This window comes from Rattus rattus, chromosome 3 (assembly GCF_011064425.1).
Source record: "Rattus rattus isolate New Zealand chromosome 3, Rrattus_CSIRO_v1, whole genome shotgun sequence".
NCBI classification, from domain to species: Eukaryota; Metazoa; Chordata; class Mammalia; order Rodentia; family Muridae; genus Rattus; species Rattus rattus.
The window spans coordinates 141,744,588-141,888,766 of record NC_046156.1 but is presented as its reverse complement, the minus strand read 5'-3'; the positions used below and the strand labels follow the sequence as shown (position 1 = coordinate 141,888,766).

General features: G+C 37.8%; 2 protein-coding genes and 1 pseudogene across 4 annotated transcripts; 2 read left to right on the top strand and 1 right to left on the bottom strand.

The window, feature by feature from the left end:
• The first annotated feature begins 51,378 nt into the window (after positions 1-51,378).
• Il7 (interleukin 7) lies at positions 51,379-96,833 on the top strand. Of its 2 annotated transcripts, none has more exons than XM_032898636.1 (5): positions 51,379-51,991; positions 60,368-60,501; positions 91,921-92,001; positions 93,041-93,178; positions 95,006-95,088. In XM_032898636.1, exons 1-5 carry the CDS (start codon positions 51,982-51,984, stop codon positions 95,015-95,017), a joined length of 375 nt encoding a protein of 124 aa, XP_032754527.1. In that variant the 5' UTR covers positions 51,379-51,981; the 3' UTR covers positions 95,018-95,088. The 2 variants fall into 2 exon arrangements, with proteins under 2 accessions (XP_032754527.1, XP_032754526.1); XM_032898635.1 differs by having other exon boundaries at positions 51,384-51,991; positions 93,041-93,172; positions 95,002-96,833.
• Positions 96,834-104,111: 7,278 nt separating this feature from the next.
• On the bottom strand, positions 104,112-141,686 carry Zc2hc1a (zinc finger C2HC-type containing 1A). 2 transcript variants are annotated; one of them, XM_032898634.1, is made up of 10 exons: positions 141,585-141,686; positions 130,303-130,379; positions 128,643-128,759; positions 123,079-123,220; positions 121,262-121,410; positions 119,613-119,712; positions 119,047-119,146; positions 112,658-112,774; positions 109,857-109,964; positions 104,112-106,084 (listed from the first exon to the last, which is right to left on the bottom strand). In XM_032898634.1, exons 1-10 carry the CDS (start codon positions 141,598-141,600, stop codon positions 105,919-105,921), a joined length of 1,092 nt encoding a protein of 363 aa, XP_032754525.1. In that variant the 5' UTR covers positions 141,601-141,686; the 3' UTR covers positions 104,112-105,918. The 2 variants fall into 2 exon arrangements, with proteins under 2 accessions (XP_032754525.1, XP_032754524.1); XM_032898633.1 differs by lacking the exon at positions 112,658-112,774.
• Positions 141,687-143,095: 1,409 nt separating this feature from the next.
• Positions 143,096-143,215, top strand: LOC116897598 (annotated as a pseudogene).
• Positions 143,216-144,179: the final 964 nt, after the last annotated feature.

Sequence of the window (144,179 nt, the reverse complement as noted above, 5' to 3'; positions counted from 1 at the left end):
TCTCTCTTCTATATCTTTTATACTTAGATTTGGTCTTCTCATTTTGTCCTGGATGTTTTGTGTTAGGAAGTTTTTGCATTTTACATTATCTTTCGCAGTTTACTATGGTATCTTCTGTCGCTGAGATTCTCTCCTCTATCTCTTATATTCTGTTGGTGATGCTTGCATCTATTTAACTCCTGATTTCTTTCCTAGGTTTTCTATCTCCAATGTTGTCTCTCTTTGTGATTTCTTTATTGTTTGTATTTCCATTTTTCCATCCTGGATGCTGTTGTTCAATTCCTTTATGTTTGGTTGTGTTCTCCTGTAATTCTTTAAGGAATTTTTGTGTTTCCTGTTTAAGATCTTCTATTTGTTTACCTGTGTTGTCCTGTATTTCTTTAATGGAGTTATTTATGTCCTTCTTAAAGTCCTCTATCATCATCATGAGATGAGATTTTAAATCCAAATCCTTCTTTTCTGGTGTGTTTGGATAGCCAGTGTTTGCTTTGTTGGGAGAACTGGGCTCTGATGATGACAGTAGTCTTGGTTTCTGTTGTGTAGGTTCCAGCACTTTCCTCTCATCTCTGGTGTTAGCCTGTCTTGCTGTCTCTGAGAGTGGCTTGGCCCTCCTGTAAACCTGTGTTAGCACTTTTGTAGACCTGTTTTCTTTCAATCAGATCTGAGAACAGCGAGCTGCTCTTGGGTTTATGTGATCTGAAGCGTCCAGGCAGGTCACTTGGACCAAAAGAGTTGGTCTTACTTCTGCTGTCATGTGTGTTGGTGTGATTGTTGACTGGATTTCAGCCCTCAGCATAGCCAGAAATCAGAAGTGCCCTGTCCCATACAACTTCTGCCTTTGTATGTCCTGAGGCCACCAAGTGGTTCTCTTGGAGCAGAAAAGTTATTTTTATCTATGCTTTCTGGTATGTAGGTGCTCCTGGTGACTGGCTTTTCAATCCCAGCATAGGCAGAAACTGGAAGAGTCCTGCCTCTTACTGCTCCTAAGTCCCTGTGCCCAGGGGGTATGCAGGGCACTAGAAGGGTTCCTCTTCAGTCAGGAATGTGGCAGAAGTAGTTGTCTCCTCTGAGCTTTCAGGATTATCTGCACTTCTGAGAGTCCAGCTCTTCCAAACAGGATTTGGGTACAGGGAGCTGTGAGACTTTCAGCTTAGTTCAGTTTTAGGAATAGGCAGAAACCAGAATGTTCCTGCCACTGACTGCTCCTATGTTCCTGTATCCAGAGGGCACTAGGCAGGTTCTTCTTGAACCAGGAATATGAGCAGAAGTGGTGGCCCTCCCTGAACTCTCAGGATTGTCCTCCCTTCTGAGAGTCCAGCTCTCTCCCCCACAGGATTTGGGTGCAGAGAACTGTGGGACCGGTTCAGCTCCAGGCACAGTCAGAAATCTGAAATAGGAATGAGTATTTTAGAAGAATGAAACTTTAGTGTTTGAATTTGATTTTTACGCTAATATCCATTTCATTGCAGCAATTCATAATATAAAAGTAAAGTACACCCCGAATGCCCATGGTCCTCTGTGGACTATTAATCTGCCTATGGTAACCACAAGACGTACTTCAAGGCATTCCAATTCCTGTACCAGAATGGAAGACAGACTTCCCCACAGGACATCCAATATTTGATTTAAGGTTAAATAAATAAAATACATTTTGTTCAGTGTTGCTGGGTGTTCTGGATGATAGAAAAAGAGAAAAATAACTCAACCCGATCTGGTTCTCAATGTATATAGGAAGGCTACTGATCTTTTTTTATTTAATCTTGTATTCAGCCACTTTGCTGAATGTGTTTATCAGTTTTAGGAGTTCTATGCTGGAATTTTTAGGGTCACATATATAGTATCTTATCATCTGCAAATAAAGCCATGTTGATTTCTCTCCAATTTGTGTCTCCTTGATCTCATTCAGTTGTTTTATTGCTCTAGCTAAAACTTCAAATGCTCTATTAAATAGATATGAGGAGAGTTGGCAACCCTGTTCTGTCTCTGGTTTTAGTGGAATTGCCTTGAATGTCTCCCCATTTGCATTGATATGGGATTGCTGCAAACTGCCTTTATTATGTTGAGGTTTTTTCCCTTTATCTTTAAGCTCTCCAGGAATTTTATCTTGAAGGTGTGTTGTCAGAAGCCTTTTCTGTACCTAATGAAATGATCTTGTGGTTGTTCTTTTAGTTTGTTTATATGTGGATTACATGTGTTTGTTTTGATATATTGGGCCATTCCTGCATCTCTGGGATGAAGCCCACTTGATACTGGTGGATGATCTTTTGGATGTATTATTGAAGTTTGTTTTCAAATATTTTACGAAGTAGTTTTGCATGAGAGAAATTGATCTGTATTTCATTTTGCTGGATGTTTCTGCAATTTGCATAACAGGGTTACTGTGGCTTCATAAAATATATTTGGCAATGTTCCTTCTGTTTTCATCTTGTGGAATAATTTGAGGAATATTGCCTTTACATCTTCTTTGAAAGTCTGGAAGAATTCTGTGCTAAAACAGAATTCTGTGCCAGCCCTTAGTTTTGTTCATTTGATTGCCTTTTTTGGGTTTTTTGTTTTGTTTGGTTTCTTTGGGGTTTTTTAGTTTAGTTTGTTTGTTTGTTTGTTGTTGTTGTTGTTTGTTTGTTTGATTCAGAAACTTTAATGGCAACTTCACCATGGTTATAGGTCTGTTTAAATGGTTTATCTGTTTATGATTGTTCATGACTTAACTTTGGTAAGTGGTACCTATCAAGCTAATTAGAGAGATTGTCTTCATAGGATTATTTGCGGTGGGCCTTAGTCTGAACCACACATTCTAATGACAGCCCAAAGAAAAGTATGTGGACGACAGAGCCTTTCTCTTTGCCTGCTTGCCCTAACTCTCACTAGCAAGAAACATCCAGCCTCATGGTATGAAGAGCTACTAGATTCTTGGCCCTTCCCTTGTTGTACAACCATTACTGGACTACACAGACCTATCCTATGGGTCAGTCTACTAAATCTCATTTAATATCTCTTAGCATTGGCATAAGAAGTTAATAGCGTGCCCTATAACTTCATAGGGCTTAACGGGTACAGTGAACAAATGACTTTCTTTGTTTGGTATTGTCCTGCATTACAGTTGCTTTGTAATAGTAAAAACTGTCCCCTTTATTCATAAAAAAAAGTCTCTTAGCATTGATACTTTAGAGAACCCTGATAATACACATTTGAGTTATATGTACCTTATGTTACTTTTATGTACCTGTGTCCAGGGCTGGACACTTGTGATGGAAAGTCTATTTGAGAAGTTGTCCCTGTAGGAGATTGGCTCTGCCGCTCTGCAGGCATTGTCCACCTTTGGATGTATCTTTTCATCTAAATGCAGAACACTGTGTGATTTCCTCCCATCCACATTGGTAGTCAGCTGGTAGTGTTGCTGTGTGGATCTTGCTTAGGCAACTATATTCTTGGACTGCATCTCACAACAGATTCCCTTGTCTTCCAGCTATCATAATCTTTTTACCCTTTCTTCCATCATTTCCCAAAGACCTAGGTGTAGGAACCACAGGGCAGATGTATATGATGAGTATATAGCATAAAGAACTAAAAGTTTTACCTACAGGTAAAAAAAAGTGACATTTTCATAGCATTCATCTTATATGCAGAATATTTTCCATGATGATACTTGTTCAAACAATTGTACAATCTCTCCTTGATAAAAATATGCATCTACTGCATGACAATGTTAGTTACTTGTGATGAATCCCAACATTTTTATTAATCTTTGTAAGCTATTGGTAACATATATCCACAAAGAGCAAAAGGTCTTCTAAAATATAAAATCTGAGCTAAAATATTTTAGTTTAAACTCTAACTCTATCAATTCCAAAATCAAAGATTCAAGTACATTAATTTTTTGTTGCCCAACTTTTTATAAGTTTTTCCTTAAAACTTTAGAGATAGTTCTCTGTTGTATAGTATAGAATGTACATGAACATTCACATACAACATACTAAATAGATGCTGTTAATATAATTATTGATCAAATAGCCTCTGTAATTCCCTGATCAAATGGCTCCATTGATTTGGATATGAGGGACGGTTAATCATCATGATATGTGGGAAAATGAGTTGTCACAGCCAAGAATCAGATTAGAGGGAGCTGGTTCAAAAGGAAGTCATTGAAAGAAGGTCAATTCCCAATAACAACATGGTGGTTCAGAAATGTAACTCCAGTCATGTTAACTGAGAGACTCTTCAGACTTCTATATAATACCTGCATGTGGCTCACAGACATGCATACAGTTAAAATACATATACATATACATATATATATCGAAATATTATTCTTTTATTAAGACATTGATGTGTGGTGAGAGGAGAAGTGAGTACATGTCTGTGAGTAAAGGTACCCACAGTGACCTGAAAGCTAGATTACAGTCAACTGTGAACTCCCTGATGTGGGCCCTGGGAACAAACGTGGTGCTCTGGAAGAACGAGCATGTTCTGTTAAGGACTGACCCATCTCTCCAGCCCCAGTGATTCTTAATTATGGTTCTGACTCACAGCTTGAAAATCTTCATGTTATGCAGATGAATAAATTCTTTTCTAACATATAAGTTGACTTTAATATTATGGACATGAGATTAATTAGCCCAAAGAAAAATCCTAATGAGTTGAAGCTTTCACCCCCATAAGCATAGTACCAAATGTTCCCAGTTAGTTTCTGGCAAATAAATATTGCTGTATCTTGGAATATAATTGGGAAGACACTATTAGTAGTGGCCTCTTCCACTTACAGCTGATAGTTGGAATCTAAATATTTCTAGGATGTGGGTTTAGCTCTGTATTGGTCTTCCTTCTTCTTGGACTTCATTTGGTCTGTGAAATTCTTTTGTAGGTATTCCAAGCTTTTGGGTTAATATCTACTTAGTGACTACATACCACTTGTGTTCTTTTGTGACTGGATTTCCTCACTCAGGGTGATATTTTCTAGTTCTATCCATTTGCCGAAGAATTTCATGCAGTCGTTGTTTTTAATAGCTGAATAGTATATCATCCTGTAAATGGACCACATTTCAGTATCCATTCCTTTGTTGAGGGGCATCTGGGTTTTTTTTTTTTTTCAGTTTCTGGCTATTATAAATAAGGCTCCTAAGAATATAGTGGAACATGTGTCCTTGTTATATGTTGGAACATCTTTTGGGTGTGTGCCCAAGAATGACATACCTTGGTCTTCAGGTAGTACAATGTCCAACTTTCTGAGGAAATGCCAGTCTGATTTCCAGAGTGTCTGCAACAGCTGGCAACCCCAGCAAAAATGGAGGAGGGTTCCTATTTCTCCACATCCTCACGAGCATTTACTCTCACCTGAGATTTTGAATTTAGCCATTTTCACTGGTGTAAAGTGGTATCTCAGGGTTGTTTTGATTTGCATTTCCCTGATGACTAAGGATTTTGAACATTTCTTAAGGTGCTTCATAGCCATTTGGTACTCATCAGTTGAGAACTCTTTGTTGAGCTCTATATCCCATTTTTTTTTTTATTAACTTGAGTATTTCTTATATACATTTCGAGTGTTATTCCCTTTCCTGGTTTCTGGGCAAGCATCCCCCTCCCCCCCCCCTTCTTTATGGGTGTTCCCCTCCCCCCCTCCCCCATTGCCGCCCTCCCCCGACAGTCTAGTTCACTGGGGTTCAGTCTTAGCAGGACCCAGGGCTTCCCCTTCCACTGGTGCTCTTACTAGGATATTCATTGCTACCTATGAGGTCAGAGTCCAGGGTCAGTCCATGTATAGTCTTTAGGTAGTGGCTTAGTCCTGGAAGCTCTGGTTGCTTGGCATTGTTGTACATATGGGGTCTCAAGCCCCTTCAAGCTCTTCAGTTCTTTCTCTGATTCCTTCAGCGGGGGTCCGTTCTCAGTTCAGTGGTTTGCTGCTGGCATTCGCCTCTGTATTTGCTGTATTCTGGCTGTGTCTCTCAGGATCGATCTACATCCGGCTCCTGTCGGTCTGCACTTCTTTGCTTCATCCATCTTGTCTAATTGGGTGGCTCTATATGTATGGGCCACATGTGGGGCAGGCTCTGAATGGGTGTTCCTTCAGTCTCTGTTTTAATCTTTGCCTCTCTCTTCCCTGCCAAGGGTATTCTTGTTCCCCTTTTAAAGAAGGAGTGAAGCATTCACATTTTGATCATCCGTCTTGAGTTTCATTTGTTCTAGGCATCTAGGGTAATTCAAGCATTTGGGCTAATAGCCACTTATCAGTGAGGGCATACCATGTATGTCTTTCTGTGATTGGGTTAGCTCACTCAGGATGATATTTTCCAGTTCAACCATTTGCCTACAATTTCATAAAAGTCGTTGTTTTTGATAGCTGAGTAATATTCCATTGTGTAGATGTACCACATTTTCTGTATCCATTCCTCTGTTGAAGGGCATCTGGGTTCTTTCCAGCTTCTGGCTATTATAAATAAGGCTGCGATGAACATAGTGGAGCACATGTCTTTTTTATATGTTAGGGCATCTTTTGGGTATATGCCCAAGAGAGGTATAGCTGGGTCCTCAGGTAGTTCAATGTCCAATTTTCTGAGGAACCAGAATGGTTGTACCAGTCTGCAATCCCACCAACAATGGAGGAGTGTTTCTCTTTCTCCGCATCCTCGCCAGCATTTGCTGTCATCTGAGTTTTTGATCTTAGCCATTCTCACTGGTGTGAGGTGAAATCTCAGGGTTGTTTTGATTTGCATTTCCCTGATGATTAAAGATGTTGAACATTTCTTTAGGTGTTTCTCAGCCATTCGGCATTCCTCAGCTGTGAATTCTTTGTTTAGCTCTGAACCCCATTTTTTAATAGGGGTATTTGTCTCCCTGCGGTCTAACTTTTTGAGTTCTTTGTATATTTTGGATATAAGACCTCTATCTGTTGTAGGATTGGTAAAGATCTTTTCCCAATCTGTTGGTTGCCGTTTGTCCTAACCACAGTGTCCTTTGCCTTACAGAAGCTTTGTAGTTTTATGAGATCCCATTTGTCGATTCTTGATCTTAGAGCATAAGCCATTGGTGTTTTGTTCAGGAAATTTTTCCAGTGCCCATGTGTTCCAGATGCTTCCCTAGTTTTTCTTCTATTAGTTTGAGTGTGTCTGGTTTGATGTGGAGGTCCTTGATCCACTTGGACTTAAGCTTTGTACAGGGTCATAAGCATGGATGGATCTGCATTCTTCTACATGTTGACCTCCAGTTGAACAAGCACCATTTGCTGAAAATGCTATCTTTTTTCCATTGGATGGTTTTGGCTCCTTTGTCAAAAATCAAGTGACCCTAGGTGTGTGGGTTCATTTCTGGGTCTTCAATTCTCTTCCATTGGTCTATCTGTCTGTCTCTGTACCAATACCATGCAGTTTTTATCACTATTGCTCTGTAATACTGCTTGAGTTCAGGGATAGTGATTCCCCCTGAAGTCCTTTTATTGTTGAGGATAGTTTTAGCTATCCTGGGTTTTTTGTTATTCCAGATGAATTTGCAAATTGTTCTGTCTAACTCTTTGAAAAATTGGATTGGTATTTTGATGGGGATTGCATTGAATCTGTAGATCGCTTTTGGCAGAATGGCCATTTTTACTATATTAATCCTGCCAATCCATGAGCATGGGAGATCTTTCCATCTTCTGAGGTCTTCTTCAATTTCTTTCTTCAAAGTCTTGAAGTTCTTGTTGTACAAATCTTTTACTTGCTTGGTTAAAGTCACACTGAGGTACTTTTATATTATTTGGGTCTATTATGAAGGGTGTCGTTTCCCTAATTTCTTTCTCGGCTTGTTTCTCTTTTGTGTAGAGGAAGGCTACTGATTTATTTGAGTTAATTTTATACCCAGCCACTTTGCTGAAGTTGTTTATCAGCTTTAGTAGTTCTCTGGTGGAACTTTTGGCGTCACTTAAATATACTATCATATCATCTGCAAATAGTGATATTTTGACTTCTTCTTTTCCGATCTGTATCCCCTTGATCTCCTTTTGTTGTCTGATTGCTCTGGCTAGTACTTCAAGAACTATATTGAATAAGTAGGGAGAGAGTGGGCAGCCTTGTCTAGTCCCTGATTTTAGTGGGATTGCTTCAAGTTTCTCTCCATTTAGGTTAATGTTAGCCACTGGTTTGCTGTATATGGTTTTTACTATGTTTAGGTATGGGCCTTGAATTCCTATTCTTTCCAGGACTTTTTTATCATGAAAGGGTATTGAATTTTGTCAAATGCTTTCTCAGCATCTAATGAAATGATCATGTGGTTTCGTTCTTTCAGTTTGTTTATATAATGGATCACGTTGATGGTTTTCCGTATATTAAACCATCCCTGCAGCCTACTTGATCATGGTGGATGATTGTTTTGATGTGCTCTTGGATTCGGTTTGCCAGAATTTTGTTGAGTATTTTGGCGTCGATGTTCATAAAGGAAATTGGTCTGAAGTTCTCTTTCTTTGTTGGGTCTTTTGTGTGGTTTAGGTATAAGAGTAATTGTGGCTTCATAGAAGGAATTCGGGGTAGTGCTCCATCTGTTTCAATTTTGTGGAATAGTTTGGATAATATTGGTATGAGGTCTTCTATGAAGGTCTGATAGAATTCTGCACTAAACCCGTCTGGACCTGGGCTCTTTTGGTTGGGAGACCTTTAATGACTGCTTCTATTTCCTTAGGAGTTATGGGGTTGTTTAACTGGTTTATCTGTTCCTGATTTAACTTCGGTACCTGGTATCTGTCTAGGAAATTGCCCATTTCCTGCAGATTTTTAAGTTTTGTTGAATATAGGCTTTTATAGTAAGATCTGATGATTTTTTGAATTTCCTCTGAATCTGTAGTCATGTCTCCCTTTTCATTTCTGATTTTGTTAATTTGGACACACTCTCTGTGTCCTCTCGTTAGTCTGGCTAAGGGTTTATCTATCTTGTTGATTTTCTCAAAGAACCAACTTTTGGTTCTGTTGATTCTTTCTATGGTTCTTTTTGTTTCTACTTGGTTGATTTCAGCTCTGAGTTTGATTATTTCCTGCCTTCTACTCCTCCTGGGTGTATTTGCTTCTTTTTGTTCTAGAGCTTTTAGGTGTGCAGTCAAGCTGCTGACATATGCTCTTTCCTGTTTCTTTCTGCAGGCACTCAGCGCTATGAGTTTTCCTCTTAGCACAGCTTTCATTGTGTCCCATAAGTTTGGGTATGTTGTACCTTCATTTTCATTAAATTCTAAAAAGTTTTTAATTTCTTTCTTTATTTCTTCCTTGACCAGGTTATCATTGAGTAGAGCATTGTTCAATTTCCACATATATGTGGGCATTCTTCCCTTATTGTTATTGAAGACCAGCTTTAGGCCGTGGTGGTCCGATAGCACGCATGGGGTTATTTCTATCTTTCTGTACCTGTTGAGGCCCATTTTTTGACCAATTATATGGTCAATTTTGGAGAAAGTACCATGAGGAGCTGAGAAGAAGATATATCCTTTTGCATTAGGGTAGAACGTTCTATAAATATCCGTTAAGTCCATTTGGCTCATGACTTCTCTTAGTCTGTCTACGTCTCTGTTTAATTTCTGTTTCCATGATCTGTCCATTGATGAGAGTGGGGTGTTGAAGTCTCCTACTATTATTGTGTGAGGTGTAATGTGTGTTTTGAGCTTTAGTAAGGTTTCTTTTACGTATGTAGGTGCCCTTGTATTTGGGGCATAGATATTTAGGATTGAGAGTTCATCTTGGTGGATTTTTCCTTTGATGAATATGAAGTGTCCTTCCTTATCTTTTTTGATGACTTTTAGTTGAAAATTGATTTTATTTGATATTAGAATGGCTACTCCAGCTTGCTTCTTCCAACCATTTGCTTGGAAAGTTGTTTTCCAGCCTTTCACTCTGAGGTAGTGTCTGTCTTTGTCTCTGAGGTGTGTTTCCTGTAGGCAGCAGAATGCAGTGTCCTCATGCGTATCCAGTTTGTTAATCTATGTCTTTTTATTGGGGAGTTGAGGCCATTGATGTTGAGAGATATTAAAGAATAGTGATTATTGCTTCCTGTTATATTCATATTTGGGTGTGAGATTATGTTTGTGTGCTTTTCTTCTCTTTGTTTTGTTGCCAAGACGATTAGTTTCTTGCCTCTTCTTGGGTATAGCTTTCCTCCTTATGTTGGGCTTTACCATTTATTATCCTTTGTAGTGCTGGATTTGTAGAAAGATATTGTGTAAATTTGGTTTTGTCATGGAATATCTTGGTTTCTCCATCTATGTTAATTGAGAGTTTTGCAGGATACAGTAGCCTGGGCTGGCATTTGTGTTCTCTTAGGGTCTGTATGACATCAGTCCAGGATCTTCTGGCCTTCATAGTTTCTGGCGAAAAGTCTGGTGTGATTCTGATAGGTCTGCCTTTATATGTTACTTGACCTTTTTCCTTACTGCTTTTAATATTCTTTTCTTTATTTTGTGCGTTTGGTGTTTTGACTATTATGTGACGGAGGTGTTTCTTTTCTGGTCCAATCTATTTGGAGTTCTGTAGGCTTCTTGTATGCCTATGGGTATCTCTTTTTTTAGGTTAGGGAAGTTTTCTTCTATGATTTTGTTAAAGATATGTACTGGTCCTTTGAGCTGGGAGTCTTCACTCTCTTCTATACCTATTATCCTTAGGTTTGATCTTCTCATTGAGTCCTGGATTTCCTGTATGTTTTGGACCAGTAGCTTTTTCCTCTTTACATTATCTTTGACAGTTGAGTCAATGATTTCTATGGAATCTTCTGCTCCTGAGATTCTCTCTTCTATCTCTTGTATTCTGTTGGTGAAGCTTGTATCTACAGCTCCTTGTCTCTTCTTTTGGTTTTCTATATCCAGGGTTGTTTCCATGTGTTCTTTCTTGATTGCTTCTATTTCCATTTTTAATTCCTTCAACTGTTTGATTGTGTTTTCCTGGAATTCTTTCAGGGATTTTTGTGTCTCCTCTCTATGGGCTTCTACTTGTTTATTTATATTTTCCTGGAATTCTTTCAGGCATTTTTGCGATTCCTCTCTGTAGGCTTCTACTTGCTCTCTAAGGGAGTTCTTCATGTCTTTCTTGAAGTCCTCCAGCATCATGGTCAAATATGATTTTGAATCTAGATCTTGCTTTTCTGGTGTGTTTGGATATTCCATGTTTGTTTTGATGGGAGAATTGGGTTCCGATGGTCCCATGTAGTCTTGGTTTCTGTTGCTTGGGTTCCTGTGCTTGCCTCTCGCCATCAAATTATCTCTAGTGTTACTTTGTTCTGCTATTTCTGACAGTGGCTAAACTGTCCTATAGGCCTGTTTGTCAGGAGTGTTTTCCTCTCTTTCAGTCAGTTATGAGGACAGAGTGTTCTGCTTTCGGGCGTGTAGTTTTTCCTTTCTACAGGTCTTCAGCTGTTCCTGTGGACCTGTGCCTTGAGTTCACCAGGCAGGTCACTTGCAGCAGAAAAGTTGGTCTTACCTGTTGTCCCGAGGCTCAAGTTCGCTTGCAGGGTGCTGCCCACGGGCTCTCCGTGACGGCAGCGACCAGGAGGATCTGGGCCGCCCCTTCCGGGAGCCTCTGTGCACCAGGGTTCCAGATGGATTCTGGTGCTTTCTTCTGGAATCAGTAATGTGTGCAGAGAGCAGTCTCTTCTGGTTTCGCAGGCGTGTCTGCCTCTCTGAAGGTTTAGCTCTCCCTCCCACGGGATTTGGGTGCAGAGAACTGTTTATCCGGTCTGTTTCCTTCAGGTTCCGGCGGTGTCTCAGGCAGGGCTCCTGCCACTCCTGGGCCCTCCCCCACAGGAACCCAGAGGCCTTGTACAGTTTCCTCTTGGGTCAGGGATGTGGGCAGGGGTGGGCAGTGTTGGTGGTCTCTTCCACTCTGCAGCCTCAGGAGTGCCCACCTGACCAGGCGGTAAGGTCTCTCTCCCACGGGGTCTGGGAGCAGAGAGCTGCTGCGGGCCGGGATCCTCGGGTGTGGGACTTCCGATAAACACAGGACGTGCCCGGTCCTAGAGGAATTCTGCCTCTGTTTGTCCCGATTCCACCAGGCAAGTCACTTGCAGCAGATAAGTTAGTCTTACCTGTGGTCCCGAGGCTCAAGTTCGCTCGCGGGGTGCTGCCCACGGGCTCTCCGCGGCTGCAGCGACCAGGAAGATCTACGCCGCCCCTTCTGGGAGCCTCCGTGCACCAGGGTTCCAGATGGATTCTGGTGCTTTCCTCTGGAATCAGTAATGTGTGCAGAGAGCAGTCTCTTCTTATATCCCATTTTTTAATAGGATTATCTGAATCTCTGGAATTTAACTTTTTGAGTTCTTTGTATATATTGGATATTAGCCGTCTATGAGATGTGGGATTGGTAAAGATCTTTTCCCAATCTGTTAGTTGCCATTTTGATCTATTGACAGGTGGCCTTTGCCTTATAGAAGCTTTGCAATTTTGTGAGGTTCCATTTGTTGATTCTTGATCTTAGAGCAAAAGCCATCAGTGTTCTGTTCAGGAAAATTTATCCTGTGCCCATGCGTTTGAGTCTCTTCCCCACTTTCTCTTCCACTATTTTGAGTGTATCTGGTTTTGTCTGGAGGTCTTTGATCCACTTGGATTTTTGAGCTTTGTACAAGGAGATAAGAATGGGTAAATTTTCATTCTTCTGACCTTCAGTTGAACCACCACCATTTGTTGAAAATGTTGCCTTTATTCCATTAGATAGTTTTAGTTACTTTGTCAAAGATCAAGTGACCATAGGTGTGTGGGTTCATTTCTGATCTTCAATTCTACTCCATGGATATTCCTGCCTGTCTCTGTACCAATACAGTTTTTATCACTCTTGCTTTGTAATACAGCTTGAGGACAGGGATGGTGATTCCCCCAGAAGTTCTTTTATAATCGAGAATATTTTTTGCTTTCCTGAGTTTTTTGCTTTCCTAAGTGAATCTGCAAATTGCTCTTTCTGATTCTATAAAGAATTGCTTTGGAAATTTGATGGGGATTGCATTGAATCTGTAGATTGCTTTTTGACAAGTTGGGCATTTTTACTATAATAACCCTGCCAGTCCATGAGCATGGGAGAACTTTCCATCTTCTGAGAACTTTTTTGGTTTCTTTCTTCAGAGACTTGACATTCTTGTCATACAGATTTTTCACTTGCTTGGTTAGAGTCACACCAAGGTATTTTCATTATTTGTGGCTACTGGGAAGGGTGTTATTTTCCTAAATTTTTCCTCAGCCTGTTTATCAAGAGTTCTCGGGAGAAATTTTTGGGATTCCTTAAATATAATATGATATCATATGCAAATAGTGATATTTTGATTTTCCCTCCCAATATGTATCCCTTTGACCTCTATTTGTTGTCTAATTGCTCTGGGTAGGACGTCGAGTACTATATTTAATAGGTAGAGAGAGAGTGGGCAGACTTGTCTGCTCTCTGATTTTAGTGGGATTGCTTCAAGTTTCTCTCCATTTAGTTTGATGTTGACTACTGGTTTGCTGTATATTGTTTTTACTGTGTTTAGGTATAGGCCTTGAATTCCTGATCTTTCTAAGATTTTTATCATGAAGGGCTATTGAATTTTTGTCAAATCTAGCTCAGCATCTAATGAAATGATCATGTGGTTTATTTTTCCTTGAGTTTGTTTATATAGTGGCTTACATTGATGGATTTCCATATATTGAACCATCCTTGCATCCCTGGGAAAAAGCCTACTTGATCATGGTGAATGATTATTTTGAATATTCTTGGTTTGGTTTGCAAGAATTTTATTGCATATTTTTGCATTGATATTCATGAGAGAAATGGGTCTGAAGTTCTTTTTATTTGTAGGGTCTTTGTGTGGTTTAGGTATAAGCATAATAGTGACTTCATAGAATGAATTGGGTAGTGTTCCTTCTGCTTCTATTTTGTGGAATACTTTGAAGAGTATTAGTATTAGGTCTTTATGAAGGTCTAATAGAATTCTGCACTAAACCCATCTGGTCCTGAATCTTTTAGGTTAGGACACTTTTAATGACTGCTTCTATTTCTTTAGGGTTATGGGACTGTTTAGATGGTTTATCTGATCCTGATAATGGTTTAATGTTGGTACCTGGTATCTGTCCAGAAAATTGTCAACTTCTTCTAGATTTTCCAGTTTTGTTGAGTATAGGCTTTGGTAGTAGGATCTGATAATTTTTTGAATTTCCTCAGTTTCTGTTGTTATGTCTCCCTTTTCATTTCTGATTTTGTTGATTTGGATATTGTCTCTCTACACTCTGGTTAGTCTGACTAAGTGTTGATCTATCTTGTTGATTTTCTCAAAGAACCAGCTCCTGGTTTTGTCGATTGTTTGTATAGTTCCTTTTGTTTCTACTTGGTTAATTTCATGAGTTTGATTATTTCCTGCCATCTACTCCTCTTCAGTGAGTTTGCTTCTTTTTTCTAAAGCTTTCAATGTTCTTTCAAGCTGTTAGTGGATAATCTTTCCAGTTTTGTTTTGGAGTCACTCAGAGCTATGAGTTTTCCTCTTAGCACTACTTTCATTGTATCCCATAAATTTGGGTATGTTGTATCTTTATTTTCATTAAATTCTATAAATAATTTAATTTCTTTCTTTATATCTTCCTTGATAAGTTGTCATAGAGTAGAGCATTATTCATCTTCCATGTACATGTGGACTTTTTGATTTTTTGTTGTTTTTCTTGTTATGAAGACCAGCCTTAGTCCATGGTTATCTGATAGAATGAGAGGGATTATTTCAATCTCTTTTTATGTATTGAGGCCTTTTTTGTGACCAATCATATGGTCATTTTTTGAGAAGGTATCATGAGGTGCTGAGAAAAAGGTATGTTCTTTTGTTTTAGGATGGAATATTCTATAGATGTCTGTTAAATTCTTTTGGTTCATAATTCTGTTAGTTTCATTGTGTTTTTATTGAGTTTCTGATTCTGTGATCTGTACATTGATAAGAGTGGTGACTTGACGTCTCCTACTATTACTGTGTGTGTTGTAATGTATGCTTTGAACTTTAGTAAAGTTTCTTATATGAATGTGGGTGCCCTTGCATTTGGAGCATAGATGTTCAGAATTAAGAGTTCATCTTGGTAGATTTTTTTCTTTGATGAGTATAAAGTGTCATTTCTTATCTTTTTTGATAACTTTTGATTGAAAGTCAATTGTATTTGATATTAGAATGGATAATCCAGCTTGTTTCTTTGGACCATTTGCTTGGAAAAATTTTTACCTGCCTTGTACTTTTAGGTAGTTTATGTCTTTGTCACTAAGGTGAGTTTCCTGTATTCAGCAAAATGCTGAGTGCTGTTTACATATCCAGTCTGTTAGTCTATGTTTTTTATTGCAGAATTGAGTCCATTGATGTTAGAAATATTAAGGAATTGTGATTGTTTCTTGTTGTTTTTGTTGTCAGAGGTAGAATTATGTTTGTGTGACTGTCTTCCTTTGGGTTTGTTGCAAGATTACTTTCTTGATTTTCTAGGGTACAGTTTCCCTCCTTGTGTTGGAGTTTTCCATTCATTATCCTTTGTAGGACTGGATTTGTGGAAACATATTGTGTAAATTTCATTTTCTCATGGAATATTTTGGTTTCCCTATCTATGTTAACTGAGAATTTTGCTGGATATAGTAGCCTGTGCTGGCATTTTTGTTCTCATATGGTCTATATGACGTCTGTCCAGGATCTTCTGTCTTTCATATTCTTGTCAAAAAGCTTGGGGTAGTTCTGATAGGTCTGCCTTCATGTGTTACTTTACCTTTTTCCCTTACTGCTTTTAATATTCTTTCTTTGTTTTGTGCATTTAGTGTTTTGACTATTATGTGATGGGAGGAATTTCTTTTCTGTTCCAATCTCTTTGGAGTTCTGCAGGCTTCTTGTACGTTCATGGTCATTTCTTTCTTTAGGTTGGGAAAGTTTTCTTCTACCATTTTTTGAAGATATTACTGGCCCTTTAAGTTGGGAGTCTACACTCTCTTCTGTACCTATTACCTTTAGGTTTGATCTCATTGTATCCTGGATTTTCTGGATGTTTTGGGTTAGGAGCTTTTTGCTTTTTTGAATTTTCTTTGACTATTGTGTCAATGTTGTTTTTTGTTTTTGGTTTGGTTTTTAGTTTTGGGGGGATTTTGTTGTTGTTGTTGTTGTTGTTGTTTTTGGATCTTCTGCCCCTGAGATTCTCTCTTCTATCTCTTGTATTCTGTTGGCGATGCTTGCATCTATGATTCTTGATATCTTTCCTAGGTTTTCTATCTCCAGAGTTGTCTTCCTTTGTTATTTCTTTATTGTTTCTATTTCCATTTTTAAATCCTGAATGGTTTTGTTCCAAACGCACCTGTTTGGTTGCTTTTTCTTGTAATTTTTAAAGGAATTTTTGTGTTTCCTCTCTAAGTGCTTCTAATTGTTTACCTATTTTGTCATATATTTCTTTAAGGGAGTTATTTATGTCCTTCTTACAGTCCTCCATCATCATCGTAAGATGTGATTTTAAATCCAAATCTTGCTTTTCCATTGTGTTGGAATATCCAGTATTTGCTTTGGTGGGAGAACTGGGTTCGATGATGCCTAGTAGTCTTGATTTCTGTTGTTTTTGCCATCTGGTTATCTCTGATGTTAGTTGTTCTTGCTGTACTCGACTCGAGCTTCTCTCTCCTGTAGGCCTGTGAGCCTGTGAGCCTGTGAGCCTGTGATCTTTGGAGTGAGAGCACTCCTAGCAGACCAGCTCTCGGTTGGCAGGTTTTGTGTCTGAGAACTATGGGACAGCTCCTGCTCTGGGTGCAGATGAAGATCAGAAGCATACTGTCCTAGGCTTCCCTGAAGTTCCTGATTTCTGTCTGCTCCCGTGGTATCTCCCCTTGGACAGTCAATGGGGAGAAAGTGGTGTCTCTCCTGTGGGCTTTGGGCTTAGGAGGGAGAGTGCTCCTAGCAGATCAGCTCTCTGCAGGCAGGTTTTTGTCAAGTCTTTTTCTTTTTCTTCTTTAATTTTTTATTAGATACATTTCTTTATTTACATTTCAAATGTTATTCCCTTTCACAATTTCCTGTCCATGAGTCTCCACCCCTTCCCCCTCCCCCATATGGGTAGCTCTCCAATCACCCTTACTGCCCCCTCATATTCCCTTGCACTGGGGGTCCAACCTTGGCAGGGCCAAGAGCTTCCCCTTCCACTGGTGCCCCAACAAGGCTATTCTCTGCTACATATGCAGCTGGAGTCCTGGATCAGTCCATGTATACTCTTTCGGTAGTGGTTTAGTTCCTGGAAGCTCTGGTTGGTTTGCATTGTTGTCCTTAAGGGGTTGCAATCTCCTTCAGCTCTTTCAATCCATTCTCTAATTCCCCCAAAAGTGGTCCTGTTCTCAGTTCAGTGGTCTGCTGCTAGCATTGATCTCTATATTAGACATGCTCTGGATGTGTCTCTCAGGAGAGATCTATATCCGGTCCCCCTTAACGTGCACTTTTTCACTTCATCAATCTTATCTAGTTTTGGTGGCTGTATATATAAGTGGGCCACATGTGGGGCAGGCTCTGAATGGCCGTTCCTTCAGTTGCTGCTCTAAACTTTGCTTCCATATCTCCTCTATGGATATTTTTCCCCTTTAAAGAGGAATGGGAGCATCTGCATTTTGGTTATCCTTCTTCTTGAACTTCCTGTGTTTTGTGGATTGCATCTTGGGTAATTCAAGCTTTTGGGCTAATATCGACTTATCAATGAGTACATACCATGTGTGTTTTTCTGTGATTGAGTTACCTCAATCAGGATAATATTTTCTAGTTCGTTCCATTTGCTTATGAATTTCATGAAGTCATTGTTTTGATAGCTGAATACTACTCCATTGTGTAGATATAACACTTTTTTTGTTAAAATCTCTTCCTCTGTTGAAGGGCATCTGGGTTCTTTCTAGCTTCTGGCTATTATAATTAGCCTGTTATGAACATAGTGGAGCATGTGCCTTTGTTGTATGTTGGAGCATCTCTTGGGTGTATGCCCAAGGGAGGTATAGCTGGGTCCTCAGGAAGTGGAATGTCCAATTTTCTGAGGAACCTCCAGACTGATTTCCAGAGTGGTTGTACCAGTTTGCAATCCGACCAAAAATGAAGGAGTGTTCCTCTTTCTCCACATCCTCACCAGCATTTGTTGTCACCTGCGATTTTGATCTTAGCCATTCTGACTGGTGTGAGGTGAAATCTCAGGGTTGTTTTGATTTGCATTTCCCTGATGACTATGGATGTTGAACATTTCTTTAGGTGCTTTTGGCCATTTGATAATGCTAAGCTGAGAATGTTTTGTTTAGCTCTGTACCCCATTTTTAATAGGATTATTTGGCTCTCTGGGTTCTCTTTGTATATTTTGGATATTAGTCCTCTATCAGATGTAGGATTGGTAAAGACCCTTTCCCAGTCTGTTGGTTGCCGTTTTGTCCTAATGACAGTGTCTGGGCAGTTTTATGAAGTCCCATTTGTCGATTCTTGATTTTAGAGCATAAGCCATTGGTGTTTTGTTCAGGAAATTTTCCCCAGTGCCCATGTGTTCGAGACTCTTCCCGACTTTTTCTTCTATTAGTTTGAGTGTATCTTGTTTGATGTGGAGGTCCTTGATCCACTTGGGCTTAAACTTTGTACATAGTGATAAGAATGGATTGATCTACATTCTTCTACATGCTGACCTCCAATTGAATCAGCACCATTTGGGAATATGCTAAACTGCTGAGGAATACTATGTCATGACTAATGCAGTTCTCATTTCCATCCAGATAAAAAACTACACCAATTCTTATGGACAATACAAACATTTAAAAGGGAAAAATATTCAGGACAAACTATTTATAAGAATTTAATATATATGATTAATATTAGAAGTAAAGCATAAATTCTTCAGTCACTAAGAAGACCAACTACACAGGAGAAAATAAACAAGGCCACATAAACTTCCAACTGCACATCAGACAATAGTCAAAGGAGGTATGGTCATTTGATTAAGTGGGTACTTAGTCTTTAAGTAATAATTGCTTTTATTCTCACTTATTTGCCTTAAGCTTTTATTAGATCATGTTAATGAGGTCTATTCTGGTTAACATCTGTTCAGTAAATTTTTCTTTGTCATCCGTTTTAGCCATAACTTGTTGATCTTATATTACTTATGGCTGATGTTTTCTCAATATAATGTTACTTATTTTTAATAGTGAAAAATGACAAATTTATATTTACTACTGTTATAATATACATTCTATTCACTCTGATTATCAACAGAGTTGGAGCTTTCTGCTATTTTATTTTCTCCTTGCTGTGTGTTTTGCTTTATGATTCCATTTTCTTTAAGATATTCTAAAGGCAAATCATGATGTTGTGGACAAATTTTCTCATTTTATTTCCTTATCTCATATTTTAAAAAGCATTTATATAATTTCTATGTTTCCTTACATGGCTACCCCAAAATTTCAATATTAAAATGCCAAGTTAGAAATTGCTTTCTTTACCTGCTTTTTCAATAAGAGAGCTTGTAACTCTTATCTCTGAGTCCCATTCCACAATTTATACCTCTTCTGTGTAGAATTTCATATTTCAGCAGCTTGTTTATTTCAGAATATAAATAACATTTTATATGCTCATTATAGACACAGATCCATATTCTTGCTTATATTCTCTTTAGTGTTTACATACAAAGTCCTTTTATTCTTCATTTAATTGCATTGTATACTGTGTAGGGAAACAATTGTTTCCAATTGTATTTGTCTGTTCCATGTTTTTATGTGCACTTGTCATGCTCATATCTTTCACCCTCACTTATAAAAAGTGGTAAAAACATCAGATTATTTTTCACTCCTCACTATAAAAATATTCTACGTATTTATTCATGAATCAATCCATTTCTCTATGTTTTTTTAAATAGCTATTTCCTGATGGTTTCAGAATGAAGATGTATTAAAGTTTCGATTTCACTTTCATTTTTAATATCTTTAAGGATAATTTCTGAATCTCCGAGACAAGAATCCATGCTTTTAATCAATTATAAAAAAAATCTTACATGTCATCTCTTCACTCTCTCTTCATTGTCTTAATTTTTTCTTTGAGAAGCATGACCACTTATATTTTATATATTTTGATTACATGTTTCTTTGATTTCAGATATTCATTATCTGTACTGAATATATTAATTTCTTATATAATCTATACCGCAATCTTTCTCATTTGCCATGGTTAATTTCTTTGTGAACTTTAGTTTTGATCATGAACTTATATCCATAAACTTTTTTCTGTAAAGTGTTTATTTATTTATTCATTCATTCATTCATTTGCTTTCTATCCCAATATCAGTTGCTCTCCTCCCAGTACTCATCACACAAATCCTCCCTTATTCTCCCTTCTCTTCTCCTCTGAGAAGGGGGAGCCCCCTCTGGGTATCACATCATTCTACCCCTCCCCATGCTCCACAGATCAAGTCATTGCAGGACTATGTGCATCCTCTCCACACTGTGGCCACACAAGGCTGCCCACTTAGGGGAACAGGATCCATAGGTAGGCAACAGATTCAGGGACAGGCTACTAACTCCAGTTGCTGGGTCAGTTGTTGGAGAATCTACATGAAGTGCAAGCTGTGCATCTGCTACATATGTAGCTGGCCTAGGCCCAGCCTGCCCTAGCTCTTTGGTTGGTTGTTCAGTCTCTGGGAGCTTCCAAGGATCCAGGTTAGTTGACTCTGATGGTCTTCCTGTGGAGTTCATGTCCTCTTCTGATACTTCAATCCTTTCCCTACATCTTCCATAAAACCAGCTGAGCTCCATCTAAAATTTGGCAGGAAGTCTCAGCATCTCTTTCCATTGGCTTCTTGGTGGAGCCTCTCAGAGGACAGTTATGTTAGGCTCCTGTCTGCAAGCATAACAGAATATAATTTATAGTTTCAGGGATTGGTGCTTGCCCACAGGATGGGTCTCAAGTTAGATCAATCATCTGTTGGCCGTTCCCTCAGTCTATGCTCTTTGTCCCTACACAACTTGGAGGCAGGACACATTTTGGGTGAAAAGTTTTATGGTTGGGTTACTGTTGTTATCTCTCCACTGAGAGTTCTCATGGCTACAGGAATGGAGACATCAGGAGCCTATCTCCCACTGCTAGGAATCTCAACCAGAGTCTCCCCCATAGACACCCTGCCCCCACCTCTATCCAAGGTCTCTGGTACATCCTAAAGATTACCATCCCGTGGCAAATTCCCATTCCATCTTCCATGCTTTCCCTACACTTGATATCCCCACCCTGCCCCTCTTCCCTTCAGTCATCTAAGTTGTTTCCAGTTTCTAACTAGTACAAATACAGCTGCTATGAACATAATTGAGCAAGTGTCCTTATGGTAAGATGGAGGATCTTTTGGATACATGATCAGGAGTGGTATAGCTGGGTCTTGAGATAGTAGTCCTAATTTTCTGAGAAACAGCCAAATTCATTTCCAGAGTCTTTGTACAAGTGTGCACTCCCACCAACAATGGAGGACTGTTCGCCTTGCTCCACATCCTTTCCAGGATGCTGCCTTTTGAGTTTTTGATCTTAGCCATTCTGATGGGTATAAGGAAAAAGAGTAATTTTGACTTGCTTTTCCTTGATAACTAAGGACATTAAACATTTCTTTAGTTTTTGGTCATTAAAGATGCCTTTGTTGAGAACTCTGTTTAGTTCTGTACCCCACTTTTTAATTGGGTTATTTGGGTTATTTTGTGTCTAACTTCTTGAGTTCTTTATATATTTTGGATATTAGCTCTCTTCTAGTCTTCTTCAAAATATTTCTGCTTTTCTGTCTACAGAATTTATCATGCTATTTTACACTGCTGGCTTTAAGTCTCTCCTTTCTGTTTCATTTTACCGAAGAATTTTATGCATGTCACATTTTGTTTGCTAAATCAACACAAATAGGGTAATCTGAATTCCAAACCAATGTGGTTACACTTCTTGGCAGAAATGTTTGTGTTATCTGTTTGCTCACTGTTTGCACCAGCCAATACACACATGTTTCCTTGTCTTTCACCTTTATCTACAGGACATTTTCTGATGTGATCCAGGAGCTCTACCTTAGTTTGTTAGCATCTTTTATTTCCACTGTGCTCAGGTAATTCATTTCTAGTCCCCTGCTCCTTGCCTGAGTCCAAGACTGGTCTTCTGGGAAAACTCTCTGTTTTGATTTATTGTAGTAAAAACTATGTATTTCATTTCTATTTCCCAATCAATTCTCTAGCTCTTTGGTTTTTAACCCTCAATGAAGCTTTTATACCACAGTTAGCACATTTTAAGTGGTCCATTCCATTTTTCCATAGAAGTGGATTTTGTGTAGTGGGTACTCAGAGGGAATAGTCTTCATTATTGCCTGAAAGAGAAACTCAAAAACTTATCCCCAACTTCATTTCCAATAAGAGTCCTTAGAGAACAATTTTAATTTCCAAAAAGTTGTAAATGCTTCTGTAATTTTGTTTTATTAAAACATTATTATTAAATATAACCTGCACATTTTCCCAATTGGAAAATTTACTGAAATTTCTTATGTGGCCTGTTCTATATTCCTCCTTGTAATGGTGTCAAAAAATTTATTCTCAACAAGTAAACCTATCATTGTCTATATCTTATTAATCTTATATAAATAGTTACTCCTTAAAAACTAGAAGTTATGACGCCTCTAAATGGTCCCTTGACCTTGTTCCTTCCCAACTTTTCTCAATCCATTTCTGCATTGTATGAATTAACTTCCCTGTGTTGGTCTGCTTGTGCTACAGCTTGTTTCTGTATGTCATGTCCATGAGTGAAGGCTTCCTCTTTCTTTCAATTACAAACTCAGCTTAGGAATTGTATTTCCATGTCTAGGAAAGCCTTGCTTTTTCTCTTCCTGGGTTTTTTTTTTTCTTTGTGAGTTTATTTTTTATATTTTACCTTTTCCTTATTTTTTGTGTGTCATGCATATTTAGATCTTTAGAACGGTGCAGATTTTCAATATTTGTGTGTTACAGTGGGCTTAGGTTGCTTTTCGTTTCTCAATGTAAGTGAATTGTTCAATGTACACAGCACAGCACATTGCGTAATGCTGTTTATTCTGAATTGTTTCTAACTATCTCTAGTACCCTGTATGAACATTTTATTTGTTTGGTTATGGTGATTTATAAGCCACACAATGCTTTATGTCTACATTGACTACACAAACAATAGCATTCTTTCATTAATACATATTGTTCACTGACAATGTCAGATACGTGTACAATAAATTTTAGTTACTCTGAAGGCCCCAAACTTTCTTGTTTCCCTTCCACCCCTCCAGGTCAGTTTCTTCCTTACAAATCACTTTTTCCATATTTATGACTCTTTGTTTTGATATGTGTTTTACAGAGTGTAACCTAGGTCTTAATGTCTGACCCTAGGCTTGGAACTATCTGCTTGTGTTTTGTGTGCTGACCAGTGGGCACGTAATGAATTAACTACATCTTTCCCCTTCCCATAATCTGTCGGTTGCCAGAAGATCTGAAGTAAGTGAGAGGGCCCCATAAACTGCTTTCTATCCAAATGTCTCTGTTAGGTGTGTCCAGCACTTGTAGGCATGGTGTCATTAGGCACTGAAGCTATGGGCTAATTACAAATTTATCATAATGTAAACTTCATCTGAAAGGTTCAACATCAGTGTAAAAATTATATCTGTTGATTTCCCTTATAAAAACCAAGGGACAATAAAGTTTTACTTTCTTTCTTCTGGCCATGATTCCCACCTTACTGCTTAGCACGTGTAGGTTGGGAAGGCTGGAGATCAATAGTGTACTCTGGATTTGAAGAGATTGGTAAACTCATGAACCCATAGCATCTGTTGTTGCCTGTACAAAACCAAGCCAGTAAATTTTCCAGGATAGATGGAGAATGGTGACCTGGGCTACCACTCTACCTAAGTATTACTGACAGTTGGTGGATGCTAAGGGAGGAAAAGTCAGTTTGCTTTTACGGTATCATCTCTGGTAAATTGCATATACAGTAAGCATTAATTGGACTCATGAGTTATAAATGTAAAACAAAAGGGGACATGAGTTGGGAAGAGGATGTGGGGACTCAATTAATATAAAACAAAAAGTACCCTGAAGAAGAAAGTGCATCCAGGTTGAGTGGTAGGACCATAGGCAATGAGGTGTGTTTATGATTGACATGCATTGTATACATGTATGGGATACTCAAAGAATAACTAAAAGTCACGTATTTAAAAAGATAATGTGTTTGAAAGTCAGTGGCCACTCTAGGCTACATAGTATGTTTTAGGTCAGCTCTATATCATAAAAAAATTAGATAAGTGACTGACTGTAATAATCTCGATTCTTGGGTCTAGTATATTATTAGTACATACTGTGTGTTCCCTTTTAAGTTGTATATTTATAAGAAAATTTTCAGCTATTTATTAACTAAAACAAATTTTTCAAATAAGACTTTCATTTTGACATGACTTTCCCCATAGCTTGCTCCTTGCAATGTGTGTTCTAATTAATCACTTATTCAACTAGCAAATGCATCCTTTGGGAGTGAATGTAGGTAGTGTGGTTTCTGAGGTTTTGCATATAAGAAAAAGCTCTCCCATGGACAAAGCAAATTATTGAAAATTTTAGGGCATACAGGACTTTTCAGTAGTTAACATATTTTTTTCAAAAGCAAAGCAAAACTATTTGTCCTCAGATGTTTAGTCATGGAGAAAGACTTGTGTTGACAACATTTAAATAATTATGCTTTTTAGAAAAAAGTATATAAGACACACAGTAGTGCCTAGGTAAATAATAAAAGTAATAGATTGAAGTTTATATAGTCCAAACAGAAATGGGCCTTCCTTGAACTTCCTCTCCATTATTCTTTAGAAGCACGGCCACAGCAGAGAGAAGGCAAGGCTCTACATGGCCTCCCATGTCAGAAGACAGCTCAATCTTGCCCCTTCTTTGCACAACTTGACTAAGCCAGAATAAATCTTGCAAGTCTCTAATTTTCTAATAGACCCTAAAACCGTATGTTCAAATAGAAGACAAACAATTGAATTATGTGTCTTCTTCGAGGCAATAAGAATATTTGTCTTCTATAATGAGACATATACTATAAGTCATCTATAATTTTACAAATGTATTTGTATTTCTGAATATCTTCATAGGAAAAGTTATGTGGCTTGGACTCTAGAGTCTTTGCCAACATCACTAAATAAGCACCCCTTAGCATAAAAGCTGTTCCTACAAGCCCATGCTGTACAGGCCACATGGCTGTGCTTGGAATCACTGACTTACACGTTGGTGTTTGAGGCCATCTGCTTTAGTGAAAGATGTTTAACAAAGCCTTCCTGAGAATGTCAGAAATTTAAGATACCAATGATGACTGTGTTATGCTATACAATAATGCTGTCTCCTACAGGTTGGACCTTAATGTAGTTTGTAACACTGATGTTTGCCATAAAATGGGGGTTTTTAGATCTTGTTCTTCTGTCCTAAATTAAATTATTGTTCTATATCCTATGTATAATTTATGACTGAATTTTACTCTCTAGGACGATGTCTTTCCCTATCGGCCATCACCTTGTCCTTACCTGTTCTAGATTTTCAGATGTTACAACTCCAGGTTCAGGGATGGAGCAATCTCCATCTGATGGTGGAGGTCCTGCCTTCACACAGTGCTTCTAGCTTTCCATTCTCCATGAATCACTTGCTCGTTGGCTTCATACTGCATCCATAATAGCCACACATACCCTCTCAGTTGCCTACTCTAGAGCTTTTCCAGATGTTCTGATCCTTTTCAGTGAGCCTCTATGTTCCCAAGAGTCTACATTCCTAAGTTCTGACTGGTCTTATCATCCACCAAAATGTCTCAGACTTCTTTATTTTTAACAAAACATAAATGATTTTCAATTAACTAGAATTGCCTGTGTTAGGATAAAATCTTTTGAGGCTACAAGGAAATTATTTGTGAAGTTCTATATTTATTTTTTATTTACATTTATTCATTGTGGGGTTAGGGTCACATGCTGCACTGCACATGTGGAGTCAGAGAACAACTTGAAGGAGTTGCTTCTCTCCTTCTTCCTGGCCACAGAACTCAGTTCATCAAGCTTGGCAGAGAGCATCTTTACCCAGCAAGCAATCTTCATGATCCAAGGGAAGACTTTTGAGCTCATTTAAGTTATGCAATAGAAAAATCTCTATTGCTTATAATTGAGATGATTCTATTCTGTACCACAGAGTGGGGACTTCTTTTTAAATAATAATTGAATTATCTGCTTTGACACCAACTTTACTTAAGTAACCTGTCTGGTCTCAACACAGGGTTCTCATTCTGAGTGCTATAATGACTGGTGTTTACCACCATGTTGACATGCTAAATAACTTACTGGCCATTAGGCATGTACTTTAACATGTGCAATAGAAACCCAAGCATGTGGTTTGTCTTTTATTCAATTTTGTAAGGGTTAGCACTGTTTCTACAAGATTTTCTAATGAATTCATTCTTATTGTTCTTTGTTCTAACCCACGATATGCCTATAAAATTCAAGAAGGATAAGGTTATTTATTCAAGACTCTAGATTGAAAATTTCTATTAAAAATTTGGCCCTCTTTATAAGCAAATTGCTTTGTTTCTGTGATAATTTATTTAGCCTCTTGAATTTCAAATAAACAAATATATTGCACATAGTCCCTTATCACTAAAGATTTCTCTGGTGTTATTTGCAGTCAAGAGCTTTTTCTAAGCCTTCTGCATTTCTTGCCTCACCCCATTTCATATCAGAACTTAAGTTTTCAGTAGGTGAGAAAGACTGAATTATCAATGTATGGGACAAATGGGCTTTTTAGGAAGAATTCTAGATTAGTGAGGGGAAATCTCAATCATTACTACGGAAAAGTTGACCTTTAGTGGGAAAATATGCCACAAAAGTGCTCAGTTTAAATAAATCACGTTGACAATGCTACTTTAAATATTATGCATAACCAAAAATATTAGCCATTACAAATTATGTTTCCATTTTTAATCAGTAAAATGACACAAAAAACGGAGAAGCATGTCCAGTGTAATTGCGGCAAGTAGAGAAGTTAAGTGTTAACCCTTGGCAGTTGAGTTCCAGGGTACAGTTTGCTGCTATTATGCTAAAAATGGCACCGAGAGCACACAGGCAAGCGTGGCTCAGCAGGCAGCAGGAATAATGCTTCTTCCTGTGCCTCAGAGCCTTGAGAGTCCTGAATTTTGCATGGGGCTCATCTCATTAAGAGTAACTGTGCTTCTTGCTCTTTTTTCTCGGGCTTTTAAAAATGTATCACAAAAGATGAAAATCACGGACTCCAAGACAAGTGGAAATGAATGCTCGCAATGCTTTCTCCTCCGGGACGGATGTTTTCTACAGAAGGCATTGTTTATTTGTGAGATCGGGGCAAAGCTGGGACAATTGTTTGAAACATTCATAGTTATTAAATTTGAAATAAAAAGTATAAAAACATAAACATCAAGAGGATGACTTCTACAAAACACTTGTAAGCATGAGCTTTATTACTGTCTAATCTCAGAGATCCTCAGCATTTATGAAGAGTTGCTTATTTTCCTGTAAGTGAATAAACCATATTGGTGCAATGCACTATTAGAAGTGCGATGGGGTTGAAAGGCTGTAGTACTGTCCTTTTGTTGTTGGTTTTGGTTTTGGCTTTTATTGTTGTTGTTTTGTTTCATTATTTCTTTGTTTTTGTTTTTGTTTTTCAACCCAGTATCCTCCTTAAGGAAGTTGTTCCCAATTACACAGGTCACAGGATGAAGACGTAAGAGAAGAAAGAAGGTGAGTTTTGTACTGAGTACAGCATCAGTTACACCACAGAACTTGAATTATGATATTCAAGTCACAAGACACAACATTATTATGCTGTCCATGTAAAGTTTATTTCAATTTTTATTTATATTTAACAAGAATTAAACTATACATATCCATATTTGGAAGTAATAGTTTCTCCACATAGATTACTTACCTACAACAAACTAGATATTTTCATAGAGCTCTGACACCCATCATTTTACCCAAATGACCAATCTTAATTTTATCAATAATGTTATAGCCAGAACAGTATAAATTTGAATGTAAAGACTGTGAAAATGCTTTTCCTCTTTGTTGCAAGATTAATAACAATAAAATTGTTCGTAAAACGAAAAGAGCCTTTGAATGCAATGTATGTAGGAAGTCCTTCAGATGCGACTCCCCTCATTTGATAGGGCTCTTCATGCCGGTGTAATATCATAGGAATGTAAAGGGTGTGCAAAACTTTTATTCACTGGGCAAGCCTGTTCCAATATTGGAAAATTCATTCTGTGAAGAAACAATCTTTTCATTGTATTTCCTTAGGACTGTTTCTTTATTAGTCGAGGACTGCCCCCTGTGGCAGTCTGAGGAGGCAGCATTCACATGTCTGCATTAAAGCAGAGCATGAATCTGAAGCAAAACAAAACATACACACACACACACACACACACACACACACACACACACACACAACTAGGCCTTCAGCTGTGTCTGAAGGTATGGTCAGGTAATGGGGGACCTATGAGTGCTGATGAGACTTCAAAGAAACTACACACTGAGGGGCCTGACTTGTATGTTCATGGGTATCTGTGATTACAAAAGAGAAACAACTGGCCCAGGGACCAATCTCCGTGAAGTAGGAGGCCTCTTGACTCTGTTTCTGGCTGACAGAACATTATGATTCTGTAGATCTCTTGGAGAACATCTGTGCTTTGTACAGAAAAATTCAAAACGGCAAGTTTATGTATGCCATATTTTTCTTTATTTGAAAGTAGCCTTCATTTACCCACATAGCAAGCTATATATAATTATTATGCAGTTATGTGAATATCAAAGTATTACTTGGTCTAAAATGTTGATAGTCAGGTGGTCTCTTCATGCAAATGGGGGAAGTATTGCGCATTTATAAGCATTTAGAGGTTAAAGAAAGAGAAGGATAACTCCATCAATACTGATTTGGGATGGATCTGTTTCACATCTATTCATTATTTATGCTTCTTTTTTTTCAACCGAGATAACATTCTAGCAATTACAGTGAAACTCCATTGACTTCAACTGAGGAACCCAAGTTAAAATAGCTGGCTTTTACTTAGTGCAATGGGAGGGAGTGGCCGCCAGCAGCTGTGGGAAGCAATGGAAGACAATATGTCAACCCTGTAGTTTGGAGTTGGACCTTATCCCAGATCTCACTCATCTGCTTTGTGACCTTGGGTAATTTGTTTAACCTCTGTGCATAACAATTTTCACAGTCACAAAACAAGATTGATGACACTACTGTGTGGAAAAAAAGACATTAGGACATTTAATAGTGAGGTACAGAAGCAGTAAATAAATAGATTTCTTTCAAGCTGCCACTTCCTAGAGTTGGACTACCAAGGTAAGTGTTCTAATAACAAGAGATGGAGACAAAAGGAAATTCTTGGAGATAGTGTACATAGTTACCATCTTAACTATTGTGGTGTCAGTATCATGATGCATGCATAAGTCTATATGAGGAGGGATAGAACTGGGGTGGAAGAGAGAGAGAGAGAGAGAGAGAGAGAGAGAGAGAGAGAGAGAGAGAGAGAGAGAGAGAACCCAAGAAACTACAAGGACATGACAGCTGAGGAAGAGTGGTGGTTCTTAGTTATGGGGTACAGCCAGCACTGCCTGCAGGAAACAGTTGGATAAGTTCCTTCCTCATATCATGTGCAGATATCTGTGGAAAGTTTTTGAAATACTTGATTCACTATGGGAGAAATTTTCGATGCTGGAAAGAAATCACATGAGAATATCATGTTAACCCTACTTGTCATACATGTATTAGGTTAACATTGTCAACTATGAAAACGACTCATAATTCTAGAACCCCAGGACTCCTCTTAAACATTTGATAATAAGACCTGGCTGGACAAGCAGTGTATAAAAATAAATAAATATTGAATGGAAGAGATGTGGCAAGCCCTCAATTTGAAACTACAGAAAAAGTATGTGGATAAGGATCATCAATTTGTAGACTGAAAATATAACTGAAAAATAAAAGCTAGGACCTAAGATGTATGGGAGGAAAATTGTCTTGAAGCAAGAGATTCATGAGTATCAAAAATTAAATTATATAACTGAAATATCAGAAATACTCAAACTATAAAAAAATCAAAACCATGCAAAAAAAGTGTACTATATAAAAACTGTTAACCAAAATGATGTGGCATGTGTAGCAGGAGACCTTAGGCACTTTCTGTATGAAAACCCTGGTGAAACCCCACATCATGAAATGGAATGGCCTGAGTTTTTAATTGTGAAACATAAAATATATGAATTTACAACTTCAGTCATATTTCTTTTTCGGGGGAATCCACAGATTTGGAGGCTCCCTCTGGTGGTTGAATAAAATATTATTTTGCATTAGCCATATACAAATTTAAATAAAATAAAATAAAAGCCATATGAAATAATTCCCTCTACTATATAAACATCTTTTTTTCTTTTTCAGTATGCGATACCATCAGGCAATGAGGACAACCATGGAGATGGTAGTGACACAGATATGATGGAGCCTGTTCAACTGTGACTCAACATTGCCACAAACAGAGGAGGTGACTGAAATCAACCTGGCAAAAATAAAAAAGGCAGATAAATTAGTTAAAGGTAAAAACTTTTAAAGGGAATAAAATTCTAGAAAAAAATGAAATTGAGAAAAATATTCTGAGACTCACAAACAAGACAAAGCCTATGACCTCAAGAACAATGAAGAGACTGACATTCCCATGACTGTAATTAATATGTTGCATGGCGTGTTTATTATTTAAATCACATTGTTACTGCTGAGGAATGAGTTTCTTTAAAAGGGAAATAATCCCACGAGTGTTTCTTTTATGGGGATATTTATATATGCATCATTCTTTCCAAATTAAAAGAACTCATTCTCATAAAGGAATGGTTTTGATTCATTCTCAGAAAATTCTCCTTTCCACCAAACAATGATGAACTCTTATATGACAAGTGTCTAAAGACAGCTGGAGTAAGAGTTCTTCTTCCACAAACATTGAGGAGGTCTGAACAGTCTCTTGTGATGGAATGGAATATCAGAAATCTCTTCTACAATCCGGGCTCTTTGTCACCACGTCTGTTTCCTCTGTTGATGTTTAACCAGTATTAAATGTAGACAGTGTGCTACCTCATTTTATCCACTTGGCACAAGCCGAGACATACATTAGAAGAAGGAATATCAATTGAACGATTGTCTCCATCTGATGAGTTTGTGGTTATGTCCACGGGACATTTTTATGGTTGCTAAGTGATTTAGAATGGCCCAACCCAGTGAAAACAATACCATTCCTGGCTCAGTGGGTATGGACTCAGGGTAAAAAGTCAGTAAGCACAGTTTCTCCATAGTCTCTGCTTCAAATCCTGCTTCTGGCTCCTGCTTTGAGTTCATGCCTCAGCTGCTATCAATCATAGAATGTAACCAGAAAGCAAAATAAATCCTTTCTTCCCCATGTTAATTTCAGTCAGTGAATAATCACAGTAACTGAAAGAATACTAGAAAAGACGATGTCTTCAAAGCAGAGTTGGTAGGACAGTAGATCTTCTCTTCAGAAAGTCTTTACAAGTATGGAGTCTACTACTTCTTCCCAGCACCAAACCAAATGGGTTTTTTTTCATTCACCAGATTAACTCAGGGACATCATGAAGAAAATGAATGGCTATACATTAATAAGTACAATCTTTCAAGAGGAAACATTTCTCCTCCTTAGCAAACTAAACTATTATCTCACATTTCTAGGAAAAACTTTCAGAATTTGAGTATCCTCAGAAATTATCAAATAGTTGTGAAAAGAAAATACAATTGGTCCTGACTTCGACTATCATGTGTATTTCTACAAAGTCATCTGCTTACATATTCAGTCTTTCATAGCCAAGTCTATTTTAAGGACAAACAGAAAAGTCAAGCCATGTAAACTAGTCTACTTCTTCTTTGGAATGTTCCCTTAGCTATTCACTGAGTGGTGTGGTCAAAGTCTTCATAAGTATTTATTACATAATAAGGGGTGTCTTATTGAGAAATCACCTAGATACTGAGAGTTGCCAAACTTTAAGGAGTCAGCCATCAGATAGCATGAATCTACCCTCCAAGAAGTTATCTTCATTTTTCTGACCAACTATGTTTCCACAGGACACCTTTAGAGCCATCTTCCCATGAGAGCAAAATATAATCTCTTATCAGCTTTAGGACTTGCTTCAGATTAGACATGGATTATCCCAACTAGGAATGAAGAAAGAGGAGGAAAAGGTGGAAGATCAGTAATTGCAAATGAGAAGAAACGTAAGTGAAGGGGAAGCAGCCAGAGTATGTCTGTTTTATTTAGTCACAAGAACATTTCACAATAAAATTCATCTTTCTTGTTCTCTTTGCCTGCAAACACTCAGAAATTGATACTTAGCAGAGCATATTTGGGATAAAACTTCATAATAAAATTTCTTTGAAAGGAGCACTTAAAGAATAAATGACAGGAGTTCCTTTCTTGTCTTATGCATTAATTTATTTATTTATTCACTTTACATCTCGGTTTTCTGTATGCTTTCTAATATAGCCACTATGAGTGTGTATGCATTAATACAGATGGCATTTATATACCATGTACATATATAAATTATTGGTAATTTATATTTGATTATACAAATGTATATTCTTCCATGTCTGTATAATGGCCTATTGATTGCTATAACTAGATCTCTATTTTTTGTCTGCATATATTACTAGTCATCTAAGAATCATAAAATATACCCAAGCTGGAGAGATGGTGTGGCACAGACCTTCCCCTAATGTATAAAAATTTCAGGGGACCAATCACTGGGCAAGGAGCAGGTGGGAATTCCAGGTCAGAGGGGGGAAGAGAGGAGGAGAAAAGGGAACTTGGGGGAGGGGCGATCAGGGGAGGACTTGCAGCTTTTTGGGAGAGAGCTTGGGGTAGAAGATGTAACGAATTAGAGGCCCCCCAGTTACATGGCAGATCCGCCAGGATCCACCACAGGAGGATTTAATTTAGTATTGCTTACTAATTAGGATGCTACTAGTTGTGCCCAGTGATTGAGTTACTCGTTGACTCTAAACTAAGTTTGTGTGGTATTTTCCTTCACACGGTGACTCAACTGAGTTCCAGAGAAAGGTACAGAGCACCCCAGCCAGTCACAGAATTTGGATGTGTGGAGCTGGTGGAGTAATGACCCGCCATGGGAACTTAGCTAATCAGGTGGAGAGTTTTCAGGAGCTCCAGCCAGAGAGTCTGCCGGGATGAGAACAGCCTGCTGGAGCCTTGTGGTGTCTGACGTAGTGTGGAGCATTATTATTTAACGCAACAAGAAGCTCAGTGGTTAAGAGCTCTTCTTGCCCTTCCTTTGGAGAACCTGGGTTCTTCCCAGTACCCACACAGGAGGCTCACAAGTACTTACTACTCTAGTTCTTGGGCAACACACACAAGCATGCACATGCACACATACTCTCACAGACATCTATGGGTTGACCTCCCTCCAAATATCTTGTTTTCTGCTCATGCCCCTCCCTTGGCTGCCCAGCTTTGCAGTGGAGAAGACCTCACCATTCCTGTCATTCATTAACACCCAGATTAATGGAGCAGGAATAATAGTGGCAAAAAGAAGTATGAAGAGATAAGGGTACCAAGTATCAGCCCCAGTACATAGGACTCTAGTGAGTCCCTTCATTGGTGGTTTTAATCTGCAACCCGTGAGCTTTAAAAGTCTGTGATGAGAGTAGAAGCCGAATGGTGTATTTCTGCCATGTTTTTCTCTACCCCAATATATGCTGAGGAAAGATTCATATAATCGAGTGAAACATCTGTATTCAATTGCATTCCAGTCTTGTTTTCTTCAGTACCCTGCCAGGGCTATTGTATTCACTTAGTGATGCCAGGGAGGATATCCTGATAGCCCAAGCTCTAGATTGTCTTCTCTCTACACAGGACATAATTGCTTGCAGTTTTTTTTTTTTAAAAAAAAAAGCTTATTCCTACCTTCTATCTTACCTAGTTCTACAGAACTGGTGGTTGTCCACTAGAACTTGAAGGCTTTCTAGACTCCAGTTCCATGTGTCTGACTTCATAGGACACATGTAGCTTGTCATTCTCTTCCATTCTATATGCGGTCCTTACAAAGGAGTCTTACTCCAAGACTTGTCTCTCCAGGATCATCAAGGGCCCTCCTGGAGGGGCAGTATTGCTTGGTATTCAGACTTTCAGGACAAGGAGTGAGCTGTAATACAGCAGTTATTCCTATTGCCCTTTGCTGGCCTTATACTGACCAGTGTTGACAGGAATGCCAGTGTCCCTAGACCTGATTCTGACTCACGCGTTATCACAACCTCAGCAGGTCCAACTCCAAAGCCCTAGGTGAAATGTGTATTCCCAAGGATATAACTCCAAGTTCTTTCCTCAAAAACAAAACTTTTGAAATCAAAAGTGAGAAAAATAACCTATAAACTATGAGCCCCATGCCTGTGCCTGCAACAAGTCTGTGCCTGATCCTGCAGACTGTTGATGAATTCCTTTGAGATGGAGGTGCCAGAAGCCATTCCCTGCAGCGCTAGTGTCCTGCATGCTTGCTAAACCAGCACCCCTGGATCCCTTCCAGGCTTTAGCATTAGAAGTGTCTTCTACACGCATTACCCAAGCTGACCCTAAGACTTATTGTCGCCAAGAACTGCAGTAGACTGTAGAGAGCAGAGTTCTGAGGCCACTAGAGAACAAGTTGACAGGTTGCACTGAGGCACATATCCCAGAGCAATTTTGCCCTTCTAGATCACTGGAGCTCTGACACTTTAAGGCAGCCTTGAAGCCCTCTGAACTACATACAGTATATTTCTTCCATTATCTTGATGAAGAACACCTGGCCTCATTTAACTTATTTATTTATTTAGTTGTCAATCAGTCAAAGGGCAGGTTGGCCATATCATCATTCTTCTTTGTTTCCTTTTAATTATAAATTATCTAAAGTATACATTATCTAATTTTAAAATATCTAAGTTATTTTCTTCACTCTCAGTTTAAATCACCCATGAGAAGGCCATGGGTCTTTGACTACTCTTCTTAGAAGTTTCTTCCATTAAATGTTCCGGGTCACTGGTCTTAAGCTCCTTCTTCCACAGTCTTCATGCATGGGCATGATTCAACCAAGTTCTTTGCTACTTTATAGAGACAGTGGCTTTTATGGAAGTTTCCAATACCTGCTCCCCATTTCTGGGTAATAATATTAGAATAGGTGTCATTGTTCATATTTCTCCCAACGTCACATAATTTCTAAGGAACTGTAACCTTTCCCTGTGGTAACTGTGGGGCAGAGCTTAGACAAAATGCTAGCAACCAAAGAAGAAAAGCAAAGTCTTTCAATTCTCAGAACAGGTGGTTCAACAAGGGGTCAGGATAGAATGGCACCTTGAGAAAGATGGATCTTTGCCATGGCTGTCCCTGCCCCAGGCTAAGTAAACATGAAAATGTGGACAGACTCTCTTCTGCCCTCATTAGCACTGTTGTCGGTGTCTGTTCAATAGATCTACTCTTTTTAATATAACTATTAATATACATTAATACTATTACTAGTATTACTATTAATAGTAATACTATTAATACTATTAATTAAATGTTAGGTCTCACTGTAGATCTCATCCCTTCTTTCCTTCCTCCTTTCTTTCCTATTTCGTGCTCCTCTTTTCTCTCTCTCCTTCTCTCTCCCTCTTTTGTCTCTCTTCCTCTCTCCCTCTTTTTCTCTCTTACTTTCTTTTCTGAGACAAGGTTTCATTTTGCAGATAAAATTGGGAATCTCTATGTAGTCTAGCTTGTTCCAGGACTGTTGATCCTAGTGCCTCAGTGTTACGATTACTAGTTTGTGGCAACACATGTGGATCCATGGTTCTTTAAAGATATTCTCAAACTTGGCAGTGGCAAAGATATTATTATAGTCTAGGGTAAAAACATTTCACAGATATATACAACTCAGTTATGCAACTTGCAGGAGAAAACCTGGGCCACCAAACCAAGAGCATCTAGTCCCTAGTCCTGGGGCATTTGTTCAGCCCAGGTTTTTACCTCACTAGCTAACGTAGGCGGAGGCGAATAATCCAGGATCAACCCAGGACAAACAATCTCCCTACAGCCTGCCAACTTACTCATTCTAGAACTCACACAACATATTAGAACTGACGTATGCTGCATTTTCCTTCTCACAATCACATACAGGGTAAAAAGAGGCAAAAAATAGAGATTGGTATGACCACATCCCTTTCCTACATCCCCCAGGTACAGCATAACTGAATTTATATCTAATTTTTAGGAATGCAACCAAGCTAGGAAAAAAGACCCATAGATAACCTATTTATTCTATTAAAGGAATAAAGTATGTTACTTCACAGAGTTTATTCTAAGAGGGACAAAGGTTCATTAAATCATAATATACAAATCAGATTTAGCATATTCTCTGAAAAAGTATGTTCTTCATAGAATGGAAGAAAATTTTAAAGAAAAATGGTAGTGTTGAGAAAATTATAAATCTATAAGATATAAACTATTACTTACAGGGAATTCCTTTCTCTTTCAAGTTCTCCGTGAGGTATTGCCTTGATACAAGTTGTCTTCCTTTTCTGTTTATACATTTGAAAATCTACTTAAATATGTGTTTTAAGAATCAAATTGTTGCACAATAAATTAACAATAAAAGAAAACCTGGGCAAAGCTATCATTTAACAGCAGAGTGGTGGAGGAAAGTTCAGACTTCAAAGGAAAGCTCATTTCATTTAGCACAGAGGAAAAGAGAAAGATGTCTGATAAGATTAGTGTAAGCCTAAAGCAAAACTTGATCAAGAAGGTATTGAAAAAAATCAAACTTAGTTTGATTTAGAGCATTGAAAAAGGCATTATTCTAACTCATTCTAATTCTCTAAGGCTGGAAGTACATCTGTCAGTGGACATATCCATCCACCTTGCTGGAAAATTCTCGAATGCATCATTGTCGTGTGATACAGAAAGTCCTGGCACAAATATAAAGTGTTTTTGCTGAGTTGATAGACCTAAAAACAGAAAAACTCCCCCCGGCTCTCGTCTTTGATTTTCCTTTCTGTCTACATACTAACAGAAATGACTAAAAGGGAATTTCCCATCACCTCCATAAACACCCACACTCTTATTCATTCATAAAACGTTTCTGGATAAAATGTTTCATGGTCAAGACATTACTTCATTAATGCAAAAGTTGCACTAGTTGTAATCATGTTTCTACAACCTTAATCTACAAGCTTGGTTCAGAAACAAGTGGGTTTGTTTTTAAACAAAGCTTAACTTTCCTATAAATTTGAACTTAGCTGACCATGGCTTCCGCCATCAATATTAATTATTAGTGCAATGATGAACTAATTTATGAAGTACAAACTATCAGAGAAGAAGAGAGTGCAGAACACAACATATTAGAACGGAAATATGCTACAGATTCTTTCTCACAGTCACATTCAGGGCAAAGAGAGGCAAAAATAGAGATCAGTCCCGAGGTGCAATCAGTGAAGTTTAATTGGTAAAGGAGACAGTAACTACTGGAGTCTTCAGAAGCAGAAGCAGGGAGCAGGGAGCAGGCTGGCAGGACCTCAGACTAGTGAGGTTTTCACAAGCTCTAGAGTGCTGAGTAGGCTGGAGGTGACATTGCTAGAAAGGCTTCTTTACACCCACTCAGCATTCCTTGTGCATGATGAATAGCTTACCCATGCTCCTAGATGGCAGTTCCCAGAACTGCCTCTAACCCGTCCCATCCTCTGGCTGTCAGTCTCTACTGGGATTTCCTACTTTGTTAGGAAATTTGAAGTGATCAGAAGGCACTTTTCCAGGGACCATGATACATGCCCACAGCAACTTCCCAACATAAACCAACTTAATTCACCAAATATAAATGGTAGAAGTTAATACTGTACGTTGTACAATTTGCAAAAGTGCTTTCTCCGGCTTTACAACACACCACCAAGAGCCTCTCCACTTGAGTAGTAACTGATTTTATTTTATTTATTTTATTTTATTTGATACTGTGGATCTCTTTCAGTTACTGAGATGAGAGGTTCTCATAGATGCCGCCTCCTATAAGCAAACCATCTTTGACAGCATATCTTTTCTCTTTCAAATATCAACAGGCTATGTGTCACTCTTATCCCATTTTATGAAGAGACTGTCAGTATCGTCTTTTGCAGAAAAATTTTTCTTCCTTTCATTCTCCCTTTCATTCTTTCTTTCTCTCAATCACCCCATTGTCCTTATGTAGTTGCTTCAAATCCGTGTTGCTATTTTTTGCCTTTCTTCTTTTTTCTCCTTCTGCCTAATTAGCATCCTCACTGAGAAAGTATAGGTAGGAGCTCAGAGCACAGCCTGAGTTCACACAGTAAAGTAGCCTTGTCTTTAGTTTATTATTTACTGTCTCCACACATCAGTTTCTTCAGAAACAAGAATGACAAAACATCCATCAGTGTGAAAAGTCACGGAAACACTGTTACTTCTTTACTCCTAGTCTGAGCTCATTATCTACCCAGTTGAACTTAGACTTGTGTTTTGCATTGCTGTGTTCAGTTAGGGATATAAGTTATATCCTGAGCCCCAGTTTCATGAGGTCCTGTGTTCTCTTGCTCTTCCTCCTCCAAATCCCGCTATGGAATAGACATCTCTATAGTATTGTGTGCTAGAAAACCACAGCCAATGACTTAAAACCTAAGGAAAAACAGTGGCACCAGAAAAGTCTATAATCAAATGCCCATTGCAAATGAGAGGAAAATGATAAGATCTTAAGGAAACTCTCAAAATATAAACCAGTATGTCTTGGTGTAACACTAGGAATTCATAACAAACTTCTAATTGAGTGAAAATAAATGAAACAAAGGAAAATTCATGAAAGTACCTCTGAGCAAATAAAAACATAATTATCAGAGAAAACAAGGGCTCAGGCAGGTAAGCCCAATGCTAACACAGTCTCTGAGGATGAGCGCAATGCTTTTTGATGGCATGGGGCTATAAAGCTAGAGTTAAAGTCTGGGTCCTACGAAAGAAGAGTACACCAAACATTCACTGTTTTAACCTGAGAGAATAACATTTGGTCTCTTCATAATAAGTTATAACAATGAACCAATCCTTCCTTAGAATTTTACCTTAGTTTTCATAAGTGGATGATCTGTGAAATATAAAGTCAAAAAACTCATGTTAAGATGGTCCCCAACTGGAAGTACTACAAGTTACTTAGATAAAAGTAAATGAACTGCCCCCTCCAGAGGAAGGTATCTTTCACACTAGAACTCCAATTTTTTTTTACAAACTAAGTTTAAAATGCATATCTAGCACACGTTGTAGTTATAATCATTATCAGACCACAGGGTAACAAAAGGCATGAGAAATTAAGCAGAGAATCACATGCATAAACACTTCACAATTTACCAAAAATGGAGTTTGCATTTATAAAATGAATGCTCAGTCAATAAAAATGCACACACGTGAACATACACAGACTAAAATCAAACAAATTAATAATGTAATAGAAACATTAGTAGGCAGTAGAATGGAAGACAGACAAAGCAAATGGAAAATGTGATGAAGAGGGTAAGAGACTTGGGGGATACAAGAGAGAGTCTAGCACCTCAGGGGTGGACATCAGATAGATTGTAATAGAGTATTGTAATACAGAATGAAATTTAAGAAATAACTTAAAACATATTGAGCTATAGGTTCAAAAACAGTCATGATTACAAAACAAAATAATTGCCTATAAGTGTTTATGATACATTATTTCAGAAGAGTAAAATCTAATGTGGACTGAATACTCTCTGTGTGATAAGCTATTTCAAATACTACAGATTTCTTCCTTTGGCCAATTTCTAACACCCCTCATGTCCTGGGGTGTGCTCACAAGTGATAGGATATTTGTGTCACTTCCTGGCTTGAGGAGGTAGAATTAATCACAGTATGGCTGGCTTTCAAAAATAGGATATGTCTGAGAACAGAATTAAGGAGATACACATAGAATCACTTCTTGTAGACAAAACAAACAAACTGGGTTTCATTATTATTATACTTTTTTTCTTGACAAGGTAAAATATGCGTAATTCTTCAGCCATTTCCTCTCTGGTTATCTGTAGAACACCCATTTGCATGACTAAATGTCAAGAGCGTATTTAGTTTCTAGAAATTGACGCTACATCAGTGGCAACTAAAAAGTCTCATGCTATTAATATTATAGTGGCAAGAAAAGAAAATACCCAAGTAAACCGTGATATGTCAAATGCAGACAAATGCTATGGTGGGGTAAGCATGTCAGAGTACCAAGGGGAAACTGTGTGTGGAGGAAGGCCACATGGCATTTTCCACCGCACTCACTCTTTGCATTACACTAGATATAAATTAGTCAGGAAGATTCTTGGGATAAAAGAATTCTAATTTTTGAAGGGTCAGAATAAGGCTTACGTTAGGGAAGGGAATTATTATAAAGCAAAGATTTTAAAGTCAAGAACTCAGAAAAACAGAGGCATCATTTAAACATGGGAAATTCCAGCAAACTCTGCAAACTCTCGCCTCACCTGCAAGACTGGAAAGCCTAGTGATGTCTGTTGGCATCCAGCCTGCCCCAGCCCAGACCTGAGTTCTGTGGCTATGTAGTCCCCAGCAGGCTGAAGCCTCCCTTCACCCACCTAACTCGCTGCTGGGCTCATTTGGACTTGTGACTTCTCCAACTAGAGTTCACCAATTTGTGGAGAATTACTGGCTCTGTTTTATTTATTGTTTTTCAAGAATCAAGCCCATTATTAAATCACAAGAATTTTAAAAATAGTATGCTGAAATTCTGAAAGCTACCTTATGAGAAGTCTTTTTAGATACCTGGTTTAAATTTTATTACACTTATATTTATTTATATATTAAATTTAATATAAGTATGTATTATATTTACTTACATGAATGTGTGTGCATGCCATGAGTGGTGTGCATGTGTAGGTCAGAGGAGTTTGTGACACTTGTTTCTCTGTGCTTATTATGGGTGTCACAGGGATTGAATTTGGGTTGTCAAATTTGTCAGCAAGCACCTTCATTCACAGAGCCATCTTTGACCCTCAAGAAACATTCTGAAAAATAGATGCCTGAGTATTTAATAGATCCAAACACTTATAAGGGAATCTTGAAGAAATGTCATTAAGAAACGAGCCCACAGCATGTCAAGATAATTTTAGTATTTATATTAATGGTTATATGCACAGAGACTCATATTGCTCTTCATTCATTGTGATAATCACAATATATATCTCCAGTTTTAGAGAAGTTTTTCCTTTGGTCATGTTACCCTGACAGGGTGACTGAAGTATGAGTGGCATGAGATATTTTCAAAGTATTTAAAGTATATTGGGCAATGGAGGGAATATAAACAGATTAATTAGAACCTATATCTATTAATCAATTAATGTAGTTGGAAATTACCAACTTCTCAGCCACAATTTAGGTTAAGAGATTATTTTTATTTATAATTTCCAACATGAACCTCAAAATCACCATCAAAACAACTGTGAAAGTAGTTTATAAATCATGTTTTATAGATGCAATTTTTGCAACACAACCTTCTGTCTGCCAAGGCACTTGCAAAACTGTATTTACAGGGCCACCTAGAAACCACTAGTAATCATAAACATTGCTGAAACTGAATGGCTTTACTTTCCAAGTAAAACCAGGCCACTCTGGGAATGCTTTTTAGATATGCTTGCCTCAACAGGATATGTCTTTTGTATTCTTTAGAAAGAATAGGAGCATAAAATGAGAAAAACTACCTTTACAATGCAAATGAAAACATTGAAGTTGATAATCCTTAAAGGCAACATATTAATGGTCTTTCATGTTTAAATGTCTTCCTATTATTAGGGCTATGTTAACTCATCTAATTTTGTTATAGAACACACAACTTATACACACACACACACACACACACACACACAGGTTAATTTTAAATCTACCTACACATAACTTTCAAAAGAATATCTTGTATATCATTATCCATCCCAAGTAAAAAAACAATTAGATATTAAGCCCATGGAAGGACCTATCCCTTAAAGTTAGAACTATATTTTACACATAGACTTATATGTTTGTTAATACTTTGGTTTCTAATAAATCACATATTCAATGTGATTTAAAGGTGGAGTCCATTATTTTAAGTTACTGAGGGGAGAGATGTTCCACATTATCTGTACATGAGCTTCCAGCCGACGATACCAGAATGAATGAATGTATCCCCTTTTAATATGACACGTGATAGTCTTCCTGAGATCCTGAGTGTCCACTGTAAGTTCAACCACAAACAAGATGGGTGTCTGATTTTGAAAACTATGAAAGCCTAATAATATGGCTTGTGCAGCAGCCAATACCATGCATCTAGTCAACAGATTGGCATCAGATACCTAATGCAAGACAAATGCTCAACATGTATCACTTAGCAAAATAAAGGTCTAGGTCTCCAGGATTTGACATCTAGACAACTGTCAAAGCAGAGTACAGCTGATAAGTATTGGATAGGAAAAATTACTTGTTTCATAAGGATGGCAATATACCCAAGACAAAAACATAACCGTAATTCTATGGTTAAACAGACTAGACATGCTGGCTAAAAGGACTGCACATGAAGATTTGGTACCTAAGTGTCATGAGAAGACATAAATCATGAAGCATCTTGTGTGTCGTGTGACATGCCTAGGAAACTGGAAACCCCGAAAGGACAACAGTGTTTTCTAAAACATCTTAGTTACAAGTTCTATATTCAGAGAGCTATCACAAACTCCAACAGGGGCAGCTGTGGTGATGAAAGAGGATAGGTACCATCAAGCAGTTGCTATGGTCACCTTTATTATTCCCAGGTTTAAAACCTGGGAGAGGATTGAAGTTGGAGTACGGACTCAGGGAGGACAGGCTGTGGAGAGCTAGCTCAGAAGTCATGCATACTTGTGTATGTTGAGCCTGAGAGTTCTCTTAGAAGGTTCTGAAGAGCACACCATAGCCTGTCGGCAATGGTCATGGATGACTGACTTAGAGATGCAGAAGGTAGCATGCTAGGTTAAGCTACAATTAAAGTCATCAGTGTGCATCACATGACATTGAAAGGGCCAAAAACAGCCCTGAAGAACGGAAATATAGTCAATAAGTAGGGAAAGAAAGAATTATAAAAAAAGCAAAGGAAAAGGAATGCAACATTAATGGCAACAGGGGAGCTAGGGACACAAAACACAAGGGTCATATGTGCTGTTCATGTCACGTGTACAATCATGTAGACAAGAATACACAAAGAGAATTTGCAAGACTGCATTAAAACTAAAAGACCTGTAATAAAATGTTAACTTTAAAATTATTGGTCATTTACAAATTATATGCCTAGTACACAAAAATATATTTATATTCAAATATGAAGAAAATATTTACTAATTAGGCCAGAAATTGTAAAATGGGAAGTCTCCACAAAACATCTGTCCCTTGTATTTCTGTGTAACTAATTTTAAATAAATATCATTGAAACTAATTAGTTCAAACACGTGTTGATTAAATAACCATTAAAGTAAAAGTTATTATTTAACTCACTTTAGAATATAGCATTTTATATTACATTTGTCCTTTGGAGAATGCTGTAAGAAATTTATATTATGCACAATTGAAATAAATGTTAAACAATAACTTGAACTTGGAAGCTATTGTTTGGAATAATATTTGTATTTACAATCTATAAGAGCTGCATAATCAACAAATGTAAAAGTAAGTCATTGTGTATTATACAATACATGTAATTTAGGTAGTGAAAGTCATGTTCAGAGAAGGAAAAATAAAACTAATCAATTCATGGAAATTAAGTCTGAAGGCATATTGACATAAGTCATGGCATATATGACATAAGCTTCTCATACTAAACCCTACAAGAAACCAAAATCCAATGCGATGCAAATCTTTGGATTCACTTTCATTATCTAGATTCTTTGAAATGAGGAAAGAAAATAACATCAAAAGAAATGCAGCGATTGGTAGGTGAACACAGAAGACTGTGGAACAATTATGCATAATGTGATCTTCTTTGGGTTAATATCTCCATGCATACAGGCTTTCTACATAAGGACAAATGGGCAGAATGCTACCAGCATAATTACTACAACCAAGGTAGTTAAAGTTTAACTTTTTAAATAGTGTAATGTAAAAAATGAAACCTGGAATTCTAAGTCATGGGGCATCCATAGAAATTTTGCTGAGCATTTTTGACATTTTTGTCCTTTAAAATTACTTAATCTATAAATTAAAAGATAGCATCCACATCAACTATGCAGTTAAATTTTCTTACAGTATATAATCCATAAAAGAATATGATTAACTAGGATTTATTTTTGATTGTTGTACGTTGTTGTAGTTGAATACGTAGAATATTGCACGGCACATAGTGTCATTGGGTTAACTGTGTTGAACTCTAAGGAGGGATGGGAAGGAGAAGCAGAGTGATAGGTTAATCATGACGATTTCCAAGCAGACACATGACCCTGCTAAATAAAACACAGAATGACTAAATTCCCTCATATCATCATAGTATACTCAGAGTGGTAAAAACATTATATTTGTCAAGGAATTCCACAGGCAAATGGAAGGTAAGCATGACTAGTGTGTGTGTTTGCCGGTTGGACTTTATTGCTATGCACTACCAACACAGGCAAGTGCAGAGAGACTACTGGTACACCTCGGTGGAAGTGGGAGAGACCCGGAGCCTTGGGAACAGGGTCCTTTGGAAATATGTACAGTTTGAGCTGCCTTTTTATCCACAGGGAAGCCCCAGTAAATTCTATTTACTGATATGTTGTATTGAATTAGCTCTACACTTAAAGAAGTGAACTGGGCAGAAGAAAGCCACTAAAGTTTGCTTCTTTGGCAATAAAGTTTATCTCTGGTGGCTTAAAAATCACCACAAATCTTATTTAAAAATAGAAAAGAATTGTACTAAGTCTAATCAAGGTCATCAAGATGAAAGCTTTGGGGTTAAGAGTCCAGCAATATTGAAGTTATAAAAGAACACTGTGGCTCCTGTACAGCTTGGAATAACAGAAAAAAAAAAAAACTAAGAATTTGATGAGACTGATAACTGTTTTCTAGATTCTAAGAACTTTTTAAACTTGGCTTTTTAAGTTCTTGACAATCCTTTAATTGTGCTGTTTCTCTTTGCTTGGTTGGGTTGCAGTTAGGTTTGGGAAAATGACTGTCACTGCCTGCAAATATCTGTAGTTTTTGGCTGCAGAATTATTCTTGAATGGCCAGTAAACCTGTGTGCACAATAATATTTGATTTATTTGCTTTTTATTGTCTTGGTCTCCTTTTAGGTCACATGGCCAGGTAAATACAAGAGAGGATGGGTATAGAAAAGCTCACAGAAATCAAATAGGAAGCTAACAAAATATTTGATTTTGTTAAAGGCATCAATTCCATAAAATTTGCTTTAGAAATTTAATAATCTTGTGTAGTTTAGAATTACCATCAAAGGGATATCACTTTTTAAACACAAATTAAAGTTTATTTAAATTTTATTTTGATGTGTGTGCATGCACATGCATGCATGTGTGTATGGGTGTGGTCATTGCATGTGGAGGTCAGAGGTCATTAGACAATGTGTCAATGCCTGTCTTGTACTTTTTCTGAGACAGGATCTCTTGTTGTGTCCTGGAGTACATATGCCAGTCTAGCTTGCCCAGGTATTTCAAAGAATTCTCCTGTCTCTGGTTCCCTTCTTGTCACAGAAATGTTGGGCAAGGGGCACACTACCAGCTTTCTCATAGGTCACTATATTTTCCTGTCAAGAATTTTGGATGCTAGGCCATCTCAGCAGCCCTAAATTGAAGTTTGAAGTTTAAAGGTAACATTTTAAAGAGGGCAAATCTCACACACACACACACACACACACACACACACACACACACACACACACATGTGGGGGGGGAGGAAGAGGTCACAAAAGAGAGAGACATGGATAGAAATTTCTATGTATCAATAGAACTGTTAATTGTTCAAAGACATAGAAGAAATCAAAGTAAACAACTGCTTTTCATAGGATGCAATCTTCCAGCACTATGTAATACCCAATTCTTGTCTACAAAAATCATTATCTGTCACAAAAACCTTAATCACTTAGTATTTCCAGTGTGTGTGTGTGTTTTATTGTTGTTGTTGTTGTTGTTGTTGTTACTTTCATGGCAGTGAGGATGCCAGGTAACTGACACATATCATGGTGTAATGGTCGTATCTAGGAACTCAGGGAGATACAGTATCCTTCAGGCTACTTTTTAATGTCATTATTGTAATAGACGTCATCATTCCACATCCTACATGAGAGTTAATAATTATCCCAAGAACCTAAAGCAATAACAAATATGCTGGGATAAACCTGATTTACTGGAAGGAGAAGAAAAACAAAGTAACCCTGTAATGTGACAATAAATTACTTAAATTTGGCAGTGTTCCATATCAGAAAATATTTAAATTTCTGCTAGATGTAAGAACTGGCAATATTACCAGAAGCTTAGGTATTTAGTTGCCAGCCCACAGTTGGGATTGTAACATTCTTGGATATCGGCATAGCTTTACTAGGAGTTCTGATTCTCTATGATCAAAACAAGTCAAGACTTGTTCACGTTGATGTCTCTATTTTCCCACAGGACATAACTGTATATAGTCTGACTCAGAAGGTAATCTTTTGACTACATAAAATTCCAGACTGACTGGAACAGTTACTGCTGTCCAAGAGTGCAAAGTAACAACTGGTGTCTTCAAGTAGTAATCGGATAACACAGAAGTAAGCTACCAAAAAATTTAGGCAAAATGTTTTCCATTTTCTTCAAATTCTTTTCATGAAGACTTTGTTGTAGGAACAATGTCTCTGACTGGTCATCTAAAAAAGGCAGAGATTTAAAGCGCTGTCCCTTCCCAACTCTAGTATATATTTTAAAAGTCATGATTGCCAGACATATATTCATTAGTGCACAAAAGAGTCAAGTAAAACAAACTTTCTATTCTACAGGGGTTTTCTCTTAAATGTAAAAGAACAGTCCTAGACCAAGCAAAGCTTAGTTCAGCAGCATATAAGTGAGTGTGCAAGGAATAATTCAAAGTAAAAAATTATTGATACATAACAGTTTCTGATTGTCGAGAATTATAAAAAGGTGAGATTGAACTGAAGAGAATATAAGAATAAAAAAGGCAGGTTGTTTTAGCTTCTTGGTTCTGTTCTTCCCACTACTTCAGAACTGAAGTTTGTCATTAAATTTGTAAATATGCTTAAATCCTTCTCAAAACTGGAAACTTCCAATGTACCTGATAGGCTCGTGAAACACGGCGCCACTCCTGTCATCATTACCAAATGTCTCTGAAAATTTAACCCAACTTTATACCCTCCACTTCCTGCCCCCACCGATATCTACACTAGTCGATCAGTATGGCTGTCCTCAGGACTAAGTCATCCAAGGAAGCATGTGCTTCAGTCATCTTCCTTTGCAGACTCTGTGGATTTTGAAAACACAGGTTACTGACTATTTTAAATGTGTCCTCCTATCTTCCTGGGGTGCTGGCTTTCCTACTTAGCTGTCACTCTATTGGCTTTACTGGGGGCACATGTTTGGCTTCCCTGTGTAGTCCGTAAAGCTTGTGTCTCAAGGTGTCTCTCTCCACATGCATTACCCCTTCATTCTTTTAGCATTTAAGCTTCATTATTTTCCATAACTTCATTACTTTCCATGGCTCTAACCATCCATGTTATGTTACATTTATATCTCAACAGCAGAGTTGCCAATCTCTAATTGTATTCTCAGAAAAAACATTCCTTTCTGAGTCACAATAGTGGCTCAAAGCAGACAGTAGCAGCCTGCCCTGGGCTTCATTCCATGGCAGTAAATAATCTTATTGTTGAACTTCCACATGTCTTCCACAAAAATAAATAGCTTCGTGAAACCTTTTTACAGGGGTTTATAAAACATGGTTCTCAGTTTCCTTTGTGTTATTAGTAAAACCTGACAAAATTGGCTGAACCTCACTTACACGTGACATGAAGAACAAACATGTACTGGTTATGGCAAAAGGATAAATGCCAATCTCGAGAGTTGCAATTTAAACACAGTGTCATAGTCAACTTATGTTTAGTCAGAAATGCAACAAGAAAAACAGCACATAAATAAATGTTTGATTGCCAATTAGTAATGTTCAAAATTAATTCTGTGCAAGTACTTGAAACTTATATCTGATTTAGAATTATAAACTGGGAAATTATTTTCTTACTGGAACTGTGAATTGATCTTGGATACTCACAATGAAATGGGCTTATTATACTCCCCTTACTCTCTGGTTAAAATCATGCCTTAGTCTTTCCTTCTTGACATACTGAATTTTTAAATGACACACCCATTTCTCTGTCAATATTAAGTCACTTTGAAAGCATGACTTGCCATCCATAGTGAGCATGCACAGTCAATCCAGCAACTGAATTTGTGAAACTCAGGGCAAAGTGAAGAGTCCCTTTGTCCAAACATAATTTAAAATGTTCCTGGTCATAACAGCAGATCAAGAATGGATCTCTCAAAACATAGGACCAAGACATCTATGCACTTACATATCTGTAGTATGTGTGAATGTGTGTGTAAGAATATTTCCTTCCTTGATATTTTTGTCTAGAAAAATAAATCATAGGAACCTCAGAAAATATCCATGGTCGCAGCACAATAGAATATAGATCTCAGAGTGCATAGACAGTTAAACAGACCAACAGACAAATAACCGTCATAGTTATTCAGATAAAATGAATATAATTAGTCAAAAAGTAAATTTTCCTCATGGATGTTGGCATGTGGGTAGTACCTCAGTAGTCAAGAGACTTTAATAGGGAGGACCAGTTCAAAGCAGGCCTGGGCAACAGAGAGATATTAGTAAAGTGTGGAAATTTAAAAAGACATTGCTTATCATTGATAATTTTCTGTCTTAGGTCACCATCCTATCATGTACTTCAGTGTTTCCTATTACACAGTGTTAATCGTTTTTGTAATTGTCTTATTTCTTCATTCTTTCCCCCCTTCCTTTTCTTCTCTATCATCCCCTACCCCTCATCTCCATCCTTCTCTTCCTCCCCATGCCGCATTCCCACCCACTACTACTACTACTGCTACTACTACTACTACTACTGCTGCTACTACTCCACCACCACAACTACCTCTGTCTTCTTTGATGTGATCCTGGAGACAGAGATGGGGTCCATGCAAATTAAGCAAGCTCCCACCCTTTAGCTATACCCCCAGTCCTCTTTTACTTTGTCATTTTTAAAGACAGGGTCTTCTCACTCATTCAACAAAGCAGGAATTGAACTTTTAATTCTCCTGCCTCTGATTGAGTAGCTAGGGTTACAGGTCTCCACCATCAGGCCTGGAATATTACTTCATTTATTTAATTATCAACATTCCAAAAATTCATAAAACATCCATCCTTGTCAATCTGTATATTCAATTTCTATTTAAAAAGCAACAGCTGATTTAAGGTGCGGTATTGATTTTTTTTCAAAACGATACTAATTTTCTTAGACTTCTTTCATAATACTATGTAATTCAAAGGTGTCCATTTTCACCTAACTTTTTAAATTCCAAATGCTTTCTAAATACTCTTTTCAGAAGACATTCTTAACACTTAGGGATAGAGTCTTGAAAAAAAAAAGTTACTTCTTCTTTCCTGGAACTTTAGATACTTTCCCTCATTTTGCTCAAATTTTGCCTATGCACAAGCTTTGTTCTGTCTGCCTTGCTGGTGATTGTGCCCGGAAGGAAGACAGATTTCCCCTTTTGCCCTCTGTTGATGGATGCTCTTTGACTCCACTCTGAAGAGTCTAGCAACAGATGGGAAAAAAGCAGAGAGTGTGAACAATTGTAGCCCTACCTGTACCGCATGGCCAGGGAGTTTAAAACAGCTACCACAACCCTAGGCATGTTTATAGAATTCATCTTTAACAGTCCCTGCTGTCTCATCTCTGTCTACCTCTTATCTCCACATCGGAATTTCCATGACATTTTTGGAAGTGGGTGCCTTTCCCCCTGAGGCTCAGTTTCCTGATTTCATTTTCCAGCTCTTCCCTGTTTTCTTTCTCATTCCTCTATTTCCCTCCTTTTGTGAACATTCTTCCATGTTCCATCCTTGAAGCCCTGTCTTACCATAGTAGCTCTCTTCCATCCTGTCATACTGCGACGTTGGAGTCTAATCTCATTCTAGATAGCCCTTCTCTGTGGAGGGGAGCTGTCTTCAGAAGGCACAGGGGGGAAAGGCCAGTACAGGGGGGAAAGGGAGGATGACAAGTACCTTCAAATCTTCTGATGCTTTGAGAAGGAGGAAAGGTTGTTGTTGGCAAGAGAGACAACACAGAGGTCTTAAACAGCCCTGCCATCACCGGATAGGGTTTATTTTGGAAGTGCACTGAAACGACAGGTTTATACATTGGATGTGGAAAGGCAGAGTCCCAGCAGCAGAGGCCACAGGCCAGTGTCCAGTATGAACTCCTACCCTGTACCCTTTAAAGCACAGACAGTCCCTGTCTTGCTCCTTTCTCTCCGCTTCTTCTCACTGTTAACACCACGACAGAATCTGAAGTTCATGTCCTGATGTCAGTACAGGAACCACAAACTCCAGACACCTTTCTGAGGTTCCCCAGAGGGTTAAGGGCATACCCACAACCTCAGGTCGTTTCCCTAGTGTACTGCTATACTCTATTCTTCACAGGGTTCTCTTACACACAGGATTCCAAGCAGTCTTTGAAGCCAGACTGCAGGCGGTTTTTATCCAAGTTCAGCCATGTGAACTTAGCTCTGTTACTTAAGGAAGCCTCTGTTCCCATGTATCTTTCAACTGCAGATAAGAAAACGGTATGCCTCACAGAAAACTCCAGATGCCAAAATACTTGTAAATTCCTGACCAACAGTACTGGCATAGAAATGCTAGATAAATGGGAGCTATGATCCTGATCTAGGATCACTCTTCTTACTGGTTTGCACTACCCAACTTCACCTAGGCAGGGTTTCTCCTGATCATGAAAAACAACTCTTATCAGGAAGCACCTAAGTCAGGTCTATTACAAAAACAAAACAAAACAAAACAAAACACTTCAATGAAACAATCACGATGGATAGTTTATTAGTCATGTCAGGAGATACCTGTTTTGAGTTAATTACGATGCAGAACTTCTATGCCACCCCCTCTCCCCAAGTAATGCTTGCTTTCCTAAAGCTACCGCTTACACACTAGACTGCGTGGGTTCACAAGAATTATTTGTTCTTAAAGTCTCACCTGAGCAGGTGTGCTGCACAGGAGACGGGAAGGAAAGAAACTAGTTAGAAGCTTAGAGGGGCAGAGGGCGTGACCCTCTTAATCATCCTTCACTTCCTTTTTTTTAAAAGATGACTTGGCAAAGTCAGCCACATCGGGCGGCAGAAGCAGCGACGCCTTCTCAGTGGAACTGACTTGCAATAGCGAGCTTTCTCTGCTGCCCATTTGTGGCTTCTGTGGACATATTAGTAACCGGTGGTTTTAGCTCCCAGTCTCCCAGAGTTGCCAAAGCGGTTAGAAGTCATTTGGAAAAGCCTATTAGCCGAATCTTTCTGATCCAGACGGCCAGCTGACTGCAGGAACCACTGATCCTGGTCCAGGTGCATGGGGAAGACGCTAAGGGTATAAACCCAAGCATTGAACCTGAAGACCCAGCGCAAAGTAGAAACTGAAAGTACCCTGCTTACTCTGCCGGCAGATCCTACGGAAGTTATGGCAAAGCCAGAGCGCCTGGGTGGCCAATGATGCGTGCAGCCCCTCCTGGGATGGATGGACCAGGCGCCGCGTGGGTGAGAGGAGTCAGCTGCCTGGACTGCCCTGCCCAGCACCAGCTTGCGGCTACTCGGAGGATGACCAGGGTCCTGGGCGTGATTATGGGTGGCGAGAGCCGGCTCCTGCTGCAGTCCCAGTCATCATGACTACACCCATCTCCCACAGACCATGTTCCATGGTAAGCGCTGCTCTCTGGTGCGCACAAGTAGGTGCGCCTAGCGCGCCGGGGACTCTGGGACACTCCAGAACCTGCCACCCGCCCCCGCGCCTCCGCACGTCCGGGAATAGCCCGGCCTTGCACTTTGGACCGGCTGAGAGCACGGCCTCTCCCATGGTCAGCCACTACCCGCGCTGAGCTCGGTGGCCCAGAGCCATTGGCACCTGGGCGTACAACCCTGGGCGGGCCGGGAGGAGCAGTTCCCGAGCCGGTTTTTAGATTCCCCAGACCCAGAGATTCAAAGTCTGAGCCGGGGACGCGGTGGCCCCCTGCAGCTAAGACTCAGTAGCCAGTAGCTATCAGCCACACACTGTCCCTAGCCAGTACCTCTTCAAAGCAGCCCTTCCCTGTTTCCTGGCTGTGCAAAGTTACTCACAGGCTGCCTGGCTTCAGGGAGTCGCTGGGCTCTCGCAGCTCAGAACTTCATAGAGAATGAAAGAATCGCTCCTGGGATGTGCTTTTAAACCCTAAAGGACAGATCATTGGAAAACCCCTCTTCTTCCCTCAGTAAGTCTGGGAGTTTCCGACCCAGGCTGTAAGTCGCCTTCTTTGCTGGGAACCCAAGTACTGGGGCTGAGATTGCAAAAGGTCAGAATTTTTTTCCCTTCTATATATTTGTTACATAAGGGAGGCAGAACTACAAGTACCCATGAGTACAAATTCTTAACCCCCACTGAGCAAACCTAATAAGCTTGCATCAGCTTGAAGTAAATAAGGACTTAAAATGGACCAGAACAGAATTGACAGGGGCTGAAATCCACTTGTAGCTAGAACTAATATAATGCTCACGAATGCTGTATGAGAGGAGAAGAGAACAGAGTGGAGTGTGAGAGAGAGGACCTACCCAAGGAAATGCAGATATTTTAAATACTTCCTCAAGCAAGAAAAGCTGTGAGGGTGCAGGAGGAGCAGGGAGCTTCTCTAAGGTCCTTTCCTTTTGCAGCTCCATGGTATTGGTTTAGGTCCAATTACTTTCTCTCTCTTAGGTACTCGCGAGAACCCAAAACCTACCAAAGAGGGAGTACTTGTCAGAAACCAAATAAAAGGTGTGGAGACCTGAGAGACTGCCCCCCAAAAATGACGGAAGGCGTTTGCCAGGGTGCCCCTCCAGGAGTTTACTGTACAATCAGAAACACTGTATCCCTGTTTCCTTTGCAATGCCTGGGTTCTGAAATTCCTTCTTTTTGCTTCAACCCTAACTTTAATCCTTGGATTACCTACAATCTGAAGAATTAAACAAGACAAAAGAAAGCAAAGGTGTCATTTAAACAAAGAGGCTTTTCCCACTGAGAGACAGCCATACCAGTCAGACCCCATACATATACGAAAATATTAAACTCTTGAGAGTTAAAGTGAGTGGCCTTTTTTTTCTTTCATTTTCTGTCCAAAATCCACTAGAGGCATTAAACTCCATCAAGGCTGTGCGCTGTACTCCTCTTTAGTTTCCACCTTGTTATGTTGGAGTGAGCGTCAAGTAAACAAGGATTCACTCTCTGATCCTCAGTTGTGCTGCCTCGTTTAAGAATTAATATACATTGTATTTGTATACTAATAAAGAAAAATAATGAGTAACATAGAGCCTTGAGAATACAGAGGAAGACTGAAGGTCTGTAAAGGAGAATTAGAATTTCACCTCAGTGTGTCCACTTCTTGAAGAAAATTAGAAAGTTCTTTCATAAAACCCATCTCACAGCCCAGGGGTATGAAGTGCTGTTATCTTGACTCTTAACAGATAACTTTATAATATATTGAAATATTTACTCTTTCCCTTGAAAGAGGAGCATATGCTACAGTTTCAGGGCCTGGCCAGGAAGCACCTTGGTGAAGTTCGTGCAGAAAACAATGAATTTTTTGTACTTCCTCTCACTATCTGTGCATGCAGTTCTGTTGTAGGAAGTGTAATTCAGTAGCTAACAGCTGATTCCCTAGACACCTCAACCAGAGCTTCAGATGCGACTCCTGCCTTCCCTAGAAACATTGTTTTAGATAATTGTTCTTTGGGCTCCAGAGTCTCTACTATAAACTGTGAGTGACCTGCGTATACATCAGGAAGTGGCCATAGAATTGGATTATCAGTTGAAATAGACTTAGGAAAGGTCACTGAAGGAAGACTTCTTAAGGAAGATGAGGAAAGTCCCCAAGGCCTCAACCCTAGACAAAGGATTACAGGCAACTAAGAAATGCTGAGGGTGAGAGAGATTGCCATTCCCAGAGAGGAGCACAGAGATGGTTTATCCAAATGGTCGGCCTGAAAACATATATACAAGTAAGATCATACTGACTGAGCAAACTGTATTTATATACTTAGGAAGATAGATAGATAGATAGATAGATAGATAGATAGATAGATAGATAGATAGATAGATAGATAGATAGAATCTCAAAAACTAAAAGAAACTGATAAATGACTGGATATGATGAACTGGGGAAGACAATTTTATTATGTCCACTTTGACCTCATAACTTAAGCAGTTGAAGATTGAACTGTATTATTTGGCTTACATTAAAAACCAACAAGAATTTTTAGACAGCTATCATTCTGGTTTAACCAAATTCCCCACTGAAAACAAATTCTCCAGTTTCAAACCCTTTGAGAGACTTAAAGACAGTACTACAAGCCAACACTTGTCTTGTAATGCTTCTGCAGTTTGTCTTATCTGTGACCTAATGAAAAGTTCAGGGTAGGCTGAAGAGGGTACTATAAAACAAAAGTAGCAAAACATGCTAAATGCTGAATTCTGATGCCACTGGAACAACAATGTTAAGTAAACCTTCAAACCAGAAGAATCTTAGTCTGCTACTGTGCTTATATGTGAAAGAAATAACTGTAATCACGGAACAAAGTACACACTACTGATGGTAGATCCAGGAACCCATGATATATGATTTATACATTAAGAGATCCTTGAAGGTTTTCACTTTAGAGATCAGGTACAGGAAGCTGAAATGAAACACAGCTGTTTAGTCAGTCACATAAAATCCTCAATTCTCTATACTGTAAACTCTCCTTGTTTAATATATATGTATATATTAAAATATGTGTTCTACTGCTCTGGTCTGTTAGCAGCTACCTTACTTAATTAAAATAGTCTACAGATGAAGGGCTATATTGTAAGAATAGTTTACAGTTGAAAATGTCACATAGCACACGCATGCAAAGACTATTCCATCAATGCAACTGTCTGAAGCACTAAAAAAATGCTGCCCACGGAGTTGTAAGTTCACATGAATCTGAAAACTAGCAAGAAGAAGACAACTGGCACTCTTAGAAAGTAAAACAGATGGACTCATTAAAACAGAGAAAATGGGCCTTTGAAATGATTTTTAGATACAGATGTAAATTAATCTCTTCACTAATGACATATCACTTTCTTCTTTGACTTGAAGTCACACCCACTATCTCTTTTGTTTGTCTGGTTCCCCCAAACCATAACTTTCAGAGACCCATAAAGCAACAGATGAAACAAAATGTGTGTCGCTATAGAAATTTAGATGGCTGTGGTACAACTGAAACTGTGTACCCCAGGTGAAAGACAGTAATAGGGGAGTACTAGATGAGTGGTGTTCTGAAAAAGTGCCTTTCAAAAAGAATAGCAGCAGGCAGGATGTTATCAACTGATTACGGGTATTTAAAAGTGATTGGCATTTTCTCCCCCTCCTGAAGCAGATATAGGCCAGATCAGACCAGATTAAAAGTAGATAAAGGCAGGTTTCTTAGGAGTCAGGTCACTGGTGGGTTCACCATATCTCACAGGTGGAGGTCAGTAAAGTCACACATCCAGGATAAAGCAAGTGGGTTTTGTAGAGCTTAGGCGGGGAATGATGATGTGTCAGCAAGGAGTTGGGACTGTGTGCATACATGGTCAAAAAATGAGCTCCTGGGTAGGCATTCTTGGGTGTGTTGCAGGAAACTCAGGGATGAGGAGTGATGATGTGTTAGCCTAGAGTTTTTTCTCAAGGGGGTTGGGGGGTGTCCATGAGTAGGCAGGGTTGGAAAAAGGAGGGCAGCTTCCAAGCAGGTTTCCTACTTGTGCAGGAGATGAGTAGGGGTTCCAGCCTAACACCCAACCTCTTTGGGTATAGGGGCTCTGATTCAGATCCCGCTACTTTCTCCCTAGAGGGTTGGACTGTATGGGGTGAGAGAGTTGGGAGCAGGTGGGAGACAAGGTTTGGGAGCATTTGGTTGATTGTTACTCAGAAAATGTTATGAATCCATTCCTGGGTGAAGAGGAGGTGGCAAGATGCTAGGAAGAATGAGGCTAGCCATGTGAAGAGTAAGATCCCAAAGAAGGGACTGGAGATGTGTCCTGGTTGTATTGGGGGAGTTCTTTAGACAATTTGTGGAGTGACTTGGTCCAGGTCTCCAGCAGACCGTACTCATTGATATAATAGTAACAGGAACATGCAGATGTCACCCTTATCAGGACAGTTTTTAGGGCCATTGAAGCCTGTAGAATAAGTTTACCGGTGGGGGGGGATTTCAGATATGCTAGGCAGTAGACATACGTTTTTGTCGTGGTAGAGGCTTGGGAAACAATTAAAATTTGATTACTATTAAGGCTTTGAACTTTGAAGTCAATATAATAGTAACATAGAAAGGGGAAGCCCTTTTGTCTTTTAACCTTTATAACTGGCATTTATTAACCTTAAAACATCTTTTAGACTGTAAAACAACTTTTTTAGATCCTTAGAATTTAAACTTTTCTTTCCTCAGATACCCTCTGAATTTTATATCTTTTTATCCAGCTATTTGCCATGAATCTTAGGTGTCTGGTCATTGAGAGCAGTCATTGCAAAGTGAGTTCCTTTAGATAAAGGAATGTTGAAATATTATATCGAATTTTTGAGATAAATTGTGTCTAGACATAGTAGTGGCAGCTCTCAGAGAGTAAGGCCTGAGGCCTGATTGTCATACATGAAGAGAACTGAGAAGACAGCTGAAGCCTTGGTTTCTGCCATTAAAGTGGTCCTCAAACCCATCAGAATCCCAAGAAGGATCAATTTTATCTGAGTAAGGTGGAATTGTAAGAGCAAGCAGGTTCTGAGTCTATTAAAAAGTGACACTGACTTACTGGGCTATGTGGAGAGTCAGTCATCCAAGGTTTCTCTGTGGTCACTGGGGCATCCATTTTGGCCCTCTGGCCCAGAATATTTGACAGATTTTTATTTTGTGAATCAGGACTATGAGAAAAAGACTGTCTTACCTTGTCTAGGCAAATGAGTCAGTCAACTTCCCAGTGTGCTATCTGTCCACAGTTTGGAGCATGTGCTGTCAATAGTCGACATATAGGACACTTTATAGCCTACTATCTATCTTTGTCACATTTAAAGCAAGCTTGAGGGAGAGGTTCTTCTGTAGCACTGTTCTTTGGAAGAGATCAGGGGTGCTGTCAGGAGCCAGTGTCTCTCTATTATGAAAAGTTTTTTATTAAACATTTTAAATGCCATATTCTATAGCTCTCTGAAGTGTCTGAGGAGCATTTGTGTATTTAAAGGATATTTAAATAGACTAACATTTGGGTTTTTTGACTGTTTAGTTTTTGTTTAACTTTGAAAATATATAGGAGGTTAAATAAAGCTTATTTTGGTAGTTAATAATGATTATATGTATAGTTATGAATATATTAAAGAATATGATTATGAGGTAACTGATAATTAATTTGTATGTCTTAATAATGTTTAAGAGCTTATAGTAAGTATTGTATTTTATGTTTAAACAGTGTTAGGACAGAAAAGGCTTAATGAGTTTGGAAAATGTCCCAGTAGCCCTTCATGGGCCTAAGGGAAAAAGAGTCACTGTGGCCCAGGGGTAGGTTTAAGAAAGCTGTAGCTCCCGGAGAAATAAAAGTGACCAAATGTTAAGGTGTGTTGAAGAAGTTGATGTGCTCAGTACAGAAGCATTGAGACCGCCCTGCGAGGCCAGGCTGGACATTAGGTTTGACTTTGATTGTCAAGGAAAAGAGCTGGGTTACCAGGAGGAAGGACAGCTACTAGAGCTTTACCTGAACTCATGCAAACTGAAAGGAAGGGCATGGGGTGCAAAGAGCCAGGGCCATGTGGAGGACATAGCAGGCTAAAAAACAGGACTTCGAAATTTAGAATCAAATCCCCAGACAAGTAAGTGAGCCATACATACCTTTGGAAGATTAGATTAGCAGCCTGGTTTGGAGCAACCATTGCAGCTAGAAAAGGATGAGTGTGTCAAAGGGAAGAAGTGGGAGAAAGGCAGGGCTCTGGCAATGGAAGGGACCCATGTCCTTGGAGGCAAGGGGTCTGTAGGAGTGACCATTCTTGCTAGTAGGACCTGAGCCTTAGAATATTGACTGCAGAGGGAGGGACAAGGGTTTGGTTCCCAACAAACCTGGACAGAAAGGATTCAGACCATTTGCCCACATATCAGCAGAAAATTTGAGATTGTTCAGGATGGTAACATCAAGAATGCTCTCTGGTGGCCATTTACTGAAGCCAGGGCTCAAAGCCTGAGGCAGTCCTAATTTGGACAAATTTTGTAGCGGGCACCCCGGGGGTGGCTGAAGACCAGGTTTAGACTTGGTGTTGCCTATCTCCCAGCCTTGTGGAGACCCATGATACAGCATCCCATGTGGTAGCCTGAGGTCAAACAATGGGGGGGGGGCGGGTAGAGAAACCTTATAAAGGATAACTGAATCCAAAGGCTTGGCTATGGCTTGACAGGGTATCCCATTAAGGTCCAAAGGTGATCACTTTAGATAGAGAGGGGATTTAGGGGAAAGGAGCAGACTCCATGCAACCGGAGGCCCGGTCTACTGGGCTGGGGGCTCAACTCCTCCTGGGTTTCAGAACCAAGATGACAGGAATTTTCTCTCCATCTGTGAGGCAGATATAGGTCAGATTAGAACAGATTAAAAGTTGATAAAGGCAGGTTTATTAGAAGGCAGCTCTCACGTGGGTTCACTGACCTTACAAGTAGAGGCCAGTCAAGTCATGCATCTGGGCTAAAAAGCAAGGGGGGTTTATAGAGTTTAGGTGAGGAATGGTGATATGCCAGCTAGGAGCTGGGATGATGTCCATTCATGGTCAAAAACTGAGAGGAAAGGAGTGGTGGCTCTTTCTGGGGTTTAGCATGACTTAGTCGCCTGTAGTTCTTTGTCTATGGTTGAAGCTCTGTGAGATTCTATAATTTCTATCAAGCCAACTTATAAAAGCATGGTCACTACGATGATAATTTATGGTGGATATTCCTGCCCTTTTAATACCATGGATAGTAGTATAATAGATCCTTATGATATCCTTTAGAGTCTTTAGGTTGTTTCCAATATCAATTCCTTGAGTTTAGAGAAATATTGTTTAAAGTCTTCTTTTTTATTTTTTTCAAACTCTTAAATAAAGAAGATGCATATAAAATGCTGAACACTGGGATATACTGTTAATTTGGAAAAATCATGATAAGTATATTATTAAGACAACAGAGTTCATGGAAAAAATGAAAGCAAGATATGTAGACTCATGAATAGGTGGTTTTAATGTTTTTACATACCAGTGGTTTCCATCATAACTATTTACTCCAAGTGATTCCATTTAGAATTTTCTTCCTTTTAATTGAACAGGTTACTCTGAGTGGCATGACTTACCAAATGTAGTCATAAGCCATCAGCTGAGTGGTCATGTTCTGCATACAGTTTGAGCTTTTCCTAACATGGAAGGAATTTAAAGAGAGATATATGGATATACTTGAACAGAATCTAGGTTTTGGGAAAATGGATACACAAAATAATGACATAAGGAAAATAGTTTTCAAACATGATTTAACATGTTCAGATTAAGGGAAGATAAAACTCTGTGAAGTCCATCATTACAAAGAATCACCATGGTACAAGCATCAAAGAAGTCACTTCGCTTCCCATTGCTCTTCCAGAAAAGGACTGGATTTGCCTTCATGGGTTCTATGGTTTCTGTGTAACTAAACATTCACATGACATCTTTCATACATGTCAAATAAGGCATGACTTTAAGAAACCTTGCTATAGATATGTTTTCTCTCAGCGATGTTTGATATAAATGCAACTACAGAGCTGTTACCCCTACCTGTCCGGTATTTCTCAGCACCCTGTGAGTTTATCCCAGCTCTTCAGCATAAATATGGATAAAGCCTACACACCGAACAAAAAGCCCAATCCTAGCCTAGCTGCTGCACTGCCTGAATTGTGATCACTTTCATTCTACAGCTCTTTCTGTGCCATGCCGGAATCGAGAGGTATTCTTAAGGTTGTAGACATAGGTGTTCAGTTCCACTGTAAGACATAACCTCATGTAGCATTCTGAGCCATCCAGCGTGTGCTCATTAATTGTTGGGTTCAGTTTCTTTTAGATATATCTTTGGAATTCCTCCCCTGATCCTTGTGCTGCTGCCTGTCACATCGTCTGACTGTCACATTAAAGACAAAGACGGTAAAGCCTTTGAGAGTGTGCTGATGATCAGCATCAATCAACTGGTACGTGTTGTTTGGGTTTCTTACATCCTCACTTCCTGGGAATATACTTGAAATATGCTTTTGACCTGCAGGTCTGCTATCATATACCCATTGTGCCTTCTGACAAAGGAGGCAGATATGGACTAGAATGTAGTAAACAAGAATCTCTGGCCCCCTCATGGGTGCCATCACTCTGTCCTCTAGGAGCACATCGTTCCTGGACTCTGAGTCTAACACTATCCGTTTGGGTCCTGGTTCCATTTTCTTCCAAATAAGTGGAACCCATCATCACTCCCTATATTTGTTTGCCTCCTGTTTATCCTATTCATCCCGGGATGTGCTTTACATTAGGAGACAAAAAATAACCGAGTATAACATCTGAAAATTGTGGTGAAAAGCAATGTATAACTATTTTATCTTAATGTGCATAGTTGCATATACATCCATGTATAGAGTTTTTACTGTGTACAGCATATTTTTCTCTAAGTTAATGCTTACTTGGTATGAATAGATTACTTCCTAAATAATGGGTTTTATATATTGAAGAAGATTTTCAGTATGGGACATTTGAGGGAAAGGTACAAAACTTCCCTGTCCTCCTTACCCATTGCAGTTACAGACATTATAATGTAGTGGATGTGTTACAATAGATGAACCAAAACTGATGTACTGATTTTATATTTTATTTTTTGCGTTCTGCAATTCTTTGAGTGGGCCATTTCTGCATAATATCACACACCATGGATTCACTGCTGTCCCCTTCCCCACTCCATGTTCAACCAACCTATATTTCACCCTGTCCTGAATCTTTAGTGTCCACTGATCTATTTACTATCCTTCGAGTTTTCCTTGGAATGGTAATCAGCTGAAATCCTGTTCTTATGTCAAGCTTTTATAGTTGATTTTTTTCACTTAGATATGTGAGTCTATTTCTTCCTTATAATGTATGCAATACCTTGTCATCTACACATTTTATTTGCTGAGGCCTACAAAGCTGTATCTTTAAAACAGAATTTCTTAACCATTGCCATGAGATGTCTCTGTAGGTGACTGTACCTTCCTTTGATTTCTCCCATCAGGGTTCTGTATTCATCCACATATAGATGCCATCTGTAACTGATAGACTTATCCTGCCATAGTCCACACATTAGTAGGACTCTAAATAATGCTTGCTTTCATTTCAAATTGTAATTATTCATTGCCTGTACTTACACAGACATTTGATTTTTATTTGTTAATCTTGTATCTTGCAATCTTTTTAAAATCACTACTTTGTTCCAGGAGTTTGTTGCTGAAGACATTTTTGGTGGGGGAGGGGTTTCACCTAGACAATAAACTAACATGTAAAAATTATTGTGTAAGGTTGACTTAATAAATAATCTTACCTTTATAGTCAGACTGAAGCCTTGGGTGACAAAGTCCCTTCCAAATGTTCATAAAACATTGTTTCAGGTCCCTCTGCACTGATATCTTGGGAAAATGGTTTGCCTCTTGAAGAGGTTTAGAAAATGATAAGTGGTTACTGAAACCTGGCACACAAAGTTTGCTGTTTGCTAACTGACAGAGAAAAGGGTGCCCACTAAACAGTAGTTTCCACATTTTATTTCCATGATATCTTAATATCGAGTACATTAAATTGATCTTTTTCACAAGAAGATATGACTAATTTGATCCCTTTATGTGTGCACAAAAATAAACTGTAGTATGTCAATACCAGTTAATGAGTAAAGCAACATATGCAAAGAAAATATGGAAAGAAGTGGGGGAGGGAGGGAGGGAAGAAGAGAATGTTGGAAATTTAATGAAAGGTTTATTTAACAGATTCATGGAACATCTTTTCATGAAAATATGAAATAGGTTACCTCAATACATTCAGTAAGAAACCAGAGCAGTGCTGACACTCTTCCCAGTGGTGAGGTACAACTCTTCCTCAACGACAGACTGAGAAGGCATGGGAGAAAGCCTTAGCAATATGATCATAAAGATGGTTTCTATTAATCTGAGGAAAAGAGAAGAGAAAGTCACACAGAATTGCTATTACCAACAGGATTGAAGGGTACGTTTAGTCACTCTGAGCATACGAAAAGCTTGACAGATTTTAGGATTTGCTTCTGAGGGGGATGTCAGTAGTAGTGGTGTACATAGACTGTTTGCTGTGACTTGGGTCTCTTCCTATGCAAATTACTTAATGCAAATTCTCAAAAAAGAAAGATGCTCACATCACGTTTCTTTTCATTCATGTTTATTTGTATGTTCTGTGTGTGAGTAGTGCAAGTGCTTCTGGGTACCTGTAGATATCAGATGTGGGATTGTGTCCCCTGGAAGTGGAGGTCCAGGCTATAAGTCAAATGAAATGTTGCTCGGAACCAAACCTCAGTCCTCTGCAAGATCAGACAGTGTTCTTAACTGTTGAGTCATTTTCCAAGCCTCCACTATTTATTTTAATTCACATGTCTTCAATTGCTAGTTAGAAATTAATTTTTTGTTTGTATTTTATATTATTTGGATTGGAGGCTAAATGGAGAGATGGCTCAATGATCAAGTGCACTGACTATTCTTCCCTATGGCCCCAGGTTTGATTCCCAGAACCCACATGGATAGCATCCATCTGTAATCCAGTTACCCAGGATTTCAGGACTTGGAAAGCAGAAGCAGGAGAATTTTTCTCAATTTGACGCCAGTCTGCTCTACAGAGTGAATTCTAGGAAGGCCAGGGCATGTCTCAAAAAAACAAATGGATGATAGATAGATAGATAGATAGATAGATAGATAGATAGATAGATAGATAGATAATTGATAGATACACAGATGATCAATAGATGGATAGACAATCAGATTGATTCAGATTAATAAATAAATATTATTAGCAGGGGAGAGTGAAGAGACGATTCATTGGTCAAGTGCATCAGATGCTCTTCTAGAAAACCCCTGGTTTGATCTCCAGTACCCATATGGTTAATATTAATCTGTAACTCCATGTGTCTAGGAATCATCACCCTTTTCTAGTCCCCTTGGACACAAGACATGAACACGGTACACAAATATAGACGCATACAAAGCATCAACATCCATAAAATAAATATAAATAAATCTAATGGGTTATTTATCATAGTCATTTTTAAAAGCACAAGTCTGTCTGTCTATCTATCTATCTATCTATCTATCTATCTATCTATCTATCTATCTATCTATCTAACATAATCAAAATGCACATCGTTTGCCATGGCTATCTAGGTCAGATTTCATTACTTCAAAAGAAAGTCTGTATTCATCAGCAGTAGCTGCTGCTAGCCATTGATCTTGCTTCTGTCTAATAGAATTGGCTTTCATAGGCATTTCATCTAAGTGGAGTCTGACAGTACACAGACTTTTTACTGGACTCCTTTGAGTTAGTTTGATGATCTCAGATGCATCCCTTTTGAAACATTTCCTTTTGTAGAGCCAGTTATTTGTATGTAGATGTTTATAGAAGTTTCTTGTGCTTTTACATAGTTCTATGGTATCAGTTGTAGTGTCTCCTTTAAATATTTCCTTATATTTATAATTATATTATATGTAAAATGTTGTATATAAGTATATAAATTATATATAAGTGTAGAATATAATTTTTCATTTATTTTATATTTCTGATTTAAGAGATTAGCTCTTTTCTCTTTTTCTCTAATATAACATTTGTCAAATTTGTTTATATTTTCAAAACATTAACTCATTTACTTGATGTTTTGTTTATAGTTTCATTTATTTTTACTCTAAAGTTTGTTTTCTACTAAAATTTTGCTTTTAATTTTGTTGTTTGAAGTCTTTGAGGTATATTATTAGGTTGTCTATAAAAATTTCTTTGATTTACTCTTAGGGCATTCATTATTATTATGAACAAAGAACTAATAAAAATGTTTCTTATAGGTTGTGGTACCTATTGCTCTCTACTGGATTCTAACTTAATTTCATTGTGCTCTACAAAGACACAATGATTCCTTTTAAAAGAATGGATTACTATTTTACTTGTAGTCTAACATATGATCTTTGTTAGACCTGAGGAAGTGGAACATTTTCACAACTGTCTGATTAAGCAAAATTTATTCAGAAGCAGACAAAGTACTGGCCTTATGGTTGCCTCACCCTAAATCAGGATTCCAGAGAGCACCAACTCATTGGCTTTTGAGGACTCTTTTATGGGGAAAGATTAAGTTTTATAGAAAAGAACTGTGGAAATAATCGGCTGTTAGACAGGAGGTGATAACAATAAGTGCAGGAATGCATCACATGGAATCATCATGTGAAGTCATCACGGTTTCCGGGAGGACATATTGCCATAATGCAAAAAAGCAACCATGCATCACAAGTTCAGTCCAGCAAAGGGAAGGATATACACATGGATTACAAATCCAGTGAAGGTTGAAAACATGGTTTTCAGGACACATTAGGCCTAGGAAACAGTAACATTTTATTGTAAGGTATGAAGTCTTAATAATAACATACAATAATATGGCTCCTTAAAAACAATGTAACTGAGCTCTGCAAAGACATATGATACGATTTTTTAAAAGAAATATTGATATTAGATTTGTAACCTAATATATGACCTATCCTGAAGAATGTTTTGTGTCCCAAGGAAGAAAATGTAGAGTCTGCTGTTGTTGGATGAAATGTTTCCTAAATATGTGTTAGGTCCATTTATTCTATTGCATGATTTAACTCTCATTCTTACTTGCTGATTTCTGTTTCAATTATTTCCCTGATGTGAAAAGAAAAAGTTAAAGTCTCTAATTAACTAGCACTGTCTTCAAGTCTCCTTCGATTAATTATCTTGTAGTTTGGTGCTTCTCAATTTCCTCAAGGCTTTGTTCTCTTTCTTTTGTATGTGTTTCTTCTGCCTATGAATCTGTACAGTGGTACATTTTAAGAACAGTGGCTTCTAGCCCTGCTTCCTGTGAAGGACTCTGCTATGGCACTGGTAAATTCTGCTAGTTTTTGCTTTTCTAGAAAAGACTCATTTCTCCTTCATTTACATGTGATATATTTGATGGATACTAGTCTTGGCTGGCTATTTTTTTTCTCTCAGGGTTTTAATATTTTATTCATTTTTCTTCTGGCATATATGAATCTTTTTGGAAAATCTGCTGTTGGTCTAATCTGGTTTCAGCTTATATGTAACATTTTTTCTTGCACTTTTTTTAATTCTGTGTGTCTTGTACTTTCACATTCTGCATACAAAACTATACAGGAGAGGCTCTTTTTTGAATGAGGGTCAGGGTCCGTTAGCTTCTTGTATCTGGTTGCCTGAGTCCAAATTTGAAGATATGGATACCCTTTAGCTTTCATATTATTAAATGGTGTCTTCGTGTTTTCTGTATATGTGTTCTCCTAGAATTTCTGTAACATAACTAATTGTTTTCTTTTTTTATTATTATTATTAACTTGAGTATTTCTTATATACATTTCGAGTGTTATTCCCTTTCCCGGTTTCCGGGCAAACATCCCCCTCCCCCCTCCCCTTCCTTATGGGTGTTCCCCTCCCAACCCTCCCCCCCTTGCTTCCCTCTCCCCAACAGTCTAGTTCACTGGGGGTTCAGTCTTAGCAGGACCCAGGGCTTCCCCTTCCACTGGTGCTCTTACTAGGATATAACTAATTGTTTTCTTAATGGTATGTTGAATATTTTAATATTTCTTTATACTTTATTTGTCCTTTTTACTTCTTTTGTTTTTTCTCTTGTTTTCTTTATTCTGTCTTCCACGTTTAAAGATTTATTTTTATGTTGCTCTCTACAGAAATTTCTCTCAGAAATGTTCTCTCAGAAGAAATCTTAAAACTCCTAAGCTTTTTGATAACGTGATATGATTTATTTTCTCCTTTAATTGTTATCTATCCACATTCTCTTATATTTTATTGAGATTCTTTAACTTTCCTTTTCCAGTTTATAGATTTCCTTCTAATTGGGATCTATTCCTAGATAAACAATCTCTTCTTATTGAAGGTATTCAAGCCACAGTTCCTTGGCTTTTTGTGATCCTTAGGTCCCTACAGTGAAGTCTGCAAATATAATAAAATACTTATTCTATTGAATATTTTCTGTATGATAATAATGTTTCCACTAAAATAAGAAGATGCTATCAGTCGATTCTTTGCCTGAGTTCAGATAACTTTAAAAGTTCAATGTCCATGTAATTTCTTTAGGTGTAACCAATATCAAAGAGCTGATGAGTGCCTTGATCATCTAGTTTCAAGTGACTCATGAAGTGCTTCATCTTTTCAGATCATGTAGATCTCTAAGTGTAAGTGTATATATCCTCAGACCCTACAGAACCAAGTACTGTGACCCTTTGATATGTGATGGCAGCAGTCATGGTCCTTATGATGCATGATCTGTAGAACTGTCTCCAGGTTCCACAAAACAGGAATGGGTGATGGCAGGTGCTGTGGAAATACTCGTGATTTTGAAGCTTCAGAAAGCAGAGTTAACTTTTCCAGTTGCTATGGAAGGAACATACTGATGTTCTTGTGTGTGATGCTGGAAAATGCAGTCTTTGGGTTACAAAATGAGAAAGGATCCTTTTATTTTTTTTTAGAAATCACATTAATACTATTACTCTTTTATTTTAAATTTATTTATTTATTTTATTTATATGGGTACACTGTTAGCTGTCTTCAGACACACCAGAAGAGGGCATCGGATCCCATTACAGATGGTTGTGAGCCACGATGTGGTTGCTGGGAATTGAACTCAGGACCTCTGGAAGAGCAGTCAGTGCTCTTAACCTCTGAGCCATCTCACCAGCCCCCGAAAGGATCCGTTTTAAGGAACACGTGGGACAAGCACAATGATACCAGTGGTTTTTGCACCATCAGCTCTGGTCAAAGTAGATGGACCATGGGAGTGATTGTCTTTAGGTTTTATGGGAGCAACTGCATATGATACAAGTTGTGATATTGGTGGCTGGTGTAAACGAGGTTCTAGCTCTTTGATACTTTTAGATCTAGCACAGAAAGTGTCTGTGATGCTGGGACTTGTGACCTCTTCGCTATATAGCACATGCACGCACATGCACACACACACACACACACACACACACACACACACACACACAACTTTCCAAGTTCCTATTAAATACAGATAAGTGATATAAGCTTCAAACCCTAAGCCACGAATCAAAGAAGAGAACTTCAATACATTAAAGGATGAATAAAACTAGTGATGGGGTTTGTAGATCAGAGAGTTACAGTTAGTAGACTGTAAAATGTGGATGGGATTGTCGTGGTGTCTTTCAAATCAAGTGCAAGCAATTCCCGGGGCTTGTAGGATTCTGAAGATGCTGAGAGATCTGTCATTTGTCCTATGAAGTACAACAGCACTACTACTCCTGATGGGTCATAGGCTCTCAAACTATCCCTTAGGGCTTCAAGCTCTGTATCAAATGAGAGGGAGAGTTGGCATTCCAGATTTTAGAGAAAATGCTCTGTTTGTCTGCACTTAATTTAGTGATTATTGTAAGTTTTTTGTAGTCTTTTCATTAGCTATCAGGAGCTTTCTGATATGAATAAGTTTAAAATGCTTTGTAACAGTATTTTATCTATTAAAACCACTTTGTGTACTTCTAACTCGTATGGTTACAGTATTTTAATTCTTCGTCATCAGAACAGGCTTCTGATGACATATAAAAATAGCATCACTGCTACAAATGGCCAGTGTCTGAGAATGGCTTAATCTAATGACTGTCAATAAAAAGTTGTCTTGATGTTACAAATTATGATCTAATGATTGACATGTTTGTAACTTATATTTTTGCCTTTTTTTCTTTTCTTGTGACCCTAACAGATTTAATCTCATTCTTTGCATTTATATATTTCAGATAGCTTTTGATCCACAATTTTCCCATGAACTTCAAAAAGCATTTAGTTCAAATATGATTAGAAATATGTAGTTATCTGTGCTGTATATACTAGTGAACCAATTATCACTTTTGGTCTCTTCTCCTTGTGTTTATTGTATGTTAATTAATGCATTAGCATTTAGCCTACTACTGAATGCTCACCTCCTGGGTCACCCTTAATGTCCCCCTCTTCTACCTCTTACTCATCATTAAATTCCGTAGGTTAGTACATTTTCTTACCATGTGCTTTACAATAAAATATCAGGACAGGTACCCTCCCAATCTCCCCAGACCTCTTCCACAGCAGTATTGGCTTACTCTCAGCCGCTGCTGCTCACCCTTCCTTCTTTCTGACATTTGACTTATCTTTTCTAAATTCAGATTGGGTGATATATCTCTTTTGGAAAACAGTCTATTGTATTTAACAACTCTTTCACACTGTGGGTTTCAACTTTACATTTGATTTATTTTTCTAACACAGTGGTTAAAGAAAGATCAAATCGTCATAAACTATTACTTAAAAATATATCTAAATAGGGGTGGCAAGATATGTTAGGTAAAATCATTCAACAAGTTGAAGAAGGAGGAGACAGAGATGAAGGAGGAGAAAGAGGAGAAAGAGGAGGAGGAGGAAGAGAAGAAGAAAAAGAGGAGGAGGAGGAAGAGGAGGAGGAGTAGGAGGAAGAAGAAGAAGGAAAAGCCACTGCATAGAGGCCTGAGTTCAGTTTATGGAATTCATATAAAGATAGAAGAGGATCAGTTCTACAAAGTTGTCCTCTGGCCTTCACACATATACCTACATATATAATAATTATAAATTTGAAGACATTATAATTCTGAATATACTATGCTTAAATGTTTACAGTTAAGAGACGAAAATTTAAATTGTCCACAATAGAAATTAAATTATATTGTAGGCTAGACTATAAAACATTCCCTGTATTTAAATATAAGAACATGAATGAATACATTATTATTAAGGTCTGAATTTTTTATTTTACAATTATTGGATAAAGCAAAACAGAACAGAATATACAAAGGAAAAGAGCAGTCAGGCTGGGGATACAGCCTCTGGTCAGAGCTCGTACTTGCGGAGGAGACAAGGCTGTTCTCCAAACCTGTGAGATGGCTCACACCTGCCTTTAAGTCCATGCTGCGTAGACTCTGACGCTCTCATCCACCTTCTGTGGGCACCTGTACTCAGGTGGACACACCCATACACAGACAGACACACGCATAATCACAATATAAAACTACACAGACTTTTAAAAAAAAACACAAATCTGACTTCTTTTGTAAACAAGTCAACACTGTGCTGTCTACAAGGAATTCGCTTTTAAAGTAAACACATCGAGTTATTAAAAGTAGACGGATGGAGAATCATACGCTTTGTTAACGCTGATCAAAGTTGAAATGCTATATTTATTTAAGATAAAGCTTAGTCCAGGCCACAAATGATTGCCAGGATAAAAATAGTCATCATACACTAATAAAAGTGCCCATTGTTCTGGAAGGAACACTAATCTTTAATGAGCACGTGTCCTATCTGGGCAACAAAATCTGATCTTTACAATAATAAACTATATGAAGACATCAATAACTTCCCTATTAAATGCTTTAGTAAATTCTTACTGGTAATTGACCGATTCAGCAAAGAGAAAAATTGAAATGAGAAAGGTGTCAATGAACAAAAAGGTAATATAAATCAGTCTGATCTAATTGCATTTATAACATACTTCATTCTATTAAGAGCAGGAAGCATGTTTTTTCACTCGCTTATATGGTGGAACATTCATCCAATTGAACATATTTGGAGAGATACAATACATTTTAAAGGGAGAAATCATGTAAAATATACTCTGAAATTAAAACATAATTAAACTAATAAAATCAGAAAGATAGATGGAAAACAAAGGGAGATTAAATATCCCATTTTCAGATTATGTGTGTCAATCATGAGTTCTCAAAGTTAACTAAAATATTTTGTATCAAATGAAATGAATATTTGCATTAAAATAATGGTGGGAGTGTTTAGAGCACTGGCTGTATGTACTAGGAAAGATGAAAGATAGATATCAGCAATCCAAGCTTCCAACTTGAAAATTAGACAGAAAAAAAAAAACAAAAGTATTAGGAAAGAAGAAATATTAATAATCAGAGTGGAAGCTGAACAGAGGGACTAGCGTCCATCACGAATAGGAAGACTCCATCGTACTAATAGATTTGTCCCTTCCGACTTCATCTGTACAATCAATGCATTTCCAAAGCTAAATGGGTCAGTTATTCTGTGACACCTCGAACTGAATATTTAAAATTATTTTATTTATGTGTATGTGTGTGTGCCAGAGAGTGTGTGCTACATATATGCTGCTGCCTGTGAGGTCAGAAGAGAGTATCGGTGCCTCTGTAGCTGGAGTTGACAGGTAGTGGCGAGCCATCTGACCTGGTGCTGGAGACTGAACTTGGACTCAAAAGCAGTAAGCACTCAATTGCTGAGCCTTGCCTCCATTCCCTGTAACTGGATTTAAAATTTACAAAATTCCAGAAGCTTTTAAATAATCAGCACAATACTAAACCAAAACATTTGAATTGACCCTACAACTTAAAATTCATTGTGAGGCTGGAGGGATGAAAATCGTGTATACTGAACAACTGAGTATCCAATTTGAAACAATGAAACAACAAATCTAAACAATACATTTCACCCTAAAGATAACATATCAAATGCCATCAAGATCATAAAAGCCACAGAAAATATTCAAGGATGAAGCATGCATTTAATTGGATTTGATAAGTTTTGGATAAGTTTTCAATAGGACCTTCTGTTCAAGAAAAAGATGATAAATGTGTTCATGAAATTTCACTCTTTATACAGGTGTAAAAAACTCAGAACTTAACAAAACAAAGGCTAAATGAATTCAACCCTGAAGTTAAGTGAACAGCAACGATTCAACAATGGTTTATGAGTGTAGGGGAAAATTAGATTGAGAGAAGGAGAGAATATACGAGAATATCTAATCATAAATACTTAAATATAATTTTAGACAATTTAATAAAGAAAAACTGACAGTACTTAATTTTTAACCACATAAGATGAATTCTCTAAATTTCTTTTCTTTTGGAACACAACTATTTTCCAGGGAGGAAGTAATTTCCAAGGAGGAATTTGATAGGTAGAATGACTTTAAGAACTTCTAATTTGGGAAAGAATTTGCATTCCACTGACCATGTAACTCACCACGGGAGTCAGTACACCACACCTCAGGACACATTGTAACAGAAAAAGAAACAAACATAACAGCAGATGGGGAGAGCAGGCTGGATAATGGGGAAAGCAGTTTTTGCACACCTGCTCTCCATTTTACCATAATACAAAAAACTTGAGAGTTGGAGATTGAGAAAGAGTGAGAGAGCAAGAGCACAAGGGGAGAGGGAGAGCAGGAAGAGGAGAAAGAGAGGGAGAGGGAGGAGTGAGAATGAGCAAATCCAATGACAAGAGGATACACAATGCAGTACAGTGCTGGGTCAGTTGATTATCAAAAGAGTCACTTTTTTCTACTACCACTATGTCAATTAATTTACTTTCCTCATGACTTTTACTGCTATCCAGAATTACTTATTGGTGAGTTCAGATTCTCTGCCTTGTTAGACACAGCATCCTCAGCACCAAGAATGTCTTCTTCACTAACATTTACTGACTAAATTAATAAGTGAATTACATGATACACTTTGTTACCTTGCATTCAAGTGCAGAAACTATTCATGATAACACTGTACATAAACTGAGGTGCATAGTTCTGAGTGGCCATCTTTTTCAGTGGTCATCTCAAAGTAACAAGGTGGGTGGTTTATAAACAAGAGCAAGGAAACAATGGTATCAGCATAGGAACAGTCCTTTCTACTCACTGTGGACTTTGCATAGCCTCCTGTTGTAGAAAAGCACAAGAAAGCTTTTTGAGGTCTCTCTTATAAGAGCACTTACTCCATTCACAACAGCTCTATCCTCGTGACATAACTGCCCTCCAGAGCTACTCCCTCATCACACGGAGAATCATGAAGATACCAACCATTAAGTCTAGGTTTACACAAAGTGTTAGACCATAGCAAAGACAGTATAAAGTCATTATAAGACTAATATTCATCAAATATTCTTTAAATATATTGAGTATAATGACGGTTTGTCCTCACGGTTGGCTTGTGTGTTTTCAGTCTGACTACAGTAGCTTGCTTACTGTTGTTGAACCAAGCTGTGGAATCAAGCACCCCCTATGGTTCTGCATGATAGCTTGACCTACTAAACTAGATTGTGTTGCTTCATGTCATATCACATTTAGAAATACATGTTCTATGGGTGACTGTTCAACTTCTGGCTTCCAGAATCTTTGAATGCATCCAACCTTGTATTTGGCTCTACACATTGTGTCCTTAATAGGAAACCTAGAAGGGTTCTGGAATGTAGCTCGTGAGTAGAGCACTGTGCTAAGACATCTTAGGTCTATCACTTTGTAACACATACAGATACATAGACACACACACATGAGAGAGAGGAGGCAAGTGGCGGGGTGTGGAGGTGTGTGTGGGGGGAGGGTGGGCCAGAGTCGAAATCCATATATAGTTTGAGTTGGTTTTTAAACAGTCATAAAGTAAAGCAAATAATCAGAAATGTTAACAAATTCCTATGTGGCCCATTTTTTAATTACTTGCCACTTTAACATAGTGTGCCTCTATTACTGTGTATTAACCTTAAGATGGACGATGAGTGATTAACATCTCATAAAATGCAAAGAGGGGTCTCATCAGTTTTTCTAGACCTGAAAATCCAATGTTCCTTAACAGTTCGCCTAATTAAACGCTTATTAAAACAGCATCTACTGGTTGTGATCTGCCAGGGAAGGACGGATTATGTGTTCTACTTTTAATAAACTACAGTGACTAAACAAGAACAGGATTCTGAAGGACATAGTTTATGGTTTTGTGAAATTTTTCTTAAGGGTTGTACGTAAACAGTTAAATAATGTATTCAACTATATGAAAAACACTGGTCTGTCATCCTGAGTCTGAGGCCAATGAGGTTAACAGTTTTGAAGGAGAGATTAGTCTCTTAGAGAAATAATTACAGCACAACGGGGTGGTTACAGTTTGAAGTGTTGAAGGCATCATCTCATTTGACCTGGATGTTTAGTATTTATACCTAAAAGTGAATGGTCCCTGTGTAAGAACAGAAAATATAGATGCTAGACCATGCCAGTCTGAGGAAATGAATTTGATTCTGGAATACAGAGGTCAACTAATACAGAGTGGGAATTCGATTTTTGTAAGGTCAAGTAGTTCGGAGTAGACAGTATTAGGGGCTAAGCGGTAGATGGAGATATGCACCTGGGAGGAAGCTAACAGGGAAAGCCTACCGCTGGGATATGGCAACACTCACATTTGAACCTAGACCCATTGCAGTACGTTAGCACAAAGCCATAGTAACAATGACACATAGCAGCAGGTGTTCTTTGGACCTCTGGGGATATGTGATTGGCAATGTTGTCACTTCTATAGAAAAATATGGAAAAAATTGAAAATAAGAAACATAGTTTTACATGAGAGACAACAAAGTACAATACAGAAATTTCTCAGAAAGAGCTATGGGAGGGCAAGGTTCCAGCACCTGGAGAGGAAGAGAAGGCTTTTCTAGGTCTGGGCATGAAGAGAATGCTCCATCCAAGACAGGATCGCACGTCTGTCTTAGTGAGGGAGGCCTCTTCCACCCTCTTTTGCATAGGCCTCCTTTATTGTACAGACTTGTTTGCCTGATACTTGGGTCTTATGCCAATGCCTTCACCTCTGAGGACTCTGGTATAGCTAATAAACTTGTGCTTTTAATAGTTACTTTATCAAAGCTCCACTAATTTTATTAGTTTTAAATCCACACCTGTGTAAACATTAAACATTGTTTGCTGCTTTCGATCTTTTTTTCAATGTGCTTTAAAAGTTGAATCCAGCCAGATAACTGATTATTATTAGTAACTTTTGATCATATAATGGTAATATCTGTGCTTATTTGGTTTTCCATTGATGCATACTATTTGCACAAGCTACTAATTCATTGGTCATCACTGGTACTTAGGACAATGATAGAGAAATGTCATTTATATAGAAGTTTTCTGTACTCCCTGATGACCATAGTGAACAATGCCTAGTAGGTCATATGTAATGGCACTTTCTAGCTATGTGATAGGACAAGTGAATTAATCTTTCTGGACATGAAAAATAATTTTTCATTTTATAGAATTTACAAACAGGTCTTTATTAGTTTCTGTCTTTGAATTTGAATTTAGCCATTCTTTCTTTTAATAAAATACTACACAGAACTCCAGTGAGGTCCTAAGCTGCAACTGGCCTCAGTCACAGAGTGTCCACTTGTAAGTGGGCTTTGAGTTACCATGTGGAACCTTAACCTTCATGTACTGTGTGTGTGTGTTTGTGTGTTTGTGTGTTTGTGTGTGTGTGTGTGTGTGTGTGTGTGTGTGTGTGAGAGAGAGAGAGAGAGAGAGAGAGAGAGAGAGAGAGAGAGAGCGCTAGGAGCTAGCCATTCATTTTACCCAGGATGTTCAAATACAGGCTCCCTCAAGTCAACCCATCCTAAGAAGAGGAACATTGGACTGGAGGTGAAAACATGTGAGCAGGGACTCTGCTGTGCCATTGTCTATAAGGCTTTGGATAAATCATTTAATTCTTCCAGAGCCTCAATTTTCTCATTCATAATTAGACTTTTGATTTGCATAATTTCTGCAGTCTATTCTTACTATAAAATTATTTAATTCCAATAGCATGATTAATTTTAGTTCTACATTCTTTCTGTTTCACTGATGTAGAACTAGAGTCTACTTAAAAGACTTTGAGAGGAGTATTCAAGCAGACAAATACAATAATACCATTCTACATACCAGAGAAGTTTATACAAATGTTATGGCCTATTGCACTGTAACATGTGCAGGTGGCTATGTGGCCAAGTTTCCAATAACTGTGGTGAGTCTGCATTTGACATGAACATTGCTTTCAAAGGAAATCTGCCAGTTGTTGAATCATATAATCCCTGCAACATCCTTTCTTATCACCAGTCTTACATAACCACAACTTAACTAACACAAAGTAATAAAACAGTACATCATATATTGAAATTCCATCAACAGTAGAGCTGGAAAGGCACCCCACAAGTAGAGAACATCCATTCACCCCCAGGAAAGGGAATCCAGTGTAGACGCAATTCTGTAGAAGAGTGAGTTTAATAATAATAATAATAATAATAATAATAATAATAATATATGTATATATATGGATTTCCTTTTGCGAGATCTTCCTTTCTTTTGCACTTTATAATATTATTAGTGTTTCTAGCAAATTTTACCAATTGACCTTTTGTGCTGCATCTCATGAAACAGATTGTATAGAGATATCTTCATAAGCAAAACCCAATCATTTCAATGTTTATTATGTAACTTTTTCTTCGTAAGGCATTTTGTAGGGAACCTTTGTGATAATATTCTGGAACACTATATTTGCAAATACAGTATTGTGATGGTTCTTTTTGGAACCTTGGCGTTTTCCCCTTAGAATTCTCTATAGTAAATTTCCATCAGTATTAATTGTTAAAACATTTACTTCTCTATTTCTTCTATTGTTTTATATGCAGTTGACACACACAATATAAACCATTCTGCCTTAGGACTATGCACTAAATGAGCAGAATGTCAAGCACAGGTCCCCTGTGCTTCTCTTGACCATAAAGAGTATAATAAAGTTATCCATTTGTTTATTTAAATATTTTTAGTGAATTTATTTGCTACAATGTAGCTCACATGAAAAGGATGAATCTCAGAAGAAATCTTGATCTTTGGACTTTTAACATTGTTGTGATTGCTGTAGATTATGGGGGCTTTGGAAGTTGGACTAAATGCACTTTGGATTATGCTACGTGTAGGCATGGCCTCCATAAACTCATGTGTTTAAACAAGCCTATGACAGCCAGGGAGTGGAATGTGATAATTTGTATATGCTCTGCCCAAGGAGCGGCACTATTAGAAGGTGTGTTCCTCTTGGAGTAGGTGGGTGTGGGCTTTAAGACCCTCATCTTAACAGCCTGGAAGCCAGTATTCTGCTAGCAGCCTTCATATAAAGATGTAGAACTCTCAGCTCCTCCTGCACCATGTCTGCCTGGATATTGTCATGTTCCCACCTTGATGATAATGGACTGAACCTCTGAACTGTAAGCTACCTCCAATTAAATGTTGTCTTTATAAGAAAAAAAAGTTCTATATAAACTTTAGGATACATTTTGGGAGTATTTAATCATTGTGTGTCACTGTGCTTAATTAAGCATATTTTGTTTCTTGCATGTCAGAAAAAATATTATTCATGTTCATAATGAGGAAACAATTGTCCACACAGGAAGACTGCAGTTCCTGTTTCCAGATAGCTGTCCTGGTTAACTTTATTAAGCATAGGGCAGCCTAAGGAAAGACTGGGGGTAAGGAATTTCATAGACACTGCATTAGCTTTTACAAATGCCTGCTGTTTGTTACCTTTGCAGAGTTGTTCATTGATAATTGTAATGAGATATACAAAATATTAGATATATTGAACATAGTTTAGCCCATAAATGTCTGGGGGTTTTTTTGCCATTTTTGTTTTAGGCAGAAACTGTAGAACATGGCTTACAATTTGGACATGGATTTCCATGTAATTTACTTGCCAATGGCTGTTCCAATCTGAAACATGGTTGTCTTTTTAATAAGCTATTGCCAGATTGAATGAAGCCATGGCTTTTAATCAAGTATCCTGGTTTCAAACTTCTAGCAAAACAGAATTATTGCAAGCAACCTTTCTCCTGTGTCTGCAGCTGTTCTTCCTCATACTCTATTCCTCCATGATTCATGTTTAACCAGCACTGAATTTGCTTCTCAGGCACAGTGAATAAGTACAGTTTTCAAAAATGCATTTCAGAATGTTTCTGAGTATTTCCTAAACAAGATTATCATTACAAAGAAGGGCTTAGATCAAGTTGATGCCTGGTGCAGTAACTTCTTAGTTGTTCCAGAATGCAGGCAGAATTAACTCCTTCTCTGCACACATGAGAAACAATTTGTTCTTTGCAGTTTGCCTTTCCTAATTTTCACCTTGCATTGACTCCCCCTTCCTAACAATATAATTAAACAGCATTGCCTTCTATTTCCCGATCAAATTATGCATTTTTGGACCACAGTGCCTTTGCTCTGCTTCTTTCTTCTGGGAGTCCTGTTTCTACTGTTTTTTTTCCTATTCATCATGTATTAAAATTTAGGAACTATCTAATATTAAGCTCTTTTAAAGGCTAGTCAAAATTTAATGTCTTTATCATTTTAATATTGATTATTATGAACACAGACATTACTCTAAAATATTTATTTATATTTATATAAAATATTTTAAAGTCAATTTATTCATTGGTAAATAAATAAAAGCCATCACCAATATGTGGATTGGGCTAAGATTTAGAAGTATTTTAACTCAGCTCATTAAAACTTTTGAATAAAGTTCATTCGCATAAAGATGTCATAGTGAGTAAATTTTAGAAAGGAAAGCCACCTTATTTGGGTGTTAGCTTTTTTTGGTTATTTTATTTATTTACATTTCAAATGTTGTCCCCCTTCCCTGTCTTCCCTCCACAACCCCCATCCCATCCTCCTCCCCTTTGCCTCTACGAGGGTGGTAAACCACCCACCCACCCACTTCAGCCTCCCTGCCCTAGCATCCTCCTACACTGGTGCATCAAGCCTCCACAGGACCAAAGTCCTCCCCTCTCATCCATTCTAGAAAAGGCAATCCTCCGCTATACATGTAGCTGGAGCCATGGACCCATCTATGTACACTCTTTGGTTGGTGGTTTAATCTATGGGAGCTTTAGTGGGTCTGGTTGGTTGACATTGTTGTTCTTCCTATGGGGTTGCAATCCCCCTCAGCTCCTTCAATCCTTCCCTTAACTTCTCCATTGGGGATCCTGTGCTCAGTCCAATGGTTGACTGCATGCATCCACGTCTATACTGGTCTGGCTCTGACAGAGCCTCTCAGAGGACTGGTATACCAGCCTCCTGTCAGCAAGTGCTTCCTGGCATCAGCAATAGTGTGAGGGTTTGGTGTCTGAAAATGGGATGGGTCCTACCGTGGGTCTGGATGGACTTTGCTGCTCTATTTTGCTGGTCCGAATTGCTGATGGATGCTAACTTTTAAGACATTGTTATGCATGCTACAATCCTTATAACCACTGAGATCAGATATTTTGTAAGGGAGAGCAGGGGCCAGGAGATGACCTCCTAAGGACATGGAAATAGAATACTGTTATGGAGAAACTGGAAAAGGATTAAACAGGGGTGGCGATGGAAGAAAATGGAGGAATCACGAGTAGGGACAACTCACACTAAAGGGCATTTGAAAAACACACATGGAAATCTGCTACTGTAGAATTTTCTAAAATATATGTATAAATGAAAGAAATCTAAATGGAGTCATTAATATTAGAAGAGATTGTGGGGGTTGGGGATTTAGCTCAGTGGTAGAGCACTTGCCTAGCAAGTGCAAGGCCCTGGGTTCGATCCTCAGCTCCGGAAAAAAAATGAAAAAAATAGAAGAGATTGTATCCCAATTGGAAAATTTAATGCAACAAGTAAAATTTCCAATGTCAGGAATGGGTTACATATTGTTAAGTCATTAGACAAGGGGGCCCATGGGAACCCCTAACATCACAGACTATTTCTAAGGCTACTTATTGCTTGTTTTTCACCAACTGATCATAATGCCCTATTGCAGAAGACAACACTTACATATGTCATTAAACACTAAGAAGTTGAGCTGGAGTCTAGGGAGAAGCTCTACCTCTACTAACTAGCTTTCATGGTACTGGAAGGTACTCTGCACATTACCAGAGAAAAAGGTATCCACCAACCCAGTCATAAACCCTGCTATCTAAAAGAGGGACTTTCTGGTAATGTATGATATGGTACAATACAGGTACAAATATAGGATTAACCAAATACTATCTGGTTTGATTTAAGGCCCACTCCATGAGATGGAACCCATGCTTGACACTTCTAAAGTATCCAAGAACTTAAGACTAAATATGCCGTGAGCCTAGGGGGAAAACAAATACTATTCTGCCAAAAGAACATTGTGGAGGTTTGTTCTTTTGCTATGTATGTATTGTAATGCTAAATGCTGGCCTCCAAAGTCTGGTTGCCACCAGTGATAAGGAGATCCTCATGTACACCAAGTTATGTTATGAACGAATCATGCTCCTTAATTTAAAACTATTCAAAACTATTGGTCCAATAAAGATGTCTACAGCCTACAGCTGGGCAGAAGCAAGATAAGCAGAGTTTTGGATCCTGGGCTTCGGGTCTGAAGCAGGACCACAATGGGGAGGAGAAAGAAAATCGGGAGAAGAGAAGATGCCATGGAGTAAGGGATCAGGAGAATTGGCCATGAGGACTGGCCAGTTGGAATAAGAGGGATTCAGGCAGAACATGGCGAGTCACATATCAAGATTATTGGCAGGGAAGTAGACTTAATGGCACAAAGGGTAAATTCTGCCCAGTTCTAGTGCTTTAAAGGCTTAGATAATTATAAAAGTGTTGTGTCTTCTATATGGGAATGGAATAATCAATCAAAGGTGGGGTAGAAACCCTTGGTTTACATTAAATATTTACTACAACAGAACATTTAAAATAAAAAGACCCCTAATAACATATTCTTATGACAGATTGGTTTTTTCCAAACAAAGAACCAGTCCTTCTTTTCTTCAAATATAAATTTACTGATTTGGGTTGCTTGTAACTTTTCTTATAAAAATCCTTTTTTGTTTTATTTTTGTTTTTTAGATTTTTTATTTACATTTCAAATGTTATCCCCTTTTGCAGTTTCCCATACATAAACCCTCTATATCATTCCCTCTCCCCCTTCTTCTATGAGGGTGTTCCCCCTTCACCAACCACTCCTACTTCTTGCCTCCCCTCCCTGACATTCCCCTACAGTGGGGGGTTCAGCCTTGGCAGGACCAAGGGCTTCTCCTCATATGGGTGCCCAACAAGGCCATCCTCTGCTACATATGCACCTGGAGCCATGGGTCTGTCCATGTGTTCTCTTTGGATGGTAGTTTAATCCTGGGAGATCTGGTTGGTTGGTATTGTTCTCATGGGGTTCCAAACACCCTCAGCTCTTTCAATCCTTTCTCTAAGTCCTCCAATGGGGACCCCTTTCTAAGTTCAATGGTTGGCTGTGAGCATTTGCCTCTGTATTTGTCATGTTCTTGCAGAGCCTCTCAGGAGACAGCTATATCAAGCTCCTGCCAGCATGCACTACTAGGCATCAGCATATTGTCTGGGTTTGGTGGCTGTATGTATATGGGCTGGATCCTCAGGTGGGGCAGACTCTGAATGGCCATTCCTTCAGTCTCTGCTCCAAACTTTGTCTCCATATCTCCTCCTACGTATTTGTTTGTTTCCCCCTTTCTAAGAAGGACTGAAGCATCCACACTTTGGTTGTCCTTCTTGAGTTTCATGTAGTCTATGTATTGTATCTTGGGTAATTCGAGCTTTTGGGCTTATTGGTGAGTGCATAGCATGTGTGGTGGTTTTTTGTTTTGTTTTGTTTTGTTTTCTGTGATTGGGTTATCTCACTCGGGATATTTTCTGGTACCGTCCATTTGCCTATGAATTTCATGAAGTCATTGTTTTTCATAGCTGAGTAGTACTCCACTGTGTAAATGTACCAGATTTTTTGTATTCATTCCTTTCTTGAGGAATATTTGGTTTGTTTCCAGTTTCTGGCTATTGTAAATAAGGCTGCTATGAACATAGTGGAGCATGTGTCCTTGTTATATGTTGGAGCATCTTTTGGGTATATGCACAGGAGTGGTATATCTGGTCCTCAGGTAGTACTATGTTCAATTTTCTGAGGAACCTCCAGACTGATTTCCAGAGTGGTTGTACCAGTTTGCAATCCCATCAACAATGGAGGAGTGTTCCTCTTCTTTCACATCCTTGCCAGCATCTGTTGTCACCTGAGTTTTTGATCTTAGCCATTCTGACTGTTTTGAGGTGATTTGCATTTCCCTGATGACTAAAGATGTTGAACATTTCTTTAGGTACTTCTCAGCCATTCGATATTTCTCAGTTGAGAATTCTTTGTTTCACTCTGTACCCCATTTTTAATAGGTTTATTTGGTTCTCTGGCATTTAACTTCTTGAGTTATTTTGTATAAGGGATATTAGCCCTCTATCAGATGTAGGATTGCTAAAGACCTTTTTTCCAATCTGTTGGTTACCATTTTGTTCTAAGTACAGTGTCCTTTGCCTTACAGAAGCTTTGCAATCTCATGAAGTTCCATTTGTTGATTCTTGATCTTAATTGGTGTTCTGTTCAGGAAAATTTCCCCAGTACCCATGTATTTGAGGCTCTTCCCCACATTCTCTTCTATTAGTTTCACTGTATCTGGTTTTATGTGGAGGTCCTTGATACACTTGGACTTGAGCTTTGTACAGGGTAATGAGAATGGGTCTATTTGCATTCTTCTACATGCTGACCACTAGTTGAACTAGCATCACTTGTGAAAATGCTATCTTTTTTCCAAAATCTGTATTCAGAATGTGTCCTTTATTGTGTCTAGATTTAATGTTTTCAGGCTTCCAGGCCTTTAGGCATTTGAGTAATAACCTGTTACTGTGCATGTTTGTGTACGTACGTGTGTGTGTTCGTGTGTGCATGTGAATGTATATGTGTGTATGTTCATGTGTGTCTGTGTGTGTTTGTGTATGTATGTGTGTATGTGTGTTTTGTGTGTGTGCATGTGTGTATGTGTTTGTGTTTGTGTGTGTTTGTGTATGTGTGCATGTGTGTGTGTTTACTTCCTCAGTGTGCTAGTTATGCATAAGGATACTTGCTTATTGTAAACACATTTTTTGAATAGGGTTTCATCTAGCCCTAGCTGGACTCTAATGTGCTATGTAGTTAAAGATAAATTTAACTCTTGATTTTCCTTCCTCCATTAACAAATTGCTGAGATTACAGACATTTGACAACATACACAGCCATTTGTCAATGTTTGACGGTTGTACCTCTCATTTCATCTTCATAAAAAAATTTTCAAATAATAAAATTAATTTTTAAGATCAATGTTAATTTCATAAAACCAAATTTGTCCCAAGAGTATAGAATTCCCATCTCAGTGGCCTTAGGAAAACTGCTCAAATAGCACTCTGGTACAGTGGTACATGTGCTGTAATCTAGGATTCTGCACGTCGTTATCACCCTGTGTCCTTATTATACATCAGAGTTCTTTCCTGGTGAAAACTCAAACTATGGGTTAATTTCTCAAATATCAAATATTCAAATCATAGAACCACATAGAAAAGTTTCACTGGCCCATTTGTCCTTCACAGCCTCTTCTCTAAAAGCCAGGAATGTTTTTCTCTACCCATACTTTCCTTAAATTCTTCCTTTGTCCCCAGCTCCGAAAAAAAGAAAAAAATTCTTCTTTCACTAACAAAAAAGCATGTAAATTTCCCTCAGTTCTTCATGTGGTCTGACAGCCTTCTTCAGTACAAAGTATCCCATTGTCTAGAATGCCATACGTTGTGCACTTACCTGCTGAGACACATTTTCATTGCTTCTCTATTGAGAAAATAACAAAGCCCCTTTAAAAGGCTATTTGCAACGTTTGAGCATGCTTTCAAATCCTTTGGGTAAGTAAATGCTGAGGAGCAAGATTGCTGAGTTAAAGAAAAGTTTGCCTAATTTTATAAGATAAACAACCAAACTGTCTTCCAAACTGGAACTGCCATTTTGCATTCCCACAGGCAATAACTGAGAATTCTTATTGCTCCATACCCTGTCCAGTGTTTGGTGTGGTCTGTTTTAGGCTTTAGATATTGCAAAAGCCACAAGAGGGATGTGGTAGTTCATTATTTTCCTTTCCTTTCTCTAGGGACATGTGAGGCTGAATATCTTTTATATACTTTGTCATACTGTCTTTAGTGAGGTGTCCACCTCACTGGTGGTGTCACCTCAGTGAGGACTGAGGACTCCCTTTCCTGCTTGAATGGGTTGTTCTTTCTCTCATTGTTGTTTTATGGCTCTGTTCAACAAAAGTTGAAAGTGAAAACTTTGCAAAAAGAGTGTCAAAAGAATGTGAAGACATGCTGTAGACTGGGAAAAAGAAATATCAAATGACCATTTTTAAAAAGTGTCCACTTATCAATCATTTCTCTCATACGTTTAAAGGATCACACTTTAAAAATTGTATTTCAGCATGCAAATGGTCATCTAGGTCTCCCCCTATGTCACAATCTAGCAGGGTTTAGTTTTGAATTTTCTGTTACATCATAATTCACTTGAGTCAATTTGATTAAAAATGTGATATTTGTGTCACTTTGTTTTGGGGTAAGAAGAGTATATATCTATTTCCCCCCCAAAAAAACACTGGAAATGTGATATTGTATTTATTACCTTTGCTTTTCTGCCACAGATCAGTTCACTTAAAAGGTGTCAAGAGTGTCTCTATGGTCACTTTTTATTGGCAAACTGAATCCTCTAACATAGAAAAATATATATCTAATTAAGTAATATTTATCCCAGTCAAGCAAGGCTGATTTAATATTCAAATACTAATCAATGTAATTGATTATATCAGCAGGATAAAGAAAATCTCACAATTTTATTAACATATTAAAAACAGTCTTTTTATATATAAAATCCATTAGGAACTAAAAAAACTAGGATTAAGGATTAATTTTCATTTTTTGAGAGATATTAATATCCATTTGGTATCTGTAGCTATCCTAAAACTAACTCCCTATGTGAAGGATGATGGCAAAACAAGAGAAATTTTAAATAAAAATATTATCACTTTATTTTACCATCCCTCAAATGAGATATTAAGGTATATGTCTAGAAAAACACGCAGAAAAGATTCTTAAAAAATCAGAGGATATCAAAGGAATAGAGAAGACACATCCTATGCTCATATATGGAAAGACTGCTGCAAGTTACAATTAGTTTATAAATTCAATGTGATCCCAGTTAAAACACCAGCGAGTTACTTTAAGTATTTGAAAACTGATTTAGCATTTATGTTGAGAAGAACTCTTAAGAGCAAACTTACTAAACTGAAAAACAGTTCAAGAGATGTTGCCTAATCTTGAGACTACCTAAAAGTTAAGCATCATAAATCTATTATTCCATATTGGAATGACTTGTTAGACAGGACATTTTATTACAAGGTCCAGAAAACCTAGGAATCATCTTTAATTTATCAATCTTCCTTAATTTTCACTTTAAAATAAGATTAAGTTTGCTTCTAAATATTTCTCAAGTTTCCTTTTCCTACCAGGAAACCCAGATATGCTGACTGATTTTAGGTCAATTTGAAAATAAACAGTAATTTATTAAAGAAGGTATTTCAACTAATGTATGTCCCCCATGAGACTGACCTGTGGACAAGCCTGTGGTGCATTTTCCTGATTGATTTCTGATGTGGGAGATTCCAGGCCACTGTGGGTTATGTGCAGGAAAAGAAAGAAGACGGAGAGAGTCAATAAACTGCCATCATCCATGGCCTCAGCATCCGCTCCTTTCTCCAGGCTCTTGACCTGATTCAGTGCCTGACTGACTTCAATCAGTTATGAACTGTGATGAGGAACTGTACTGAAATAAACCCCTTTCCTCCCAAGTTGCTTTTGGTCATAAAGTTTAATTAGAGCAATTAGGAAACAATAATTTTAGTAAGAGATAATTTACTTTAAAAACCCAGATATATCAGTAAACTATTATGTAATGACGATAAACAAACATCCCAATATTTACCTAGATACACTGACCCTTCCCATCCAACCCAGTGTGCTATTGATGTGCTACTCAAAACTACATCATCCCTGGATTTGTCCATACAAATATAGCCAACTGCTAATTTTTACTTTTAGAATTTAGAAAGGTCTCTTAACATTTTTTATGACTGAAAAACTTCCTCCAGGTACTTTCTTTTTTATTAGGATGTTATATCTGTAAATTTATAGACATGTTCCCTCCTTTTGATTTCTTTTATTCAGACATCACGGCCATGGCACTTTCTCTCCTGAGGAAGTTAATTATAACTCTTGTTTTCTATGTTTTAAGTTTCCCGTGCCTTTATCTCTGGGTGACTTGTGTTACAGAACTTGGTCCAGGGGCTTGATCCTAAACAAAGTCTTTATGGGAGTTCCTAAATACACTCTGCCTGTAGCCCTTCACGTACTTGCTTATTGCTATGGTTAAATTAACAAGAACAACAATATCAACCAACCAGACCCCCTCCCCAGAGCTTCCAGGGACTAAACCACCCTCCCAAGAGAACACAGGCTCCATCCGCATATGTAGCAGAGGATGGCCTTGTCAGACATCAGTGGGAAGAGAGGCCCTTGTTCCTGTCAAAGCTGAATGCCCCAGTGTAGAGGAATATGTCAGCTGGGGAGGTGGGAGGGAGTGGGTGGGTGGGTGAGGAAAGGGGGATGGGATAGTAGGTTTCTGAGGGGAAAACAGGAAAGGGGATAACATTTAAAATGTAATTTTAAAAAATCCAATGAAAGAAAAAAATTTAAAAAACTTCATGACCCAAAGCACTTTGGGGCACAAAAGTTTATTTCAGTTCATAGTTGTAGTCTATTCAAAAGGAAAGTCAGGGCAGAAACTCAAGACAAAAGCCTGAAGGCAGGAACTGAAGCAAAGACCATAAAGAATGCTTCTTTCTGGCATTCTCCCTGGGGCTTGCTTAGTTTGCTTTTGTATAATGCTGGAATCGTCCACATTGGGATAGGCCCTCCCACATCAATCACCAATCAGTAAAATGCCCCACAGACAAGCCTACAGGAATATAATAAAGGTATTTTCTCAGCTGAGGTGCCCCTTCTAAGATAACTATTTTGTGTCATGTTAACGACAACAACAACAACAAAATCAACCAAGTTAATACCATTTATCTTTTATAATTTCACAAGTAACAAGTTGGTAATTAATTGTGCCTATTGGATTAATATCTGTATTTGCCACCAAATAGTAACACATTGAGAGAATGAACCTCATGTAATTTTTATAGCTGTATCTTCATTACTAAGTTTAAAAACATCTACATGGTAGATGTTTAAAAAACACTTTATTAAGTTTAAGTGACTTTTCTTTTAAATTATCTAATGAATGCCAGTTTAAATTGCAGTCTGTTAAGCTCTAAATTTTGTAGTAATTGAAACAGGATTCTGTAAACAGAGAACATAAGTTCAACATTTTATAAGGTCCCTCTAATGAGACTTTAATGGACTAAGATTTGTCCAAGCATGGGTTGTGATGATTGTAATAAAAAAATAGAAAATTTTTGTAGGAAACAACTTTTCAAAATCTAGAACTAAACTTAAGATTGAATCTTGAGTATTTTTGGATATTAATATGAAATATTTTGGATAGTGAGGATCAATCTCAAAAAGTAGATGTAAGGAAGCAGAGAATTTGCACTTAGACACTAACTAGAACTGTTTGTGCAAGACATGCACACAAATTTGCTCAGAATGCTCTCATGAGGATTCACTGGGAGCACTCCTGACATTCTCTTTTGTAAGAAAAGCCAAAAGAACTATTCTGTGGCAGAAAATGCAGCAACTGGGTAATAGCTGGCCTGTTGACTACCTTTATCTGTAACTTCCCTTTTTTTCAGTCAAGTAACTGATGTCTATCAATAGCTTTTCCTATACAATGAAGGCACCTAGCATGCATTTCTCAGATTCATAGATACACACTGGGATTCATCATTTCCAAAGGATTCATTTTGAGTCATGACATGGAGGAATATGGTCATTTTTACGTATGGCCACACAAGTCTGACACTTCTTTTGAAATAGAGTTCAATTCCTTCCCCTTGAAGGTAGACTAGAATTAATAGTTTCTATTGAACCAATGAAGTAAGGTGAAAAATGCAGTGTATGTCTTCTAAAACTGAATCACAAAAGGTAGAAAACCTCTTCCTTTTGTTTGTTGAACACTTGATGTAGTGCAATTCACTTACGAAAGTGTTTAAGGACTCAAGAAAGTATGTAGAAAGGCTCTAGTGAAACTCTGAGAGGTCCTATCATAACTAAACTAGTGAGGTATCTTGAGAATAAATATTCAAGTTCTAGTCAAAACCTGGTGACTATAGAGAGGGCTAACATCTTAATGGTGTTTTATGGCACATATAGATCCAGCAGCCTCTTCCAAATTCTAACCTTCAGAAAGGATGAACGATAAGGGTATTATTATTATTATTATTATTATTATTATTATTATTATTATCATTATTATTTGTGCTGCCATTACTGTAATTTATGATGCAGTGACAGATAAAGAAACAGTTGCTTCCTGATACTTGGCCCCACGTAAACAAATCACAAGAGGCCAGTCTCAAGAGTGAATATGCTCTGGTCTAACCTGTCCATGTCCACAACTGAAGAGTCAATTTTTAGGTAAAATGCAACATTTATAAGAAGAACAACATACTTCTCTGTAATAAGTTAGATTATGTCACCAGAACATATTAAATTCTCTTCTTAGAAATTTATGGTAATGGAATCTTTGAAAATGTGATTATATCAAAGATTTGACATGGGGAAATTATACTGGAAAACCAGAACTCTGCTATTGCAAATGGCCTTTTAAGACAGAAGTCTGAGGGGCTGGCGACACATACAATGATGGAGTATGGTGGCATGGCCATAAGCCAGGAACACTAGGAATGTTGGCAGCCAGCAGTAGATAGAAGAGACAAATCATAGATGCTCCCTGTGAACCTTTAACTCAACACTGACTTTAAATTTCTGATCTCTAGAAATGGAACAAAATGTGTTTCTTTATTTTGAACCAACATGTTTCTGGTAATTTCCTAGGCCAGTCATGGGAAGTGAATTCATTCTACCATAAGGTAGAAGCACTGTTACAGTATTTAACAGCACTGTACAGTATTTAATCAGCTTTAACATTCATTTATAAAGTTAGAGGTACTATTTATTGATTTCACCAAACATGAATAAATGAATAACGAATGAACACAAAGCATAAGCAAAGTAAAATAGAAAAATTAAAAAGCTAGGGCTAACGAGAAGGCTTAATGGGTAAAGGTGTGGAATCTACAGACATGAGTTCAATCCCAGGGTCTCACAAGGAGACAGAAGAGAACCCTGAGGTATTGTCCTCCATTTCCATACACGTGCACACACCTGTACTCTCCTGCATGCATGCACTGAAGATATTACCCATAAAACCAGTAAAAAATGCTAACATTTTTCTTACACTCTTTAAGAAACTAACAGAAAAGCAGGCAGGATTAATATCAGAGAAGAGAAAATGGAAAAATGGTGAAGTTTTTGTATTTTCAGGGGAAAATAAAGACTGAAGTCTAAACTGCTCGTTAGTTCCTTGTTATGTAAGCATATGTAAGATTTTGTAGAAAACACACAGAAAGCAAAAAACTAAAGGACAAATACACTTAAAAGTGATGGAAAAGGTATATGCTGTGAGTATTGCTTGTAAATAGAGGTATAACAGGTACAGTTGTTTGGAAGACTTTGGAACTTTGGAACTTTGGACAAGAAAAGTTGTTTAAATAATAAATGGGGCATAATGGGGCATGGTCATAGAAGCATGGAAAACAGAAGTTCTGAGAGTAATTTGGACTATGTAGGCACTGGTGAAAAGAATAATATCAACTGGACTAGAGACCATTATTGCTGTACTTTGGCAAATAATGGGGCTACTTTCTGCAAAAAAAAAACTCACCTGTGGTTAAATTGAAGAAATTTCTACTAATATCATTGGCAGAGGAGATTTCAAGACAGTTTAATATCAATTGTGCCAAGTAGTGATTTTATTCACTCTCATGTACATCTACAATGAAGAGAAGCAAACAAGGCAAAGAGAAATTCAAAATGTACAGTTTGGAGAGAAAAAGAGAAGCAAGACATTTGGTACTGGAGCTCAATCATGGGAGAAGCTTAAAGCCCTGATGCAGGATGGAAAAAAGGGAGTAGTAACCTCTGGCCAAGACCCCTCTTGGCTAATCGTGGAAAGGAAAAGACCTGACATTTTTCTTTGGCCTAAACAATAATGGAACACTTATGCAATGCAATTCAGGGAGGGCACAGGTTCTAGCTCCAGCAAGCAGGAGAAGCTGGCAGCTTCAGCCATGTAGTTTTGGCTTTAGAATTCAGTGTGACACAGGAACAGCACTGTGGAATGTTCAAAGGTTTAGGAAAGCTGTTAAATCAAAGGTACATGGCAGGGGAATCTTTGCAGAGAAGTCCAGGAAAGCCATTGTGTAAAACTGTGAATGTAAAGGCTGGATTGCGATCCCACATGTTGGAAAAGTCACAGTATGGCGTATTTGCCAAGGAGAGAAGCTGCAGGCAGGAAGTGGAACCAGCCCAGGAATAACAAGTGTGTTTCAGTCAGCAAAGCTGGGAAGTGTGGGAGATATAAAGAGCTATCTACTCAGCCCTTTGACACTGGGCAGAGAGATACAGAATTTGGAGTTTGCCCTACTGGATTTCAGTCTTGCTTTGGTCCAGTGTTTCATTAGTAAGTTCCTGTTCCTCCCCTTTAGAATGATAATGTATAGTCTGTGTCACTGTATGTAGGAAGTATGTGATAGGCATTTTGATTTTTGCTTTTATGGGGTTTTACAATTAAGAAATTGGCTTAAGTCTCAAGGAGAATCAGACTTTGGAATTGTGAGAAGCAGTCTTGAAATTAAAAGACTATGGAGACTTTGGAAGTTGGCTGATGCATTTTACATTCTGATATGGCTAGAAGCCTATGGGGACAGGGAGCTAAATGTGGTAGTTTTGAATGATAATGGCCCTATGGGCTCATGTATTTAAATATTTAGTTCCAAGCTGATAAAATTGTTTGGGAAGGATTAGGTGCTGCAGAAGGAGGGGTGTCACTAAGGGAAATGCTTTGAGGTTTCAAAAGCCCATTCTAGGTCCAGTCTCTGTCTTTGCTCTTAGCTAACACTTTAGTGCCATGCCTGACTACTTCCTGCCATGATAATCATGGACTACACCCCTAAAACTGTAAGCCAGGCCCCAGTTAAATAATGTCTAAGAGTTGCCTTTGTCTGGTGTCTCTTCAAAGCAGTAGATCATCAATTAAGACAAGAAGGTTAAGTATGTAATAGAAAAAAAAAAAAAACCCTGCAAGGTACAACCTAATGAAATCAAAGACCTTTTCTAGGAGCAAGTCACACAATAGCTCATAGTAATTTTAGCTTTTCTATTGTGTTTTTTCCATATTTATAGTAACCTGGAAATAATGTTTACATTATTACATTACCTGTAGGAATCTTACTTTGACACTTGTTAAACCAAGAAATGGGAGTTTTCTTTCATTGCGAATCCATACTCTGGGCTGCTCTTCATAGGCTTGAATGGTAACTTCAGAAGGCAACTCTAACATCTTTCATGCTCATGTCAAAGGTATATTGTCATCACACTGAAAATTAATTTTTAGTCAAACACTTGGCAAATATACAAAAGAGTTCAACCCTCTCTTCTATAGGCATATGAAACTTTAATAGTTCCTCTCAGCATTTGCCTAACCAAAAACAATTTTCAAATACTGTTATGAAATTTGCTAGAATTCTCCAAGAATTTAAATTCAGTGACATATTTCATATGAGACTTGTATGTTTAATAAAGCATGTATGCCTAATTTGATGTCATTCATGGGTAGAAAAACGACTGAGTAGACAAATAACTGTTCACTACCTTTAGTGATAAGATGGTAGTTTTAGAAAATATATGTCTTGCTCCTGTGATGACTCCAGTATGCCTTGAGTGACTGACAAACACATTTCCAAAATGCATGCTTCTCAAAGGTATGACGTGATCATAGTTAGAGGATACAGGAACCATCTGCCAAATGCCAGATGAAACCAGGTCGCTGTTTTCTTAAATTAGCTTCCATACAGGGTTTTGCAGAAATATTTGAACAACGGTCATTAGTAAACATTGAATTTTAAACAATTATGTGTTCACGCACTCCTTCCTACAGGTAAAACAGTAAATGCATACATTTTAAAGTCAGAAGACCACGCCTCCTTTGCATGAGTAATATGAACAGTACACACTTCCCTGAGTGGCAGAGAGACAAAGCTCAGAAGCCCTTACCAATCTCGACCTGGCTCTACTTATTGTTTTGACAATATTATCCAGACTAAAGCTTTCTGAAATCTTTAAGGAGCTCCGATAGCCTGGAATCACCAGTGCAGTAGACAGAGCTAGTTCAGTTCAATCTTAAGAGATTCTGAATCTTATCTGAGATGATATTGTAAATATTTGCTAATTTTTCACATAAAGAAAACCTAGTCTTGATGCTAGTAAGTAATCAGGCAAATTTTGCTTTCCTTAAACTGTTAATATGAGTATCAGATATTAGAATGTTTTTTTATAAATATATGTTAGAGACATTCTCTGAATTTAACTATATTGTTTTATATTATTACAGGACAAAATGACAGGAACTGATAGTGATTGCCCAAATAATGAACCAAACTTTTTTAAAAAACATCTATGTGATGATACAAAGGTAATGGTAATTTGGATTTCTTTATGAGCTTGGTTTTATGCACAATTCTGTTAGATAATTAAATTAATTCCATAATCTTTTTATATTAATGACAGGATTATCATTTGTCTATTATATTATACTGTGGTCTATTATATGTTATTTTTTCAGCTACCCTGTCCCCAATAGATACAAAGCACATAATAATCTGTTGTCCTTATTTTCTGTTGTTTACTTTGAAAATGCTAAAAACACTGACTAAAAAGGCACAAGTGTCTGTTTTCTCCCAAATCTTTTATGAAGGAAAGTACTTGTCAAAACTACACACACACACACACACACACACACACACACACACACACACACACACACACAGAATACACACACACACATACATACACACTTACATTTTAGACAGTCTTATATTTTTAATATTTGTTGTAGTTTATGCCAGAGTCAGTTCTAGTTGGTCAATTACAATGGAAAATCATTTCTAAAAATTCCCAACATTTGTAAAATTTCCCCAAAGAAACAAGAGATGCTCTTTGACATTTGGTAATCTTTCTAAAACTCACACAGCTATTAACCTCATAGTATCACATAATCACAATTTTTATTTATTAACTAATTTATCTAATAAAGCTTATGTCTTAGGTTACATGGCTCTTCGTTTTTTCTTTAGTACCAGCTATTCTTTCAGAGCTCCAGTGTCCCAAATGGTAACAAAAAATCCACACATACCTTTATTTCCTAGTGTTTTCTGCAGCCTTCTTCTTTAGTTATCCTGTTAAAAGTACATAGTCTTATAATATGTTCACCTGCAAATGATCAAGCCACATGTTCCTAATGGAGAAATGACTTCTTAAAAGTCAGATAATCATTAAACCAAATTCTAGGCACTTTATGTTCTCTGTTTCCTTGCAGCCAAACAGTTTCATTCCTGTTACTCGTCAGTCATGTGATTAACAGGAATACAGAGCTAGGGCGGAGGTGGGGTATAACTAAGGGACAGGGATCTAGCCTTATGTTAACAACACTGTTGATTCTTTTCTTCTAATAGGAAGCTGCTTTTCTAAATCGTGCTGCTCGCAAGTTGAGGCAATTTCTTAAAATGAATATCAGTGAGGAATTCAATGACCATTTACTAAGAGTTTCAGACGGCACACAAACACTGGTGAACTGCACAAGCAAGGTAAGAGTGAACTGGGCATCACACTGCATCACTCCTGGTCAGCACAGTGCACTCTTCACTGTGAGCCACGCTGCATTACACCTGGTCAGGACACTGCCATTCCCTGGTGGCCACCGTTATTGTCACAGAGTTTAAGTGCTGCTTTTCACTTTAAGTTGAAAAGTATTCCCCTACTCAAGCCTTGGCTGCAAAGTCACAAAGCCCATTTGGATCTGCTTCAAAAATTAACCAGTCAGGGACACTGAACAATGATCATGCTGGTGTGTGGGTTATGGATTCTTTTTGACATTTCCATTGTTGTTGTTTATCAGCACAGATATGAAAACATGACTCTTTGTAAGGAAGCAGGTGAGCTTTCACACACTGCATTAGGAAGCCATAGGCATTCCAACCTGAAGTATAAAATTCAAAGTACACAAATATATGACCCAGAAGCAACATAAAAATAACAAGGGCCTTGTCCATGAATTTAGAAAGTTTAGAATATTTGTGTCTCCAGAATTCCAGAGGTAAAGGGAGGGTTTGTTCCCACCTGCTTTTTCTGTGTTATGTATCCATGGTAATGGTCAGACAGCTCATAAACAGTTCTAGCCATGCTCCCACTCTTGGGAGAAAGTGATGGAGTTTCTGCCTATAACCCACACATAGCCTCCTGTATACTCTAAATTGTATGCAGGCTTCTTAAAAGTTCCACAGCAATGCGAATGATAAGTAGTTATTATGTGTAGTTTGAAGAATAATGACAAGTAGTTCACACATGTTCAGTACAGGAGCATTTTTCTTCAAGTACGTTCAAATTGCAGTTGATTCAATTCATGAATGTGGCACTTAGAGACATGATCTGTACCAGCACTAAAGTCGTGGAAGCACCAACTAACTGATTGTACAGCAACTTCAGCAAGTGAAAATGTTCTGTGTCTCCACTAGAAAGATTAAAGAACAAAATGACCCATATTTCCTTTCAAGTTCTGTCATCGACTCTTTGAAGTTATTTAAAGGTTACATGCTTATGTTACTTACATAACTAATAGAGATATGAATTGTGACTAAATTAAAAAGAAAGGAGCTCAAGATGAATGCATTACAACTCTGTCACACTGGCTCCAACCTCTTCGTGGCTTGTTATCCTTATTTGCAGAATGAAGTAAAATCATCAAGATTATAGGCTTATCCACTAGACAGAATAAAGTAAGATATGTTAAGTGCTGAGAATAATATCTGACCAAGAAAATGCTCAACTAGCTGATTCTTTACTCTATGAAGAGCCACTCAACTATGTCTGTCACATGACACTGAGGGATACGACCAACTGCTGTCTGGCAGCTGCTGTACATATGAGCATCTCTCTCCATACTGTACTAGGAACATGTAAAAATTATTAATTAGGTGAGGAAAACCAATGTATGAGGCAGATAGTAACCAAAATTTATTAAACATTAAGTTTTTATACCATATTCTAAACTACCAGTTGAATCGGGTATATTATTCATCCAAATACCGTCAGTGTTAAATGTTTTCACTAAAATTGTTTTTTCATATAAAAAGTTCATTTTCATTATATTAAAATGTGTCATTTATGAAAGTTTAGATTGTTGGGTTCATTTTTGGAGGGGAAAATGACATATAAAACATTAAGCATAGAGGCCTTGATTTTCCTAATCAATCATAATGATCAACATAGGTCACAGTTTAAGATGCCATGCAAGGGTCCTCATTCTGCAATACTAAATAATAGCTATAATCTAATGTGATGAAAAATAAAAAGCAAATATTTTGAGACTCATTTTTATTAAAATATTACATTAAATCTATTGAATTTATTCCCATAGGAAGAAAAAACCATAAAGGAACAGAAAAAGAATGATCCATGTTTCCTAAAGAGACTACTGAGAGAGATAAAAACTTGTTGGAATAAAATCTTGAACAGCAGTATATAAACAGAAAATGTAGTAGCAACCTCCAAGAAACTACTGCCTTGCATACTTGGAGAGTTTGAAACCCTCCCAGAAGTTTCTGGATGCCTCCTGGTCAAATAAAGCAAGCAACTGGGAAATCTACAGTGATAGACATAAGAAATGCAACTGACTCCTGCGGTGAGCATATGCCTATGGAAATTTATCAACCTTACTGATTTTATAAAGCAACCCTGTCATCTGCAATGCTTTTAAAACCTTTCCAAGTGTTTCTACCACTATCCAGTCTACAAACAAGGCTCTGAAGATTCAGAGTCACCACTGTTTTGTTAGCAACCATGCACTGGGGGAGTGGAACTGTCCTGTGGAAGACTGCAGATACAGGAGGGCTCCTGGTGATGGATAATGCTCTTGAAAACAAGAGTCACATCTTAAAGCAGCAGCAGCAGCAGCAAAAAGAAGGTTGAGGCATAAACAAATGTAGTTAAATATGAATGTATAACACATAGCTTCAGTACAGAGCATAGCAGATATTTTTAAATAAAAGTATTCTTAAAAATAGAAATGCACTTAGTTCAAAGATACTGAACCTTAGTATTCAGTCACTTTTGTCATATATGTATAATAAAGCTTATATAACTGAATTTTCAATTTGGGAAGTATATTTTTAGAAGAATAATATATGTTAGACTTTTTATTAATGTGTATATTTGATTTTTGACATTATCTTTATATATATAAAGTATTTTCATACACTACCAATTGCCTACTTTGGATAGTATCTCTTTTTAAAATAAATGACCTGTGTTAACACTGTCAGGTTCACTTAATCTTAAGAGTGTTCACTGCTGCACTGTCATTTGATCCCATTTTCACTGAACACATTTCCTTTAACACACTCATGCCAAGGTTCAGCATGAGATTAGCACCTTACAACCTTGTTAAGAGAAGAAACATTAATTTCTTGCTCTATAGTTGGGTCTTATTATACCTAAGGCTGGCTATGATGCTTCTGCCTCAGACTCCCCAGTGCTGGGATTGCCCACACGAGCCAACATACTCAGTTAGAAACACTTTTTTAATGTTAAATTCATGTCTTTTACAAGATGCCTACATATATACTATGTACATACCTGTTTGAAAGGTCTGCTGTCTTCATTCAGTTGCAATGGAAACACTACCCTGCAGAGGCCAAATTTCTGAAAGAGATGAGGATTGGCTTGTACAGAATTCCCATTCCGCTTGCTCTTTCCAGCCACTTGAGCATCTAGCTATAGCTGGATGTATTTGATCTATACCTGCTCCACCAGCACCTTCCATGTGTGGTAGCCATGCCTCCTTGCTCCTCTTTTCCCCCAACACATTTAATGTTCTACAGATAGCTGGGATTAACAAGGTTTTGAGAGAATCACTGATTGTGTAACGTTCATTTCATAATCACCGTTTGCCCAGAAAACAGTTCTGTCACATTGTTTGGAACATGTGATACTTTAAGAAATTTCATTTCTTTAATGGGCTTTCCATAACGTACTTATATCTCCTAGATCTACTAAGTAACAGTCCCTTTTCTTAAAGAACTGGCAAAACGGATAAGCCATTAGAGAACTGAAAGCATTTGCAAGTGTAAAGATAAACTCTATACGTGCAAGGCTATCTGGTTGGCTCCCTAGTATTATTGAACAATATTCTGATTGTGGCTAAATAAAAGATAATATTTCTAAATGCTTATTAAAAGTTTTTAAAATTTCTTTGTTGCTTATCATTTACTCACAAAGGACTAACTGTGGGTAAAATTCTTATTCCAACAGTTCATACAACATGAGTACTAAATGCATCAGAAGTTATCCACACATCTATGTTCCGTTGCACTCATTATTTCCTAACAAGTGGCAAAGGGGACAGAGGCGATATGCATCCTGATGATGTTCTTATAGGTGCACCATGGTAAACTTGAACCTGAAATTTTTTTTCCGAGGTCATGCTTCCACTTCCATGTGGTTTCAAGAAATTCTATCAGTCTTACCCCAAACATTTCTTCAAAACTTTAAATTCAGTGGTATTTCTGGTGCTTTGTACTAATGAAACCTTTCTGTGTTTATTAAATTTTTACTTAGACGTCTCCTTCAAATTCTATTCAAACTCTGCTTAAATTTTAAGCACCTTTACCTGTAAGAGGTGGTTCTGATGCTGATTGGGAATCTGCATGTGAACGATGAAAGTCCTATTCCCCAAGTGGTTCTTGATTAATCAATAAAGATGCTAGCAGCCAATGGCTGAAAAAAAGAGGTGGGAATTCCGGGTTCTCACAGGCTATATAGTAGACACAGGAGGAGGAAAGAAATCTGCCATGCTTTGAAGGGAGAGAGAGGCACAGGCCTTGTGAGATCTTGGGTGGATTCGCCATTGACCACTTCCCCAATTGAACCTGGGGTAGCAGGCAAGAGATTAGACACACAACTAAGCTGAGAGAAGCTTTAGAGATGTGAAGCTGGCAGTGAAGAGAAGGGCATGCTGGCCTAGGGAGGCTTAAAAGAGCCAGTCATTGAGCTAAAAGCATATTAAAAATAATCGTGTACGTGTGTGTGTGTTTCATCCACAGATCTAGGGGAACCAGGATGGGGGCTAGTAGCTCATACCTTTGGAGCTTAAAGTGGGGTATAGAAACTACACACAACATTTATCCTTAACTGCTAATGGTTCTGTTAACCCTAGATACTATTAATATTTGTTCTTTTTGTTGTACATCATACTTTATTTCAAGGAATATATATTGTGAGTTGACAAAATCTATCTTAGAACTTTATTTTAAATATAATTATTTCATGAATAACATGTTTGCTTAAAATGACCTCTGAAAGAACGTATCATTTTGTGTCTATTATGCACCTCATGGGAAAAGGTAGGGTTAATGGATGAACAGATGAATTGCATTGTGCCATCTTACTAAAATCCACTTAAATAATTCAGATAAAACAGTCTAGAATAAAATCTGAGTTGTTAAAGATAGAAATTATATGACTCTCTAAGAAATTAAGATAACTGGAATGGATCCAGTTTTCTGCTCTTCAAAATCCCCATGGTATTTTGAGTTACAGATATTTCTTTCTGTGAGGAATTTTAGCCTGAATTCACCCAACAATAGAATTTATAAAGCTACTGCAGCATGAGACAATGAAAAAGACAGGTGTGCTGCTGCACTGAGAACTGCCACCCAATACTTAGATAGAAAAGAAGTGGGAAACACTGAAGGGTGAGGCAGGAGGATTCCTTGAGTCCTGGATTTTGAAGCTATCCCGAGCATTTTAGTAGATTAAGCTATTTTTAGTATAGCATAGGTTATAACATAGGTTAGAGAGATCTCTGTTCTTTACCTGTGAAAGTCCCTTTAAAATGATCATAGAATTAATGAGGAAGAAAGGAGTACTTACTTATGAATGTTTGGTACAATGTTAAAAAAGTGTTAATCAGTGAATAAACTTTGCCTGCACAATAGGATATAACATCTGAGTCAGGAGAAAATAGTGTTTTAAAGTAAGTTCTTAAAGGATGTGAGATTATGGACTGAGGGAAATGTTGTATGGTGAGGATATGAGACCACATCATATCTTAAGTTTCGCAGCATACTTGTTTAGAAACTGGTTACTCTGAATACAGTGATACTCAGCCACATTAAGGAATAAGACAACGATTTTTACTTTTATCAACCAGACAGCAAAGAATATTCACTTAGAATACATGCCTAGTTCAAATCATGTCATTTTCTTACCCCCATCTAAATCTGAGTAAGGCCAAGTCCTAGTCTGGCTTTTTCTTCTGTTTGGTCTTTAGACAGTCTCATCAATCCCAGCCTTGCCTCACACTCCCATACAGTTCAAGGCAGACTTGCTTTCCAGATGCTACTGATCTGAGCTCCAAAGTATAGGATTACAGGAATGTGCTACTGAAGCTCATTTCAGGCTGAATCCAAAGCTTCGTCTATGCTAGGCAAGCACTCTATCAACTATGTCCGCCCCTTCAGAAAGTACCGGTTTTCCACATGCTTCATGCACATTCAGTATTCTTTGATACGATCAACCAGAAGTTAAGAAAAATAAACAGCTGCATAAAAAACTAGCTCATCCTGTTTGCAGGCTTGTGCTCGAATATCACTGCCTTGATGAAATGGTTCTTAATATCCTGTCAAAGCGTAACTCACTTTGCCTCCCCTTCCTGTCTTCTAGCTAATCACTCCCATACCTGGGGTCTTCACCACAGCAGTATCATAGTATCCTATAAACCACATTTATTCATCTTCATTTTTTCATTCTTCCTCCATTACAATTTCTAAAGTTCAAACTTGCCATGATTTTACTTCCATATTCACTGTACCTAACATATTTAAACATTGTTAGCCAATTTCATGATCCACTAAGAGCTTGCTCGGCATCATACATCTATGTACAGAAAGATACACATTTTTTAAAATTCAATTTATGATTATCCAACACCATCCATAAGATGGGGACGATGTCTCAATTCAGTATATTATAAAGTTCCTACTAAACACTATAGATTTAAGTACTATTTCCAGAACACCACACATTACAGAAGGGAATCATAAGGTAAGAGCACATTGGTTGAAGATTTTATATATGAAGAGCAGATGCCAATAGAGTTAAACATGTTCATTTACTAAAGTCTATTAAATAATTAAGAGAATGTCTGGGAACCCCCCACAGAAATGTCTGGATGTTGTTGGTCAAAAACAAAGCAAATTCGGGTGTCACAATATTTCAGTCTGAGTACGCCAGCCAGCTTATGTGTTCCCACACTGAATTGATAGTTGGTAAAGTACACTGTATGACTATCTATAGGTGTGATTCCAGTGACTATTGCCATGTTAATCAGTGTGCTTGGTGGGAAGGACGCACCTTTCTGATAGGCAGCACCACTCAGTGACCTAGCATCCTATTTGAAGACTTAGATAAAACAAGGGATAAAGTGTGCTTGCATGAACATGCTAGGTTCTTAAGTAGAGGTACATTTAAAAAATTAATTTAGTTTTACAATTGCTATGGGTCCTACGATAACAGTTTCTAGATTCTTCAATTTTTGAATGTGAACTTTCAAGAGTAATATTCAAGGGCTGTTGGGCCTCTGACGCTGGCTGGACTGGAGTTGTATGACTGACTGAAGTAAGCAGTGGTTGATTTCTGTAGCTATCTGGTCTACAGGCGGCCTTTGTGGGACTGTGATGTGAACTCTGATGGGACTACACATTCAGCCTCTGATGTGGAAATTAAAATTTGCAAGTCTCTTTCTTATTTATACAACTACACATACATATCTATACTGAAGCATACATACACCAATATGTACACAGGTATGTATGTGTGTGTGTGTGCATGCATACAGACATTACACAAACACACACACACACACACACACACACACACACGAGATGTTTTAGCTCTCTTCTATTGGAGAATACTAATACAGATCTGCTCAGTTGTCTACAGTCACAAAGGCATACATACGCTCAGTATAAAAACAGATGGAAAGCTAAGCAGAGCGATTTAGACTCAATCTAGAAAATTCACCAAACCTAGGAGCATTTTCAAAGACACTAACTATAAGAATGCAAAATGTTCATTGTAAATATCAACAAAATTTTAGTTTAAGACCACCACACATCTAAGCTGTTTCACCTTTAAATGTTACTTAGGCAATGTTTAATTTCTTATATTGCTCATTGTTCTTTACTTAAGCAATGGGGGCCAGGAGGAGGGGTGAGTTCTTAAGTCTTTTATCCATAATAAAGCTTCCTGGTAACAGCCCCAGGAGCATCCCTCACTCTAGAGACACAGAGACAATATTTACTAAATAAACCAAGATAAACAAGTCAATAAAATGTCAGAAGGGCAGAAAACTCATAAATGGCCTTCTGACTTTACCTTATAATACACTGTACTCCCAAAGTTGTTCCACTCTTTGAAGTACTGGGTAAGTGGAGTCTTTACAGAGTTGAGAAATAAAAATTAAAACTCATTTCTTGTGAGGTTTACATGAAATTTCCATGTAAGCGGTGTAAGTTTGAGGAGACTGGTAAACAAAATCACTTTCTACTAAAAGTATGTTTCTTGGCCAAAATAATTAGAAGACAAAAACAATACAGGAAAGTTTTAAACTATTTCAAAGCTGCAGAACACCTAGGTCAACACCTAGCTACGTAATAGTAACAAGGCAAGTACCTACTGGCTATTAAGACTGACAAACTACACTGTTGTTAGGACAAAATAACAACCAACAAACAGATTGGGAAAAGATCTTTACCAATCCTAAACAGATAGAGGGCTTATATCTAAAATATACAAAGAACTGAAGAAGTTAGACCGCAGGGAGACAAATAACCCTATTAAAAAATGGGGTTCAGAGCTAAACAAAGAATTCACAGCTGAGGAATGCCGAATGGCTGAGAAACACCTAAAGAAATGTTCAACATCTTTAGTCATAAGGGAAATGCAAATCAAAACAACCCTGAGATTTCACCTCACACCAGTGAGAATGGCTAAGATCAAAAACTCAGGGGACAGCAAATGCTGGTAAGGATGTGGAGAAAGAGGAACACTCCTCCATTGTTGGTGGGATTGCAGACTGGTACAACCATTCTGGAAATCAGTCTGGAGGTTCCTCAGAAAATTGGACATTGAACTACCTGAGGACCTAGCTATACCTCTCTTGGGCATATACCCAAAAGATGCCCCAACACATAACAAAGACACGTGCTCCACTAGGTTCATAGAAGCCTTATTTATAATAGCCAGAAGGTGGAAAGAACCCAGATGCCCTTCAACAGAGGAATGGATACAGAAAATGTGGTACATCTACACAATGGAATATTACTCAGCTATCAAAAACAACGAGTTTATGAAATTTGTAGGCAAATGGTTGGAACTGGAAAATATCATCCTGAGTGAGCTAACCCAATCACAGAAAGACATACATGGTATGCACTCATTGATAAGTGGCTATTAGGCCAAATGCCTGAATTACCCTAGATGCCTAGAACAAATGAAACTCAGACGGATGATCAAAATGTGAATGCTTTCACTCCTTCTTTAAAAGGGGAACAAGAATACCCTTGGGAGGGAATAGGGAGGCAAAGTTTAGAACAGAGGCAGAAGGAACACCCATTCAGAGCCTGCCCCACATGTGGCCCATACATATACAGCCACCAAACTAGATAAGATGGATGAAGCAAAAGAAGTGCAGGCCGACAGGAGCTGGATGTAGATCTCTCCTGAGACACACCCAAAATACAGCAAATACAGAGGCGAATGCCAGCAGCAAACCACTGAACTGAGAATGGGACCCCCGTTGAAGGTATCAGAGAAAGGACTGGAAGAGCTTAAAGGGGCTTGAGACCCCATATGAACAACAATGCCAAACAACTAGAGCTTCCAGGGACTAAGCCACTTCCCAAAAACTATACATCCAAAAAAATCTTTTTTTTCCTTTTTTTTTTCCATCTTTATTAACTTGGGTATTTCTTATTTACATTTCAATTGTTATTCTCTTTCCCGGTTTCCAGGACAACATCCTATCTAGTAGGTATGCACGGCCCCCACATGGGATGGGGCCACATATCCATCTCAAAAATTTTAACCCAGAAATGTCCCTGTCCAAAGGAAGAACAGGGACCCCCCCCCAAAAAAAAAAAAAAAAAAGAGCAGAGACTGAAGGAAGGAGTCCTTCGGAGGGTCAGCCAGCAACTGACCAATGCAGATGTGGATGTTTGAAGCCAACCAACAGACTCAGGGACCCTGGTTGGGGAGCTAGCTGAAGAACTGGAGGAGCTGAGGGGAATTGCAACCCCACAGAAAGAACATCAGCTGGCCAGACAACCCAGTGCACCCAAGGAAGACCAACAACCAAAAAGTGAACAGGGAGGGACCCATGGCTCCAGATACATAGGTAGCAGAGAATGGCCTTGTCTGACATCAATGGAAGGGGAGGTCCTTGGTCCTGTTTAATGTCCCAGTGTAGGAGGATGCTGGAGGGGTAGGGAAGAAGAGGGTGGGTAGGTTGGGGAGCTCTCCCATAGAGGCAATGGGGAGGGAGGTGAGGGAATGGGGTGGGGGGAGGTTTGTGGAGGAGTAACCTGGAAGGGGGATATCATTTGAGATGTAAACAAATGGATTGATTAGTTAATAAAATTTAATATATTTGAAGAAATAAATGACTTGAGGCCAAAAATAGTAAGTTATACAAAAGCACCCTCTAGTGGCAACAAAAGCAACTCACGTATTAGGAAAAGCAAATAATGGGCCTTTCTTTCTTTCTTTTTTTCTTTTTCTTTCTTTTTCTTTTTTTTTCCGGAGCTGGGGACTGAACCTTTCGCTTGCTAGGCAAGTACTCTACCACTGAGCTAAATCCACAACCCCATAATGGGCCTTTCAATATGTAATCAAAATGTTTCTAAGTAAACATGGGCATTCTACCTCTCACTTCAACCTTTTTCCAGATCTATCCAATGCTACAATGTATTTATAAAATAACCTGACCCCTGTACTAAAAATATACTTAGTGTATAAAGCGCATGTTCAAATTGTGATGAAGTCTTTTGGTGGTTTTGCCTATTGGATTTTAATTCTTTGAGCTTATATTCCTAGTAGAAAAAGCATTGATCTTTAGCCTAGGAAAACTGAAATGAATAAATGAAAATGTCGAATAGTCATAGTTTCATTAGCCATAGCACGCTCCTACAATTTACAGTATAATCTATTCTTTAACTAGTCCTCAAATATTTTTTCCATCAAATTATACAGCATTTAATCTAGAAATACTATTTTTCAACTTAAAGTTTGGGGGGTATAAAACCAGTATTTTTATAACTTGAAAAACTTGTAACAAATATGTTTTAAAGGGTATGAAACAGCAATTACAAATCTTACAGTAGAAAAAAAGGAAAAGTTATTCTTAGTATTTTATTTATATTCTAGTTTGTTCTTATCATTCTAAAAGTTATCAATAAACATACCAAGCAGTAGTTTACGTTTATGTTTTTATTGGTACAATGGATATATCATGTATAACTTAAAAAAAAGTGAGAGACAACCACGGTCACGATGGCCATATTTTCAATGAATAACTTTCAGAACAATCTATAAGCTATTTTCCATTTTAACTTAACCATACAATCATTTTTCATCCTACCACACTCGAAACTAACTGTGCAAATAAATAAAAATGAATGGTGCATAGGAAGAGTGCTTACAAACTATTGCACAACACGTCATCATGAGAGTCAAGTATGGACCACAGAGGCATGTTAAAAATTGCTGTAACAGGTTTCCTGTATGTATTTCATAGACTTAATGCTTATAGTGATCTATGGGCTTGAAAACTGAATGTGTCTGACGGGCTTGTCTCTTGGTAGCATGCTTAACACTGACTTGCTACTGTTGAAGCCAATGACAGCAAACACGTGCCTATTCACTTAAAACTGATGTATCCAGCCACTCCTCAAGTAGAAGAAAAGACTCCATGGAGCTAAACATACAACAGAAGGAAACAGTGCTCATTCCTAGATAGAAACACACTGGTGAATTAAAAGCTCAGATATTTGTAACCAAAAATAAAGAAAAAGGGAGTTACTAACATGAAAATCTAAAGTGTCTTCTTAGATTAGTCTTCTCAGACTGTTACTGCTTACTAAAGCTGACCAGTTTTGAATGTGTTTATCAGTATGACACAAGGGGAAAAGTCTAACAAGAAAGGAAGCATAAGGTGAGCAAAAGAATGACTCAGTACCACAAGCTTAAACTCCCTTCCCACTAAAGAGAATATGAATAGGAAAAAGTAGACATTCACTCAATGCACTTGTAATAATACCAACCATAAAGAACTAAAAAGCAGCTTCGTCTGCATGCTGAGAATTAATGAGAACCACAATTATTATTTATTGGGTGGGGTGATCTGTTTTAAAATGCATTAATTTCTTAAAAGCACACATACACAGAAATAAAATTTTAAACACATAGGATATTACAGAAAGTCTGTGTACCTTAAATAATCATGTTTAATACTGCAAAGACTGAATAATAAACTAAAGCTACTCTTCGGAGGAGCTATGCTAAAAGAAAGAAATATAAAATCTCAGAACACAATTGGAAGTGAAAAGAAAACGTGGCCAACTAAGACGGAGGTAATCGATCATTCAGTTATAAGCAGAGGAAGATACAGTTCTGAAAAGGAGACTGCATAGTTACATGTTCACAGAAGGAGATTATCTGTTTAAAACTTTCAGTCGGTAATGAAGTTATGGCAATGTGGACCTCGGGTTGTCCTTTTCATCATTTTTTAAAGGAATTTAACATGTTGCTGAGTTCAGCTGGGAAGATGATCTCACACCCATTGATAACGAATAAGTTTCTCCAGTATCTCATTCTCCTATGACAGCACCTCCTCTAATTTCTTGTTCAGCGGTGTGATTACCCTAAAGCTTACAGGGCTCATCGCTACAGTGGGAGCTTGTGCAAGTTTACTGATGCATCGAGACAGCCAAAGAGCAATACTTAAGACAGTGATCTCATATCAACCTATTTTTTAACATATGCTTAAGTATTTCCTTGAATGACACAGGCTGAAAGAATGAAATTTATTATATAGAGAATATATATACATACATATACATAAACACATTATTTAGCCAAAGGACTGTGTTCCAAAGACTAAGGGAAAAGGATACTATAAATAGCTTTAGCACAACATAACTATAAGAAGTGCCATAGGTGTCAAAGCAGCAATAATCATTAAATTCGGAACCTGGACCCTTAGCGTCTGTGATTCTGTTCACAGAATCATTCTTCGAATGCCGCATTCACAGCAGAACTTTGCCCAGTCAACAGGGTACTTTGTCCCACACTCATGGCAGAATTTTGGTAAGTGTCCAGATGAATTTCCCTCGATGCCTTTAATGTTTCCACCATTAACTGAAGATGTATAGTCTCCATCTGGTCTACAGAAGTAGAAAAGAAATGCAAGAATCAACTTCACTCACATCAGTAGTTATTACCATGACCCAGTACAGAACACAGAGCAATTAATATAGAAGAGAAACTAAAATTGTAGTGCTAATGTTACTATTTCTTTAGTTCAAGTTAACAATCTGTGGGGCAGGCATGGTGGATCAGCCTATAACTATAGCATGGGGAGACAAGGTCAAAAGCACCTTCAGCTACCAATGGAGTTCTTGGAAAACTGAGTTGTAGGTAAGACCTTGACTCAAAAAAAAATTCTCAGCTGAAAAATAATTTCAAGTGTTTCTCCCTGAGAAAACCGTTGACAGGCAGATGCAACCATATTCTGTACTCTCTCCCTATTGTGGTCCCAGGAGGAATAGTTTGTATTATTGCCAACATTCTCTGAATGGAGACACACACACTGTTAGATGTTGAGAGTAAGTTACAGCTTGGTGTAAACTACAAATATAGTATTAAATGAATCAAAAGAGAATAACAGAATTTAATTTAACCAGATTTCTGCCAGTAAAAATATATATTAAGTCAAAATGTAAAAGATCATTTAAATACTCAACATGAAGACTCATTAGTAAATATTTTGTATAAATATTAAAACTTTACTAGGCATTACTAAATTCTGTACATAAGGGTTGGTGATTGTATGCTCTAACTGGGAGCATATGAAGTTCTTCACTATCATGGTTTTTAACCAGATGCTTTGTGTGAAAAGATTTTCTTTTGTTTACCTGATAAGTATGAAGTGGTTACTTATATAGATTTAATATATACACATTCCTGTATTACTCTTCACATTTTTCTTCACATTTCTCTGGCATTGGTATTTCTTTTACTGACAAAATGCTTGCTATCCCTTCCTGTCTTCTACTCCACCAAACACCAGAGCTATTAATTAGATGGGTTCACCCTTACTTTGTATTTAGAGGAAACCGCGCACACCCTTGTCAGTCAGGCAAGTCCAACTCACTGACCACAGGCCTCATGTGGCCAAAGACTGCAATAAAGCAGACTTAATGCAAAATCTCCAGCTCATTAAAATACTGTAGGATTTGACTTTTCATGTTTTTTTGATAAATCAACTGCACTGTTCTCAAAAATGAACTTTGTAGATGACAGCAAAGTGTTAAATGTCAAAGGCTTGAACACTGCTGGCTGTATACATAACCTTCCCAATATGCTGTGTGACTTCCACGTGTCTTGCTTTTGCAGCATTATTCTTTATTCATTTTTAGTCTGATCAAATATATCTTTTGCTTTCAATCGATAGTTACTAAGCTACTTAAGAATTATTTTTCTATCTCAGATAACAACTCCCTGTTTGCCTAAAACCTTAATGGCTTTCTTTCCAATTTTGAGGCATTTAGTTTATTAGTAACTTATTTATTGGGGTGTGTGTGTGTGTGTGTGTGTGTGTGTGTGTGTGTGTGTGTGTGTGTGTGTGTGAATACTCCTGCACACATATACACAACAAGAGCTCTAATCACTGGTCGACATAACCAGCATCCTAAGTCACTTTTCCCATACGTGTAAGTCTGTTAGTTCCAGAATACACTAACTATCTGCATGGCTCCCCCTGAAATGCGGCAGATTTCTAGTCCTCTGTGTAACTAAGGTTGTTACCTCTAATCGGTTCATTCTATTTATTTATTCATGATTATTATCAAACTATCTCAACCACTCTAACCTCATGCAGCATTCACAATACTGTTTTTGCCTTGTCCTGTTTAGTTTTTTTTTTTTTTTTGGTTCTATTTTTCGGAGCTGGGGACTGAACCCAGGGCCTTGCGCTTCCTAGGTAAGCGCTCTACCGCTGAGCTAAATCCCCAGCCCCCCTGTTTAGTTTTTACACCTTTGTTCTTCACATATTTTTCAAAATGATCACTCAAAAGTCATGAAGTATTAGAAATCTCTAATAAAATTGTATATTAATTTCATCATCCATACAGAAGATTTAAAAGTGAATTTTTGGTATTAAATATTCTATTTTATGAAAAGTATATATTATATTTAATTATAATTTTGCTATTATTGAAAGTTTTAAATGTTCTCTGTCAAAAAATTTTCATGGTCTTTAAACTGACTCCCATGTAATTTAAATTTGTATATTCAAGTAGGATTCTTATTAAAAGGTGCATTTTCTGTTTGTTGCTAAGAAAAAGATTGTAATAAGTTCTAATATACCAATCTCTAATCAGAAAATACAGCAAATATTAATTATTTATTTAATAATTAGATATATTAAAACTGATTTATACTTTCATGCCATGTGTGTAGATGTTTCTCCAAGAACAATTTTGAGACTGTAAATCTGCTATTTTCCTAAGAAAAAATATCTCAGCTGTCTTGACTGTTACGATCATAATTATCACCACATGAGATGTGAGAGTGTTAGGAAGTCAAAGAGCTTGCTCTGGCTTCTTGTGAGCTAGCAATCAGTTAAGAAAAACTGCATTTTCTAGTGTGAAATTTCTGCTGGTCAGCATTTTTTTCTCTTTTGATCACTTCTCTGGATATTACACTTTCCAGTACATGTATTATATGGTACACATATATTTAAGAGAATGTCAATCTCACTCACAACCTTGATTCAAAATACATGGAGATATGCATGTGTAAGCCTGGCTATATATGACAGCAAAGCCACACGTCACATTCAGCCTCTAAAAAACAGGTTCATGTCTGGTAGTTGGTATGTAGACATCAAGACCCCAGCAGATACAAACAGTATGTATTCAATAACCTAGCTGGGAGCACAGGAATTCATCTGTGTCACTACTGCTCACATCATAGTCATGCAAACATTTATATGGCAGATGTGCAGATGCCCAAAGATCTCAAAATCTCATTATCACTTCAGAGAGAGGAAAAGCCTCAAGTTTGAACCTATGCCTGGGTTATATCAGAATTCTGAACAACTGGGAATGCTAGACACTTGAGACAAAGCAACTAATATACACACACACACAATACACACAACACAAGTTTGTAGTAAGTCACAGGGCATCAAGTCCTTGGTCTGTAGTGAAACAAATCATGAAGTTATTCTGCATTTACAGTAAGGACATTACTTAGGTAATTCACTGTGTTATCCAGTATCTTCATCATGAAACTCCCTGGGAAAATTGTTTAGGCCTACAGACTAAGTACACTTCTTCAGATTAAATGTACCTTTTTACTTTATTGACATGGAAAACAATATCCCAACAGCCTTTGCTCCCTCAGTACTACATATTTCAGAATCCAGGTTAACTCACGGCTCATTTGTGCACAGGGTCTCATGACATCTCATATAGACAACCTTGCTGCTTTCAACTTACCTTTTAATTCTCATTTTTCCATCTTTCTCATTATCCTTTCATTCAAAAGTAATGTTAATGTTTCTTATGCAAGTGTGTGTGTGTGTGTGTGTGTGTGTGTGTGTGGTGTTCACATATGAAGTTTTCCAGGATAGACTTCAATGTCAAAATGTGAGAAATAGCAATAGTGATATATTCATAAGGTCTATTTGCAGTTAATACTATGTTTGATACTTAACATGCAAGAAAAAGAAAAGATAAACAAATCCAGTAAAACTGAGTAAGAAGTATTTGAGTTTTAATAATTAAAAGTTTAAGAAAACAGTATTCATTCCTCAATAATTTCTATCAATTTGAAAGATATACAGAGTTCTATAATAAAGAAAAATCTAATTATAAATAGCACATTATCTATTTTTCATTCTAATTATTAGGTTAGCAGTGCTAAACATACCTGGCTGCATAGCTCTCAGTAAAAGTCTTTCTTTTGTTGGTAAGCACACCCGCCACAGAATTTCTTGCCAAACTAGGAGGTGTGGTATTTCGAGACTTGGTGTTAGCTCTGCAGGAGGAAAGGATGGCCGTGATGAGAAAGCTACGATGTCTGGATTTATCTTTTTACATCAGTAGTAGATAGCAAAACATAGGCTGTAGAGAGTTCAACAGAATAACTTCCAAGTAAGCATTTAAATCTGAAAACAAGTAGAATTAGTGACAGTAATAGGAACTGCGTAACATCAGCTTTACAAAGTACCACAGACCAAAGCATTACTCATGCCTCATAGCTTCTTTCTAAAGCCTCGTTAAAAGACTCAGTTAAAACTGCTGTCAACAGACATTGTTAAATGTTCATAGACAACTCCTAAGCAAACATTACACAAGTATTACTGCTAACACAAAGAATACAGGATATAGTTAAAATGAGAAAAATTGCCTGCTACTTTATTCGTTTTATGAACTTGACTAAAAATAATGACTAAAAATAAAGATTTGATTTCACCACCTACACAAACTGAAATATCTGTGTAAGGGAGACTTACTATTTTCAAATCACATTTCGAAACTTTAGGAATCAAAGAAACATATACATCTAAAGGCTATGGAATATATATATATATATATATATATATATATATATATATATATATATAACTTGAGTTTTCTCATTGGTAAATTGATCACCAACATTAAGATAAGTTTTAAGATATAAATTCATATTAAAATACAGCATTACACTACTACTGTTGTTACTGCTGCTAATGTTAACTTGCAATAGTTACTACTAAACCCTAACCACATTCTGTATTGCCTAAGTTATTTAGTCCTAATAAAAGACTGCATGCAGGCTGAGACAGCTGAACAAAAAGCCCTGGAGTGACGTAACCAAGGTGGACTCCACGTATGCTGCAGTCAAGCCTCGGAAAGCCAGCACGGCATCAGTCCCTGCCTTGTCTTTTAGAACTAAGTTCATTTTGCAAACAAACAAAAAGCAAGCAAGCAAACAAACAAACAAAAAACTGTATAAACTCTTTAAAGGTTCCCAATCTTTAAATTGAAATTTCTTCCTGTTCTATTTACATGGTAATTTTGGAAGTACCTTAAAGGTCAAATAACTACTTTCAAAGGACATGGAAGTGGTAGCTGGCTAGCCTTCAAATACTGACTATACTAACTATACAGATATCGTTCCCTTCCATGTTGACATTTTAATTGTTTTGTGAGATACTGTATAAATATACTGTACCATATGTCTATCTTGGAGAGCTTGTGTTTAGAGACTATGTAATCAGTAATGCTATTATGTGGCCAGATTAGTATCTGAACTTATGTAATACTACAAATATCACATTCAACACAGTGCTATAGTTAGTCGTTCTGTGTAGTCACTTCTTCAGCAAAGAGGACGCTGTAGGTGCACCTATGAGATACCTAAGACTTCTTCAAACAGTTCCCAAGTCTATATGAGGTTTATTCTAGTCTATTTTTGTAAAGTAGAACTGGAGTCATACCATGCCTTTCTAAGTTAATATCTATATTTAAAAATTCATCAAGAAGTGGCATTCAAATAGGGAATATATGGTTTTTTTTTCCTTTTCTTTCCAAAATTCTACAAGTATTGTCAAACATTACCATCTTTATATACTAAGATACATAAAAATATATTTTTAAACATATCAAATTTAAATGACTAAAATTAAAGAAAAGTATGAGATTATCAGCCTAAATATCTATTATATTATATGCCTATTTTCTAATATCTTCCAATGCATGAACTCTGACTTTAAGAGCCATTCTGAAAAGCCTAGAAATAACTATGCTGAGCAATTCTTAACATGCTGCTCAAATACTCAGAACGTTCTTCCCAATCTCAACCTAGTTATTTACACTACATACATATGTGAATTTTATGTGGTATGGTGCAAACATATAATGAAGTAGGTTAATTATGAAATTACACTTCATCTTTTCATAGACAATTTCCCCTGACATCTTCATCAACACAAGGTTCACAATGTCCTCCCTCCACAAATGACCACAAAGAATCAACCATGCTATGTTATAATCTTTCCCTGTAACTGTTTCATTGCATGCCTGGTTAAATTTATCATTATATTTCATGATGAATAATAAGAAGGATGCACTGTTAACTTTGTTAATAATAATTTTAAATTTTAAAAAGATATTCATGCGTTATATCCTAATTTCATCACAGAAAAACGAAGACTAAAATTGATAGATGTTGTAATCCCAAATCTGTGAATCTTGAAATCTCAAGAGTTTCAAGGGTGACTCTGCCTGCTGCTTTTCTTGGCCAGAAGAAAGGTGAGTACGGGTCAGTATCATAGCTCGTCTGGGTCATCACATGGGGTCTGCAGACCCTAGAGGATCTTCCTCTAGCTCTAGCCCATCTTCTGCTTCACTACGTAACTCAGCCTCCATGCCTCTTCATAAGGAGCTTCACAAGGCTCCTAGAGATCTCTACATTCATAAAAATAACTGTTGGCCATGACTGCCACGATTCCAGCCAAACATTAATAATAAAGAGAATAAAAACATGATCAAGGTTAATTTTAATAGAGACTAAATAATAATAAAAAGATTCTATGGGTTTGAAGGGCATTTAGCACTAAAACAGCTTAAAATGATTACGGGGTGGTTACTTTTACATCGAAGGCAACATTACAGTATTCTATAATATAGATCCTGTAAGAACTATCTGATAAAAGCCAACCGAACTGCATCATAGGTACTTACTTGCAAACGGGTACTAGCTCATTTCTTTTGAAGGCACTGTTTGACTTTGTATCACTGCCATACAACCTTTGCACACGTCTTCCAGTTCGAAGTGGAGGGCCTAACTTGTCCATCTTACTATCAAAATATATAAAGGTGTACCCATAAGGAGATTGCTACTGGTTGCTTGCTTCTATAGAATTATGTAGACATAAGGATTATTTTTCTTAAAAAAAAAAAAAAAAAAGACATTCTGGTTCACTAGAAATTCCCCTTTTTCCCTTGATAACCTGACTGCCAAGACAAAGCACCTGCCACAGGTCTGATTCACACAGTGCCCATCAGGCCACCGAGGCTACCCTGCCGGTTTCTATGCAGATCCAATGCCATATTTATCCTGAGTACGGAATAAATCAGGAAAGTGTGGTTTGTGTGAAGCTAGAAGAGAACTTCAAGCTTTTATTCACAATTAACAGAATCTTCATTTCCCCTGATCTGGACAAACCTTCCTTCTCTATTATTTTACTTTATAATTTTCCTTGCATTTAAAAAATGTAGTAAGTGAATATGGTGTGCTTATAAATTTACCTTATCTCACCCTCGAATGAGGACTGAGTTTATTTCTGAAATATATGTAGCAAAAAGGCAAACCATGATCTATACTTTAAACAATATGGTCATTCTAAATGTCACAGGAAAGACATTAACCACACCAGTCAGAAACCTTTTTAAACTTAAAGTATGCAATATCTCCATCTAGCGGATATTAGTGCTAACTGCAGGTTTGTAGGAGACTTCATGGTTTTACATTAACTATATAGTCCAATCACATACCAATACCAATTCACAGGAGACAATAGGAAAATTAACAAATTAGAAAAAGCACCTCAAATGGTTGGTAATAAACATGCCATCTGTAACATTAAAAATATTTTTTGAGGTAGGTGTGATAGTGCATGCCTTTAATCCCACCACTGTGAATTTTAGCCCAGTCTAAAAGGATCACTGTGAATTTTAGCACAGTCCAGTCTACATAGTGAGTTCTAAGACATACAAAACTACACGATGAGAACCAGTCTCAAATGTGTGTATACACGCACACGTACGCGCGCGCACACACACACGCGCGCGCACACACACACACACACACACACACACACACACACACACTGCACACATATATTCTTTTAGAGAGATATCTGCTCACCCAATTGTGCTTTTATCTTTTTCTCATTAACTTACTCAGTAAGCCCTAGGGCCACAACATGATGTGTTAGACACTGCAAATTTGAGAATATAGTGTGGCAAACCAAAGAGAGGAGTTCTTAAAGAGGTTAGCATCAAAAAAGAATCTTATTATCATTCCAGAATGGAAGGGTCTCTCAGGAAGAATGTCACAGTCATTTGATGTTCTTTGTCTATGTAGTCAAACTTGGTGTCCACAGTATGTATGTACTAGTGTGTAGACTACAAACAGCCTTCAGGCAATGTTTTAACCGTAATTTCTACAAGTCTTTGATATTAAAATGTATCTTTAATTTAGAAAAGATCAGAGAATCCAATGACTTCAAATTCAAATTAGTCAAATTTTTCTTGGAATTGTTAAACGTTAAATAATTATGAACGCAATACTGTCACTAACACTACCTTTAAAAGGGCATCTGTGGTTTATGAATAAGGAAGAAGATCTGTCTCAAAGAAACAGTTACTAAAATTCTATTTAAAAAAAAACTTCAGCTTAGCATACTCTGGATTTAATCCTCAGCCGCAGACCCACCACACATGAACTTTAAGTATACTTTAATTAAAAACAGACTGTTTAATTATGGTAAAAAATATTTAAATCCTACATTTGAATTAACAAACAGAAAGAGAAACACAGGATGAGATAACAATCCAAGGTAATTATCTAAGATGATTCTCTCCTGTACTACACATATAGAAGAGCTGAGAGTATATTCACACTGTGAAAACTACTTGAAATAGAGGCCCCAGGGACTATCCTTGCCAGACATGTGAGTCACATTCATCCCACTGCAATATATAAAATATAAACACCCTATATAAAAGTTTACATACTGACAATATCAATGATTATATTTTAGACAAAACATAATTCAAATGTTTCTTGGAACAAATTTGGTAAATTTTACTGGGACTAAAATCAAATATATGTTCTGCTATAATCTACAATTATTAGGTTGTATATACAAACTAAAATTTATAAATGTCAATTAATTATCAAGATTTTCTACAGCACTTTTTGAGTTTTCAAAGTATTCATAGCAGAATGGCCATTTTAGGAAATACTTGGTAATGATCTTAACCTACTTCTGGCTTGAAGTAAATTTCAACTTCAGAAAAGTTCCTTGTTTACTGCTGATACAGAGAATAAGTCCACTGAGAAGTATACTTCCCTGTAAATGAAGAGTCTTTAACTACAGAAAACAGCATAAATTGATACATAATCAAAAGAGGATTTCTGGAATCATACTTGGAAAATTCACCAGGTAGCATCTGTTATTTTATGGATCTCTGTATAGTTGGGATATTCTATGTCATATTCTATGACATCCATGTGCATGCGTGCCTTCATGTGTATGTGTATTCTAATCCATCACAGTTAATTCAGATATCAACTCCACAATAAAAAAAATCTCCCAATTGTTTAAGAATGCTAGGTTCATATGCTGGAATATTATTCTACAAAAAAAAAAAAAAAAGAGGTTTCTGGGTTTGTGAGATGGCTCTGCAGGTAAAGTTGCTTTCAGCTAAACCTGATGACCCGAGTTCAATCCCCAGGATGCACATGGTGAGAAAAAGAACACCTACTGCCCACCAGATGTCCTATGATTTTCACCTGTGTGCCTTGGCATGCACATGCACACACAAAATGAATAGATGTCAAAGAAAAAACTTAAGGGAACTTGTTTCTATCACATAAAATCTAGTGAATTTCTTACTAATTTAATACAATAATGTATTGATAATCAAATTCAACTTTTTATTAAAAGATGTTCTCCAGGGTTAGGGAGATGGTGGCTCAGTGAGAAAAGTGTTTGCTGCACAAGGAGAAGGAGAACATGAGTTTGAATCTGCAGAAATCATGTACACAACTGAGCATCACCCTGTGCCCTGCACTGGCTGTGCCCTGCACTGTGGATGCAGGACAGTCCCAGCTCTGACCAGCCATACTAACAGAACTCATGAACTAGAGATCCAACGACAGACCCTGTTGAAAAACACACGTGCAAACATTTACATACACATGTGCACCCACACTCACAAATGTTCTCTGCATGTACTCTGCAGCTCTACTTTATACCACATCTACTACGATCAAATATAAACAAGCTTGTTTTCACAGTATCTGAAGTAAATTACTGAATGACAGTAATTCAGCTATTGAAAATGATACGTTTGGTAGAAAGCAGAGCTTGCAAGAACACAGCTGTGTCAGTTTTGTGGTATTATTCAAATGTCACAGAAGCTATTCATTGTTGCATCGTATTTCTGACATTTTCCAGGGCTAAATAAAATTAACTTTTAGAATTAGAATGAAAAAAAAATCTATTTGAATACTTTGTTTTAAAAAACTATAGAGATAAACACAGGTTATCTAGAACTTAATCATCAAACATAAGACTTTTTCCAAGTACTAATATTAAAATGTCATGATCCCAACATATGGTACGTGAAGTCAGAACACATGAGTAAAGTGAACTAGGCTAAACATTATAAACAATGCTATAAAGATTCTAACACAGAAATGGTTGCTGGTACTACATAGATAGCTGTGGACTAGTTCTAATACAGAACAGGAGAATAGTAATCTCCGATTAATACTGTAATACAGAAAATATATTGACCAGAAGTAAACAATAATTCTGGTTCAAGCAGAAGGGCCTGAATACATATGACTGCTAATTTAGTATGTTACGGGGCATCCAAAGTGTTCCATTTCATGGCATTATAAGCAGTGCAATACTTGGAAAGGCATACGTTCAAAATCTTTGCCTGTTAGTAAAAACATGATTTTCTCTTTGGGATCATATAAATCAGGTTTTTGACCAGGCTTCTTAAATCAGTTATGAAAGACTTTATAAACACATTCACAAAGTGTTGTCAGAGAGACACACTCAAAGTTACACACCTACTTAGTGGCACAGTGGAATATAAGTGCCTTGTCTTCTACCTCCACAGTAAATGTGCTGTCCCACTCACCTTTGTGCTTGCTTGATTGCTCTCTCTGTCTTGTGTGTGTGGTATTTGAATGGATGTGTACATGGTTTTTGTTCATTTTTGTTTTGATCTGGATTTTTGAATATTAGTGTCTTCAGGCAGGACTGAAGTTGGTATCAGGTGTCCTCCTGTTCCTTTCACTGAAGCAAGGTCTCTCAGTCAAACCCTGATTTTGTTGGTAAAGCTAGCCTTGCTAGCCTGTTTAATCTGGGGACTCAAGACACCACCTTCCAGGGTTGGAAACACAGGCAGACTGCTATGGTCACTCAGTGCTGCAAGGCTTCTGGGTATCAGAACTCTAAATCGCATGCTTGCAGTCCCAGAATTCTTTTTGAAAAATTCTACCAGCCAGCTTCATGTGCAGTCTATTTAAAAAACAACTTACTCCAACCAAATAGAAAATCAGTAAAACATTGCCTTCTAATTTATAATTAGCAATAACTAAAACACTAAAAGGACTATAGGGTAACTAAAAGCACTTCTCTATGCTATGGTAAAAGGTTTTATAGAATTAACTGTGTGTCTATACACTACTATGTAATGAGTTGATCAGTAGAGAAAAAAAAGAAATCAGTATTGTTTTGGTTTATTAACCACCAGAGGATAAGTAAGAAAAAGGCAGGAAATCCCTTGTACTCTGTCAGCATCTGTTAGTCTTTTATTCTTTCTGCTTTCTGGTCTTACTCATGCTGGGGACTGACCCCAAGCCTTGCAATTATCCCAGCACTGACCAATAGTCATCCCACTAAACTTTGTGTGTGCATGTGCGTGTGTATAGAGATGGTGATCTGTGTGTACATATGTTGGTGTGTATGAATGCAGGAGCACACACGCCATGGGGCACACATGAAGGGAAGAGGGCAATGTCAGGAATCACTTCTACCTTTTTGGCACTGATCTCTTGTTTTTTGCTATGTAGATCAGGCTAGCAGGTCTGAGCTTCAAGAGATTCTGCTCCTCTGCCTCCCGTAGCCCCAGCAGAATGCTGGCGTTACAGTTACTGCAGTCTCACACCTGGATTTCACGTGGGTGCTGGAGATCTGAGCACAGGTATTCATGCTTACAAGCCAAATGCGTTCTCCACTGAGGCCTCTACCCAGATTCCAAGTCTTTGTATATCTTGGATTTCCTATGCTATCTGAATTGAGTGGGGGAAAAGATTGATAATCACAACTAACAAATACTCCTCTGTAAATCTTCTTTATGAAAATAAGTGCCTGTGAATCAGAAATAAAGTATTCTTAAAAATTATGTAAGCAATGTATCTTTAACCAATTGCATATCTAATAAAGGTAAAAATCTTCTGGCTTTGTTTCCGCCTTCTGTATTATCTTTGTAATTCTGTAATTCATTAACAGAGGAAAGTAAATTTCTGAAAATAAGTGTTTAGATAAAAGAATGCCTAATTTTCTCAAGTGTTCCAACATTATAGCAGATTGTTGAAAGTAGAAGCTATTTCATTAAAAGCCATCTATATAGAATGATACAGTATAGGAAGACTAAAATTATTAGTAATAACAATTTATTGATAGTTCCATTCTATCTACACATATTTTTAGTTTCCATCATATTATACTTCAGACAATACAGGCATACTACAGAAAATTCCATGAGAAATTTTGTACCCTATATTTTTCTTATAGCAAAATTATTATGAAAATACTTTTATGATTTCAAATATCTTTCTATACATCTCTATAAATATTATTCCATCAAAAGTACACATTTAGTGATTTTTATGCATTCTAATGTAAATACTTGACTGTATTCTAGTCAAAAAGATCCCACTCAGCACCTGACTTTTCTTAAAAGTTACTTATATACCGTTAAAGAAATTTAATTCTCTGAGTTCCTCCATGACTATAAAAGAGTTAAGTATAGTCCTCAATATATTAGTTACCATTAAACCTTCAATGTTACACAGGATTTCCTTACATATACCAAAATAAAACTTCACACAAACACACACCACAAATTCATTAAGAATCTTGATGAATAGCAACTATATTTTTGTAAAACAGTTCAACTGAGAGTTTTCAACAGTATCACTGAACGTCGTCTCTTCAGCAGAAATCTAAAAGAAACAAATGGAGCTGAAACACAGAGCAAGGACACACAAAGCACTGTCATGTAGCACACAGCACTGAGTGCATGCAGCGTGGACTTACCCTGCCTGGGGGGCTGCTAGCGCTCTATGAGAAGGAGATAAGGTCTGAGGTTTGTTTCCCAAAGGACTGTTAACTGAAGATGCTTTCCCCGTAGGCACACCTTATAATAAAAAGGCAGCAGTTTTTAACAACAGTGAGAAAGAAAACTTACATAAAAGAGACTCTAACAAGGAAAGCAGTCTCTTAGTGCCTATAGTTATAAAATGAAGGATTTAAAACTATCAGTAAGGAACACATCCAGTTCTCGTTTCTTACCCCACCACTGACACAGAAATAATACCCCACTTTAGTGGTTTCTCTTTAAGCTGCTAGTACTTGTCTTACAGGACGGCTTCAAGTACACTGACAAAACAATGTGTGAGTCAGTGTAGCCTTTCAAGTAATAAAGAAAGGAGCTTGGTCTGCACTTGCTATTCGGTTACTTCTCTTTCACCCAAACATAACTACTCAGCTAAATGTCTTACGCACAGCTTTTTAGTAATCTAAAATAGACCACTTTTGACATATCCTTATCAACTGACATGACTGCCTTTGTCTGTTTAGTGGGCCATATGGAATCTCATTACCTACAATGGTTTTGCTAGTAGTACTTGGTTGTGGTAGTCGGGAAGATCCTGATGATGTACTTCCAGGCGGATTTGATTTTTTAAGCGGAGATGGCTTATACTAAAATGATGAAGATTAAAAAAGAAAAACATCATTTTGATATTAAGGGATACAAACTGGTAATTCAACAGCTCACAATCTCTAATGTCTGGGTTTCGTTTCCCATGAAGACAAGGGTATGGAGATAGACGGTGATAGTTATGCAGCAATGTGAACGAATTTAATAATACCGATATATACTTAAATCTGCTCAAGCGAAATGTTTACAGAAGTATAAAGTACTCTAGGACAGAAATCAAAACCAGTTTATTTTTGACAAAAATGTTTACATAGATAAACTCTTCTACAAAAGCCATAAATATCTCAGGAAACTACAAAAAAAGTTTAGCGTTACATGAAAACCATTTTAAAAGCACTGAATGTTAGAGCAGGCAAGAAGAAATTGCCATGTTAGCCCATCCGAGATTGTAGGAACCACCTGCCAGCACACTGATCAGATTTCTGACTAAAAGTTACTCAGCCACACTGACACCACTTAACCAAACTTGGAAGATTTCCAGATGGAAGCTATCGAAGAAGCAGAAAGGCACCGAATACAAAACCTGCCTTTGCACTGAGCGCCGAGGATAAAGCAGTGGAAGAAGAGACGTGTCTGTGGAAAAGCTGAAGGCAGCAGCAGGAAGCGCTACCACAATTTCCCAAGAATAACTATATCCCAGGTATATGTTCAAACACAGGCCAATCAGTGTGCTTCTGAGACAGCATTAAGAACGGAAGTAAATAATTAGACTGTGAAGTCCAGTCTCTGAATGGCAAAAGCATATTTAAGCTGAGAAATGAAAGAAAATGTGCATAAAACTAAAATTCGTAAGTTGAAATGACTATTTTCTTACCTAATATAATACACTTAAAATCACCAGGAGTCAAAAGATATTTTAAAGGACCAATAAAGGATAGTGTATATTATGGATTACAAATGCAGATAATATTACAATCTAAGAAAATTTCCAAGTATTTGATAAGAGTCAAGATTAGCATGAGAAACAGAAAATGCTATAAACAAAGCTAGAGATTTCTATCAAGCTTCCTTCTGTAACTGGTGGGAGAATGAGAAGAAATGTTAATGAGCCAGGAGCTCCACCTGGCTCTGTGCATCTCAGCAGGGCTGCAGTCCAAGTGGGATGTAGCACATACCAAAGGACGGCGACACGCAAGGCAACACAACAGGTTAATAGCATAAAGGCTTTGGCAAATACATTCCTGGACTAAAGCAGAATGGAAAATAAGCAGTAATGTGTCTAGAACACTCTAATGATCTGAAAATAAACAATTCATTTGAAATGAACTATGCGTAAACATTAAAAATTAGAATATATATTTTAAACTAAATAAAAAATTCTAAGATGTAATTAAAGCAATACTAGCTTTCCAATACATTAATTTGTGTTAATTTTTCTCAACTTGCCACTTGAATTTTGTACCAAAGCCCTTAGAAATAACACATTTTGACTGATTAAAAATCTATAGTGTTATGAATAAAAAATACAAAATATGAATCTCAAAGAGGCATCTCACTAACTTAGAGAAATATTTCAAATTGTCCACTTACCTGTGGCCGCGAAGCTGGTTTTCCTTTGGAATCAGTAGAATATTTGCCCTTGTTACTAATACGTGCTGCCTGTTCTTTACAAAAGTTTATATGTCTGTCGGCTGCGTTTTCATTGAATCTCCTCTGGCAATACGGACACTGAATATAATCTAAAACACAGCAAAGGAGAAACAACATCAATGGCAGAACATCTCTGATGGGCGGGAGACTCTATGGTCAGGAGCCCAAGCTGAGAAATATACATAATTGCATCTGATAAGCGTGATGCCCAATCCCACACAGCACCCAGCCTGGCTGACCAAAACCAGTATCTCCTACATTTGACTCGATCTGCAAAAAATTGAAGAAAATAAATAAATAAATAAAAGTGTCAGCAGAAAAGAAAAATATTTATTTTCATTATGGACATAAACTTTATGGTATCTAAACAGTAAAAACACATTAAAATATAAACTGAGGTACAGATTAAATTATAAAATAGTTTTAAAAATAAAATCAAGAAATAGGAAAGCAGATTGCTAAGGAACTTATTTTCTAAAAGGACATTCCAAGAAATGGCAGAAGTCGTTTAAAAATCAAACCTTCACTGACATAAGTCAAATTTCAGAAAAAAATGCTACTTTTTAATGCAACACTCTAAAACATCCAACAACAAAGTGTGTGGCAGGTCCAGACCTTAGAGAATTCCTGCAGCGCAGGTTGCCCTGACGTACTGGCATCGGTCCTTACAGGGATACGGAAACTCCAGCTAAGAAGCTACGTACAGCAAAGACTCTGGAGCAGGGAGCTCAACCTCACGGAGCATAAACGAACACTAAGAGGTGCTCAGGCTAGCCCGGCTGGATTATCCCAGAACACACAGCATCGGCGATACTTTAGGGGTTGACAGACTGTAGCCTGCAGGCATAACCCAGTCTGCTTATTGCCCATTTTGAAAATAAAAGTTTTTGTTCTTGTTGTTGTTTGGTATATAACTTTACCCACTCATTAACATATTATCTATGGCTTATGACAAGAAAAAACTAACTAGCATAAGTAAGTAGTCTTATCAATAGTCAATACTTAAAATTCTTACAACTCGGCCTTTTACTGAAATAGCTGGCAAGTGTCTCCTCTAGAATAAAATGTTTAAAATAATCACATCCAGGTTTACTAAAAAATATTCTCTTTGCTCTGAAGTAAACTCCAATCTAGAACACCAATTCTATTTCAATGTGGCTGGGTGTTCACATTAAAATAACAATCTGTTAAGGATGTTCTAACAGCCAATAGCAAAATGTCAATCCCACTATTTTAAGTCTTAGTATCTCATACGGATTTGCTATAATCCTTTTACTTTGATACTCATAAACAGTACAACTTCTAATTTCCCAGTAGAAACTGTAATAAAACATTGTTTTGAAAACATAATTTGAGTAATTGGTATATGCCAGAGATTCTGAATTATATAGTTATATAATATATATATATATATATTATATATATAGTTATATATTATATAGTTATATATTATATAGTTTAGAAATGTTATAACTTCCTTTTCAGGGGAGATACTAAAGAACCAAGCAACACAACTATTAGCATCCTAATGAATGTGTAATGAGCATAAGTGATTTTTCTATGTATCAATATTTTATAATTATAATTTGTAAGGCATAAAGCTGATGTTTAAATAAAATAATTGGGATGAAAAGCCGTGTGTTTTTATGCTCCTTAAGGTTGTGTCTATATACCCAGATAAAGGATTAAGTGTAATTAGATTAAATTTTACTGTTCTTTGCCCACATGGACGTTTCTGTCAACAATCTTCCACATACCAGGGTCATAGGAAGGTGGAGGAGGAGGCGGAAGTTTGCCACCCTCTTTGAGTGCCTGATCAAGGCCTTTTGCTGCTCTTATGGTGGCGATGAATTCCTCGTGTTTTCTTCTCCAATTAGATGGTTTCTTTGGTGGTTCTGGCTAAAAATGAGGAAGAAGTAACATCAAAATATGCATTTTAATATACAGAAACAAAATCCCAGGTAAAGCTGTATCATTTAAATGTTCTCTTAGCAGGAATCCATCAGTGATCTTTCCCAAATTAAAAACCTGCAACCACATTGTGTGCGGCTTTTAAATACAAGTCTACTCAAGGTAGATACTGGCAAAGTGTCCTCCACAACCATGCTTGCACTCCAGAATCCTTTTGAGATCCTTTACATATGATAAAATGTTCTGAGTTGGAATGGTTTGAACTGGTTGTAGAAGTAGAGACCGGTGCTGAGGACTGCACTGGATTTTCCTTGGTGAGTGAGACTGAAGCCATGTCTATCATGTCCCGGAGCCAGCTGTGTTCATTCTGTGAGCAGGCCATATTGCTGGGCAGCCTCTTTCCCCGACTCTCAGTCTTTCAGGAGTAATTCTTAGTAGGTACTGAGGAAAGTATCCTTTTTTCTCCAATTCCTGTGGATCTTCAGTTATTTTAAAATTATTAGATGATTTACTATTTCCTATTGGGTTTTGGCTTTTTTTTAATGTTATTTCAATCGTATTCATTGTGCATTTCGTGCATTTGGTAGAGAGGATGACATAAGAGATCAGCTTTATTTTTAACAAAGTCATGCCATTGTTTCTATGTTAACTCCCTCCTCGACCCTACCCCAATGCAGAGAGAAAACAAGCATCAGAAGTTAAACGAATGAATGTCAATCTATTCTTCATTTTTCCCTTTCATTTCACTGCTTTGATAGTCCTTGTGGTAGAATGTTAAATACTGAAACTTTATGGCACATGTGCTATTAGATAAGGTAATTTTAACTCATGGCCATTCTGCCAGTCTTATTCTTATATGCATACTTTCTGTATCATTTAATAATTGACTTCTCATTAAAAAAAAACTATTAGTTTAACTAGAAAAATTGAACATTTTATTCATAAATAATTTAGGGAATCTAATAATTCTTCATTAATGTTTTTAGTATTCCAAGTACTCTTCATAGTACTTTTGCACTTTGATGGCAAAAATGTATTCATAAGTAACTTTACAATTTGTGTTTTCCATATGTAAGATTTTTCATGACTTGTTCTAAGAAGTTATCTATTAAGTATATCAAACCTACTGATTTTTATACCTTTTCTATAAATTTCACTTCATTTCCTCAGGTGGAGGGATGAGATGAAATCTATACCCAAGCAGTATGAATACCTGGCTGGGGCTGTGCCCAGAGCTTTTATTCCTCTATTCTAGCTGTCCCTAGGCCTAGGTCTGGAAGCTTCTAGCCTCAGTACAATCTAATCCTCCAAGATCACTGACTCAGTCTGGCTTCCCTTGGCTTCTGCCTGGATTTCTCTGCTTAGCCTTACATTAACTTTAGGAGTGTGTTCTAATCTCTGGCTCCTTCTCATTCTCTGGCTCGTTTTTGTCTTCACCCGTGTCTAGCTTGTTCCCTCTGTTACCTTTGTAAACTGTCCCACTAAAACTGCTAAAGCTGCGACACACATACACCTTTCTCCCTGTGTCGCCTATATTCCAGCATGATCACACTATAATCCAGAGTGTGTCTACATTCCAGCCAGATTACACAGACCCAGAAGGTCTTTGGAAGTGCTCCTTTGCCACAGCAGTCATGTTACTGAATTAAAATTCCTCTACAATTTTCCCTTTTTTACTTTGTCTTACTATCCATTATAATTTTCAGTCGATTCCCTTGAGATGTCTAGATATGTCATAATTCCCAAACTGCACACAGCATCATGGTGTTTCTTTACTCATACCTAAGCTGGCATCTTATGTGCTAGATGTACCTGAATCCAGCTCCTGACTCATGAGTCTACCACCTCTGCTATCTTCCCACTAAACATGATGCTGGCTTACATTAATCGGTCCAACTATTCTTAATGTCTTTATTTGTAAGTCAAGAATACGAACTCAATCACCATCTAGAGACAGTTATTTAAAAATACAAATCCAAAACTAAACAATAAGAACAAACCCCTTACCGCCAGGCCTATTTCTGGTCATGCAGTCTGTGTGCAGGCCTAGACTGATCAAGTTCAGCTTACGCCTCATCTAAGAAGCTTCTTTTTATAACAGAAAGAGAGTCTTGCATGGGTCCACACTGTAGAGAATACTGACCCCAACTGATACAACTGTAGGGCAACTTGCTACACATAAGGCTCAGGGGAAAATCACACAAAAGGGAACAGAGAGATTATAAAAGCCAGAGGAACAGGACACCTCGTACAAAATACTGTCCTTTAAACATGACAGAAAAATTGCACACATGAAATCTAAACAAATATGCTTGCTTGAAAAAGACGAGCATAATGAGAATACAAGCTGACATATCAAAGTACATGGGAAAAATCCTTGGTTAGGAGCTACACGTGGTCCACGGCTACTGGGACAGGAAGAAAACATTTTCTCTAGGGATAATCTATTTCTGAATTATATGCATACTATATGCACACACACGTGTATGTACAACCTCACAAAGTTAGCCCTGGGCACATATACATATGAACAATGCTAAAAGAACTCAGTATGCTGTACATAAACATGTGAGTGTGCATATAATAATAAAAGAAGACAGGGGAGGAAGGTTGAGCCTGGAGTTCTGTGTATATAGTGCTGATGTATGAAGTTCTCAAACTCTCCTACTAATCAAAAATAGTTATGATGCACAGTTCTTAATGAAAAATATAGAAAATTTTGCCAAAAAATTGATAATTAAGATAAAATGGAACCTGGTGGTGAAGCACACACCTTTGATCCCAGCGCATGGGAGACAGAGGCAGGTGGAGCTCTGAGTGAGTACTAGGACAGTCAGAGCCACACAGGAAAACACTCTTAAAAACCAAAAATAAAATAGAGAGAGAAATGAAAAGGGAAAGCTGGAAAGCATCTTTAAAAAACAAAACAGCAACCAAAAAAATTCACAGTACATATATTTGTTTTTAAAAAGTAATTCTATTATTAAAAAACTTTCCTACCAAACATTTCCTAGGCCCACATATGTATACTAATGAGTTCTTTTAAGGTACTATTTTCCCAAATTTAAGCAATATTTTTCCAAAAATGTATGAGAGCAACAAAGTTTTGTGAACATAAAAATTATAAACCCACTTCACTCATGGATATATAATACAAAAGTCTTTCATTGAGAAGTTCTTACTTTACAGCTAACAGGTGACATTTACCTGTTCTGTAGTATTAGTCATCTAATGACAAGGTGTGCTGGTCTTTTTATGTGTTTTCCTTACAGACCCATCTTTGTATCAGTGCGAGCTAACAGCCTTCTATTATTCATAGTTGGATGTAGATAGTTTCCCTGGTGTGTTGTACCATGGTCTATGAATGAAGCTGTTTGAGAAGATTCCTGAGAAAACTACAATTAAAGTAAACAAGACAGAATCTTGTAGTCTCTATTCTTCCATAACTTTGAGTGTTCCAGGAATTAACTTCTGTGCAAGAATGGGTTTTACTTTAGATTACCTGTCATCTTACCCATTGTTACTTAGATGATGATTTGAACCATGAGCTCCCCTACTGACTCTACGGAGCCTAAAGTAATATGACCTTGCCCTGTGACTGCATACAACTTGAATTCAAAGTCACCTTTGCTCACATGGCCTTGCTTAACACTCAGAATATAAAGTATCTGATGCCCTGAATAAAGCTGTCCATGCACGAGGCTTTAACCTCCTCAGTTTTACCTCTGTTCTTCCAGGCTCATGCTGCCAACTAGAGCGGCAACACTGGTGCAGCTACTAGGAGGAGACAAGGAGACTGCTAGGCTGCAGAAAACAGCAACACTCCTCTTCCTTTGGGCAGGAACATACTGCTTCTTATAAATTAGGCTCTGTGTGACTGCAAGTACCTGCCTCCTACACTTGTATGGGAAATAGGAAACTATGATCTTCTCATCAAACAACCACTTTGAAAAAAGCCTACTACCTGGCCTTGTTCCCTTCAGGAAGGGCTGTGAGAACCTCTAACACAGCTGTCTATTCTCTCCTCACTTGTTCCTTTTGGCTTTTGTTCAACCTCAGCCCTGCCCATTCCAGATCCAGGCCATACAAATTTGCAGACTTTATCTGTGTCTCACATGGTTGTGGTTGTTAAAAGATACACATTCTTAAACCAGAGAAACTACCTTTAAGATGAAAAGTCCCTCATACATTATATGGTGTCAGATTCTTGGCCACAGAATCCCATAAACGTCCTACATGTTCTCTCTGGGGTGGTTTAGCCTGGATTTCCATTGCTGTAGGCTGTTCTTACGGGTGTCTGGCAGTTTGTTCATGGCATCTGGTCTTTCATTTTACCAAATTAGAGTTTGTTCTATTGTTTATGTGCTTATAATTTTATAGGATTTCCGTAATACATATAAATACGCTAAAGAAAACACTACAATGTCTTCTAATTGCTTTCCAAATTTTAATATGAATGTGACTCACCCAAGAATCTTGTAAACAGCAAGTATCCCGTGTGTATATATATGTATATGTGATACCCAAGATTCTGCATTTCTAACAAGTTCTCAAATAATACTGCTATTAATACACGAAGGATCACACTTTAGGGAGAAGCAAGGCAGCAAATTATTCAGTATAATTTTACTTTACTTTTTTTTTGTGAAAACAATTAAATCAGACTTTATATAGTCTTGTGTAACCTCCACAATAACCCCATAAGATACCACCTCTATTAGCACTGTGAAGGCAAACAAGCATAGAATGTCACATAACCACACCAAAGTCTAGGATTCTCATTCTTGTAGCCGGCCTCAGTACCTACCAATGAGCCTATACATTCAGCTACTTGACTATTCTAACTAATGTGATCCCATAAATGGCACTGAGTATGAAAGCTTCAAATCCTGGTTTATGTTTCTTGCCATCTTTCCTGAAAATATTCACAGACAGCAAAACAAAGATAAATATCAGATTAGCCTAGCATCAAATAGCCTCGTCTAAGAAAGGGAGCTACTGGACACAAGGTCTGAGGGCTGAACCTCAATCCTCTCAGAGAAGAGCAACTGCTGACTGATCCATCTCTCCAGAACCAGTGTCTCAAAAAAATACACTTGGCTAAACTTATTTATCATCATATTCAAATTATATCACAAAAAAGTACCATATGGTTAGTCTAAGGAAGCCACTTAAATATAAACTAGCTCCCAGTGAAGAATGGCTACCTTACCCCAGAGTTTCCTATGTAGTTTAAAGTTTCATTATCAATGACATTTTTATTTATTCATCTGTTTCTAATTAAAATTTGTGTTCCTGATGATATTTACTCTGAGCAGACAACATGGAGTCTTGTTTACCGAGACTGGCACTCATAACCGTTCCCACAGTGTAAGAACAAGACTGACAGTGCTCAGGGGCTGACAGTTACCCTGGGTTTAAGAGGCTTGACGGTGGGAATATCAGTCCCCTCAGCTCTCTGCCGGCTGGAATCAAACGTCTTCCGCTTTTTAGTGGCAGTTTTCTGGCAAATGGGTCCATGTTTTTTCTGTTAAAAATCAAGAAAGGCAGCATAATATTTTCTTTTCTACAGAAAAGAACAAAACTAAAAATTGAGTCATGCTTAAACACATTAAAAAAAACCCAGTGGAAAAAAGTTACATCTTTCCTTAATTAGATTAAGCTTTAAGGTACGTGCACACCCAGGCACACCCATACACACCCACACACACACCTACCTTTCAGGGAACTATGGAGAAATATTATTTTACGATTTTGTCAGGAATCATTTAAAATTCTAAGAAGAAGCAACAGTGAATCCACTTCAGTAAGAAGTCCTTGGTAAGTAAAAGTCATGTAAGAGTGGAATGACTCAGTCTTGGGTTACAGAAGTTACCCCATGGGTACTTGGATTACATAAGATAACATGAATGGATTAATACAACTTGAACTCAAAACAGCAAGCAGAGCGGTCAAATGTGTGTCCTTCCTGTAAACCCTCCCTCTCCTCCTAGAACTCAATTTTCCCTCCTTCTAGAGCACAAGCTTGCTTTCTTCACTGGGACTTTTCCTGAAGTGTGTAAGGATCTGTATCTACAGTTTTGCTTTTTGTTGTTGTTGTTGTTGTTGTTGTTGTTGTTGTTGTTGTTGTTGACAAATCCTAAAGGATTTGTTAAAATTATCTTAGCTAGTCTCCAAATGACCAGTTCTGTAGAAAAAGATTCTCTGTCCAGTACAGAAAGTTTGTTGACTAAGATGATGTACTAAATGCATCTTAGCTCCTTTTGCACTTCAGTAAATTCAAGAAAATTGCACTGTTAAGTCTGTCTGAAAAAGAAAAACAAACAAAAGAAACTAGCTTATCTAGTATTGATGCCAAACATGAACCCCCTGCCTACTCGTATTTGGTTTTTGCTTTATTTCAATAAACACTGCACTATACATAGCTTTTCAAAGGTTTGAAGATGTACTTTTATGCGTGTAAGCGTAAACTTTCAAGTATGCACGTGTACCACATTCATGTCTGGTACGCACAGACGCCAGAACAGAGAGTAGGATCCCTGGAAATGGAGGGTCTCCCTTACGACACCACGTGGGTCCTGGAAACAGAAGTCAGCTTTTCCGAGATGGTAACAAGGGCTCAAAACTTCTGAGGCTATCTCTCCAGCCCTCGAACAAAAACATGAAATGTGCTTATTTTTCTTCATATCTCAGGCTGGCCTGAATACTTGCAGGGATCTTGTGTCAAGACGTCCAAGGGTTAGGAGTAGAGGTGTTAGCCATTACTTTTGCCTCAATTTCTATTCATACGGATTAACAATTTCTCACATTTTAGAAAATAATCCCTGTGCTTACAGTACATTAAAGCCAATCCTAGAAATTACAGCATTTTGCTAGTACATTTTCATTTATATTTATGAGGTACTTTGCCTCGCGAATTTATGTTTAGTGTTTCTATCTCCTAATATCCCTATTGTTCCTACAAGGTTGGAGGACTTAGCATAGCATCAGGGGTCAGAAGTACAGAGCAACTATGAAACAATCCGATCTACAAGGCTCCAGTGCAAATAAGTTAGAATCAGCCTACTCACCAGTGCTAATGGGAAGAATGTTCTTCCGCAAATCTTGCAGGGCAACAATTCTCCAACCTGGACAACACTTCCATTTTCTAAAACATAAAAAAATCCAGTTAGAATTTTCACAAGTCAATTATTTCTGCAAGTTTTTTAATGTTTTCTCTTAGGTCTCATAGGTGAGTTAAGAGCTCTTATTTAAAATTTTCATTTTAAATAAGCAAAATTACCAATTAAAATGGCTTAAGGCTTAAGAGTTATTAGGACCTAAAAGACAATAGTACACACAAAACGGCGATAAGCTAAGGAAAACCAAATTGATATAGGTGGAAATATATAGTTTTCATTTAATTACTTGTATCTATTTTAAGTACAAGAATTCAGAATCAGATCTACTTTGGTAATGCTCTAAGGCATGGAGAACTGCCTCTTATGAGTAGCTAATCACCTGAGCTTATCTGGGAGTCTGGAATCAAAAGCATCTTATTTCATTCATCAACAGATAATATAAAATAGACACACCCAAAGTTAAGACCACATAGTTATGCAAACAGCATGTTGTAAAATTACTCATATTTATACACACATGTAATACTTACATGTACTCACTGGGAACAATTAAATAAATAAATAAAAGCTAGCTATAATTTGTATACAATTAAAAGCAGAGCTACCATGTACCATTAAACAAGAAATTTTATTGCTGAAAGGACTCAAAAGAAAAATAAACCTATGTTCTTTGGGATACTTTGCAACTGTTTTAATTAAACACTTTATTTTTCTACCTAACTCTTCGATTACACTGAAACTTACTTTTATACCTGAGTTTTTTTAAAAGTGAATTGGAAACCTGTAAATTGCCCACATATCTTCTGTTGAAATTTCACTGTCAAAGTTCTTTATATAAAGAGAAACTAGGAAAAAAGATGTTTTCTGCTCAAAGTAACAAACTCCTGAAAAAAATGCAGAATTTCACTTCATAAAATATGCTCTTTGATCATTAGATGAGTCCACAGAAAAGCACACTAGTGATGCAGAATGGACCAGTAAGCAGGTAGTCAATGCGGTCACAGAGGAACGTTTGTTCTTGCATCCTCCGCGTACCCCACTGACCTATTTCACTGGTGAATAGTGGCTATCTTCCACTCAGATGGAGGTGAGATGTCTGTGTAGTAGTTAAGCTGCACTTTACAAAAGCAAGCCTTAGATTCGCCTGGTGTTTCCCTCTTCGAATGCTGGCATAAAAAAGGTCACTTAAGAAGAGGAACCACTGCCCTGGACTGTGAAGGCTGAAGTGGTTTCCATAAGAAACCTCATTAGGCTTACTATGATAACTATGTTTTTAAATTAATGAGTCAAAATAACTGGAAATGCTTAACAATCTATTACATTTCCTGAAATTTTATTTATTTTCATGATCTAAAAATTCAGTATTATAAATTAAAGCACACACAATTAACTTGGTTAGAAATATATTTCTTTAGTTATCCTACATGTGCTTACTGGGCACACCTAAAGCCACAGGTTTAATCCCTGCCCCGCCCCAACACGCACACTCCTTTCTTAACCATTCAGAAAAAATGAATTCAATTCTGACATGATTTGAGTGGCTATTTGAGCACCTACTCGTAACCAGGCATACAATGGAGCACAAGGGATGAACAATGCACACATGACTCTCTAAAGCCAACACAATCCACTTATTTACTTATCTATTCAACTCAGCAGGAATGAAATCTCTCATGTTTTCAGTAAAAATTTTAAAACTTAATAACTGTACCATATGATAAAATATAATTATTGGAATTAATCCTTACGAGCCATCAAACATCTTCAAAATGTCTTTAAAGGGGGAAAAAACACTGTCACTAGAATAAACCTAAAAATGAATGTATACAGCAGCAATAATCTCAGGATGTGTTAACATAAAATCTCCGTTTATATGTTAAGGCCAGTTTGGGCTCCTTAGCAAGACCATGTTTTAAAGGTGCAGTGGAGAGATAGTGTCTTAATTTTCTGTTGCTGTAAATATACCACGACCAAGGAGATTTATTGGGGACTTACCATTTCAGGGCATGACTATCCTGGCATGGAGCAGGGCAGGTTTGGGCAGTAGCAGAGAGAAAGAGGTGGCAGGAGGAAGGGAGGGGAGGAGGGAAGGAGGAAGGAAAGGAGGGAAGGAGGGAGGGATGGAGGGAGGGAGGGAAGGAAGGAGGCATGGAGGGAGGGTAGGACAAACAGAGAGACAGACACAGACAGAATGAGAGAGCTAGCTGAGAATGGCGAATAGCATGGGCTTTTGAAACCTCAAAGCCAGCCCTCAGTGACACATGTCTTCCAACAACCCACACATGATTTCAAAACAATTCCACTCACTAGAGACCAAGTATTCAAACATGTAAGCCATAGAAGCCAGTGTCAGTCAAACCACCACTCTCCATTCTCTGGCCTCTACAGGCTTATAGCCAAATCAAAATGCATTTAGTCCAACTTCAGAAATCCCTAGTCCTTCAATCTCAACAAAATTTAAAAGTCCAGAATCTCTTCTAACACTCAAGATAATCCTTAATATTAACTCCTGTAAAATTAACTCAAACTACTTACTTCAACATACAAAGGCACAAAATATATATTATCATTGCAAAGGGGAGAAAGGGGAAATCATGACCAAAGTAAGACTGGAAGTCATCAAAGCAAACTCCAGATGCTGTATGTGGCTTAACACTTGACTCTAAGGGCTGAGGTGTCTGCACCCTTCCAGCTTTGCTGATTACACAATCTCTCTTGGGCTGGCTCCATTCCCTTCTGCGCCTCTCCTGTGGCTCCACTGTGTATTTGCAAAAGTGCGATTACTAATAACCAAGTGACAGACTCAAAATTAGGCTGTCTTGGAATCTCCTCTATGAAGGAACTAGTCCAAGAGTCTTCAGTTTAGACTCAGGCAGATTCTTAGGACAAAGGGGAAAAGCAGCCGTATTCCTTGCCAAAATATCCTAAGAATGCTCTCTATCTCCACTACTAATATTGTGACCTCTGGAGTCTTGTGAGCCCTGCCAGAGTCCACATTGCTCCCAGCACTCTGTCGTCAAAGCTCCTATAAGGATAACCTGTAAGACTCCACTTAAGCATTCCATCCAAAGTCCCGAAGTCTTCCACATCCCTCAAACAACGTCATGGTCTGGCCTGTCACGGGAATAGCTCACTTGCTGATATCACCTTCCGACTACTTTTCTATTGCTATGAAGACATTATAGCTGTAGCACCTTATAGAAGAAAGACCCTATTGGAGGCTTACAGTTTCAGAGGATTAGCTGATGACAGTTAGAGCAGCAGGCATGGCACTGGAGCAGTAGCTGCTGGCTCACATCCTGAGACAGTGACTGCAACGCAGGAAGAGCTTCAACTGGGCAGGGCATGAGCTTTAACACCTCAAAGCCTACTCCCAGTGACACTCCTCCTGTAAGAAAGTCACACCTTCTAATCCTTCCCAAGCAGTACCACCAACTTGGGACCAAATATTAACACATATAAGCATATGGGGACCACTCTCTTTAACTCTTTTTTTTTTTTTTTGGAGCTGGGGACCGAACCCAGGGCCTTGCGCTTCCTAGGCAAGCGCTCTACCACTGAGCTAAATCCCCAACCCCAGGACCACTCTCTTTAAAAAAAAAAAAAAAAAAGTCTTCAAAATAAGGAAAACATAAATTTCTACTTTCCTTTTGACTTACTAGTGTGTGCATTTTCGTTGATATCAAGACCTAATAAAAAATTACACAAAGACGTTAAGATAAATAAATTGGGTCTCAAGAACCAGAAGCTATATTTTGTTCTATGCAACTTTTTAAAAGACATGACAGCAATAGTAATAAAGTGTAGTAGAAAAATAATTGGAATCTGCCATATATCATCTAACTTTAAACTGTAGCTCTACCATTGGGAACTGAGTCCCTGAGCAAGGAATTATTCTCTCTGGTATAAAATAAGAATGTTAGATTATGGGGTTGGGGATTTAGCTCAGCGGTAGAGCACTTGCCTAGCAAGTGCAAGGCCCTGGGTTCGGTCCCCAGCTCCGAAAAAAAGAAAAAAGAAAAAAAAAAAGAATGTTAGATTACGTGATGCACATGGTTCTTTATCTACAACATACCAAAATTTAACAAAACACAAGTAAGTTAGCAGGAAATATAAATGGAAAACAGAACACTTGTATTTTGCAAGTTCCTCAGACATAAGAACTAAGAAGCCAATGCATAAGGAGAAAAAGCCCTCCAGGAAGCATGGACTGTCCTGACGAAATCACTTCCAGTCCAGACAGAGGACAGGACGTACGGATCTACATCAAGGAAAATGTGCTTTCTGTTCGCTATAGGTCCTACCGACTGAACTAAAAATAAATATGAAGCTAATCACATGGAGAAGTTCAGCCTAGCACCTGTCACATATGGATGATATGCATTAAATTTACCTAAAATTTGAAATTAAGATGTTACATAACAAAATCATTTACCTTACATGAAGAAATATTCATACTTTCTCAGTTATAAAAACACTGCTAAGCTCTCCCACATGTCAACAACTGGTAAATCTTAAGGCACACAAAAATACAGTAGAGAGATGGCATAATTCACAGGGGTGAAAATTGTAACAGAGACTGAGCACTGTTGGGGAAAAAGCACTCAGATTGATGGAAACAAGTCAATAAAGGATTTTATTGTGCCACAGGTACCCTGCACGGGTGGACAATGATTTCCCCCAAAAGACATGGGATATTAAATGAACGGGTCAGTGCCACATACAGGATACTTCCTGATGAGTTACTGTCATAGAGATCAAGAGGCCTCCAAACCAACAAGCTACTGCCACCGTTCTTGGCTGCCCACCATTATTAGATGGTTAAGAACCTCCTGCTGAAGACACATGCTGGTTGCACAACAGAGAAATCAAGCTGGAACTGACCTGAAATCCTAATCTCTGGTGGCTAGCTTTCAATAATGCCAAAAGGTGCTATGGAGGTGTCTTCATTAGGGTTTTATTGCTGTGAAGAAACACCATGACCATGGAAACTCAAATTATGGAGAACATTTAATTTGGGCTGGCTTGCAGGTTCAGAGGTTCAGTCCATTGTCATCAAGGTGGGAAGCATGGCAGCATGCAGGCAGACATGGTGCTGCAGGAGCAGCCGAGTTCCTCATCTGGATCAGCAGGCAGCAGGAAGAGAGTGACAGCAGGCTTGGCTTGAGCATTTGAAACCCCACAGCCTACCCTCAGTAAGACACCTGCTTTAACAAGGCCACACCTACTCCAACAACACACACCTCCTAAGAGTGCCACTTACTCCCTATGAGCCTACAGAAGCCATTTTCAGTCACACCAATATAGGAGGCCACTGGGGGAGAAAAATTATATACCTAGTCTTACCTAGTGCTGGACTTAGATGTTACAATACCAGCCTGCCTGGAATGAAGAATATGAGGAAACTAACTACTTTTTTATTGGATTTGAGGCCTGTTCCACAAGATGTGTTTCATGACTGGTACTATAAATCTGATCCAAGGTGGTCATGGGCTTTAGAAAGGGCCTATTACTAAACATTATTTTTAGACATGTTTAGACTAAATATATTGTCAATCAGTGCTTTGAATATTTATGTTTATATCCACAGATCAGTACGGCCTTTAGCTTTGCCTGGAGAAGCTTCTTCTGAATCGGGCAGCGATTAATGCAGTGACCCATAATCGATCAAGTGCTAAGAATAGGTGACTGCTAAGGGCTCAGCCAAGACTCAGGCAACATCTCAGAGGAGGGGGCTCCATGAATAGGACGACCGAAAGATGGGAAGGACCACTAGGAAATGACGTGGGCACTGCACTTAGAATGCCGAAGTTGCATTATATGCTCGAGTATGAGCCTGGACTCAGTAGGTTGTTAAATAATAACGAAAAAAGTGTGACAACAGGGCATGTGCTGTAAAATGTGTCTGGTGAATAGGAAGGCGAAGTTGGGGTAGATATGATCATGATACATTGAAGAAAAATATAAAACTGCCTACATATAAAAATATTTTATTTAAAAATATTTTTAGCATTCTAAAACTCAAAAAACAAACAAACAAACAAACAAAACAATCTTTTCCTTGTGAAACTTATCCAGTATAGGGATATTAACTGGCTTCAAAACATATATAAGGCTTATAGATGAAATTATACTTTTATACAATACTAGCATACAGTATTGGAGATATAAAATCTAAAGTGGTTATAATACTCTAGATGTATACAGTTAATAGGATAAAATATTTTCCAAAGACATTTTGGAAAATAGAAACAATTTTGGTGCCCAATATAGTTATGTCAATTTGCTCATGGAGTCTTATAAATTAAAAAGAAGCACAGCTCTTCTGAATCCAACTTTTAACACACAATAGAACTCCTAAATCTGTTATACCACTTTCTCCCCACGATCCTATACAGGCAGATCTGCTTTCAGATCTACAATCTCCAAAATGTCTTAAACTGTCTCTTCCAAGTCATTTTAAACTTTTACAAATACACATAGCATATTCTATATATAACTTTCACCATCCACACCACTTTAATTCTATGACTTTGGAGTAACAAATATGACTTAAAAGATTAACACTTTCTTAAAATATTCAAGCCGTATCTCTGGATTTCCAGCTCTCAGTCAAGAGCTTAGCTTAGAGTGGCTTTGACTTCCTTTCTAAACTTAGTTGCGCTTCTCACCCAGGGTTTCATTTACTACAACCCATGAAATTAACATTTAACCTTGACTTGTTCTCTCAAGGCCACATTTCCAGAGTTAGTGCCAGATTCAATTTGTTGTCAATCTTAGCATGCTGAATGTAAAAGCTGGTTGTTTCATTGTAAAGTGCTCAGAGCCATTGCACATCCAGCAGGCATCATGAGGAGCTGAAAAGGGATGTGCTCCAGACAGATGCCGCTGCACACTCCTCATTCCCAGGGGCCGTTCCTACCTACCCGGTCTGCACAGACACCTACTGCTTCCCCTTTCAGGAGTCATTCTCAACTTCCTTGACACATGGGCAAATGTTTATGAAATATTATAGTTAACAAAGCTAAATGATCTTTCTTACTTTTTCAATTTTAAAAAAAAAGAAAATGAAAATGGTGGGATTTCCGTACACTTACTCCATCAATCTGTTTTACAATCAACAAATACTTAAGACCCAGTAGTCTATTTTCAAGCACTTGACTTGTCTGCTAAGTCCCTCCCTCTTACTGCTTCTTCCTACCTGATTATAAAGGCACACTTGCTACATTACATTCTTACTTGACTCACAAATATTAATTGGTTTCCTGGCATTAGCTAAAACTGTTCTGACATCTGAAGTTAAAGGCAATAAAATTAAATAAAATACAAAGAATGTCTCAATCTTACAGAGACTCTGCTCATCAAATATTAGGGGGAAAAGTTAAGTAAAAACGATTGTTTAAAATGGCAGGTGAATAACCTCATGAAGAAAACAAGAAATAAGGGAAAAGAACAAAACTAGCCAAGGCTGTCTTTAGGAAGAGGACAGGATCAGGGAGAGCTATGATGGCAAAGAGTAAAACAAGGGAGATAGAGCCTCACCACCGGTCTTCCAATTGTCACATTTAAATGCGTCTTTTGTACCCTATTGACTAGGCTTTTCCATAGCTCAAGGGACTACTCAGGAATCTCTGACCTTTAGTGTTCTTCCTCTTTCTGCTCCTGTCTTTCCTCCCAATTCCGAATTTCTCAGGTTTCAAACCACAGGCAGGATTTGGCAGGGTAGTACTAGCTTTCCTACCTACACCCAGGAAGGACGTCTCCCTCACTTGTTCACAGGTCAGTTTCTTCCCCACATTCCTGTCTTGTCTCGTCTTTTCTTGTTTCTTTAGGCAGCTTTTAAAATTTCTTTAGATTCCACCCACCCATTTTTCCCATCCCACATAACCCTGAAGCATTTAGTTTTATAAATAGTTTTTCTCACTTAGTTAAGAATGAATTGCTTAGACAATGGCTCCCACTTGCTAATGGTAACTACTAAGATCTGCAGGTAAATAATTTCCAAGAACATCTAGGTGTGTTTATTTAAAATCTGATCCTCCCAAGTGCTACATACATATAAGCACATTTCTAAAGCCAGAGTCATTAAGTCAGGATCTTTTCCCTCTTGCACCAAGCATTCATATCTCATTTTTTAATCTCAGAAATACCTTTGAAATTTATCCTTTTTTACTTCTGTTTACATTTGCCACAATTTTAATCTTCATCATATATAGGCATTTGAAGTCTCTCCTCTTTTTCCAGTTTATCTTGGGCATCGGTATTTGGGCCTTAGCTGGTAGGCCAGTAGAGATGGGCTATATTTTAGCTTTAATGGAATACTTTTAAGCATCTTACATCCTTCCATAACCATTGAATAAATAAGTACTTCAATGTTCCTAACATTTAGGTAATGTTTTTTCTGTGTATGTTTAATACTTAATATAGTCAATGTGGTTTAATTTTTGATGGCTTTGCTTTTTATAGATGAGATTCTGATTTGAATAATATGCTCAAACTGTGGATTAGAGAGAGATGACCAACTAGTTAAGAGTATTTGCTGCTCTTGCAAAGAACCCAGGGTTTAGGTCCCAATATCCACATGGGGCTCACAACTATTAGTAACTGTAGTTCCAGCAATCTGACAATTCCTTGCAATCTCTGTCAGCACCAAGCATATATATGGTGCACACACATACATGTAAGCAAAGTACACATACACGAAAGATAAAGATAAAATAAAATCTATATCCAAATCATAGAGAAAAAAAAAAAAACAGAACAAGAAGCAAAACCAAGAGTTTAGATGAAGGCTTCTTTAAACCCTGGCCATTAAAATACCCGAATTCCAATCAGCACCAATTAACAACCATATCTAGAAAGAAATGAAGGCTGCTAACAAAGATAAGCAGTGTTTCAGTAAACCGGTATACATTTATGCTAAATTCAAACAAAAGAGAAGCAGTAACAAACTGGGATAGCAGATGTCCACTAGATCTGTGCTACTATAAAGAGGAACTGGCCCTAATAATCAAGTTTCAGAGGCAATACTAGATGATACTTAGCAGACCAGGTGAGGAATGGCCTGCCTAATGTCTGCCATAATTGGTATAAGCATATTTTGGATATTAGGAAGGCCATGACAATATCTTACCTAAGGTTAAAACCATAGATTTTATCACCTCAATCTCACAGATGATAAAACTTGGAAGATATTAGAACATCCCAACTCTAAAGCTACTACTGTGCTCCTTAGATAAGTCTAGGATATAGCTTTCACATGAAAAGGAATTAAAGGCTTTCCTCTAATTACTCAAGTCATACAAGAGTTCTGCTATTAATTATATGAAATTATAAGAAAGCTTAACATTTGGTTTCAAAATACAGTGTACGATGTAATAGTTCATTTTGTGACAATTCGACATAAAATTCCCAGAAGATCAATAACATAAAGGGGATATGTAAGCGACTAAAATGTACTTTTAAAGAGTAGCTTAAGTAGATTTTTTTTTCAGGCAACCAGTAACTACTTTCAACTAAAAATGTAAGTCAAATGTCAAAAATTATTGTTGTTCAATGACAAAGATAAAGTAAACAAACTTGAAGATTTTTATACTACATACTATAACTTTCAATACAGAGGAAAATTACCAAATATAACTTATTGCTTATTAAGTGAAACCCTGGGTAAAAAAAGTTAACAAATGATATCCTTAAGAAACACACACACACACACACACACACACACACACACACAGTGTATATTATACTAGTTTTCAATTATATCTCCAAAATTTCTAATTTAGATGCCAACAGCTTTGATAATCTTTTATTCTTTGCATGCATAGATAAATAAGTGAAACATTGGATGAATATTTCTTTCACTGTAAATATCCGTCAGTAAACAACTGGGAAGTATTCTTGAACTCTCTCCATGCAGCATGATAGCACTGTAAAATCTTCACACTTAATGTTTCAACCCTGTTCTCTATTCAGTCTCTACACCAGTACAGTTTTTAATAATTGAAATGAGCTGCCTGCAGGGATATGCCAAAAGGAGGTTTGTGGAAGGAAGGGGTGCTGTCATTGCAATTTCTCATTTCATGGTTATCTGAAAGGTACACCAAAGGAAACCTTCACAGGTAATCTGCTGCTGCCCATAAATGGCCTCTTTATCGCCTTCAAAATGTTTGAAGAAGGCTTTACTGCCTTCATAACTCATAATCATATTACTGTATTTTCTTTCTGATTCACTTAAGTAACTGGGAAAGTTACCAGTTAACCAATGTTCACTTCGTAACACGTCCTGAAATATTTGACTATCTATAATACAAGAAAATGAAGCGATCAGTTCCCCTGCTCATTCCAAGTACATTAAGTAGTGAAAAAAAATTTAAAGAAAAAAAAAACTGTATTAAGCCAACAGGATCCAAAAATTCTGAAAACTTGTGTATTGGAAAGACATTCACGATCTTTTTAAATCCTGAAAACTGTTGTCACCACTGCTAGGATTTTTTTTTCTTCTTCCTTCCTTTGTGTTTTAAGCGAATGTTGTCCTTGCACGGGATTAAAATGGATTTACAAAGAGGGAAAAACGAAAGAATTGGGAACAAAACAAAAATCTGAAGCCTTGGCTAAGGTACCAGGATAAAGCGAAAGATAAAGGAAGCAAAGCTGTTTCTTCCCTAGACAGTCTTGAATAAACCATTAAGGCTGAAGCTATTGTCCCTGCTGTAGAGCTCACCAGGGGCATTTCCTTGGGAGATGCTCAGGCATCTCCCTGAGCAAGGTGCGGGAGAAATGGAAGGGAGGCTACCCAGGACTGAGTAAGCAAGGTGTGTGTCTTGTCCAGAGCTCGCCGGAGATGGGGCGGGTCCTAAGGGGTCAGTAAGAGCTGGCGACCCGGAGGTCGCGAACCTTAACTAAGAATACACTTTGCAAAGCCACTAAGACCTGACCAGAGACACCGAGTGTCCACAGGAATCTCGGGGGTCCAGGAAGGACCAGAGATGGTAGTTAGGCCTTGCAGGCGTGAGGACGCAGGGGCTCTGACCGGGCGGAGTAGCCGAGGACCGTGCCCCGCAGGCAGCCCGCGGTCACCGCTCCGGTAAGGGGACCTCCAGCTCCGCCCCGGGTGTCGGCGAGCACGGGGACCTCGCTGCAGAGCCGGCCGGCCGCACTTTTCCCCGGAGTCCAGGCCCTGGTCGCTCGTGCCCGCTCGAGCCCCGCGGCTGCATCCCCTCGCGTCTCACCTTCTAGCCCGTCCATGGCGCGCCGCCTCAGGATCCTCAGGCAGCACCCGCCGCCGCCCAGCTCTGGCTGTAGCAACCCGGCCGCGCCTCCCACACTCTAACATCCCGGCCTCCCATTGGTCCGCTCTGGCGGGGCGGGGCTACTGAGGGCGGTGCCGTGCCTCCTCTCCCGAGGGACGCTCCCCCTCCAGGGTTTTTCCAACCACCCTCCCTGGAAACCGCAGCTACTTTGGTTGGCGTCCTGAGATCCTTACACTCCTTTGTTCCACTCCAGCGACATTTAGCCTCCCACCTTCTTTTCCTGCTTATAATGCCTCCGCATTCAGGAGCTCCTCACCTCCAGCCAGTGAGAGGATGTTGTTTTGCAGGTTCCTCTGAGCCCTTGTAGCAAGATAAAGGAGCTTTGGTCCCGCACCATCCTGGGTTCACCGCCCCCAAATCAAGCAACATCCCCTAGACTTGTTCTTCAGACACAGCTCAATGGGCTAAGACATTGCTTCCTAGATAGGTTCTATTTTCTGTTTGGGATTGTGGAACTGAGATTGCGCCAAACTTTTGAAAACAATTTTCTCTCTATAAAAAGTTATATCCAAAATTAGAAATGAAACTTACTCCTTACACAATCTTTCCCTACCTAGCACTGTACTTGCACTCAGCCCGTTCTCCTTACGATTAATGCAGTTCTACAACTCATCCAAACTATGCTGTATTGAGGACCTTAAACTGGGAAGCTAGCCTATCAATGATACACAGGTGTCTTTCTGTCAGATTCAAACTGTAGTCCAACCATTCCAATGGTTTTGCTTCACAATCTACCACATTTCTCCCTTCTAAAACTCTTTGAAAATTTTACTTAACAAGAATAAGCCACCTGTATTGTTTGCTGATTCTGAGGTATCCATTGCTAAGTTAGCAGTACATTTTGTCTGTAACAAGTCTTACATTATTTTCCTACTGAGCTGTTTAATTTGAAAGTTATCCTCTCTAAATTCCGTATACACTTCACAAACCAGCAACTCTGGTTTTGTTTAAACAGGTAAACCCCAAGAGGTCTTATCCATGAGAAGATGTTCAAAGTGCATGTGAATATGGTAGAGTCCATCTCTTGTACTGAATCAGGTAAGAAACTGCCCATTCAGAATTTCTCATGAGTCCTTCCCCTGTTCTGCTTTGGCTTCACTTCTGAGTTTCTAAGCCAAGGACACCCCCTGGAACGTCCATACAAGCAACCCTATGTTGGTATAGAGAGCCCTCCCACCATGCTTCTAAGACAAAATCAAATGGGTTTGGGATAGCTTTTATAAGAATGCCAACGAGGGAAAATAAAAAGTACACAAAAAGAAATATAAAATAAAGAAGGCATTTACTTTGCAGATTGAAGTATTGCCCCTGAGGTTAAGACAAATATTAGGATGACAGAAACAAGCCTTATTAGCCATGAAATCTGCAGTCCCATCCATAACAATAATAAAAAGTAGCAACAACAACAACAACAAAAGTACATTAAGAGGCCTGACTTCTAAAAGCATTACAATGTGAATGCTATGTCTCATGTCTGTCAGTAGGTGGCAGAGAGGAGAGAGGCTATGTCTAGCTCAGTGTTCTGACCCATGAATAATTAGCCTAACATTCCTGGAAAAAAGCCTGCCAAAGAAGATACCAGTCTGGCACCAAGGCGGTGCATACAGTTCCCAGGACTGGGAGCAAACCTGAGACTACCAAGAACCCGCAACAGATGGACAGCATCTGTAATCAGGAAGCATCCCCATTATCTTCTACTCTCCTAAGTTACTTCCACACAGAGAACATTATGTTTTCAACCTCCTCTTAGGATCCCATCCATCCAGCTACTGCAATCAGAACTTTAAAGTGATTTTTCAATTGCTACTGAAAATCTATTAGGTTTCCATTAGGATCTCCCTAAGTACTCTAGGCATGGCAGGAAGTCTCATATACACCTCTCTGATCTCTAGGAAGTTCACACCAAGTAGGCGAAGTTCCGCATAACACATGATACAGAGCTAAGTCTGAGATGTGATGTAATGATTTCTAAAAGCTATTTGTAGGAGTGAAAATCTTTGAAAGAGAAGAGGCAGAAGTTAAATCATATCATCAAGAGTATCATCGGAGAGAAAGGGACCACTAACAATGCAATGTTATAAGCCTTGTTAAAACAACAACAACAACAAAAATAACAACAACCAAAAAAAAAAAGAAAAGAAAAGAAAAGAAAAAGCCTGTCAGACTGGCACATTCTAAGAAAGAGTAACGAAACCACACGCTTATTCTGTTTATTCCTGTATAAGTTTTCCTTGCAGAGTTCAGACAACAGAATGTACATATTTAATCCATGATACAAGTGAAGAGTTAATTCTGCTATCCAAAAACCATTTACAGTGCTGTCATTCATTCCCTTCCTAGCTCTGTTGAGCAGCTCCCTCCCACAGATGTCATTCAGTTGCTCTAATGCTCCTCAGTCATAGAAACCTGTGGGTGTACAAGATACCTTCAAACATAAATGCTGCTGGTTTATATGTGTTTCTGATCTTCCTGTACATAAATAAGATTTTCTTAGGGATTTCTGTTGACTTCCAA

Bases quoted from the DNA above. Each gene is read 5' to 3' on its own strand.
- Zc2hc1a (XM_032898634.1), bottom strand. The intron at 112,775-119,046 runs GTAAGTCCACGC...ATATTTTGATAG, and splicing joins CTAGCAGCCCCCCAGGCAGG to TAAGATGGACAAGTTAGGCC. The intron at 106,085-109,856 runs GTATGTTTAGCA...CTACTTCTGTAG, and splicing joins ACTGAGAGCTATGCAGCCAG to ACCAGATGGAGACTATACAT.
- Il7 (XM_032898635.1), top strand. The intron at 60,502-91,920 runs GTACGTGTTGTT...ATATTATTACAG, and splicing joins TGATCAGCATCAATCAACTG to GACAAAATGACAGGAACTGA. The intron at 92,002-93,040 runs GTAATGGTAATT...TTCTTCTAATAG, and splicing joins ATCTATGTGATGATACAAAG to GAAGCTGCTTTTCTAAATCG.